At 40.8% G+C, this 130,857-nt stretch overlaps 1 protein-coding gene and 1 long non-coding RNA gene across 3 annotated transcripts; one reads left to right on the forward strand and one right to left on the reverse strand.

Moving 5' to 3' along the window:
• Window positions 1–39,548: 39,548 nt before the first annotated feature.
• Window positions 39,549–92,207, forward strand: arid1ab (AT rich interactive domain 1Ab (SWI-like)). The gene is made up of 20 exons (XM_023267789.2): window positions 39,549–40,812; window positions 60,665–60,886; window positions 64,301–64,978; window positions 65,732–65,839; window positions 79,233–79,473; window positions 80,254–80,343; window positions 81,435–81,605; window positions 82,167–82,467; window positions 83,077–83,222; window positions 83,362–83,459; window positions 83,551–83,760; window positions 83,885–84,089; window positions 85,980–86,112; window positions 86,466–86,641; window positions 86,728–86,857; window positions 86,956–87,075; window positions 87,249–87,345; window positions 87,564–88,383; window positions 88,612–88,742; window positions 88,854–92,207. Exons 1-20 carry the CDS (start codon window positions 39,913–39,915, stop codon window positions 90,771–90,773), a joined length of 6,897 nt encoding a protein of 2,298 aa, XP_023123557.2. The 5' UTR covers window positions 39,549–39,912; the 3' UTR covers window positions 90,774–92,207.
• Window positions 92,208–124,471: 32,264 nt separating this feature from the next.
• Window positions 124,472–129,946, reverse strand: LOC129350614 (uncharacterized). 2 transcript variants are annotated; one of them, XR_008604076.1, is made up of 4 exons: window positions 129,810–129,946; window positions 128,812–128,912; window positions 127,938–128,079; window positions 124,472–126,957 (listed from the first exon to the last, which is right to left on the reverse strand). It is a non-coding gene; the product is annotated as an uncharacterized LOC129350614 (long non-coding RNA). The 2 variants fall into 2 exon arrangements; XR_008604077.1 differs by lacking the exon at window positions 127,938–128,079.
• Window positions 129,947–130,857: the final 911 nt, after the last annotated feature.

The raw sequence follows: 130,857 nt of genomic DNA on the forward strand, positions 1-130,857 counted from the left end.
TTACACATCTTTATTCTGGTCACTTGTCCACTATATGTGTGCTATCTGTCCTTCCAGTTGTGGACATACACTACCATTCAGAAGTTTGGGTCACTTAGAAATGTCCTTATTGTTGAAAGAAAAGCTTTTTTTTCAATGAAGATAACATTAAATGAATCAGAAATACAATCTAGAAATTGTTAATGCAGTAAATGACTATTCTAGGTGGAAACTTTTAATGGAATATCTACATAGAGGTACAGAGGAACATTTCCAGCAACCATCACTCCTCTGTGTTCTAATGCTACATTGTGTTAGCTAATGGTGTTGAAAGGCTAATTGATAATCAGAAAACCCCAGTTATGTTAGCATGAGTTAAAGTGTGAGTTTTCATGGAAAACATGGCATTGTGCGGGTGACTTTTGAACAGTAGTGTAGAGCAAGACTTCTACATTTTGATTCACATAGTATAAAGTCAAAACTATATAGAGACACATAAACAGAGAAACATTCTCATTTATTCATGACTTTGTGCCACAGTAGAGAGAGTGAACTTTCAGACTTTCTTCCTTGCAGGTTTGTTTTTGCTCTGTTTCCTCTTTTTTTTTCAGTGCGATCGGTGTTGCCTGATGTAAATATGAGCAGCTGAGGTCAGCAGACACCAGTGTGTGAGAAAACACAGTTAAATCTCCTCTCTGCAGCCCCCAGCTGTGTGCACACGCACACACACACACACACACACACACACACACACACACACACACACACACACACACACACACACACACATATTAACAGCAGAGCCATGGAGTGAGATCACACTTCAGCCCATCTCCCTCTGACGTGAAGAGGGATCGACTTCGGCTGTGCTGGGAAGCCGTGAAAGACATTAGCAAATATTAGCAGATATTAATCATGACTTTTTTGGGGTGGATCATCTGAAGCAGGCCCCGCTGTCTGCTCGGGGTTTTATAACTGCAGTCTCCGCTGTAGGACGCTCCTCTCTGTCTCTGCTCTGACCTGCTGGGAGGGAGAGTTTTTTTAGTGAGAGGGCTGAATGGGCAGAGGGGGAGATCAAAAGGAGCGAGGCCACTTTCCACTGACAAACAGTAAGTGTTAAAGACAGAGGATTAATGATAGGTGCAAGCCAGGAACATTATTTACCCAGAGTCAGAGGACGTGTGACTTCAGAGCTCATCACCCTCTTCCTCTGCCGCCACTTCCTCTCTCTATAAATGCACAATTAAAATGAGATGTTCACACACCCCAGTGTCACCTTCTGATGCATGACCAATGAGCTATCAGCATCTCTCCCAGCAATAACATGGAGGACTAATAACAGCATCCTTTTACTGTATCTCTGGGGGCAACCTGAAAATGTCAGTGACACCAATCACAGAAATAGACTTTAGACAGCAGGAATGGTGCTCACAAAGAGGGAATAATTGAGTAAAATGCTAAAAAAGAGTAAGGTCATAAACCAAAAACACCAACAGGTGCCACACTTGGATGTTTAATGTATTCAGTGCTGTCATTGCAGCGACAACACAGAAAGTTTCTATTCAAAGTTATGATTCAACAACCATAAGATCTTTCTTTTTTCTTTCTTTTGTCCTTAGTGAATTATTGGGTGACTTTGCCACATCAGAGTCCAAAAAATGTTAAAAAGTCAAACAAGGTAAAGGAAAAAAGAAGAAAAACTTCGGTTAAAGCAGCAGCACAAATACGGCTGTTATAAATCCTCACTTAATCTCAGTTATCAAACCATCTTTTGAAAACACTAAACTTTTCTTTATATAAAAGTGTCAAAAGTTTGGGGTCACCCAGGCAATTTCATGGTTTCCATGACAACTCACTCTTTCATTCATGTGCTAACATAATTGCATGAGGGTTTTCTAATCATCAATTAGCCTTTCAACACCATTAGCTAACACAATGTAGCATTAGAACACAGGAGTGATGGTAGCTGGAAATGTTCTTCTGTACTCCTATGTAGATTTTCCATTAAAAATCAGCTGTTTCCAGCTAGAATAGTCATTTACCACAGTAACAATGTCTAGACTGTATTTCTGATTGATTTAATGTTATCGTCATTAAAAAAAAGCTGCTTTTCTTTCAACAATAAGGACATTTCTAAGTGACCCCAAACTTTTGAACGGTTGTGAATATAGCATTTTTTTTCCCAAGGGATAAAACAAAGGACATTTTAATGAACCATATTCAGTCCCAAAAATGTGTTTCAGCATTCTAACTAAAAAGAGTCTCCTTTCTGAAGAGACCCCAATCAGGACTGTACTCAAAAAGGTTTAACAATAGTAACCTTTTTATTTAAATCGCTGCTATTCGAAAAACATTCGGGATACTCTTTAGCTATTATTTTAAACCTGGTAAATTTAATTAACAGATGTGTGCATGTAGTTCATTTTAAAGGGTTAAAACTGTCACATAAAATATAATAAATTACAATTCTCTGTCTTTTTAAATTTTTCTCAAAAGAGCCTAAAAATAAACTTAAATTATCATTTGACACAATTTTTAAAATATAAATCTCACATTAATGGCATCAGTTCACCACAATGACAAAGTATTTTCTCTCTTTCTCAAAGTACCATACAGACCTGTGGCTGTTTTAGCTTTACATGCTTCATTTTTCAGGCAGTGTATCTGTTCTGAGTACAATGGAGGAGAACTGAATACTGTACTTCACTTATTAAACATCTGACATTTTTCTTAGAAACTGTTTCTTGAGTGGAATCTGATGAAAACTGTTCAGGGTTAAATCAATGGAATATCCACTATACAGTGGGTACGGAAAGTATTCAGATCCCTTTAAACTTTTCACTCTTTGTTTCATTGCAGCCATTTGCTAAAATCAAAAAAGTTCATTTTATTTCTCATTAATGTACACTCAGCACCCTATCTTGACAGAAAGAAACAGAAATGCAGAAATTTTTGCAAATTTATTAAAAAAGAAAAACTGAAATATCACACGGTCATAAGTATTCAGACCCTTTGCTGTGACACTCATATTTAACTCACCTGCGGTCCATTTCTTCTGATCCTCCTTGAGATGGTTCTACTTCTTCATTGGAGTCCAGCTGTGTTTAATTAAACTGATTGGACTTGATTAGGAAAGGCACACACCTGTCTATATAAGACCTTACAGCTCACAGTGCATGTCAGAGCAAATGAGAATCATGAGGTGGAAGGAACTGCCCAAGGAGCTCAGAGACAGAATTGTGGCAAGGCACAGATCTGGCCAAGGTTACAAAAGAATTTCTGCAGCACTCAAGGTTCCTAAGAGCACAGTGGCCTCCATAATCCTTAAATGGAAGAAGTTTGGGACGACCAGAGCTCTTCCTAGACCTGGCCGTCCAGCCAAACTGAGCAATCGTGGGAGAAGAGCCTTGGTGAGAGAGATAAAGAAGAACCCAAAGATCACCGTGGCTGAGCTCCAGAGATGCAGCAGGGAGATGGGAGAAAGTTCCACAAAGTCAACTATCACTGCAGCCCTCCACCAGTCGGGCCTTTATGGCAGAGTGGCCCGATGGAAGCCTCTCCTCAGTGCAAGACGTATGAAAGCCCACATAGAGTTTGCCAAAAAACACATGAAGGACTCCCAGACTATGAGAAATAAGATTCTCTGGTCTGATGAGACCAAGCTTGAACTTTTTGGCATTAATTCTAAGCGGTATGTGTGGAGAAAACCAGGCACTGCTCATCACCTGCCCAATACCATCCCAACAGTGAAACATGGTGGTGGCAGCATCTTGCTACGGGGGTGTTTTTCAGCTGCAGGGACAGGACGACTGGTTGCAATTGAAGGAAAGATGAATGTGGTCAAGTACAGAGATATCCTGGAAGAAAACCTCTTCCAGAGTGCTCTGGACCTCAGATTGGGCCGAAGGTTCACCTTCCAACAAGACAATGACCCTAAGCACACAGCTAAAATAACAAAGGAGTGGCTTCGGAACAACTCTGTGACCATTCTTGACTGGCCCAGCCAGAGCCCTGACCTAAACCCAATTGAGCATCTCTGGAGAGATCTGAAAATGGCTGTCCACCAAGGTTCACCATCCAACCTGACAGAACTGGAGAGGATCTGCAAGGAAGAATGGCAGAGGATCCCCAAATCCAGGTGTGAAAAACTTGTTGCATCATTCCCAAGAAGACTCATGGCTGTACTAGCTCAAAAGGGTGCTTCTACTCAATACTGAGCAAAGCGTCTGAATACTTATGACTGTGTGATATTTCAGTTTTTCTTTTTTAATAAATTTGCAAAAATTTCTACATTTCTGTTTTTTTCTGTCAAGATAGGGTGCTGAGTGTACATTAATGAGAAATAAAATGAACTTTTTTGATTTTAGCAAATGGCTGCAATGAAACAAAGAGTGAAAAATTTAAAGGGGTCTGAATACTTTCCGTACCCACTGTAAGCGGGACTTATTTTTGTCAGTGATATTTGTAGAAATGTCATTTTTCATCTCATTGAGCAGCAAATGGAAATTCATGTCACTTCTTTTGAAGACCGATAAAACCCCTGCAAGATGCTGTAGAGATAAAAAAAAAAAAATGTCTTAGATCAGGGGTGAAACGTTTGCTGCTCCTTCCTCTTTTCTGTATCTATTGCTGCTCTCCGTCACAAACACTACTGTCCTTATTGTTGAAAGAAAAGCAGTTATTTTCAATGAAGGTAACATTAAATGAATCAGAAACAGTCTAGACATTATTAATGTGATAAATGACTATTCTAGCTGGAAATGGCTGATTTTTAATGGAATATCTACATAGGGTTACAGAGGAACATTTCCAGCAACCATCACTCCTGTGTTCTAATGCTACATAGTGTTAGTTAATGGTGTTGAAAGGCTAACTGATGATTAGAAAACCCTTGTGCAATGATGTTAGCACATGAATAAAACTGTGACTTTTCATGGAAAACATGAAATTGTCTGGGTGACCCCAAACTTTTGAATGCTAGCGTAAGTCAGCCCTGTATTCTGTGAGGTAGCAGTCTGCAGGAAGGAAGTATCTCTGCCTGTGGGCCCTGAGATGCTGCCTCCTCCTCCTCTCTGGGTGTCCAGGGGCCCCGGAGATCAGCCATCGTCTGGCAGCAGAGTCTGGAGGACGGGCAGGACTGTAGGAGAAGGTGGTGGTGGGGAAGCTGGCTGCACCGTAAACTTGCAGGGAGGCGGAGGGGAGGGCAAACAAAGGGGGCCGGGCTGCTTTTACTGCCTTCCCACGCCAGGCAGCAGCAGCAGCTGACTGGAAAGTGTTACCTGGAATATGCCGGGTCGCCCCCCTCCACCGGCAGACAGCCAATCTGAAGTCAGGCTCAGTGACCCAGGTGTACAAACAGCAAACAGTGGGGCCACATCAAAGGCTCTCATTAAAAGACAATAGATGCAGCCCTCCTCCTCATCGCCCCCCCCCCCAAACCCTGCCTGAGCTTATAGCACAGAACCCAGTCCTCCCAGACCCACTGAGGCCAGCACACTGCCCCCTTCTGTCCACTAAACATCTCTGCACGACTTCATTTATGAAAGTGTGCAGTTGCTTAAAGCACAAGGCTGCTGGTATTCTTAATTCTTTGTATCCCTAGCTCCCATTAAAATGCAAATACAAGTGTGAAACCATCCCTCAAGTACTGATCAAGTCTGATTGCCTTAATCCTCTGAGCTACAGAGCTCCGCTGCCTTCTAAACACACACTAGTAAGACACACTGTTGCACTGGTTGACATCTTCCTTCATCACCATGAATCCACACTGGAGTTTATCTTGACTCTTCCTGCTGTCACTGACACTCACTAGATACATCCACAGCTTGAAGTAGTCCCCAGTAATCAATATCCTCATGTCTGAATAACACCTGATTAAAAACTAGCCTTTTTAAAAATCACTTTACAACAAACTATACGTGTGGCCTGTGTTTAAAGATTGACACTACCGTTGAAAAGTTTGGGATCACCCAGACAATTTCATGTTTTCCATGAAAACTCACACTTTTATTCATGTGCTAACATGAATAAAAGTGTGAGTTTTAGCACAAGGGCTTTCTAATCATCAATCAGCCTTTCAACACCATTAGCTAACACGATGTAGCATTAGAACACAGGAGTGATGGTTGCTGGAAATGTTCCTCTGTACCTCTATGGAGATATTCCATTAAACATCAGCTGTTTCCAACTAGAATAGTCATTTACCACATTAACAATGTCTAGACTGCATTTCTAATTAATTTAATGTTATCTTCATTGAACAAAAACTCCTTTCAACATTAAGGACATTTGTAAGTGACCCCAAACTTTTGAACAGTATTGTACATGTTCACCTTAAATGGTCTTGGAGCAACAGAACCTGTAGAAAAGTGGAGAATATTTCCAGCCTTATGCTTTAAAGTCCTATACCACTGGTCTTGTATGTGATTTTGTACTTAAAATCATAGATTCAATCAGATCATTTTGCAGCCAACATTGCAGTGTTTTAGCAATTTGAATATGTGCGTGTGTTTGTCTGTACTCCATCATCAGTGATGATAAAGTCTGTTGTTGTTAAAGTTACATTTTTGCTTGATGATGGGACGCAGAGTTTGTTTCATGAGTTTTCAATGGCCTCGAGCAGTCTTAAAATGCATTTGATCTTTCTTTTATATGAGGTAAAATATGTGCTTAATGGAAACAAACACAACCCACAGTTGTATTGGGTTTAAAACAGAACAATACAACAGTGAAGTTGGCTGGTGTTTCTCAGTTACAAGAATGTTCTTCATAAAGGCAGGTTTAAGTTCTCTTAAGAAATTCTTAAAAATTCTGTCGAAAATTCTTTCAAATTATTTTCTTAAATGAATCTCCTGCCTTCTTATCATGTAACATTTTTGTAATTTTTCAAGGAAGAATAACGCGTTGCCGTAGCAACATCCCCAAAACATCTCCAGAACACTGCAGGAAAAACGTTCTGTCCTTCCTTAATATGTCACAGAAAAGCATTCTTTCACCTGAGACCTCGATAACATCTTGAAAACATTTTTTGAATATTGGTTTCAGATCATTCTTCTGTTGTTTTTATGTAACAGAACCTGACAACCTGCTCAAGATATTCCCTGAATGTTCACTTTTAAACTTATAGGAACATTATTTAATATGAGAAATATCCCTAAAACAGTGTTTAACCTTTGCGTCGTCCTGCGGGTCAAAATTGACCCGTTTTAAAGTTTGAAAATGTGGGGAAAAAAGTAATATTTTCAAAGTGAAACTTCTGATGTCCACATTTTCAACATTTTTTGGAAATCTTTGAACATTTTTTGGTGGAAAAAAAGAAATGTTAAAAATGTTTCTTAAGAATATTCACAAAAAAAATCAACCAAAATCCAGCAAAATTTGCTGGATTTTAGTTTATTTTTATGTGAATGTTCTTAAAGAAAATATTAGAAGTTTTACTGACATATATGTAATCACTTTAGATATTTTTAGGATTTTTTTGTTAGATTTTTACTCATTTTTAAAAAATATTTACAAGAATTTTCTTGCCAAATTTGGGGGATTTTTTTTTTTTTTTTTTAAATAAAATTTTTAAGTGAAACTTTTAAGGAATTATTGGAATTTTCTTCCTTAACATTTTGCAAATTTTCAGTAATTTGGGGAATTTTTTTGCAGAATTTTTAGATTTTTTTCAGACAAGGAAACAATATTTTTTGGTGCTCACAAATGAAGACAACAGGAGGGTTAAACATTAGATCAAAATGACGTCTTTGAGTCATTATTAGAAATCAGAGGTAATGTTAGCCAGTGTTTTGGGAACATTCCCTGTGGGGACTATATCAACTTTATGTGCTATATTAACGTGAAGGTAATACCTGTAGAATAAAGTTGTTGTTATTATCACAATTCCTCTGTGAGCAGCCGGGGTCTTTATACGACAGACAGCTTCAAAGCTGGAACAAAAATTGATTCTTTCTGCCCTCTGCCTTTTCCCATCCTTTTATCAGTTTCATCTGTGAGCGGCCACTTCTCTGATGTGGACTGTGAATTTCAAATTGGGTCCCTACAGTCACAGGGGGAAACACTCGGGACGAGAATTTCTGCATCAGTCAGGAGATGTGAGACGCAGGAAGACGTCGTCCCTCGTCCCTGAACACACAGAAACATTTTAAAGCGGCAGCCTAAAGGCCTGCGCTGCACCCGTTAGATGTGAGCCGGCCTGGGAAAAGCCTATCTGGACTCCACAGACAGCAGCAGCCTCCAGCTTTGATGGGGAAGCCTCTTTGTAGTTGGCCTGGAGATGGCTTGTTAGTCAGTAAAAGTGAGGGCTAAATGGCTCCCTAACAGGAAGCAGTTTACACGGTGACGCTCAACCTGCCTGTGGCCCTCTATTGTCCTGAGCCCCATGTCCCACTTCATTACCATTTCCATAAGAAAGGAACAGTAATTGCCCCTTTTCTTCTGTTGCCCCTTCATCTTGGAGTGTCTCTTCTTTTTTCTTTTTTTTTTTTTTACCCCCCTTCCTTCTTCTCTCACTCAGTCCCTCTCTATGTATCTGTCCTTGTCTCTGAGAGGTCCACGCAAACCGGCTGCGAAATCATTCAAACACTTCACAGATCTCAGAGTTTAGACCCCAAACCCGCATTTTTTTTTCTTCACACCTTCAAAAGCTTGTTTGAATTTCCAGAAGAAAAGGCTGTAAGGAATCATTCCAAGAATGCCAGCTGCAGCCCGACAACCTTCCGAAAGTGCCAAGAAAGTCCAAATGGAGCTTCAGAGCAGTTTGTGTACTGGAGGTCCTGAGACTCTCCTGACCTCTGACCTGACCTCAGATGGAGGACATCGCTCTGGTGACCGACTGATCAGCGCAGAGGAAAACTGTTTCTATGAGTTGCTTGGAAACTCGCTACAACAAACTACATAACTGCAACTTTATGATGTTTCAAAACCACCTTCTCATAGTTTCTCAGTGCAGATATGTTCACTCTGCTCAGATTTTTACTATTGTTTGAAAGCTGTAGCATATACTTTAGTGTGTTTTCATATTCTACACATGATTATCCTACATAGCTTTTATTTTACACTGCTAGATGCGCAGTTTGCCTTACAGTTATTACATTTCTGCATTGGTTTTGCCATTAATACATGTGTGGATGGCTCCATTTACCTACCCAGTATGTTCCATAACCTCATTTGCATAATTTTTCAAAAATATCAACTTTTTATGAGCTCAGATAAACTAACCTTGTTGTCAGCTGTGTGGTAATGTCTTTTCAAAATAACATAATGGGATTTCAGTTTGTATCTTTAACATATGAAGCCATAAACACACACTTCATCCTGCAGTATCTTGCTTGATTTCTCTCTGTGGTTTTGCCTCTAAAGAAAAGCAAGAATAGGTAATTTTATTAGATTTCTTCTATGTCAATGGGTTTTGATTGTGATAATCCACACACAACAAAGTCCTGTGCATTCATTTATAATTACTTGTATCCAGTAAGACGTGAGAAAAAAAATAATGGCCCCTTTGGAGAAACTACATCATTGCAAATACACTATTAAAATTAAATCATAATAAATTTGCTCAACAGATGTTCTAAACAGTTATATAAGCTCCAGTAATGGAGGAATTACATGAGAAAAAAAACTGATAAGGCATTCTCGTGGATTTTGAAATCGGTGCACACATGTAAGGAAACATGTCAAAAGACTGTGTGGAATCAACACTTGAGAAACAAGGTGAGAGAGGATCCGCACACACTCTCACACTCTCACACCGTGACCCATCACGGGCCTCACTTTGAACTTGCGAGGTGACGACAAGTAAATGCAGCAACAACAGAGAGAATCGATGCGGAGAGAACGATCAACGGCTTCAGTAGTGTGTCAGTAATCCTATCAGGAGCAGCGTGAATACCTGCAAACATGTCGTTTCACACACTCGCTTGGTGGGATACCTGGATCACCCTAAAAGATGCCGGATTTGAAAGATGTGGGTCACTTAAAGATATGATTGTGATATACAGTACCATTCAAAAGCTTGGGGACACTTAGAAATGTCCTTATTGTTGAAAGAAAAGCAGTTTTTTTTTTCAATTTAACATTAAATGAATCAGAAAAACAGTCTAGACATTGTTAATGTGATAAACGACTATTCTAGCTGGAAATGGCTGGTTTTTAATGGAATATCTACATAGAGGTACAGAGGAACCATCACTTTCCAGCAACCATCACTCCTGTGTTCTAATGCTACATTGTGTTAGCTAATGGTGTTGAAAGGCTAATTGATGATTAGAAAACCCTTGTGCAATTATGTTAGCACATGAATAAACGTATGAAAACATGAAATTGCCTGGGTGACCCCAAACTTTTGAACGGTTCTGCATATGTATCTGTCATTTCAAAAGAAGACGCCGGTTCTCCTCCAGGCTCCTGGGTTTCCTGAGGGCCTCGGTGGGAAGGCTGCAGGTAGGAGCTGCTGTCAGGGGAAGGGGAGGGCCGTCGGACCCCCTCTGTGAGTTGAACTGTTTTAATCAGGGCCCCATGTGGACCCGGACAAAAGAGCCGGGTCGGAATCACCGTCTGCTCTTTTGTTGCAGAGGGAGCCACCGAGGCTGGGAGCGAGCTGCAGGCTGAGTCGCTGCTTCCAGCACCACAGCAGGCCTCCCCTTTATTTGCTTTGGAGATTGTTTTATCCCAGGTGACAGTAAAGGTAGCAGGTTCCCGGAGTGATTTATTGTACTGTAAGCATCTTTACCCTGTCAGCAGAGTCACTGTGGGAGACGCACACACATAAAACCTTCCTTCTATGTCATACCCATATTTCTAGAGCAGAAGAACTGAATATATACATATATAATCACACATGAAGCACAAATTCCATCCTTCCCTCAATAACTTAATAACTTGCAGTTGTGAAACAGTGTCAAATATGTTCAGATATGATATGTTAACCAAACCTATAGATAGTCTTATTACCTTTATTGCCTTCCACTATTTGAAGTGATATATTTTGAATATTTTGTAGTTTTAATTGCATTTTTTTATTTCAATGTGCTTATTCTTGTTAATATTTTAACATTATCATCTTCTCTGTCTGCTGATGAATAAACAAGAACTCAGCTGAAAACTATTTGAAAATAATGTGTAAAATAAGATTTGCTAGTATTGAAAAGATGTGTTGCCGATGAGCAAAAATGAATTAAATATTTAAACTAAGGCAAAATTACCATTTTTTTCTATTTCCAGATTCTCAATTGAATTAGGTTTATTTTATTTTAAATGTATTGTTGTTGTATTATTTTGTATGTGTGTGATGTTGTGGGAAAAATTGGAACTTCTTCCAACTATTATCTTTCCTTTCAGTGCAGCTAGTTCCTGCTTTTGTAGGATCCTAAACTATTCAGTTAATTACAGGACCACTCATTACATATTCTGTTATTATTTGGTGCTGTAATCTGTCAACTGCTGACAACACCAGGCTGCTTCTTGCCACTAACTACCGTCAGACAGTGACAGTAGAAGAATGACACGTGCAACAATGGTCCCCAGAAGACTCATACTGGGAGTTTTGCAATTACAGTGTCAACAGCTGAAACCTCTAAAGGCATCCAGGATGCAACACATAGTTAAACTTTCTAATTTCTAATGCGTTCAGACTATTAAATGCTCATGATGAGCCACTGATGAGGAATCTTTCATAAACCAGTTTGTGCGATGGGATGTTGAACAAGTATAGTTGGATAATGATGGCTGAATGCAGTCCAAACGCTGTATTGTAAAGGTGCATGATTTATAGTTTACGTGTATTATGTTCAGGTTTGAGAGTTCGTCGTATTTCACCTGCACTTCAGATAAATTCCTCTTTGGGGAAAATAAAGTTAAAGTTGAAATTAAAGGTGTCTCTGAATTTGGCCCTTAAAGGGACATTCAAGCATTTAATATACTTAGTGGACTTCAAATAGATAAATTTAAAAAAGAAAAAAAGAATGGTCAAAGTGAGCAATCCACATAAATCAAGTTTATTGGCAAACACCAATTGAAAACAAGTGTATCTTGAGATTCTGTTTAAAAATGTCAGTGGAGGAGGAACATTTGATTAAAACACGAAGGCTGTTCCAAAGGGCTAGAAGATCCTTGGTTTGTGTCCCAGCCTTCCAGGGATCTTTCTGCATGGAGTTTGCATGTTCTCCCTGTGAATGTGTGGGTTTTCACCAGGTTCTCTCTCTCCTCCCACAGTCCAAAAACATGCTGAGGTTAATTGGTAACTCTAAATTGTGTGTAGGTGTGAATGTAAGTGTATATGTAGCCCTGTGATAGACTGATGACCTGTCCAGGTGTCCCCTGTCTTCACCCTGAGTCAGCTGGGATAGACTCCAGCCCCCTGCGACCCTAATGAGGATTAAGCAGTGCATAGATAATGGATGAGCTGTTCCAAAGCTTTTGAGCTGTTCTGAGCATGTGAGAAGTATGATCATTTTCAATCCCTGACATGGGTCTACCTCAGGAAATGCTTGATCCTACATTTCCCATAATGCAACTCATAAGCACTACTCATTCATCACCCCTCGACTCCTAAATGCCCATTTCTTCAAACACACACAGTGGAGCACAAGCCTTCTCACAAAACATTTTCAACCTCGATTTACATCTGGGGGAGTCTTGTCCTGATGACATCACTATGACATCATCAGGGTTGCTTCTTCAGACTCCAGAAAGCCCCTGACTGCCCCCTCTCCTGCCCCTGGAACAACAGATGACTTTATAGTGTACAGAATGCACAAGGAGAAGGATGAGATGAAAAAAACCATCACATGTACAGTGGATGGAATGTTGTTTCAACCCTTAGATGCAGGAGTGATTGGACCCTACAGTCTTCCATAAGGGGGTCAAAAATGACCCGTACAAGAATCAATGTGGTTTTTCATACCATTCTGGCTAAGAATAATCATTTGCATTATTGTTTGTATTACACAAACGATTTCATGTTTGAAATATGTTTTTTTCACTTCATAACAGATTTTGAACATTTTGAAAAATTGAAAAGAAGAAGATTACACAGAACAGCAATAGAAGAATGTCAACCTTCATTTTGCTGACATTTTTCCACTTCCATTTCCTCCAACTGTTGCTACTCTCCATCCCTCCAAGTAAAGCAGGCTAATTTGATGATACATAATGATGACACACTCTTTCACATAAGAGTCATGAATGTGCAAATATGTTGAAAAATATCAATTCGACGACATCAGTTTTTTTCTGAGGTAAAAAAAATAGATAATGCTTACATGTATCAGGTCTTCTTGTGTAAAATAATCTTCCTGATTGATGACACTTCTGACATAGCGTGTGTGGTTCACAGTAAATATATTTCTGACAGTCACAATTGATAAGAATCACAGGTTTCCATGAGATTCTATAGGAAATGCATGCAGGTCATTTTTGACCCACTTATGGAAGCTTTGGGTAGTAATATAAATATTACAATTTCTTAAAAAATATAAAAGGTATCTTAAAATTATAAACAGAATGATATCAAAAACATGTACTGTGAGGAATACCTGGAATATGAAACAATTTTTCATTGCAAGAAAATGACCTTACTGGGTCATTTTTGACCCACTTTTGCATCTACGGGTTAAGAAATGTTGTTTCGCCATCACACACGCTCTGCATCTTTTTATTCTAACTGCTTCATGACATTTCAGTGTAACAGGTTTAAAAATACATACTGCATCACTGCATGTTTACAGATGTAAGCACAATCCACACTGTTGCATTTTACCAAACAGAATCAACCACCGCAGTCCAGTGACGACCAACATGACACAAACGATGCCATTCGGCTGATTAATATTGATCTCACTAATGTGGATGCGCTCACTCCCGACTCTCCTGTCACTCCTCCTGCTTTTAAGAGACACAGCTGCCGACACTCTTTCAAGGTTTGGTGACATTTTCATTGATCCTCACAGTGATCTGCTGCTAAATTGCCCCCTGGTGTTTATTACAGAGGAGGATGGAGAGGAAAACATCTGTACAAATGAATGGTTTGCACTGGAGAGGTCTCAGCTCAGACACAGCAGTTAAAAATGTGTCAAATTCTGAAGGGAGTTTTGAATATCATAAGGGGTCTCTGTGCTGCTTTGCTGATTGCTGGCTGTGGTATTGAGTTTTAACTTTCTTAGCCAAGCCTTAAATAATGCATGGTCACCCTCTGGTGGCCACAGCAGATATCACTATCCCCTGTGTAGCGTTAGATGTGCTTTAACACTCCAGTTTTCCATATTACTGTGCATTATGTTGGATATGATAATTTAATCTACTCTGAATGTGAAGCCCAAACAATGTACTATGTTTTTCCCCCCCAGCAGTATGCACAAGATTGATGATGAATAAACCACAAATCATATAGAGAGGCGACAAAAATGCACGTGTCTCCACAATTTCACTTTTGTGGACCTGCTTTTGTTGCCATGAATATTACACTGAGAATCAAATTACGCGCACAGGCTTTGTGAATGATTGATATAATGCAACAGCATGCGGTAAAAATGACTACGAGATGTTTTATTCATGAGGGGTTAGATAAACAATAAAATCTCAGCTGAAACATGAACACCCACAGAACAATGGATCCGTGAGAATAGCAAACACATTAGATTGTTGTATAATCGTTCTTTCTTAGCGTTATCACTTGAAAATGTATAAATTTCCCTAGTCTGAATGTCATTTGAATTCTGATGTCAGCGGCAGCGAGCGAAATAACCCTCTCTGCTTTGAAGATTTCGACTTCAGAGAGAAACATTTTTGAGCACATCTCATCAGGCTTTATGGAATTTAGATAAGTGAGTTTGCATTCACGCCGGACCTCTTTTCCTCTTCCCCTCGATCTGTGAATTGGACACTTTCATTTGCACCAGTGTCTTTCACTCCCTCCAAACCATGACAAACAGATGCATTAGCTCCCTAATTGCTGAGATTACCAATGAGATGCCTTATGAGTTACCAGGGTTGCCTCCCAGAAATGAAAGCCCCGGCCAATTTGCATGGGAGGTAATTGAATCGCCCGCAGTGAGGGGGAGAAGAGGGGACGTGCTACGCATTACAGCCCAATTGGCTTCTCTGAGAGCGTGGTATGAAAAGCCATTTTCAAGCGCTGAATGCCAAGGGTTTGCTCACTCATTCATGTAGAGGTCCACTTCTCGCAGCCTTTCCCATCCACTCCGGCTCCAGTTTCTCCGAGGCCGGTTGATGGGTTGTTGAATGGCTCGGGGAGGAGGTTGGGGGGTGAGTGGGTGGGGGGGGTTGTGATCGAGGGCCCTCGCACTTATGGGGAAATGACCAATCACTCCTTTGTCTGGAAATCCTGAGAACAGTCACTGAAGAGGGGAGGGAGGTAGGAAGGAGGGCTGGGTGGGTGGTGAGGGGACAGTGTGTGAATGTGGAATTAAGATTAGCCACAGCCGCGCAATTCTCTGTGAAAAATGCACTGGGACAGCGGCGAGATGTACATGTCATGTGTTATCTGCATGTGCAAATTGAATGTAATGATGAGGCGGATAGTCCCCGCACTGCCACACGCACCGTGCACACGCAGACACCGCAGACGTTTGCGTTCCGTGTTAATGTGACGGTAACACACCTGTATCCCTACGTGCTGCTAAGTAATGCGCTTTTTTATTGACATTTTGCTACATCAAAATCATTTTTTTCCATTTATTTCTCGCTGTGACATTTCATATTCTGCTGCTCATTTGCATGTTTAGCATTCTTTTTGACTTCATATGAGAATGCCAAAACCATTTCTCATAATAACGCCACAGTCTATGCCTTTCTCACACTTTGGAAAAGGGGGAAACGTGAAAAACATATCAATAGATGGGCAATGCATATTCTAAAATGAGAAGCCATTTACGTTACATATTAAACACAATCTAACCTTCACGCTATTAGAATCTCAAAAACATCACATTTTCCACAAACCCTAACCCTACTGTCCCCAGTGAACCAGGTACTTTTGCTCCTGTATAATATGTATTGTGAAGCTAAATTGGCCTTCAGATGTGGCTGCAATGTAGAAAATGCACTTTAAAAAACCAAAAAATATGATATGAACAGACCTGTTTTTGATTTTCAGTTAAGCTCACTATTTGCTTTGATTAACCGATTAATCCTGTTACATATAAATCATCAGTAAAAAGTAAAAAAAAATTGTCCTGTGCATTGTTTCCAAAGCCCACTATGGTATCTTCACGTGTCATGTTTGGTGCAACTAGCAGTCCAAAATTCCACTGCTGTTTATTTTACTGCCAAATATGAAAGAAAAACATCAAATCCTTACATATAAGAAGCAGAACAAGTAAATTCTTGTTGTCTATACTTTAAAAAAATTAAACAGTTAATTGATTGTTTAAATAGTTGCAGATAATTTTCTGTTGGTCAGCAATTCAAGTTAAGAGGTCAGGCTCTCTATGTTTTCTACATCTAGATGCAGAATAGCAGAGACAATGAAAACATGACTGATATGTTGCTATAGCAATGTGATGCAATGGCACATTTTTGTATGATATACAGACAAAAATATGTGGACAAGTAAGCTGTTTTTCTATGTTTGAACCCATAATTCCACTGAAGGGAAATATTTGTGTTACAGGAAAAAAAATCCATGAATATATGAGCTAATAGCGAGCCTCCAAATTTGTGGTAAGAGTCTGGTGAAGGCTCATAAAGTAATGTGTAAATAATTCAGCTGGCCTTCACAGAACCCTGTACAACTGTTTATCAAGCTAGTAAGAATCATACTAACCACTCCGTAAAAGCATTTTTCACTGACAGTAAAACATAAAGGCCAGTCACACCCAAGGATTTATATGACAAGGGGATGTACAGCTGCTAAATTGTTTAATTTGTGCCAAAAAAAGTCATTTAAACATTTAATTTAATGACTTTTTAAAAGTGAACATTCACATAAGGTTGGAATAATGTCCCATCTGAGCCCATCCAATACAAAAATGCTGCCATAAATTGTACTTCTTCTTCCCCAAGCTGATACATTTTCAAATTTGTTGTCATTCTTCATATTTTGTACATGATGTATACATATTTGGAACACCTCAATATAATGCATCTACCACCACCTACTACAGCCTCAGTAATAAACACAAACTAGAACATGAAAAGCCTTCGGACAGCGCAGTACTCCACCAAGGCTGTTCATTCCCCCATATAGCACTGTCAGAAATGCAGCATATTTTTGTAGAAATGCAGCCTTTTCATTAGGTATTGATGATCAGATATCATGACAACATAGAATGTGGCCATTTAACATAGATATACCTCCAAACAAAATGACCTTGTGCTAAGCGCAGGCGTGTGTTATACATGTGTACATTATTCACGGATACAAAATCGCGTGACTTAAACATGAAGCGGACGGCGGGAATTGACGGGACTCGGAAACGCCCCCACAGTTTAATCAGTTGCTCCTGGTGTCATTTACTTTGGATAAGTCCTGATAAATCGATTTGTAGTAGGATCACAATCATGTGATCGTCAGCAGGCAGCTGACGTAGTGTTCACTTCTTGTCATAGTTACAGTGACGCTGTGCCGCTATCTTGCAATGAGGCAGAAATTTTTAACAAATCCATGGATCCAGTCTATCAGCTGGATCACTGCCAAAACCTGATCACTTGGTCTTTATGTAATTTCTGACCTTCCCTGAAAATTTCATCCAAATCCATTAGTCTGTTTTTGAGTAATGTTGTGCACAGACAGACGTACACCAGTCATCACATAACTCTGCCATGTTTCTTGGCAGAGTAATTATCACCTTTCCGACAATTTAAATTAAATCAGATTAGACAGGCGTTCCTGTCAAAGTACTCTGTGAGCGTACATGAAAACAAAAGAAACTGAAAAATTTCACCTGGTCAGAGAAGAAGGAATTTAGAACCATTTACAAGTGAAAACACTGAAGATGCATGGAAATGTAAGCACTGCAAGTTCTGTAGAGCATGACCCATGACAAAATCAGCATATTTCAAAAGGTGTGTGCTTACCTCTGCCTTTGTACGACAGCTATGTAGAATCTACACCAAAACTAAATGATCTAACGATTTTTATTTTAACCTTTGATTTTTACTGCAACAATCATTTTCTAGTTTGAAAATTACAGACCTCAACCTAAACTCCATCCAACACCTTTAGAGTGAACTGGAACACCAACTGCCTGCAGCCAGATTACAAAGTTTTGTGAAAAGCTTTCCACGTGCTTTTGGGAATATGTTTCACTCTAGTTTCTGCACGTGTCTATGCTGGTGAACACTCAATGCCAAATGCAACAGATAAAGCATATTATCTCGATGGCTTCACAGCAATGGAAGTGATGTGACAGTAAGAACAATATTAATTTCATGCACTCTATGCATCATCCTGATTCCCGTCAGCGAGGACGGACAACAGATGAGTGTCTTCATTCCTTCCATTTGTTCTCTCAGCGTCTCTTTTGTCATTAGACCACTGCAAAGGGAAACATACACCACTCTTATTTATTTTTAGCCCTGGCCTGAAACAGGAATGAGGCCGATTACACTCCCAAGATTGACAATTTTATGCTGCCAAATTAAAAGAACCCTCTAAATTAGCGAGATAATTGCATGCAATCTCCCTTTAATGGGCCTGTCAGTGATTACTGGCTGCCTCGACCAACCCTATCAGTGGCAGGGGAGGGGAGTGTGCTGAAATGAAATGTCAATCATATTAGCATAAATGAGTAAATTAGTGCGAGTGGCTCATTGTCAGAGCGAATCAGTCCTGATGTGCCACCCTCCGACCCACAGTGGGGACTGAAGGGAGGATGGAGAAGAAAAAACAAAGATAAAGACGGGGAGGAATAACACAGACTAAGAAATTACATGTGAGCACATGGTGCTGACAGCTTATGAGATGTACAATTATTATCTTCAACCACTGAAGCACATCGCTATGGCGAAGAGCAGTTAACAATGATTTGTCTTCTATCTGCTCTTGTGTTCATTTACTTAGCGTTGTGTGCTGCCAGCTGCAGGCCAGGCTTCAGCGTTCAAGGCCTGGATTCGCAAAAGCATTACATGAGAGGAAGAAATTTAAGGAAGTTCTAAGCGGGGCTTTTAAGTGCAGTTCCCCAATATTTGCTTAAGATTAGCCTCTTCTCCCACAGGCCTTTTCTTGTTTCTTACAGAGGAATTTCTCAAACACAGTCTTACCTCACAATCACAGTGTAAACAGGAATAAAAGAGGGGCTTTCCTCTCTGACGGCAACCCATATAATGCTTATCAAGGTCTGGAACAATGCCGTATTTAGAATGTACTTTAATAAGTCATTTTGACTAAGGATTCTTTGTCTATTTTTCACAGAGCAAAAACAAAAGTAGAAAGTCTGGAGTATTTTTGTTATGCTTATGTATATTTAAAATGTCCTCTCAAGCTTACATTGATATTTATAACCTTATGCCGTGTTTACTTCATAGTGTTAAGACTGTAACTGTTGGACTCTTTCCTAGTAGTAAGCTGCTTGTGGGTTTTAATTCATGACACCCATAGTCTGTATGTAAAAAATGGACGTATCTTCCAGATCTAAAGAGCAGAAGTACCTTAAAGTTGTATTCTTTCTGTCAGCCAGAAGGAGGCGACTCCTCTGACTGCAAGACAGAGTCCAACTGTGTAAAGGTCTATGAAGAAATGATTCTACTTCACACTCCATTTGTTACCTGCGTGAACGTTTTCTGAATCAGTTTATAGACTCAATCGCTAGTTTCAAGTCTCCTTTAGCACAGAATTGTTTTTGTTTGATAAAGTATTGTGAAGGCCAAGTGCAAAACTCATGGCTTTGCAAATGGTTTAAGTCATAGTTGTTATGTCCATCTGTTATATACAATTTGTGATTACAGCTGTAGTTACCTTTAATTGTGACAGTGAGTCATAGAACCACAATGTCCATATAGGAAGGAGGTCGGGGCGGATGGATGGGTTGACAAAACACTGACAGAGCTGTCTTAAAGATCACTATTAGAGGTTTCATGGCTTTTTCATATTTTTAATTGCTTGCTTGTTATTGTAACTATAACACTGAAGGTCTATTAGTCTATGGTATTATTTTCCTAAACCTAATCAAGTTGTGTTTATGCCTAAACCAGATCAAATAAATGAAAGATTCTGTGCTTTGTTACACTTCAGATGGATTGTATTCAAAGGAAAGAGACCAACCTATACTGCTGAGGACTTAGTGACAATTAGGATTTCTCCCACTTGGTGAAAAAAAAACTCTACAGAGGAGTCTGCAGATCCCTGTTAAAGTCACTGCAAAGCTACATCAGCAGCACTTACATCTGCAATTAAATGTCTAATATAACAATATTATGACCGATTCAGCCAAAGTCATATTATATATTGTCACATTCTAATAAATCGTACGTAACCATATGTATCACAATCCAAATGACGCTTTTATCTATTCAGAGTTAATGATGTATTATGAGGCTGGATGTGGTGCAATCACTCAGTCTTGCAGCCACTCCGTCCCAGTGGCCGCTCATGGTGTTCCAATGATAAAGAAAAAAAAATCCCCTGTAGAAAAAGAGACACCTATAAAACTGTTAACAGGACAGCTAAAACTGTGAAACTAAGGGGGCAACATCAGTTAACAATAGCATTATCACTGTACGCTGCTATTTCCAAATCTTGTTAAAGTCTTGTTAAAGGTTGAATTTTCATGGTAAAACATACAGCTCATTTTCTTCTAGAAGGGAGGGTTTTCTGATGGAACAAACAGAGCCAAATGGTTTTTAATGTTTTTAATTAGAAAAAAAGTCTTAATTTACCAAGAATTCCAACAAACTAGAACATCTTCAGGTAGCTAAGAGGGTAACATTTGTGTGCAATGGGTAAATTTAGACATCTAATCTGATTATCTAAGGCAATGATGGAATCTGTCTTTATGAAAACAACACAATACATCCATGTTCTGTCTACAAGGCCAACGGTGGTGGGAACTATTTTCCAATAATGCATGAACACCTCCTAATGAGAATAGTGTCAGGTTTTCTGCTCTTTCTATTTTGCTGAAAGTGCATGAGGGCAGACTTACACTATCGTTCAAAAGTTTGACGTCACTTAGAAATGTCCTTATTTTTGAAAGAAAAGCAGTTTTTTTAATAAAGATAACATTAAATTAATCAAGAGTCCAGTCTAGACATTGTTAATGTGGTAAATGACTATTCTAGCTGGAAACAGCTGATTTTTAATGGAATATCTACATAGGGGTACAGAGGAACATTTCCAGCAACCATCACTCCTGTGTTCTAATGCTACATTGTGTTAGTTAATGGTGTTGAAAGGCTAATTGATGATCAGAAAACCCTTGTGCAATTATGTTAGCACAGGAATAAAAGCATGAGTTTTCATGGAAAACATGAAATTGTCTGGGTGACCCCAAACTTGTTAGAGCTTACATGTTTCCAAAGAGTTGCCACTTTACACATTTCTTCGTTTGTAGTCATGTTTCTGATCATCTAACAAAACGTAAGTCCAACATTGACTATCCTCTTAGTTCTGCTTCTGTCAGCAACCTATAAGACGTGGATATACTCCCTTGCAGACGTGCACACAGACAGCTGATGACACCACAGACGTGCAGTTCTTATTTTGATTGTCCAGCACGTTGGAAAATCTAAACGGACAGTTGGTGCCCTTGTGGCATAGTGGCCACATAAACAGTGGGTGCAATCACATACACTGTAATTGGAGGGAACAGACGTCCACAATGCAGCCTTGTGTATAACCCCTAATAAAACTTGCATCACTTGTACCTTAGTGTAGTGTAACATTAATTTAACTTCAGACAAAAAAATATATTTTCGAAAAATATTCTGTTTATGTCACTATAAGTTAGTAACTTAACAAATGTTCTTGGGAGCATCTGTATCAATGTGTGGACAATATTTTTACAGAATCAGAAAGTTTTTATTGCCAAGTAGGTTTTCACATGAGAGGACGCTGATTGCTGTGAGAGGATGACTCATATATATTCTTATACAGCATTTAGAACTCATCAAATGTATGTATGTGCTTTTTTTTAAAAAAAATTTGCCAAGTAGGTTTATCAGGATGTTATCCGGATTGAACAGCTCCCTGATGGAAACAGTGTTGCGCAAGCGGTGCATCAGTCGAAAAACAAAAACAGTTGGCTAAAGGGGCTAAAACGTCATATAACTCAGAGGAGCTGCTAAGCATAATAGAATTAGACAATCATCTGTGTTTGTCACTACGAGTGACATCTTTCACATTGTAAATGTTGATGGGTGCAGCTTTAATGAATCAGATCTCTGATTTCATGAAGTACATTTATTTGATTTAGTATTTAGTATTCCATAAAGTTAAATCGCTCACAGGCAGATTAAAAAAATAATGGAAGATGAAGAGGCCGAGATATTCTTCTGTTCTGGAAGAGGGTCTAAACACACCCTACTTCCAGTGACAACAATTTCAGAAGTATTTGATTATTGAGAGTGAATGCCTGCTTCAAACTCCTGATACCAGTCTGTTGCCTAAGATTTCTTTTAGTGAGTAAACTTTATTGACATCATCAGGGATTATTTTTTCCTGCAGAGCCACAGAACATTTTATGCAGTTGTTTTCTAAAGCTCAGTAGCACACATCAACTCAACTGCCATGATGTGTAAAATTGGTGCAGTTCCTCTTCAAGATTTTTGTTTTTCCAAAAAGAAATAAGACGTTCTGTGCTTTTGGTTTCCGTTAAAAAACATATAAATCCTCTAACTTCTTCCATTCTTGCTTAAAGTTTACTGCACACTCTGTGCATGCCTCGCTCTCTCTCACACACTGAGCTCCATCCCCTACGATTTCCCACAGCCAGTGAGAAGTGAGTGTAAATCAAGGCAAAATTCCTCTGGTTCAACAATTCATTTGTCCACAGGCTTGTTAGGCAGGAAGAAGGAGGAGAGGGAGCGTGTGTCAATAAATCATCTGACGCCTGGCTATATTTATGCCCACAGCAATGAGTTTAACAAGGAGAGCAGTCCTTGAAGCAATATCCTAAGTGGCACTTCATCCCTGTCTCCTTCTTCCACAGCCTCCTCCCTCTCGTCTCCCTCCTCACCCTCCTCCTCCTTTCCCTCCTCCTCCTCCTCATCCCTCAGGAGGCTTCTGATTGTGAAGTGGCAGAAGATGCTTCAGCTAGAGCATGCAGACAGAGAGAGAAAGACGGGCCGAGACACCCGCCGCCGTCTCTCGGCTAAAATTATCCCGTGAGCCAGAGATTTGGAGAACTTCATTTCCTTGTTCATAATTAAACTCCTCAACCTTAATCTGACCCAGTCATTCTCCTGCTGGAACAGAGCTGGGGCTTCCTGCAGTGCTTATTGAGCCCTACTTATTACAGGGATCAGAATCCATCCTCCACTTCAGCTGCCAAGTGTGGGTCACCCTTTTCAATTATTTTTGCCATTCATGGCATAAGAGATGATAGATCCTGGAGATCTTGGCAGCTGCCACATTCAAATACGGGTGAGGAGCGAGCGCAGGGTTCAGGAAAGGTGATTTCTGTGAGAGGTTTCATTCTTAACAGAGTCTCCACTGTGCACAATATCATTGCACAGTCCTCAATGCATACTAGAACCAAAGAACAGGCAATTAAAAAGCTCTGTCCATGTCTCATCCTGCACTGTGCTGGATTCACCACTAGGTGGCAGTCCTGAACCAGGCCTCCTCCGTCCTCCCTGCTTCTTTCCCACACTCTTCCACCCACTGCTGCTTTAATTACTGGCATAAAAGAGGGAGCTGTTTGTTCTGCTGGCTCCTCATAGACTATCATCATTCCTCCGATTGAGGCAGACGCTCTTCTTGTTTTGCTGTCAAAGCACTTTCCGAATCAAGAATAGCCTGGCTAAATAATTAAAAAAGGAAACAATCAGCGATAAAAATAACAGCTGCCCCTTTCCTCCTGACCTTCTTTGCCAATTAATCTTCTTCATCAAACCGATATTATTATGAGGAATGAAAGAAAGCAAGGAAATCAGACATCTCTCTGCTGGTTTTCCCACAGCTCTCGATTAGATTCCACACCTGAAGAAAGACCTTTGTCGCTGGTATTAATTTTGCAGGTAGACCAAAGGTGCCACAATCACCAGGCAGGGTTGGCTGCTTGCCGCCGTTACACCTTGTGACCTGCATGAGCACTAGACAACATCCGAGATGAAAGAGAGCATGTAGGTTATCAGCCACTTTCACCAGCTGTGACAGAGAGATAGCCTGGAAGTGTGTCTGACACCGTGGCAGTATTAGTAGATTTGTCAGTGTCAGCCCCGGTCCCTTAGCATCAGTTTAATATCACAGAGAGAGGAGGTGGAAGGAAAAAAAAAAAGAAGCGTGATCCGAGTTAACCCTTAAACTGTGTGGGAAGGGAAACAGCAGCAGCCAGATGATCAGCTTTGCATGCATTGTCTTCACCCCCTTTATGAAGCTGATTTAGTGTGAGCCCAGAAGTGTGTCTTGTGCTCGGCTACATGATTTGAGCCGGGGTGGAGAATGGGATACAAGCTCGGCTCCATACAAAAAAAGGGCCCCGTGCTCGGGGTCGCAGCGGTGAGCCCCTGACCTCTCCCTCTCAATGGGCATTGTGTGGGCCCATGGATTGGAGGGTAAAACAATCCATATAGGTTTAACAGGCATGAAGCAGGAAGGATAAAGCTGGGAGACACTGGAAGGAGACGTTGTCACCGAGCCAAAGGGCCTCACCCTCAGCGTGCCACGGGTCAAGGGCAGTGGGGTAATCTGGGGCGGAAAAGGTCACTGACATGCAAACAGGAGCTGGCTGAAGCCCTCTCACCTGAGTCTGGAGCTATGATCACAAGCGGCTTTTCTTATTCCTTTGACTTTGTTGTCGTTGCGGTTCATCTCAGTTTTCAAAGTCTTCGTAGCCACGTCTATATAAATAGCAAGGAATGACCAGTATTCAGTGTGTAGCAGCCCAGACAAGGGGATTAGCATGCTATGACCTGCTTTACAGTCGACACAAACAATAGCCTCTCTTTTGTTTTTCATTCATCTTTACTCCACTCGCAAAATGTCATTTCAAAGTTATTTTACATCCTGTGTTTGCTGAAGTGTGTGCTTTTTGTATTTTTTTTTCAATATTCAAATGGAGTGAGGATGTGACTAAACAAGGCTCTCAGTGTCACCGTGGTCACCGAGCTCGTAGATGTAACCTACTTTTTTGGTTACTCTCTGTCTAAACAAAAAAAAAGAAGAAAAAATCAATCTACAGCTGAATTCCAGGATTAGGCCCTGACTTAAATTAATTCAGTTTTACCGGGCTATGGAACAGATGGCTGTTTCATTCAGGACTCAGGGTAGTTTTGTTGCCTGGCAATCTCCAGCCAAACCAAATCAAAGACCATAAACTGTCACTTAGGGGCAGTGGAATCTGGTTTTGCACGCAGTCTGACTGCGAAAGCATCGGTCATAATACAACCCCATCACGGTACGCACAACCTGGTCAGAAATTAATTGATGGCTGGGACGTGAGTCCGATAAGGAGCTGCTTCTTTTGGCTCGCCCCCAAGAAAAAGAATAAACTTAGATTCAGGGTCACATAGCAGCAAAAGAAGTTGTAAAACCCCATGTTATGGGAATATCTTTGTGGTATGATCTGATATAAAAACGTAAGACAAAGGCACCACATCTGAATGGCACAGATGTACTTTAAAGTCCCTGCAGGAACATAACAGGAATATTATGGAGTGTATTTTTATTGGAGGGCCTTATTCTAGATGGGCTCGGGGTTTAGGTAACAACACTGATCAAAACATCAGAAATGGAAGGATTTCAACGCTACATAGCAACAGTTTAGGCTTTAATGACAGTTGAAGGACATGTCGACTTTGTAAAAAATAAGGGAACTGAGATGATCCTTTTTGATTTACACAATATTACATCATGTCTGATCATTATAATGCAATCAAAGCTGATATTTCCCTGCTAATAAGGCGGTTTTTGTTTATACATACTTCAATATGCAGAAGCTGCTCATTTGTCTGCTCTCTCTTGGTGTAGTGGACAATGAGAGCTGAATAATTTGGTATGCAAGCAGTTTTGTTGGGTAAATTGATATTTCTCTACTCGGATAAGTGCGAGTCATTATTTTATTATGTGATTAGTGTGTTCATTATAAGCAGCAAACTTGACGTGTGCTCTATAATGGAATATGAACTCCAGTGTGGCTGCTGCGGGCCTGCTTGTTTTATAGGGCTTTTCCACTCTCTCTCTCTCCCCCAATGTCTCTCTGCCTCTCTCGCTCATCGAGTCAAGGCGGGAGTTTACAGGAACAGCAGGCAGGCAGGGCCTTGTCACACCGCGGAGCAACACAGGAATGTATTGTATGCGTTAGAAAGACAGGACAGCTGAGGGGAAATAGTGCACCAAGTTCCCCAAACCCGTTTTGTGGGTGTTGAAACGCATTATATTTACTATCCCACGAAAAGACGATCAAAAAGAAGTATTGCAGTTTGTTGTGCGTGCCGTACCGGGGGAAAACTTTGTCGTTTTGCGCTGTAAAACAAGAGTCACATACACGCACACACAAGTGAGCCGCGGAGGAATCCTTAAGGTTGCCAGTGAGTGGTGCGGCGCTGAAAGCACACACAGTAAATTGAGGCTCCGGCTTCCCGGAAAACACGGAGCGGAGTTTGATTTTAATCTGAGGCAAAAACACATTTTAAAAGTGGAAAAATGAAGAAGTGAAACGTCACCGTGCCCCACGTTGTCTTACAAATATATTCTACCAAAATGTGACAGTGAAATGGTTCATATTTTAGCATATTTTGGCCATTTTTAGCCCGTGTGTGCTAATGAAGTGGCTGCGTGTTGGAGGGAACGGTTGCTGTACTATGACCTCTATCTAGACTTGACAATCTTTAGCTCAACGGTGAGAGCGCCAGACAGCAGCAGCAGCAGCACAGGGAGGGAAACTGGTTATACTGGTGGTAAACTGGGACATGTTTGTGTCAAGAATAGACCCGAAGGTCAGTTAGCAGGTCCACAAAATGTCCACACAGAAAAGAAAAAAGAGGTTTAGAGGCTCCACAAGCCTCTGCACCAGTAAAATAGCATGGCAGACATCTTTAAATGTTGTGGAAAAGTTAGCAAGATGCTAAAATCCTTCAATTCTGTAAACTTTAAGACTAGTGTCTTATCAAAATATGTTATAACTAAAGCTATGAAGCCAGAAACACTTAAATTAGTTGTAATAACAGATATCTGTTTGCTAGCTCTTTGAATAATAAGTTTGTACTCTAAATTCACTTAAAGCTAATAACAGCATTGTCATACCAGACTATTTTGAAAAAGACAGAATTTACTCTGAAGTAAAGAAAAATATGAGGCAAATTTAACTTCAAATATAAGATTAAGGTGCAGTATATCATTTGTTTTAATTGCTTCATATTTTAGTGTCTTTTAAACTACTTAGTCCTCATAATTTGTGTAATATTAGCTTCTGCAGCTTATTTGCATTGTATATGTTTTCCCTTATTAAGCTGCTGCAGCAATCTACTCTCATAAAAGTTTATCTTAATCAAGGATCTTTATGGACAAACAGGAGTGTTAGTCATTAATTTTGGATGGTATAAACAAGTTTATGTTCATGCCCAAGCTGCTCCATCAAGCATATAATGAGTCAGTTTGGCTGAAGAGCACGCTGAAGGCCAGGTCTGTGTGACCACAGACATGTTTAGATCCACACTATCTAGATGGCGGCCCTCATCCTGTACAATCTCTCCAGTCTGTCTGCCCTGGAATGCCGCCACTGACAGCGATTCTTCCCTGGGACAACAGGGAATTATTTGGAAAGGGTGGCAAAATCAACACACTGTCTGTCGATTATCCCCCTGCTATTCTGGGTCCTTTGGCTCTACTGTGTGTTCAGAGCATCAAAGCCCCGTCAGCCTAAAGGGAGCCGATGCACAGTTTAATCAAACATTTGGGTGCCTCTGTGTTCAGTGTCATGTGCCACCGTTTCAAAGAAATGACATATTAAGAAAAACAATGGGGAGAAATCACCCCCTTTGGAGCGAGGAGACTTCTAACCCGTGCACATGTGCTTGTTCCCAATTTTGTTTTTGGAGACACGTGAGTCTCCATTTAGGTGCATTTGGTTGAAATGCAACCAAGAACATTTTTGGGTGCACTTAAAAGACTTTTCTGCATCAGAGAAAAAAAATCCTGTCATCCATTTCTGCAACACAGAAAGCTGTAATTTGTGTTACCCATGAGACACAGTGAGATCCTGTAGCAAAGAAAATATAAAGATTGCTATGTATATTTTCTCGATTGCGTTAATATTACACCAGTGGCCCAGCACTTGTTATTAAGTGTCACACACAGACAGTATGTTACACAACATTTGACAAAGGATCTAGAGTGAATGTTAGAGCTGTGCCTGTGCTGCTGTTTTGATTTGGACTCCTCACTTGGTGCATTTGTTATTGGGTCCACATGCCCCTGCCTGGCCTGATAATACCCTTTCTCTGCCCAGGCCCTTTCTTGACTGTGACGTCTGGTTGACACAAAGTGCTGCCACACGGATGGGGGTTCACCCCTCCCTTGAAAGCCCAGCTGTCAGTGGTTACATAATAGCAGAGCCTTGTTGGGCTCGCCGGACGGCTTTGTGCGCCTGTCACTGAATGTGATTGTGGGTAAGATTAAGCGGCGGGTGAGAAGCCACAGTTAAGGGGTTCCTACCTGGTCTCCAGCAGAGATGACAGAGGAAACAGAATCAGAGGTTTTTAGGGAGCACTTAAATGTGGCTCTGCAAGAATTGCATCTCCTTTTCACACTGCTCATTGTGTTGATGAACAGTGTTTCTTGCTTACATGCTTAATGTTTTATGTATTGCCTAAGTACGGACCTCCAAGGGAGAAGCTCAGCTGCACGGGTGGCCAATGAACAGCGCATCCAGTGGTGATATATTTGAACAAATGACGTTAACCAAATGCTATTTTTACAATGATTTAAATCTGCATTACAATTCCTCTGCACAGACTCAAAAAGCAAAGGCTGTGCTGAATTTCTAGCCCACAGCCACAATCAATAAGTGCTTATGAAATATCATGTAATTAATTCACCTAAAAGGCAAAAAAAAACAACAAAAAAAAAAGGTACGTTTGAAATCACAACCCAACAGCTACACAGCCAAGACTGGGACACGCACGTGATTCCAGTAAACATGATTTAATAATAACTGTGTTATTGAGCTTGAAACCATAAAAATCATGGGCAGGGGGTGGGGGTTGCCAATTTATTGTAGAGAGACCTGATTTCCCCAGGGCTCGTGTTGTTAATTCAGTGTATTATAGCACTGTTTACCCAAAGAGGGGGCAGGAACTGCTTCAAATGGGGTCCTCTCTGAGACGTCGCTCCCAGAGAGACGGTCCACTCAGCGTGGGTCCAGGGAATCCTTACAGGACCGAATGTTTTCCAAAGCTTCTCTGAGTCCACAGGCTAACAGGTATGCCTTGGACCGCTGGATGAGCTCAGCTTCCTCCTCCTCCTCCTCTCCGTCTCCCTCTTCCTGCCACTCCAGACCAGCTTTTTCCTCTCTCCCCTGCTTATAACAGAGAGCCAAGCCTTACATTAAATCTGTGTTTCTGCATAACCGGCCTTGTATGTTTTTTTTTCTTAGTCTGCTGGGCCCTCTTCTGTCTCTCTCTTCTTTCTTTTGCAGTGGAAATAGCGCAAGCCAAGCCTCGCAGTGCCTTGCTATCAGCGCTTTCTGCACAACCTCAATTCTTCCAACACAACAGCAAATAAACAGTGATGCAAAAAAGGGGGGTACTGTGTGCAGCACGACAGTGCCATTTAAAGCTGTGGCTATGGAAACCCCTCTGTCTTCCCCCTTAATATGTGTTTACGTTGCTGGGTTGGACTGACAGATAAAGGCACACTGGGGGAACAGCCTCCCTTAAAATGCATTGTCTTCAGCACCTCCTCCCTCTTTTTTTATTTTCTCTTAAAATAGGCCTCTCTGGCAGGTTAAAATGAGGCAGAATAAATTACTTTAGCTGTGTTTTGCCCTGCTCTCCCCACTGTCTTGATTTGTACAGTTGCAGGACAGAAACTGCTCTCCTCTGTGCCTGAAATTAAACATTGCTGTTGTCCCTGACTATGTTCCTAGAGCCCTTTTTATTGTAACAGTCTCAGTGAGGATTGCGTATGTGGCGCCTGCTGCTATCAAACGAGGGATATCAAAATCTCTTGGAGAGGCATCCAGCCAAATCCTCGAGTAAGAAGGTTCAGGGTAAAGACACTGTCACACCGACTTTCTAATTGATGAGATATTGTGTATTTAATTTAATTTTCCTCAGCTGTTTTTTTTCTTTCAGTGCGATAGCGAGTATAAAGTGAGTAAACTATTAGGGCAACTTATTTCTTTATGTAGTGATGATGTGAATCCATAACGGCTTATTGATTTTTCTTATTTAAAGCCAGTCCAAACACACAGGTAAGACTAAAGAGGGGCTCCAGCCATATGTCCATGATATTTTGCACCTTTACTGTGTTTTACTGATCCTCAATCTTGTGCCTCTCATCTCACACAGAGACTGAGAGCTTTTTAATGAATCACTTTCAGTTTGTAATGCTTCTGTAACCTAATGCTAAGTTGTGTTTGGGCCAGTTGTCTGGAGGAGACAAGCCATACTACAGAGACACATGCCAAACAAAACCCTTGGTTGGCACTATGATGTGGGCATCATGCCTTTGCCAGCCTTCACTCTGTAGGGCCTGTGCCAACCTTTTATAAATGCCCTATTTGGCAAGAGCTGTGCCCAACAGTGTCTCTTAAGGTTCTGGTTCAAATACCCTCTTCAAATGTGAACCTGATCCAAATCCTAAATGATCCAAATGATGCGTTCCAAATTGTAAGCTCTCATATCACATTCAGAGGAAACCGTGGATTATGTTTTATCAACTCGACTGGCAACAGATGGAGAAAAACTGGAAAGTCATATGCACAGCCTCGTTTTACTTTATTGTCACACATTATAGTACATTTTGTTTGTTAATCTCAGCATCCTCCTCCCTCACCATGCGTGGAGAAAAAAGGTGGCAGCTGCAACACATCAGCGTTCATGGTTTGTTTTCTTGGTATTCAGCTTGGAGGTGTGTCACCCAGAATTACAGCAAAAGAGCAATTACAGCTGAATGTCCTCTTTCATCAGCTTTTCGATGCAAAGATTTGAGATCTGACCTCCAGCCAGCACCACCCCTATCTCCAACCTTCCCCTGCAGGCCAGTCATCAGACTCAAAGAATGGTTTCTGCCCTCAAAAGACTTGCAGTCCCCTGTCTTGAGGCCCCCCAACAGAGTCAAGATAAAGTTTTGTTTTCACAGTTGACTGGTGGGTGGTGCTGGATCCCCGTCACTCCCCCCACTGGGTGTCCTAGCAGGGAAGCAAAAGGTCATTCCTGAAGTGTGCCGCCACAAACGGGGGCATGTTCTGAAGAAAAAGATGGAGGTCTGTCTGTTCATACGTATATTTCATCTTGCAATCATTGTGTTTTTATGTGGCAAAGTTTATTCTCTATTTTTCCTCGACAGCCTCCATTTGTGTTTATCCTCCTTAAAACAAAACTCTCATGCTGTTTCATCATCAGCTCCGCCACCTATCTCACATCAAACGTCTATGCTAATGTATTCCCTTCTTTTTTCAGTTCCACTTCATCCTTGCCCTTTGTAAGTTAAGGCAATCATGCTTGAAACAGCACAAACATCATCCCCCATACGAGGGAAGAGTTCAGGCACAACAAAAGGCGCATCTGTAAACAATAGGCTAAAAGAGTGGGACAAGAAAATGATTCAGCTGGTAACAGCTGAAATACATCCAATTTCAATATATGAGAAGATTGGTCTCTTGAGCATCTCAGGGGCCCAGGGAGTGAATAACATCAGCCGTTTTTCAATATAATGCTTTGTATCAACATACTGATATTACACACAGAAAATGGTTTCTCCATAAAACGCTGCCTTGGTTTCTACACAGACTCTATTTTCCGAGCTGGATAAGTACAGCTGCTTGCAATTCTTTTTTTCACATCCATTCATTCGCGTCCAATTCATCTTCTCAGCCTGCCACACTTCATATTGATATATGCTCAGGGGCTGTTCTGTAACAGGTAACTTAATCACTCCGTCTTCAACATGTCAATTTCGTCCATCTCTCCGCCAGCCCACTCTGCTGTTCATCATGTCTGCATTACAGTTAGCTATTTCACCTGAAAACAAATGCAGGTCCCCCGACTGCCACCATTGATTGCAAACTTATGGCTTCTGAATCCCTAATTCAAGCATGCATATTTGGTTCAATTAAAGTTTTAAATATTCATAACCTTGTCTTTCTATCATGATTGTACTGCATGAGCAGAATCTAAATTCAAGTCTATTATCCACACATTAACAAAGGCAGCACTATAAACAACTAAATATAACATTTTCTGAAGTGAATGGTTTTCATTTTTTTAATGAGAAGTGAAACATTACCAGCAGCTTTTTAAAAGCATTTTGAAAATCTTTTTGTTTAAATTGTTTGTGTCCTGGACAGAATAAAGACTAAAAATGTGACTTTATATAGTCAGTTAATAATCTTTTTAAAAATACAGACAAGATGTGTATTTTTTTAAGTTCATGTTGGTCAAGACAAATAGACTGTAAACATTTATGTGGCTGACTGACATTTCACTCAGACCAAAGCAACAACAAATCACATACCTGACCCTGCTGTATTTAGTGTCATTTTATTGACAGAAAAAGACTTTGAGATTAAATAAATCAAATTAATTTGAAGAGAAAGATGTTGAGAAATAACATGGAAATGGGAATTTCTCTTTATTAAATAAAAATGAGGTGCAACAACCTCCTTGCACAATCAAAAAAAAAAAACTATAATGAGCTGAATTTTCAAAATGTTTTAGATAATTTCTTTGTTTAATATTTTTATGATTCATTCTGTCTGTATTAAAGCAGATTACCTTGTAGTTCATATTTTCTCATTTATTTATATAACCTTGAACTACAACAGTAGCTTTGTGTCCTTGGCTGTTTTGCAAAGCTCAGAGTGAAAGCTTGTTCACAACTATAACTGTTCTATTAAACCGCAACATTTTGCAGCAACAGCCATTAAATACTTGAAATTGCTGTTATTGCTGTTTGCTCACAACTGTGAGATAAATCCAAGAGTTACTTACTTTTCTGCCTTGTCAAAAAGCCTTCATTGAACAGAATGAAAAACAGTACTACAGAGAAAACAGAGAAACTGGAGAGCTGTTGTGACCATAGATCGTATATAAAAGATGAACACTGTGGTGCCGTCACCCATGGGTTTGTGGCTTCAGTCTTCTGAAACCGGAAGTAACAAGTGAACGCTTGCTCTGACTCAGAACGTGCCTTCTAATATGGTAGCAACCTGTCAATCACAGGTCCTAAAACATACCCTGCGTTTTTGTCTGTTTCAGTCTAAATGGGGCCATCATTTACAAAATTAACTTTATACTGTATTGAAGGAGATTTGAAACTAGCGACTGAGACCATAAAAGCATTAAGAAAATGTTTACCGTGGTCACAAATAAAGTATGAATTGGGTAATTTTCTCATAGATTACTATACAATCAGGCTTCTTCTTGCAACCAGAGGAGTCGCCCCCTGCTGGCTGATAAAGTATGCAGGTTTACAGCATTTTTCTGTTCATTTTTCAAACCTGAAGGCAATGTCCATCTTTTATATACAGTTTTTGGTTGTGACAGACCAGTGCTAGTATGCTTCTAACTGGTTAGCTTGGCAGCTCAATTTGTTTAACAACTGCCTTTCAAGTAGTCTCTATGTCACCAAGTCATAGCACCTCCTCTCTTGCAAAGAATGTCCACCTTTTGTTGGCATCACTGGCCCCTAAAGACTTCTACAGAAACTACATGGATATATTTCAATATCTAAGCACCAGAAGAGAATATTTATTTTTGAGGAGTCTTGGTTATGTTTTCTTCTGGAAGACAACTTTACAGTATTCTCTCTTCTGTACTTTGGCCGTAGCTCACAGCTCCAGCACTGAAAAGATGCTCTGTGGGATTTACAGGGATGGAACCATTTGTCAGTGGAGTAGAAGCTCACATACTGGGCTCGGTGACCCACAATGGAGCAGTTCGCAGTATGCTCAGAGTGATGAGTTTCCGTACGACAGAGATGATTCCCCACACGGTTTCTTTTCATCCCTGCTGAAAAGAGAGTGAGCACTTCTCTGTCCTTGCAGGGTGGACATCGTAATTTTGAGTGCTCTTAACCTTGCCTGGCTTTGTTGAGATTGGGGGTCTTTCCTTCACTTCTGTTGAACACACTGCCAGAAAATGGAGTGTTTAGAATTCAGCGCAGGATCCTGGGTGGATTTCATGAAATCAGAGATCTTGAAAAAAAATAAAATAAAATGCCCCCTAGTAAATTATCGCCCCACACACAAAAAAGGTGGATAAAAGTGCTCCAGTGTAACCTGAATATGTCCTATCAGCTTTGATTTGAAAGCCTGTCGTGGTGCATTGAGGTCCCCTAGTCTATTTTCACCTAAGGAACAGAGAGGATTTCACTGCCTGGAAGAGAATAATACAAGGAGAGAGGAGAAACTGATTAAATGTCTGCAAAGCAGTTCAGGGTGAACTGTGGCCAGTAGTAAAAAAGTTTGATCCTGTTTGATCAAATCAGGCAAGAACAATGGCGGAAAGATTAATTTGAAATATGACCTTATAAGGCAGTGTAATAATTCCCCAAGTGCTTTTTAATATCCTTTAATCTATTTCATCTATCAGTGCTGTATGTTTGGATTTAACATATACTGTGGCCCTCACTGTGAAGAGGAGAGTGTGTTCTTTACAAACCAATATAAAACTGATTGTTCACATTTATTAAGGAACCCCGCAGGAAACCATGCAGGGCTTCTATTGAACATTTCTTACTCCTGCACTGTTTACAAAGTGGTGGGTGTGTGTTTGTCAGGTGTGTGTTTAAACAGCAGGTTCCACACACGCACACAAAGTGTCTGGGAACGAGCCGGATGCCCATTGCACTTCGCAAAGTGGCACTTCCTTCCTCTACACACTCCAGACTATGCGTTGAACTGCTGCCTGGCAACCATCTGGACACGACCCAACTGTTTTGATTGTGTGTGTGTGTGTGTGTGTGTGTGTGTGTGTGTGTGTGTGTGTGTGTGTGTGTGTGTGTGTGTGTGTGTGTGTGTGTGTGTGTGTGTGTGTGTGTGTGTGTGTGTGTGTGGCCAGGACAGCCTCAGTGTGGGATTGACACTCATCTTTGGCGCAAGTGTGTGTTAATGACAGACTCTTGACGGCCATAAATTCACAGTGTGTACATTATTGTCAGGTACGGGTTGTGTTTGGCTATTGTACACGTGGGTGTGTACCGTGCATGTGTGTCTGAATTCAGCTCCACTCTTGTTAGGAAATTCCACGCCACATTATTGGGTTGTCTTGGTGATTGTATGGCTTCATTCCCAGACTGGATCCCAAGGGATTAAAATAAAAGGAAAAAAAAACTCCTGAATGATCAGTCACCAGTTAACTCAGCAAGAGTGACGCTTCTACAGTCCAAAGCTGAGATTAATTGAACAAAGTTACAGCATTAAAAATGCACATTTAAGAATATCAAAGGCTTACATAAATGAACAGAAATAGAATATTTTGGCTTAGTTAAGTTAGTAAAATATTTATGGCCTTAGCCTGTCCACTGAAATTTCTGCTTTGCATTTGTAACTAGATTTGATGACATGAATAATGAACTCCCACCAAATCGTTGCATCTTTAAAATGCAGCTTTTCATCAACACTTCCATTGTTACTGTCTTTCCCTTCTTCTAATCAACCCCTGATATCAATTTCAAAGTGATTACAGAGAAAAAAAAGCTGTTGGATTAAGTTCAAGCTGCTGCCTTGGTGACGGCCAGGGAAGCTGCGACACCCGGCCGAAGGTGATGCATCATGGTCATCCTCACAGAGAGGCAGTGGTGAGGCACAAGTAAACACTCTTAAATCATCATCCTGGGAAACACTACACCCCCCACCACCACTACTACTACTGCCAATCCTCCCTGCCTGTCCCTCAACACACATTATCAACGATTAGAGCAAAGAGGTAAATGTGACACAGTCCAGACCGTAGTCAGGCAACAACCTGCAAATTAATTTGGATTTTCTTGCTCTTTGTTTGAATGACTGTGAATTTGACAAAAGACAGACATGGGGCACAAAAGCATGAGATCATGTGGGAAGTGTGAATCTTTTCCTACATGAGCCAGACAGGATTATGGCAGAGAATTAGTGAGTAGCAAGTTTTCATGGTAGCACTTTTTCATCAAGTCATTCTTCATCTGTGGGTGGTAACAGTTATAGTACAGTGACTGTGTATGAACAACATTTGTGATATCAACCGTAACTACTGTAGGTGGCTGTTTTCTGATTCAGCTTCAGTATTCAGGGTAAAACACTGCACTCCAGGCCATATCAGTTTCAAAAACCACAGTGTCCCTATTAATTTGGTGTTAAGGAGGCCCTTATACCTGCTGTTAAGCTTGTCCGGACAGACAGCATGGCATTTTAAAGAGCACCATATCCTTGTAAAACAAGAATCACATAAATAAATGCATGGTGCTCTTAGCTGCACAGGAGGTCTTTAGCATCATGTTGTTGCTCTCCCACAGAGATTTAACATACCATATGATCTTAGTACTTTTAAGTCACTTTGCAGCCACACAAAGCTGCACAGACGGCTAAAAAAACAGACAAATATTTTTCAAGGTGAGAGCTGAAAATATAGCACATTTTGAAGCCTCTCCTAAAATAAGACTGAGAAAATGGAGCATAGAAAGCAGATTGTGGTGCTCTTTTTAAATATATGAAAGGGAGAAGAAGAGAGGCTGCACCTCTTGATAATAAACAGCAAGTTTATGCTAAAAAGAAAAAGAAGCTCCCTACCCCCTCCTCCCATATAGCCTTCTATCTGTGCTCTCTGCTAACACACACACACACACACACACACACACACACACACACACACACACACACACACACACACACACACACACTCCTCCCTTAGCCTATATAAGCAGACAGCAGCTGAGCTGACCCCCTCCACCCTGCATTCTCTCCTTTATTAAACATACAAAAGCTGTCTTTGCAGCTTCAAAATACATGTGGATATTTTTGTTAGTTTCTAAGTAAAACTTAAAGAAAAAGGAGATTTCTTTTCCATGGACAGAGTGAGCAATATAAGCAGAAAGCCCCACATTGAAGAGAGAAAGGGCTGAGCAGAGCAGGGCTCTGCTGCTTCCCATCCCCCACATTCACATAGCAAAGTTCTGCTGCTTTTGCAAGCGGTGATGCTGCCTTCATGAGCTCCACCCGAGGCTCGTGAATGCACAGTGTCGCAGCATTCAAGTTCTCTCTGTCTGGAAATAAGAAAGCTTAGGCTACAAAAAAAAGTGTATATTAGGATTTTTTCCTAAATTCTTGTATATCTCAGGCTGCTTCATAAAATGAAGATAGAAAAATTATCGTCAGGCATGTCTATTTTATCATTCCAGAGAGAGAAAGCACACACAGTGTTGTGCAGCTAATATTAAGATACTTTAAGTGTAAAATAGCCCACTAGCCTTTCATATGAAATAGAATAAAACACCCTAGTATATTCCTATCTCCTTGAATTTGACTTGAATTGGGTGAAAAGTTTTTTTTTTAATCTTTCGGCTCTGAACACATTTGATACTATTGTTATCAACATACTCTCCCAATTTTCTGATCTCTCCATTTGTTATTTCATTAAAGTTTTACTGAATTCAATGCAAGCCTGTGCTTTGTATTCATTAAAATGTACTTGATTTGATTCTTCTTCCCTGTGAAGTAGCTGAAGTCACCATAGACCTATAAAAAAGCCTTACATTAATTCATGCTCCTCCATCAATGTGCTTCATTTAAGTGATCTTCTTATTAAACAGCTTTCACACTCTCGTACCACACTCATAAGTCTGAGCAGCTAACTTGAACTGGGCTAAGACATTTGATACATTTCATACTTGGCATTTAGTTGCTTGTTTTTACTCCACACGAGTCGTTTCTATCTGACTGAGGGCGTGATTTAGAAAATTCCGACAACACGTGAAGGAAGCACGAGGGCTGCTGCTGCTGCTGCTGCTGCTGCTAGGAGAGCGCGAGGCAGGCAGGCAGAGAACACGAAGAAAGGGGGTGGGGAGAGAGAGAGTGGTGAAGAGACATAGGGTGTCTGTTCCCATTAATTCTATAGGGCGACTTTCTGCTTTCTCCAAATCTCTTCTCGTTCTCGTGCGTGTGTGCTGTCGTGAGATTTGACTCTTAACTGATAACATGTGATGCGTTGCATTTCAGTGGCCTATACACTGTCACTTTTCCACCAGCACTGTTTCTCTTTTTCTATCTTCACTTCCTGCTCTGTGACTGGCTCAGTCCATCCCCCATCCTTCTTCCCTTTCTATCCTCTCTCTCTCTCACACACACACACACACACTGCACAGACATGCACAGGTTGTAATTTCATGCTTTCCTCCACTTTCCTCCGCTGTGCTCACTCCTCTCATTTGCAGTTGCAGACACATGGAAGCAGTCACTTCCACCCATTAGCCCACTCTTACAGAAGATGACATTGTAGCCTGTTTTGTTCCGCTCTTTTCACCAGCTAATAAGATAAGATAGAAAGAATAACATGAGTGCACAAAGAGGCACACACTGATTATGCACAAAGCTTTTTTTTTTTTTTTATTACAATCAGAATTATGGCTGATGTAGAGGCAGAGTGCTATGGTGAAGGACAGGACGTTTTGATAGTTTAATATTGCTGTAGAAACAAACTCCTTTGTATTTAGCTGTGTATGGCAGAAACCTTGTATATGAAGGCCTGTGGCTTTATAAAACATATTTGAACTGAATATTGAGGCTTGTTGAGGCCAAGGATGTAAAAAAATAAAAGTGTTTACTTCTAAAGCTGTAAATACACATTCTTAGTTTGTATCCTCGCAAATGGAAAGATGAAGTAGCACTCCAACACTTACAGACACTGGTTTGAATTGTTTGGGTCTTTCTATATGAAACACAGTGACTTACATTCTGCACATTTGTGTTCCACAAATGACACACATATAGCTTTGAGTCTAAAAATATAAGCTCACTTACTTCAGCAGTCAGCCCACTGATGTGAATCATCATTTGCATTAGCTTTTCATTTGTACAGCACTTAATTAGCCTCAGAGTGACCACTACTTTATGCTAACAAACGGGGCTTTTCGAATACGTCGACGTTTTTATGTCGGAGCTCGGTTTAAAGCGCATTAGACCTTCAATAATGGCTCTTGTTGGTTATAAACAATGTTGTTATAATGGAGGCAGCGCAGTCCGGATCCAGTTCTCGCGCTGAATCCGCTCCGGGTTTTCATTTTCTCGCGACAGGTCGGTAAGATGGCTGTGTCTCGCGGAGCCTCGTGCTGGTTTGGTTGATTTCTAGCTCGCGCTCTCGTTCTGTAACAGAAGCCCCCCCTCCCAACACACACACACTCACTGGTGTCGGTGAAATTCATTTCCCAGCCTCTGTATTTATATAGTTTTTCTTTCACAAACTTTCCCCTCTCTGTTTTAACTTTAAACGGAGTCGCGGTGGATTACCGGATACCGGTCCGGGCGGAGGGAAAAGGGGGGAATGAACCGGGACAACGGGTACGTTGTTATAAATATAATTGTATTTATATTCAATGGTTATTCGGAGTTTGATTGTGAGTGAGTCGCCGTGCTGAGAGAGAGAGGCAGAGAAAGAGTGGGGGAGAGAGAGAGGGATATCATGGCCGCTCAGGTCGCCAGCGTCGCCACTCTCAACACTAGCCCGCCATCCGAACTCAAAAAGCCGGATCGGGACACACAGGAGGAGTCGGTACCGGGAGAGAAACAGCATGAAAATAAGGAACCGGGACCTGACGGCGGATCTCCTGGCCAGAAGGAGCTGCAGGACGGGACCGATGCTGGAAATGCTGGGGGAGGAGGGGATCCTGACATGAAGAACGGCAACGGGAATTTACCCAGGGTAAATAATAATAGCAGTAATCAGAATGATACAGGCGGGCCCGAAGGGAATAACCATCCCGGGATGGGACACCACCACCCGGGCCCCTTTCCTCCACCTCCTTACGGTTACAACCAGCACTACAGCCGGCCCCCTTTTCATCAACATGGCGGACAACAAAGCCCTGGCATGGCAGCTGCATCGGGGCCGGGCATGATGGACCCTTATCCCCCCAATTCACACGAACACGGCTACCCCAACCATTACAACAACTACAGCCCGTTCCAGAGCAGGACTTCTTATCAGGGCCAAGGATACGGGGCCATGAATTCCCCGCGTAACAACCAGCCTCCGGCGGCTGGGGGGCAGCCAGGCAAGCAACAGCCAGCAGGAGGAACCACAGCTATGGCTGCCTCTTATAATAATCAGAGGTATAACATGGGAAACCAACAACCTACGTCTACGCCAACTTTAAATCAGCTTTTGACATCCCCCAGCTCTGCCAGGAGCTACCCGAATTACCCCCAAGGAGACTATAACAATCAGGAAGGGGCCAACAAGGGACCAGGAGATATGGGCAGCACTCAGTATGGTGGGGTCCATCCGGGTTGGCAACAAAGGACCCACCATCCGCCTCCCATGAGCCCGGGAAACACTGGACAGCCTCCAAACAGAAATCAGGTAAACTTCACTTACTGCACTGGCACACTTTGACTGAGTTTAAGTCACTCCGTAGCAGAGAAAAAGCACTGTAGAGTTGCATATTGCATTGGACCAGCCATTGTCTATGTAGCAAGAGCTCTAAAATGGCTGCCTCTCTCTTTCTCCCAATACCACCCCTGCAATAGTGTTTAGACAGAGAAAGAAGCCGCATATTGTGTCAGAAACAACTTTATGAGTTGTGGGTATTAGTGTGTGCCCCTGCTTGGTACAGGGCAAGAGTTTGACTAAGTAGAGCAAGAGTTAGTGAGCAGAAAGAGTGTGTGTGCAGAGGCAGATACGGTGATATTTCTTCGCAGTGCTCCTCCAGCCCTCATTGTAGATTTCAGTGCTGTAACCTCTCTTATTTCTGCGAGAATCCGCCGCCAAATAGCTTCTTTTCGGTACCGAGCTCCCTCCGGTGCTATCAAAGTTGTGTCAATGGCTGTCAGGGCAATAAACAAGATGCAAATGACAGCGATAGCCGTTAAATAACATTTGCATAATCATTAAGAAAAGACCTCTGTGTCGGTTAAAAAGCCGCTGCACACTGGAGTGGAGATGTGTCTCACAGTCCGGTGAATGGCAACAATTACATCCGCCAAGTGTTTACTCGGATCAAAGTGTGATTGTGACCGCGATTGATTCGTCTTGATGGAGGGTTTCATTCATTGTGGCTCGGTTCGACTCGGTTCGCTTTTTTCCGCGGCTCTCCTCCATGTGCCGCCTTGTAAACACGGTCCCGCTGGTTGGAGTTGGCAAAGTGCAGATTGCCTTTGCTTTGGGATTTGAATTATGGAGGTAAAATCCTGCTGTCAGAGCCAGGAGACAGTTGGTCTTAGGTTGACATGCGAGCCGAGATCTGATTGGCTCCCCATCCCTCTGCTCTCGGCCATTTATAATTGCATCTAATGGAAGGCTGCAGAAAAACAGCCCCCTCTGCCCACTTAAGTGTTCCTCTGCCGTGTCAAGAAACCATAGTCCGTGCATCTTTTTTGCATTTTTGTTCATTTTTAGCACTATTGTTTGCAATTGTGTCGTTTTATTATCTTTGATTTTTTTTATAATGTGAAATTATATCTAGATATTGCCTCACATCAACTGAAACACACCAGAAGCGTGACTGTTTCTAAATACAAACTTATCCTTTTGGTTGAATTTATTTAAAAATTTTTAAAAAACAGAATTTGCTCAGTTCCTCCCACTGCAGTAAATTGCATGACGGCTCCGCTGATGTCAATCCACCATTGTTTTTATGCGTTTGATGAAATCTTCAGCTCACATGTGCTTAGTCACATCTCTGCCGTCATTTTTAGCTGCTGACCTCAGGCATGCACCTGAAGTTTTTTTCCGCTGTTGGGTACACTGTGTGCACTGCTCCTTCAATTCGACTGACTCTGGTACAGCAGATAGAGTAGGTGTGGTCATGTAGCCCCGTTGTACAACTGTGTTTTCCACTGTTTCCAGATCAGGAGCTGAAGAGACTTGTGTGCCTGAACGTCTCGTGGCCACGTGAGAGAGTCGACTGGCTGCATTTGTGTTTACAAGCAACCAAGGTGTCAGCCAAGTGTCAGAGCTTTTTTTTTCTGCAGGTTTACAATAGCCTAATTTGCTTCCACAGGCAGAGTGTAACCATGTCAACAGTGCTTACCTACATCTTGCTCTTCAGAGATAACAGCCACACGTGTAGTGTTTTTACTCTACAGTTATGTGTCATAGGCAAGGTAGGTGGAGTGTGTTTACACAGAAGGATAGATTACAGAATTAGCTTTAATAATTTAAATATATATGGGTCAGAGAAGGATGTGTCAGCTGTATGCATACAGCATTGTCACAGAGAAGGCATACAATTCCTTTGACACCACTTTCACTAATCACCTTAGATTTACTTCACGTTTGCTAATAAAAGTGTTTTGTATGCATTATGTACAGATGGTTAGATCGGGAAAAAAATGATGTGGCATCTGCTAATCAGAGAGGATTCGATTGTTCTGCATGAGTTGCACAAGTAGCTAGATGTACTATGTTTTTATCAATTTGTTTCCAGCTGAAACGGTGTTATCGAGGTCAGACCTCATCTGTAGAAGTGCTCACACCACTTGTTGCTTTAAACTTTAAGGTGACAGTTTTTCACACATTTTGATAGCCACTTTGCTGCATCACAACAAGGTAAATCACAGGCACTAATAGCTGCATAGTCCCCATTTGTACTTCTGTCTGAATGGCAGCAAAAGTGTTTGGTTCAATATGTTGTAGACCAAATGCACAGATATTCAGCGACCTGACATCGAGCAGCTGTAGACAGTGTGGCTGTTTTTCTCAAATGCTCATCGCTATTGCTTTATACAAAAATATACCAGAAGGGATGAGAGGTGTCACGTTGAGTGTGACCATCTTTCTCTGGAGTGCTGCTCACTGCTGTTTAGAGGAAAGTTTGAATTTCCCCTTTTACTTTCAATTTGTCAGTTCCAGCATGTAGAGAAGTGTCTGTACCTGAGGACAGTTTTAAATTTGTGCAAAGAGAAAAATCTCAGCTGGTGAGGATGGGTCAGACTTTTTCAGTACAAACAAACAAACAAATAAAAAAAAAAAAATAGAGTCAAGGTTTTACTGCTGGAGCATTGCCCTAAATACATCACTTAAGTAAAAATTAGAAGCCATGCTCATCTCTGCGCTCACCTTGTTGCTCAAACTACTGCAATGCGTGTGTATTACTTTCTCATGTTTGACATTGCACAAATTTTAAGGATATTTATAAAATCCCATTTCCTATTATTTTTTTATTGTATGTAGAATCATTTTCTCTTTCGCCTAAGAGTCGGTGCATCTAGATTGCAGTTATAATGTGAAATTACAAAATTTCGTAACTGTCACTTCTTGATGTAGACTCATCTTACAAACACTGAATAAGTGTATCAACTCTGTGTCGTATTCCAGGTATCAAACGGAGAGCTATGAACTTGTAATAATCTAGTTTAATGAAGCCGACAGTATTCCAAAGAACATGCGGAATTTTTGCAAAAAGGTTTTACTTGAGATAGTATTAGACTTTTAGATAATGTGCATAGTTGGAGATGGAAACATCTTATTTGAATTAGTTCACATGCATTGAACATATAACTCACATGACTGATCAGATGTTGCCGTTTCTTTGGTTGTGTTCGGCGTTGGACAGTATGAAACATGACTGATACCAGCTGCCATGAAAGAATCATTACAACCTATGCCATTTAAAAAAAATCCTGAAGACTTCTTTTTGCTTCTGTCAGAGGGCCAAAGTTTTGTTTGTTTCTTCTGCTTTCTCAAGGGATTTTTGGCGCATATCTTTTTACATTTTTTTTTGCAACATTTTTAAAAGTTTGCTCTAGTTTTGCTTGACACTTCTATGAAAACCAACGAGTAGTGTGTGAAGACTGATTTGGCACTTTGCTTCAATTTCTGGGTATATTGTTGTTTGTAGGTGTGATTAGAATAGTTTGTAGTAAACTATTTGTGTTCTTACCCTTGCAGGCATATCCTCTCAATTTCTTGTGCTTGAAGAGTGATGTCTAGCCCAACACCTTTTCATTACTAGATTACCATCTACAGGTTTTTCATGTGGGCTGGTGTGCTTTCAGAGCAGTTTTTTTCTACAGAATACAAGGCACTTTCTTATTGTATGAGTGTCAGAAGCATGGGAAGGTAATTTGGCACTTTTCAGTTGTTTTGCATACTTGAAGGTAGCAGAAACTGAATTTTAGCAGAAGGCAAAAGGGGTTTGTCAAGCTCTGATTAGTATCACCGAACTGGGAAGAATCTGAAGGACTTCAGCTTTACAGGAGGTTGCTCTGATGTCAGCGGTCCAGATGCAGAAAACACGTTACTTTGTTGATAGCGTCTGGAAAACAGGATCTTTCACAAAGGACAAATAAATATGTTTGGAGACATAAACTGTTGTCAAGTCTTAGCATGGAGATGTCACACGAGGCCACAGCTACATCTGCGTGATGTTTAGTCAGGGAACTTGTGTGTTTGATGTTTGACTGCAGAGTTTGATGTGGCGACCAGTAGACCAAAGTTCAGATGATGAGTTTTTCACAGGCTGTCCTCTGCAGAGGAACTGTCCATGATAAGTGCTGCTGGCTGCTTTTTACCAGAGTTTATTAAATGCTTGAACTTTTCAGTCATTATCAGTGGCGTGATTGGCCTTTTAATTGCCGTATATATCTCCAGTAATATTTCGACCGATGATTTTTATGGAGCCATTCACCTGCCTGGGGCCACCTGCTCAAGATGAATTAATGTGCTAATTAAGTGGTGGATGAGGGCTAATATTGTGGGTTTTCATCACGCCTTGCACACAAACAAATACTGTGAAGCGGATTGTGGTGTGGGGTTGTTTTGGATGGTGTAACACCAGGTGTTTCCCCCCCGCCTAACACATGGGAGTGCACCACGAGGGATGCTCCCTCAGCTCTGCAAGGCTGAATTTCCCAATTGAGCTTGAATTGAATCATAATCAAAGACACTTTGCAAATATGTCTTTGAGAAAGTCCCACAGTTGAGAGCATAATGAAAAACAGCAAACCAAGGGTGTTAAATTGACTGCTGCTATTAGATGCATGTACAGCTCTGAGGCTGATGTATCAGCAAAGCCCACTGCAACGGGGAAAGTAGCTTACACACATTACAGTTTTAGGACAGCGTTACGGTGTAAAAACTCACAATAGGTGATGATGGAAAAAATTTACCATTTAACTGAACAATTGTCTTGCCTTGCTTTTACTCTGTCATTCAAAAGTTAAAGTAAGGAAGGTATCAAACAGCCTAGTGTGCTCTTATTTAGCATATAAGTGCGGTACTAAGGGTGTTATCTGTTTAAAGATCTACTGTAGATGTGACTTCTAAGATGGTGAATTGGGTTTTGTTGAATAAATACAGACCAATCGCTGAATCACAAAAGTAATTCCAGGTTTTTCAGTGATGAAATTAAGCCTTTTGCTTCTTAAATATGCAAGTTTGATGCGTGTCTTTGTCATAGAATAGTGAGCTGAATCTGTTTAAACTTGATCAGACAAAACAAGACATTTTAGGACACCAGCTTGGCGTTTGGAAACTTTTAACTGACATATTTTGTGTATTTGATGACACTTTATGGTCCAACAATTGAGAAATAAAATCAATAGATTAGCGATAATAAAAAGTAATTACAATTTAAGTCAACTTTAGAGAAGATCATTGATTATCCAGCAATTATTTTGATATTTTAAGTAGAATTTCAGTCATTTTCTTGTTTCAGCCTTTTAAACGTGGGGAACTGGTGCCTGTTTTTTTTTTTTTTTTTTTTTACATCCACATAAGTTTAAGAATCCATTATCAGTTGATCAGTGGCTTATTACTTTGATTGGCTGATCATTTTATCGGAAAAAAATGGCCATCACACCTTCAAATTGTGTTTTTTGGCTGACAATCAGGATGTAACTCCTGTTCAGTGTCAAATTTAAACAAAGAAAAGCAGTCAGTTCTCACACATTTTTGCTGAGACAAATTAGTGTTTTGCATTTTTGCCAGGAAACAAATAGTTAAAATGACACTGACAAACAAAATAATTTGCAACTAATTTTCTTTCAGTTTAGCTGTCATTTTCAGCATGGTGCCAAAAAGCAAAACAAGACCCTTACCTTGGGCTATAGATACTTTTTTCTAATATAATGTTCATGTCCTTTATACACAAAACTGTTAATTGAGCAAATAATTGACAGATTAAGCAATCAAGAAATTAAATCTCAAAATCAATCTCAAACTTTTCTCAGTCTGTTGTAATTGTAAAACTTATACCACTGAGATGTGGGCATTTTATCAGATGTCACTGTACAAAGCATTAATTGTGAACCTGTATTCAGTCACTAGAGAGCCCTATGCTTTTCTTTGACAGCTGGGCCGGCATTGTCGATATTGTTCCTGTTCAGTAAAACACAACACACAGTTCCAAGAGTACATAAAGAACAACTTCCAGCTCCCGTTTAAGGGTGGGTGCTGTGGAGGAAGAGGAAGACGGAGCATTCAAAAAGGAAGTTCACTCTCGGCTCTTTAGTCTACACTGCTGAGTAATGATTCTCCACAGGCCACATGGACAGCATGCTGCCTCCTGGCAACTGTGTGTGTGTCTGTGTGTGTGTGTGTATGTGTGTGTGTGTGTGTGTGTGTGTGTGTGTGTGTGTGTGTGTGACTGAGTAGTGTGTGGGTACGAGGGAGAAACGGTGTCAGTGATACTCATGGGAGGGGGGTGGGGGGTGTTTTGTGAATGATCTTCGTCTGCCCCTGACAGCTGTGTGTATTTGTGTATAAAGTGCGACAGTTACTTGGTGATGGTTTGTGTGTGTGTGTGTGCGCGTGTGTGTGTGTGTGTGTGTGTGTGTCTGTCTGCCGCTGCCTCAGGAGCCTCTCTGACCTGCTCTTACTCCACGTGTCACCAGCCATCCGTCTTTCTTTACTAACATCGGCTGTTTTTATGCCGCTGACAACCACAAGACAGAGTTGCGTTGTCCAGCTCAGTCTTTTTCAGAGTTCATTGTTGTTTTTTAAATAGTATCATCAATTAGACTCCTACGTTTTCCCAAGAACTTCGCAGCACTGAGCGTGTTGTTAGAGAAATTGATGAACGCTTTTGGAAGCTGACTACTATGCTTGTGCTTATGGATTTGACTGAATGCTTCCAGGTTTATTGACTTCTGCAAACTATCCATCCATTAGTTAGTGATACTGTTGGAATCTTTGGTTTAATGGCTCAAAAGGTTAATATGCACACTTAGATTGTTACATTACTTGATCTGAATAATTGCATGCTCTATGTTGCAATTGAAAATACTCTTGGAAAAAAAAAACAAGCTCCTCATGGACAAATGTCAGGCTTGGGCTATTGCATCAGGGCACGCTGGAATGTAAAGGTAATTCATTTCTTTTGACATTTACCTTCTAAAATGCTCCAGATTAGCATAGTAATATCCTTCTGTGAGCCTGTGTGGGACTACAGACTTCATTTAAATGACGTATGGTGTGTGTTTTTGTGGAATAAAGTGGTTAACCTTTAAATGGGTGCAGTTGTTGATACTCAGAGGTAGAGAATGATGCTTCCTCCCAGCTCTCATACGGCACTCACCTTTGATCTCCGCAAAGGAATAAAGCCAATGGCTCATATATAAGGCAAAAGATAGGGAACATAAGCAGACGAGGAGCAGTTGATTTTCTGCCTTTATGCCTTTGTGGAACTCAGTCGTGGTGTGTGTTGTTCTGGATTGTGCCCTCTAGTCATTGCCTTCCTTTCTGTTTTGCCTAATGTGATATTCCCTATTTCGTTTTTTTTCAAGGCTAATAAAACCAAAGCGGAGTGTACTCGGCAGCAAGTTAAAAAAGCCTCGGCAGACTGCAGTAACCTTAGCGAACAGCGATGAATCAATACCCAAATCATGAGGCTAGTGAGAGCCCCATGTTCTCAATATTTAGATCACAAGAGCAGGACAACAATTGCTAGTGACCGATAGACAACAGAAATGTCCTAAATAATCATTTGCATAAGTCTTTTTTGTTTTTTGTTTACAAACATACAATATCATCTATTTTTTTTAGGAATTTTAGATAAAGTAAGAAATTTGAATCTTAATTTAAATCTGTTAATGGATTGATCTATTAATTGAAAAGATAATCAAAAGATTTCTGGATAATCAAAATCATTTTTCCCGCCACAGATGTGTTAAATCAGTAGAAGCTTTTTATTAGTAAATGTCTTGACTCTTTTTTTTTAAATAAATTGACTAGTTTCACATTCATATCCGTTGATTTTCTTTATATCCTATATCAGTGAATAGAATGTCCTTGGGCTTTGGACTGTAACTTTGGCAAAACAGGAACATTCGGTCCTGTCAACTGGGGCTCCAGGAGATTGCAGACACTGTTCTAATAGTTTGTAGACCAAGTGATGAATTGACCAGTCAAGAAAATAACAGCTGATGAATGAAATCATTAGTTGTAGCCCTACATTTGATTGCTTTAGGGCTGTGGTCAGATAAAATTTGAACGTCGCCATACCCTGTAATCATTTGTTACAATCTTAAATAACAATAGCTTCACATCATAGCAACAGAGTAGTGACAACTGGAGTACAATTTGGACTTGAACATTTACAGTTCAAAATGAAGTTGAGCTTGCACTTGTTTCTGTACAGAAGTGTAGCTGGTGTCTAGTAAACAGTGTGTATGATATGGAGTCACTGTTTGGTAGTGGTTTGATTTGCTCATGGTTTTAAAAAAAAAAAAAAGGGCAGTCGATGGTCAGCAGGGGGAAGTTACATAGACAAGTGAAACAGCAGAAAAACTATAGCCCTGTTGTTTCTGCTTTGTATGGCAAGTCACAATGATTTATGCACTAAATATACATTTGAACAGTACTGGATGCTTGCTGATGCTAAAATTGAGCTCTTGTTGTGATACTTGAATGTGTGATCATGTGACTGTTAAAAAAAAGTGTTGGCATATTTTCTCCATGAACCTGAAAATTTGCATGACTACATCTGTGACTGTTTTGTTTTTGGAAGAGAGCAAATTAACAACCCTAGCAGTGTTAGTCACCCTCTTCAGTCAGCCCCTCACTTGTTTTGCAAACATATTGGAACTGTCCTTCACTGTTGCCTAAAAGCTTAATGTGTCCATACTGTAGTTGATATTAAAACTGGACAGCTCAGCTACAATGCACAAACCCTGTATTCCAGTGAAATTACTAGTCTGTGATTCAGATTATGACCAGGCATGTTTTCCTCAGGTTCTCTCTCTCTGTGTGTGTGTGTGTGTGTGTGTGTGTGTGTGTGTGTTTTTGTGTGTGCAGAACAGTGTCTGACGTCAGCGTCACAGTTGTGACTGTAACCATGAGGCAGCCGGTGACCCAGCCAGGTCCTTAAGTGGCTTCGCCTCATTCAGTAGCCAGGGTATTTTTGGCATAGTAGTGAGTGACACACTTATCGTAATGGGTCGTCCAGGGTGCCAATGGTCAGCCTGAATAAGCATCCTTCTCGGCAGCGCCTGCTGAGCCTCGGCAACGTGATGTAACCGATCACTGTCTTGCTTCCAATGCTGACGGAGGAGTCACTGCCCACTAACGGGCATCAAGTGGCTTATCTCTGAGCTGAAGAGGAGAGCAGAGACCACTTTTTCTTCCATGAGCTTTCCTGGTGAAGTGCTCATGTGACCTGAGTGGCACTGCCACTCTTAAACTGTACTCTATAAACCACACTGGTGTGCTTTACAGGGTGAGTGTCCACTGTAACTCGAACTGTATTTTAATAGTGTTGAGGATCACTGTATAACTGATAAATGTGTCATTTCATTTTAAAACACTGACTAGGTTATAAATTAAGAAATTATTTGAATATAACTCATGCAGAAGAGGGGCTTCTTATTGTTTGAAATTTTTTCAGTGTGACACTTTTTTTATTTGAGTACTGATACCTGATTTGAAAATAAGTTTTTCCAATTTATTTTTTATTTGTCATTAAGCAGAGTCACAAGATAAATCACACAATAAAATAGTCTAAAGATGGCAAAATTTGATTAAAATTTGATTTAACTCTGAAACTGTCTAAGCAAAGAAGTAGTAATAAAGAATGTGACTCGCCAGTCAATGGTCAGCTTTAGGTTGTTGACATATTTATTTTCAACACTAATAGCTGTTCAGTCATGACTAAACTAAAATTTGGAGGTGTATCCTTTTCTACAAAGGATCGTCATTTTTTTCCCCTGGGTTCTGATCTTTCATCACTTTCTTCATGAGCAGTGGAGAAGGCAAACCCATCCGATGTGTGTCTTCCGGTGCAGTATACATCACTCGGACTCTACTATTATGCCACGGGTAAATGATGAACACCTGGTTTGCTGTCTGCTGTTTCTCACCACAAAGTGCATTCTACCCACTGGCCCTGCTCTTAGACCCTCTGAGCTCCCATCCAAACACCCATCGTCTCGTCTCACTCCCGGGAATCAGCCACTGTCACCTGGAAATATAAGTTTGGCCTGACAGGTTGACAGCCGGCAGTCAGGGCGAATGTTCACTCTCTTGTACCTCCAACCTTAACATCGCGCTGACAGGTCAGGCAGCAGGCAGCCCACTTTTATTTTCACTGGATGGTCTCAGCAAGCTGTTCTGATTTATCCAACAGGAGATTTTTTTCCACACTGGCCCTATCAGGACAGTGTGGGAACCAGTTAGTGTCTAGCAGCTATGCTGTTATTCGTGAGTAAACAATCACTTGCATGTGCCAGTCACCACTGTGACACTGGTACTAATCTGTTGAGTTTCTTCTCAGTGTAGGAGCATTTCTATAAGGATTTTTTGAGTTGTAATAGGTTTTATATCCAGTTAAAGAACAGTAACAAAATAGAATCAAATTTTTTGCAATATCAGTGTACACTACCAGTCAAAATTTTGACTTGTAAGGTATAATGTGCAAATCTGTTTTTCCTAAATATGATTGTACTCTTAGATTCTTATAATTATTTTTCTGTTATGATAAATGTATCCAAAGAGTTAAATTTGTATTATGGGGTAATATAGGAACCTAACGTACACTCATCATAATGCAACAAGTGATGTGTTTTTGTCCTGACAGTCTTCCATTGTTTCTCAAAGACCATACCTTGAGATTGTAACACAGTGTTTATGAAGTAGAAGTTTCTAACGCTATTCCAGACAATGCTGATGGCACTAAAGAGAGCTGATTCTGGTGCTGCAAAAAATCGAAGACTTGATAAGTGAACTGACATTAACATGTGAAACCAGTAGAGTGCTTCTTGTCTGCTCATATTCTCATATATGTGGATCGTCAGAAAGCTTCAGAAACCTCCTTCCCCTACGGCTTTTCAGACTGGGGTGTAGATTACATTCAGACACTTCCTTAACTTTCTGAAACCAGCATTCTGATTTTTATGTTATAGACAGCGCTGTTACACAGCTAGTTGTGGCACTTTTCATGTGTACAATTCAGTGCAATGTTCTGAATGTCTTGCTGAAGAGACTTTTGGAAAATTTGTGACATTCTAACTACATCGCTCCAGCTTTCCAGTCCTCTAAAATATGGTTATTCAGATTAGGTATGAGCTCTTTTTGTACTGCACATCGTATGAACCACCTCTTTTCTAGCATAACCCAGCCCTTACTCAGAAAAAAAAGATATCAGGAAAAGTAGTCTGCCAAAAAATCTAAATTGAAGGTCAAACTGGAACTGTTAGTCCTCCTTAGAAGATGACGTTGCCTCAGTATCTCAGGATGGTAGGTCAGTTGTCGTTATGTGAGCTACGTATTTGGGCACATTACGACAAACTGTGATGTGAGATACAGTAGATAACTCAAAAGCTTGCAAGTGGACCTAGCTAGATTTTTTATCTAAACGACATTGCCATTAACTGAGTCAGCGGTCTGTGTAGACACTGGTGTCTGTGCTGCCTCCATGGTTTATTTCTCCCTGTGTGATTGTTAAATGTCAAAGTAAAGTGGAAGCTATAAGAAGAGTCCACTGGTCTGTAAGTTTTTAGATGTTCTCTTATCAAATCTCTTTTTCACAAACCCAGGAATATCTGTAATATATGTGACATCTACCTTTTGGCTGTGTGTCAGTGGGAGTTAAAGGTGCCCAGATATGCAAGGAACCTTTTTCAGCAGCCATAGTTTCTTTTACTTCTTTCAAACCGATCCTAATTCATGCAAGAGCGGTGCTGTTTTTTAACTCCTGTCTTTTTGTTGTCATCTGTGTTGTTCTTATTAACCTTAAATAGCCCTGGAATGGCTTTGCTTCTTCCCTCATCTCCCTGAGATGTGAAAGCAGGATTTGTCATCTGAGTGTGCATGTTCCCTTCTTCCTCTCTTCCCTGAACATCTTTTGAGTTCTTTGGAACAGCTGGGTGAACATCTGGGTGAGTAGGGTGCTGTTGCCTTTGCTCAGTGTGGATGATAGCACCAGCAGGCGTGGGCTGCCACCCCCCTCTACTCAGCCCACTCCTTGCTTTTATTCAGAGTCATGCAGCGGTCAGATGGAAGTTGGAACTTCCCAGGTTGATGCAGTGGGAAGTCTAATTGTTTAATTGAGAACATGGTCTGTTTGTTTTTGTCCTAACTCCAGCTCTCAGGTGTCTATTTTTCCCAGTTATATGATCACGCCTGTAGCTTGATTTTAAAGATCATTTGAACAAGCAGTCCACATTGTTTACCACACTACTGCTGGGACTCTGCTGTGTTTTAGTAGTTATAATACTTGTGCAGTTTGTGATTTAAAAGTTCCAATTAAGTTAACATTATATAATAATTGGAATTATTAAACTGATGGGAATTTTAAGAAATGTTTTCCAGCATCAAAATGTAAATGATCCATTGATTGATGATCCATTAGACCAAAAAACACATTGGCAGCAAAGTATAGGCTCACAGACTAGAAGTTTATATTTTTGTTAGAAAATGTTGCATAAAAATATGTGGCATCCTAAATGAAGTAGTTTTCTTATTTTGTTCAGTGAATGTGGGCATTTCAAAAAACGTATTTTATGTCTACATCAGCCAGAGGCTAATACAGTAACAGTAGGCTTAATATGTCAGTTCCACTACAGGTGAGATCTCATGTTCTCTGTAATCGGACAAAATTAGTTGGAAATATTGGCATATCAGACATCTGCGAAAATTCTAATATCGTGCATCCCTTGTTTTTCTCATCAGCTTCAGTGCTTGTGCTAATGTGACACCTAAGTTCTATCATTAAAACTGTACTTTTGATACCTCAGTTGGAGGAATATAAGTGTTTTTCTACAGAACTCTTTTTTTTTATGTTTCAAAAATGTTGAATGTTGTCCAAACAGTGAAGTAACGATCAATTCAATTAACATTCTGTTCAACCCAAACAGCTGTGCAGAAACCTTTCCTAAATAAAATTTGAAAAGATTGATGATTGTAGTTTCTTAAATTATCTTTTTTTTTTGGCAATATTGTAAATGGTTGTATTTTTATTTAAATGTTAAACTCCCTCTTTTTTGTTTTGTAGACCCCCTTATAGGTATTGTCATAATATTTAGATAATAAAACTAGATGGAACTCAAAAGAGTACAAATGTCATTAGATATTCAGTACAATATGGTCCTGGACTTTTTAAAAAACTCTATCAAGGACAAGTTTTGCTTTGTACCAAAAAAGGCAAGAGGTTTAACACATCAGCCTGAGTTCTTTACACTCTTATCTGAAGAGTTTGTATCTCCACATGCAGCTTAAAGGCAGTCTGCTTTTAAGTGTAGGGTAGTGTTACCAGCGTGACTTCTCATACAGCTGCAGAAATGCCAGTAGAGAAAGTGGATGATGAGTACTGTCCGTCGTTCTGGAGGAAAGTGCTTAACCCTTCACTTCAGCAGTTCAGAGCTTAAACAGTGAAAGACTGGAGCTACTGGGTAGCTCCCACTGTGAATGTGAATAACCACATTAATGTGAAGTAAGTTGTTGCTGCAGCAAAGTGAACAGATTCACTTAACTTGCTCCCTCAAATAATTCTCAGTGCCAAACTTAATGATGGTGAAAAAGAGTGGGATATCCTGTCCCTCTTTGACGTGATGTGTGTGACTCCACGACCATATGAGGGCGGTCTTAGCCGGCGTGTGTTGGCGCTGGTGTGTCGTTGCGTGTCGAAGGGCTTTAAGGCAGAACAATGGTGTGTGTGCCGAGTCGAGGCCATGTGGCCGTGTGGCGGATTAAATTAGCAGCAGTTGTTTATCGTCTGTCCCCCCCGGTCCATCTGCTCTGCTCGGCCCATGGACTCTAGCTCTGCTCTCAGGCACTGCCCCCCCCCCTCCGAACACACTCCACCCTCCCCAGCCCCTTACAAATCCCTATCCCCATCCCTGTTACACACACACACACACACACACACACACACACACACACACACACACACACACACACACACACGGTTTTGAATAGTTGCAATATCCACCAGCAGCCCAGTCATGACACAATATACTCCGTGCAACCTCTTCTGCCAAGAGTGCTCTGGCTTTCCTCTATGCAGATTAGCCATGTGCTAATTGTGGTTATTTATTTATTTTTTTATGGAAGAGAGAAAAAAGGGAGGAGTGGAGTTTCCTCCAGAATTGATTAGATGACTGAGCAAAAAAAAAAAAGACAGTGTTGAGATGCCATTCAGCCTGCATGTTTGAGATTTTGTTTTTGTGAGTTTGGAATAATCCTTTAAGTTGAAGTTGAGTTGAGAATATTTTGACCTTTTAATAATATTGCTGAATTTGCGCAAAGACCACTTAGACTTTATCTGATTCTGATAAGACAGATGAGTACGTTTATACTACTACGCTATGTCTGAGTGAAAACATAAGTGGTTTGCATCTGTTGTTATGGTATTCTTGATGAAACACTACAGTACTGGCTACTTGTTATCAGCATATTACAGCAGGAATGATCAATCTATCTGCAGTATGTTTTATCTGACAAAACATGCAGTTCACCTTTTGGAACAAAAATCAGAGTGAAACAGAGTGGGTTTTTGCAGCATGTTATCACCTACTTTTGATCTGTGTCTGTCAGGGAATTTCCCCCACACATCATAACTACAGTTTGTTGTCATGTGAATTTTGTAATGATATTACACACTGACTAATGTGTCTTTACAGAGCCAGTACCAGTATCAAGGATACTCTAGCTGTTATTTAGAACTGACATACATTTGCAGTAAAAATGTAAATCTTGTCAAAACGCAGAATAACACAAACTTCAACACAGTAGTTTGTTGAAATCCATTTTGTTAGGTTGCACATAGTTTTAATGAAGAAAACTTTTTAACGTTTATTATTGAGTGTTGATGAGTTATTTTCTAGCCAAGGGAGAGCAATTTTAAATTAATTCATTTTATTGGGAATGATCTGAATAATCAATACAGATAATTGGAGTCAGAAACCCTTTGTGCCCATAGCTGGCAATTGCAGGATCATAGTAAAAACATTACTAGCTGCAATAGAGAGGAATCATAATGTCAGTGAACTAATTCATTGATGGTCGTACTGCCTCAGTATATATCCAGAGTGCTAACATTAGGCTGCATTATCCTCTCAGAGTACTGGATTAAGCTTGAGTGCATTTTATTGCCTATGAATTCACACTTTTGTAAGTAAATAAATAAATGTGCCAGTTCCTTTTTTGAGAAAATATTATATGTCCTTTTAGAGGATGTTGTTGCTTTAACGTTGAATATACTTGTTAGCTTGTTATGTTGTTGAATGCTGAAGTGTCTTGCGGAATGATTGTGGTTGTGATCAGTTGAGGGTGAACATTTTTGACTCTTGGGTGCTCAAACTGTAACATTTGAATTACTTATTGGACATTTTCTGGGCAAAACGATCAACAGATTAGTCAAGAATCAGGGAAAGATTCATTTATATTGAAAGTAGCTGTTAGATGCAGCAGTAAACAGAATAAGTTGCTTATTTATGAGAGTAGAATTTCTTCAAAATTAGTCATTGAAAATCTGACTTAGATTATATAGCATGTTGTTAGAAAATAGTTTGATTACAAAAAAATGTGTCACACTTTTACTGGAGAGTGGCAGATGGCAGATTTTTGTGTGAGACCTTCGTTGTAGTCATTTGTCTTTCAAAGCTCAAGGACTCAGACTTTCACTCAACTCAGCAGTGTTGCATGCCTTACCGTCTTTCCACTGCGTCCATCTTGCCCTCACCACTTCCAACCACTGACATTTTCCTGTGATACATCAAAAATAAATCCCTTTCTGTCCTTTACCTTGAACAATGACCAACCATGCTGACTTCCAAAGAAATAGTGAACATATTCCAGTACATCCCAAAAATTTAATTATACACCTATAAATGTGCTTGATATGGCCTCTTTAACACTCGCGTGGTTTTTCACTTTAAACTGCTTTAATACTTTAATTATTTTAAACTGATCTGAAACTAACAAGCGCAATGCTCATCATTCTTTCTACTGTTTATTTTTTAAATCAACCTTGTACCTTTAATATTTAACATTTTACTAATCTTAATCATTATTTTGTTTGGTTATGATTAAATACTCAACTTTGATGCTAAAACCTGGGAAAGCAGATTCAGCTTCTCAAGGTCCGTATTCAACAGCATCAGTGCTCCAGTCTTGGTATCGCCTTTCTAAAGAGCTAATTCTATGGCTAAGAGGAACAGGAACAGAGCCTTCTATAGCAGTTCCTGACCTCTATATGCAAGATGCAGTAGCCGCTGTTTAGTGTGGTGGAAGCACACATACACACACTCACAAAGGCCTCAGCCAAAGCTCTCTGGGATCTTGGAGGATGTGTAATGGTGTGTCAGATGTGAACAACTTAAGCAATGCAAGGAAAATACTGGTAAACAGATCAATGAAGGCCCAAGCAGTAGACCGGCCACAGCTATCTCCCAGCCTACAGCGTACAGATGTGTTAACATGATCGAATGAGTTGAGGAGTAAAAAACAAGGTGTCTTGAGGAGATTTGACATCCTCAGATTTATGCCAGGCAGCAGACTATATACATTTAAAGCCGTCATGACTTTTTATGCATGTTATTAGATTATATTGAGCATTCGGGCAAGAGTTACACCAATATCCCCCGTTCATGTTAGTATTTTATTGAATGCTGACTGGATTATGCTGTGGGGATTTTAGTAGATTCACTGATGGAGTAGGTGTGACGATGCCTTAAAGGGTAATTCAAGTTTATTGTCCCTACTTATCAACGACTTTCTTAATTACAGTTTGTAGTCCTGGAACTAATGATTAGGTAATTTCATTAGTCATTATTCTGCATATAAGACAGGGGAAAGCATGAAATATTAAAGCTCTTGTATTACTTTATGCATCTAGGATCAACAATTGGATTTTATTAATTAGCGAAACAGTTGTCTATTAGCTAATTAATTAAATTACCAATCATTGCATCTTGCTCCATTTTTACATAAGATTTTTTGGTCCCGTTTTTCTATAGGAAGAATTGAACTACAGTTTTTTTGTTTTGGCAACACAGTTGGCAAAACCAGTGAATAGTTGTAAAATATCGAAATATCATGAAACATTTAGTAAATATTCACATAAAAAAGTGACTGCTGTAAGGTACAAACTGGCCTTTTGCTTGTGTGCTCGGTGTGCTGCATGCTTACCGTTGCTATCTGATCACCTGCTCAAATGACCACTATCTTCATCTTTGGAGTGGTTGTTAAATGAGACACGAGAGCGAGACGAGTGGTTGTTTTGAGAACGTCAGCGGTGATTCTCCACGTGGCCTTGGGAGCTGGAAACCCTCATTGTAGTCGAGCTGTACTTGCCAGCTCTCTCCCTGCTGAGCTGAGTGCCGAGCTGTCAGGCTTCTTAATGGAAAAGCGGGTACACAAGCTGGTGTAGAAATATTCTCACTGCCGGCAAAATATCGACCGAAATTGGTGAGGGGAAAAAAGCTTGATTGTTTTATGGGCCGGTCATCGCTAGGAGATTTTGTCTAAATGAGAAATAGATTTTACCTTTAGTGTGGCTGCTTTGTAGTTTGTTAGCATACTAGTCATTTTTCATGTGGATTGGAGGACGTTAGCAAGTGATTCAGGCCTCTTCGGTGCACTTTATGGATGACACAGGAGGCTCTGTCTAACTGCTTAAGCAGCTCATTAGGAAAGAGCTATAGCATATTTCTATCCAGTGAAATATCCAGTTTTGTTTGTGGGAATGTGGAGATGTTCTCTTCTTGTTGCTGTAATTGGACAAATACCCCTGTCTGAAATAGATTGAAAACCAGCACCAAGGTGGTGTCTGCTGCAGTACTTTCCATCAGTCATCTTTAAGCTGACCAGGAGGCCGTTTGGACTCCCATCATAACATGATGTCAGGTGGAAGGGGAGGGAGTTCTGGTGTCCTTCCTTGCAGACTGGGGTTAAAAGTGCATTAGAGGTCACAGGAGAGTGGCTACTGGGGCCTGTTACCTTTTCCCCCACGGTGAGGTTGGTAATGACCCAAGCCAGCGTAGTAACACCCCCCTCACACACATACACGTATGCACACACACATACACTCCTCTCCTGTACACACATACAACATAACACATGCACACTCTCCTGAACCTGGAGGAGCTCAGGAGAGCGTGGCCTGGGGGAGGCTGGAGGGAAAATCTGGAGTGGAATATGTTATCTTGGATAATGTTGGTTGACCGCACTGACAGCTTGTTGATCCACTCCCCCCCACCTCCACCTCCCAACACCTACAGTCTTCCCCAACACACACATATTTTCACACACACCAGCCTCCTGCTGAGCCACTCCCCCCCTCCTCCTGACCTCCTCTCTCTCTCATTGCAGCACTGTCATTCATAGAGTGCCAAAGCCTGCTGCTTTATTAAAGCCCAGGAAGAGCAAGGCCTGGCCCAGGTTCAAACAGCAGTGCAGCTGGGACCTGTTACATTTTCGGCAGACTGCCCTCTCCGTCTCGCTGGCTATAAATAGCCTCAGTGGTTGTCTCCTTTAACCAAGGAAAGAGGTTTTGGGGGGAGGAAAAAAACACACACACAGATTAATAACCGTGGGAAGCAATGAAAGCTTTGTGTCTGCTGCCCGAGGTCAGCAGGCCAGGAGGTGTTGCTACTTCAAAGCCCCCATTGTGGCTCGTACTTTCAGACGCTGCTGCGGTGGGTTTGATGGGAACACACAGCCAGCGGTGTGATGAGAGATGGCATCAGACCACAACAACAAGCCAAGATACTCACACAGCCCTGGTGTGTGTTTTTTATTTTTTAGGTTTTCAAGTGGTGACCAGTTCATAATAATGCGGTTGAATTCTGTGTTTTTAATTGTATTTATTTTTTATTGCACTGCACGAGGGTTGTGTTTAGGGGGATTCCACCAAGCTCATCTTTTATGTACACACACAGCATCACACTTTATGTCCTTGGCTCCAGCTGTTGACAGTCGAGGCTACCTCATTATGACCTCCCCCCCTTCCCACTTTCCATTTCCCTCACTGACTCTGGAGCCAGAGACGGCCGTCTGGCTCACTAACATTGCCTGCCTGGGCCATGTGGATCTCCAAGCTGGCCAAGGTCAGCCCCCACCACTACCTCCACCACCCCAGCTTCCACACTGACGTGGCTCCAGCTGAGGGGTGGGCCCAGCTCCAGCCACCGCAGACACTTCCACTTCTTTAAGCTTATTTTCATAGAAACTCTCCCCGACGTCTCCGCCGTAACAGTATCCACCCACTGGCACAATGATCTCCTGGGCAGGGAAACGCTCCTGGCGGATGTAGTGGGCTCATTCATTCATTCATGGCCAATTTTTTCCCTTTCTAGTTGGAAAGTAAATCCACTACTGTTTTTTTCCCTCCCCCTTCTGCTTTTTGTTCTATATTTGCTTGATTATAGTGTGACTGGTTTATGAGATGATGCTTGCATGACACATTGCAATGGCGGAGTCATCATTTGTGTTCATGACTGAGTAATGCCTTTTCAAGAAAGCCCACTAAAGCAGGTTCTGAAATAACTCTGGCTAAATTTGACCTGGACTGCATTGTCTCATCCTTTCCTGTCACATCAGTGGATTCTGAACAATATCCTATCAGTTGCATCATTATAGAGCTTGTTAGGGTGTATGACTGCACAGTCTAATAAGGCAGGAGACACCATAACCATCAACCCCAAATCCTAGACTGCATGACATAATTATCTCTAAAGTCAAACCTTTTCCATGCAGTTTCGATGACAGAATTGTCAGTCCAGCCATCCACTGTTTTAGCTCAAACATACATTACAATTTCTCTTTCTTTGTCCTCTAGCCTCCAAGCCCGATGGACCAGGTAGGGAAGATGCGTGGCCAGCCATATGGAGGGCCCAACCCTTACTCGCAGCAGCAGCAAGGGCCTCCCACAGGGCCTGGACCACAGCAGGGAGGCTCTTATCCAGGGCAGGGCTATGGACCTCCAGGCCCTCAGAGGTACCCAATGGGGATGCAGAGCCGAACACCTGGCACTATGGGCGGCATACAGTATGGACAGCAGGTCAGTAATTATTGGCTTAGATTACTATCCTCACAGTTGTTATTGCAATCTTACCCAACAGCTGCAGTCACAGTTAGGCTTCAAAAGGTCAAAAATATCACGTAAGATGTTTTTGTACACAAATTCTCAGATCTCCAGTGATTTTAGTCTCAATTTTATCCAATTCTTTTACCGCCTGGATTTTTTAGATTAACCATAGCAGGTTATTTACCACAAACTGGGATGATCAGCCCTTCTCGCACATTTGTTTGCACAATCACCATAAAATTAATAAGAAAATTGACTGCTACATTTAGTAGAAAGTATAAGATGAAAATCATTTATGAGGAAAGCGTTTCAAGTCCAATATGTGACTACGTATTTGCCTGGAACCGGAGATGTGTCAGACAATCTCAAAAATACGAATTCAGACTTCTGGGGTTCCCTAGTTCCTAAGGAACTAAGCTATATACTTTTTAGAATTGGTAGAGTAGTTTTACAGTGTTTCGATGGAGTCGTAGGTTGGCTAGAGAGCTATACCTGCTATTGGAGGGAAGGAGTGGGTGAAGAGAGAAGCAGCGACTACGCAGATTCACACATTCTAGAGGAAGCAACTGTGTAATATTATAACTGAGGGATTTTCCGGCAAGGAAGTATTGTTTTCATAGAATAAACTCTAAATATGCAACTTTGATTCATAAAGAAAAGCTATTAGGGGTTAAATCAATGACCGGAGAGGGACTTCAAGCACTGTATAATGTAAAGAGGAGGTGAACTCAGATTAGACATCACTGTTGGATTGGATGGGCTGCTTATTAAAATCAGTGAGGGATGGTTGTCCTGCTCACTTTTGACTTTTGAACTCGAATAAGGGAGATAATCCAATGTTGATGAAGTGACGCTCAGCCTGTTTACTAAGAAAAACCAAACCACCACTGCTGCCTGTGATTTTGCTGGATGAAGTGAAAAAATGCAGACTTGCATTACCAGACCCAAGCCGAGTCAGTGCTATTACTAGAAAGTGTAGACCAGGTGAACCCAAGAAGTTATTAAAAATGAAAGACCTCCTGCCTTAGGAGAGGTCTTTTAATGGAACCATTTTGAATCTCAGTGGTACTTAGTCATGGTCTGAGGCATGGTTTGAAGTCTGGACCACAAGTTAATAAGTTTTTTTATATTCCTGTTAGTTTAAGCAGCAGAGCATTTATGTAATGTATGACCTAGTATTTCAGGAATGGAGGACATAGTAGCAAATAAAGAGATACAGCAACTTTTTTGAGCAGATTCTCCACGCGTCAGGTGTGGGGACATTTTCAGGAGTTCAAATCCAGTTGCTTTTTCACAGTGAGTAGTCTAGATGCAGACCTGTTGAATTGTAACCAGTCCAGTCTAAAAAGGAATGTTGGATTTCAGGAAAAGGTGAAAATATTTACAAGAGGAATCCTGCCCTAGACAAATTGCCCGTTTAACTAGAGGCGGAGGAGGGGACTTCGGTTGCATGTCATGCTCCTCTCTCTCGTTGTGTAATGTCTGCTTCTCTACAATCATCTATCCAATAACAGCAAAATGGCAAGAAAATAACTTTGAAAAAAATGCGGATATAATGGATGTAGCTGTACTTAAGGCAATAGTTTGTCATTTCCCAACAGTTAGATGCGGCAATCAATACCACTCCCATGTCTTTTCATTTAACATAAAGCTGGATCAAAGAGACTGTTAACTTAGCGTCATCACTTGAAATAGGGAGGAAACGGCTAAACTGGCTACATCCTAAAGTATTGCTGAGAAAGGATCAGACCCTCAGTACAACCTCAGATTGTTATTTTTACACCTAATTTTTTGTAAACCAACTATAATGTTAGGCTGTATTTACACCTGGTTTAAACGTGATCAAACACAGAGTACATGTTAATTCCAGGTATAAATGGAATATTACATATGCTGGTAGAAGGATTTTGTTACCTTCAAACCGACCTAAGCTAATTATTTCCCCATGTTTATGCTAAGCTTAGCTCTTTCAAGCTTCATATTTAGGCAAATAAATGTATCTCAAAATGTTAAGCTATTCATTTAATGTCCCTATAGCACTAAGACCGCACAGAACCAGGAATCCCTCACTGTTCATTGAGGTCTAGTAGGAAAAGGTGTGTGTTTTAGATTATGCACTGGATCACAGAGGACCAACAAAGTTCATGGAAAGCTCAACCAACCTGTAACTTCAGCATCTTATCCACCTGAAACCTCAAAGGTACTGACGAAGAAAAGCTCTTACAGGCACAGACCCAAAGAGAGCAGTCCATCAATTTTTCACTGTCTGGTTTATTTTCATGCTTGAAAGCAAAAGATGGGGAAAATTCAAGCTGTGTCGACGGGCACAGTGGGCAGCACCTTCTGGCTGCGTTGTCCAATTGAAAACAGCAAACATCCAGTTTGCCGTAGCTACTTACTCATAGCTAGGAATAAGCCCCTTCTTGAACTCTCTCAGCCACGCAGTGCATCTTAACAGAGAAATGCATGCAGGGAATCCCGTAGAGTGAAGGCTTTTCTTCCACGTCCGCTGCCTGTGGTCTTGTGCCCATTGTGTGGTGTGATTATCTCATACTGGCCTGCCTGGTGTCTGACCATGGACTCGATAATTGCCCTGCAGAGAAGAAAACGGCTTCCCTGCCTTTGTCAGACAGATACAATGCAGCCACTTCATGTTGTTTTACACGTGTGGCAATTCTTTATTATCTTGTATGCTCTTTGAGTTCTTGAGTAGATGAGGAACTCCCCCCTCGCCCCCTCCTAAAAAGGAGAAAAAAAACACATGGCATTTTTCTCTTCTTTTATTACGATATATCTTCACAAGGTCAGTGCTTTCTCCTTCCGTGCTCCTTGAGGGTAATGAAACGAAAACACTGTATTGAAAGGCGTTCCGCGCGCAGGATCGGGCAGAATATGAAAAAGCTTATATTGAAGTTCAAGGAGATGAAGTCAAAACTCAATTTTTATTTTCATGGCACTAATTTAAAGCGATACACGGCTGAATGCCAACACTTCAGTTTGTAGTAAGGAACACACCCATCAGACAGAGAGCAGTTGTCTTTCCCTTTTAGTCTGTAAGAAAGATGAAGAGGTGCTCTGATTACTCTGCCGAGAGTGAATGATAAAAAAAAAAAATCAAAGGGGTGACTTAAAAGATTGGTTTATTTTTATATATTTTGCAGCTTTAGAAAAGATTCTGTCAGTACACATGCTGTATTCAGGTGGTGACTGATACCACAGAGGCTCAGTATAATAAACCCATGGTAAAAAAAAAACTGTTTAGGTTCACAGACCTATCAACTGTGTTATGTTCTATCTACTCATGTTTTGTGGTTCAACACTTACTGGTCTTCCCCTTTGATGTAAACTACCATTGATTCTAACTGATCGTCATGTTTCTATGTCTAGATGTCAGCCTATGGACAGCAGGGCCCAGGAGGCTATAGCCAGCAAAGCCAGGGCTACTATGGTCAGCACGGTCCACCTCCTCACGCCGGCCAGCAGCAACCTCCTTACCCTGGCCAGCCCCAGGGCAGCTCTGGACCTCCCTACCCCCAACAGGGCCACCCTTCACAGCCTCCTGGCCAGCACGGACAACCCCCTTACCAACAATCCCAAGGTTCCCATGGCGCTCCTCCAGGTCAGCCTCCCTATAACCAGCCCCCACAGTCTCAGCCAGGACAGCCACCCTATGTCCCTCCTCAGCAGCAGCAGCCTCAACAGCAGCAGCAGCAGCAGGGTCCTGGTCCTCAAAGTCAGCAGGGCCCTCAAGGCCAGCCAGGGTACCCACAACCCTCTGGACCAGGGCAGCCACCACAGCAGCAAACCCCACAGCAGCAACAGCAGCAGCAGCAGCAGCAACAAGGCCCCCCACAACAGCAACCGCAACAACCAGGAGGTCCACCTCCTCAAGCCCAGCAACCTCCAGGTCATGGCCAGCAGAGTCAACCATCACCCTACTCACAGACACCACCCCTGCAGCAGCAGCAGCAACAACAACAACAACCACAACAACAACAACAGCAGCAGCAACAACAACAACAACAGCAACAGTCTCCATATCAGAGGTTTCCACCTCCTCCACAGGTAATACCTGCACAGAACTCTATTGGCGTAGTTTAGCTGTAATGCGATGTAGGTTGTCTGTGCTTCCATCACATTGTACTTTTCTGCACTCTGTCAGTGCTATAATGAGGTCTGTGGCTCTCTTACGATGTTAATGTAAATGCTATCTGTAGTTGTTTCAGAGGGAAGGTGGTTCGTTCTTGTTGAAAATGAATCTCATGCATTTAGTTTTCTATAACATGACACATCAAAAAATTTGTTAAATCTTTGTACCCGTGAAACAGTTACAGGAGATTTTGAATAAATTTTTAACGCAAGTCATGCATGGCTGCCTTGTTGCTTAATTAAAGTTTGATTACTCAGTTAATTAAAGAGGCTCCTGTCTGTTAAATGGCAATTAAGTACAACAGGATTTAGACTACACAGCACAACAACTCCTACATTACATGGCAGCAAAGCTTTGCTGTTTTTGGTGGTTAGTTAAAATAAAAGGCACAAACGCAGAGCTGTGAAGTAAATTAATGAGTTTTCCAGCCTCATGTCTCTGCTATGGTGACACAGACATGACATACAGTAAATATTCAAATCACATTTTTTCATGGCACACCACATTAATTCAGCCCAGTTGAGATCTGGTATTTGTATCAGTGCGAAAGTGGTTGCATTGCTGTACACTGCAAAGAGCAAACAAACTGTAGTAAGATTCTTGACTTGAAGATTTTTTTTTTGCATGCCCTGAATCCATTGTGTTATCTTTCTCATTTTTTCAATCAGGAACTCTCCCAGGATTCCTTTAGCTCTCAGTCCAGTGCTCCTACTTCTAACCAGCCCAACAAGAGCAGTCAAGAAGACAGCATGCAGGTGCGGCCGTCCAGTCTGCCGGTGAGCCTTCTGTCTTTTTATTTATCATCTGACTTATGGTTGTTGTAGCAGTGTTTCATCCACTGACCTCCACAAAACACCTCTGTAGTTTGATCTATAAATAATATTTTTTATTACCCTCCAACACTGCCAAAAAATTCAACTAAAGCAACATATGCAATAAAATTTCAGGTGCAATTGTGAGGCCAGAGTCCGTTTGGACTCTGAATTTCTGAAACTGTAGATACATATATACTTGTCACATTTTAACCTTCAGTATTTAATAGAAAAGCCCTAGAAAATTAATCTTCAAATGTTATTACAGCTCCCTTGTCTGTCATGGAAGATACTGCTGACTAACTAGAGTAGATGCTTTGGAGATTTTGCCTTTGTTATGTAATATGGCTGAGACCCTCTTCAACATAAAGCAGTATATAAATAGTCGATTGATAGATAGACATTACAGTGGAGACCGACAGGAAACAAAGGGAAACAGAGCAGGGGAATCACATGCAACAAGGGTCCCGGTGGCCAAGAGTTGACCTGGGAACTCTGTTGCTTTAGCCCATGATGTAAGCGCCCTAACTCCTCAGTCAGTGGTTCACCCCTTAGAAGATTTTTAGACCAAATCTCATCCACGTACTTTCTTGATCTGCCCAAGCTTCAATTAAACTGTTCGTTTTGCTTTATAGTTTGGCAAACCAGTCGTTTATTCAGACTCCTAAATACACAATTAACACCAACCATTTTTTCGTATCGTCCTTAAAGCTCATATAGAAGTCCAGTTAATTACTCAAAAGAACTGAAGCTGCCTGGGTTTGTTATAATGCAGCAAGACACATAGTTTTAAACAGCATCTTAAACCAAAATTTCTTGTATGACCTGTGCACTCGGACTGAGGAAATTATATAGAAATGTGGAGTAAATATTGACTTTTGAAGCCTGCTGTGCAATCGATTTGAGCACCAAACACTTGGATTCAGCTACACAATCTATCCAGAGCAACATATGTGGGTATTACATGCTTTACTAGTGGGCCAGAAATCAGTACTTAGGACACAGGTGGGTCTCCCTCTTTGGATTCCTGCTAAATTACTGACATGAGTTGAGATACTAAAGTCTGGAAAGAATTTTGACATGTTTTGACCATTTTTCCCCCAGTTGCTATATATCAAAGTTTTGGACCCAGAATCTGAATATTAACAAGCCCCACTCTGTCCCCTCTCTGCCATTTCTGACTTCGACATACACAGACTACACAACAACTAGCTGATGCCACGAGTGAGTGAAGCATGTTCAAGCAGTGCAGGATTATACTCGTTAAAAAGAAAAAATTCTGAGAGTGGGGAAAATAGATATTTCTGCCAGGAAAAGGATTGTTGAAAGTGAAGTAAATCTGGCATCTGATAGCCCTCTGGCTAAGATAAAGGTGAGAGAACCCCCCACCCCATCTTCCCTGTTAAAGAGGTGCCTCGCTGTAACACGTTGCAGTTTCCATGGCAGTGTTTATAGGTCAGACTGCGGAGCTAACCTCATTCTAGGCCTCAGGGAAGGAGAGTGAGAAATGAGATCATTAATGAGAGAGAATGAAAGTGAGAGAGCAGAGTTGGCGGTGAGGAGGGGGGCGGGAGGGATTGAGGGAGTGCAAGCAAATAACTTCAAATAGTGTGAGTGATTGGTTGGAGTGGGAGATACTGAGAGGGAGAGAGGGATGAGAGACAGCGCTGTCTACGCCAGTAGGGGATGCCCTCAGGATGTGTTTCCCTCCTCTTTTATTCATTTCTCTTATTTATTTATACATCTCTCTGTGGACTCAGTCATTGGCCGAGCTGGCCAGGCCAGGGCTATTTTTATTTATTTTTTGACCCTTCTAACTTCTCAGGGATTCCCTATCTCTGCTGTGCAATTGGCGGAGAGAGCCATTAATCTGGCTAAGGTAGACATGAACCGATTCGTCCCCCCCTCTTCTGCTCTGCGTCCCTGCGGAGCATGCATGACACTGTGTGCAGATTAGGTCATGCTAACTGAGAGTGTAACCCTGAGAGTCAAAACAGCTGACTTGACTCCTGCAGGTGTTGTGAGTAGATGTGCACCAGTGACATCTGTTGTACCTGGGATTGAGGCTGTTTTGTCAACTGTGCCCTAGCATACAAAAAGCGGAAAATATGTAAGTGAAAATGCTGTCCTTTTTTAGGAATAGAAGTATATGCTAAATGTAAAACTTCATTAAACCTAACCCTGTTAATCCATAGCTGTTGAAGTATTTTGAATTAGCAGTAGGGATAAGTGTTAAACCTCCAAAATCATGTGGTACTCACTGAAATATAGCCATAGCGCTGGGTAAAATGACTGTCATGGGTTCAAAATTAGCGTTAAATACTAGGTTGTGTTCTTATTCCAAATTCAAAAAAGGAGCTGGACATTAGTTGCAAAAAGCACTTCTTTCCTAGCATACCTTGGCCTTTATATACCCATGCCAAAAAGCTCACAGTACAATCAGACATCTGGATTAAGCTTTACAAAAAGCTTCACAACACAAAGATGCTCCAAGAACTAGTTTAAAAACCAAAGGAGTGTTAAACCTTAATTTGCGTGTCACATGCTTGTCTTCTGCAGTCGCTGTGGATTGTTGTTTGTGCTGCAGTGTCATGATTGAAATTCTCAGTGTTTAATTTGGCAAAGTTTTGTTAAATTGATATTAATGTTATTGCCTCAGTATAAAAAGTAAGTGCCCTAACACGGCAATAATTAGCAGTTTTTGTGTAATCAGCAAGGAAGTGCACAACCCAGCCTTACATCCCAATCTGTTACAATTGTACTTTTTATTTTGTTGTATTATTGACATTTCATTCTCCATTCACTAAATAGATTAACAGATTAGATACAGTTATTCTAGCACTTGATTCGGAATGGCTCATTTGTACTCATTTGTATTTGTGTATCATAAAGGAAATGTTGTTAGCCCAGTCTTAAATTACTTACTAGTTTTCCAAATAAAATTCACCTGACAGAATGTTGGATATAGATTTAATTTAAAGGAAAAACATGTGTTTATCTTTTAAGAAACTGCAATGATTCATTTGTAAAGAGGCATTCCTTTTAAGCTTCCTCAGATCCTGTTTGAATCCCAATCCAACAGTGACTGAGGGGTAAACGCCATTTAGCTACTTTAGTAGCATTTGCGCAGAGCCAGCCAGACATCACCTCATCCAGAGCACAGATGGGTCTGTTTGAGCCAGGTGCTTAAAAACCCAGCGTCTGTTAGGCCGCTGCTGAGGTGGGAATAAAGGTGTGCAGGAGGCTCAGCGCCTGCTGGTAGGTGCAGGTAGGAAAGCAACAGTCAGCTTGAGAGAAAGGCTGTGGATAAGAAGTGGAGGAGGGAGCAAAAAAGCAGAGGCAGTGATAGCGGAACTAGCTGAGCAGGTTGAACTGGTTCCTGGTTTGTTTTCACCCTGGCTCCAGGACACATGCACAGTTTAACTGTTGAGTATTTATCATGCTGTTGATCGAAGCTGCTAAATCACAACATGAGAGAGAGAGCAGGGGAGAGAAACAGCCCACCACACCACTGCAAAGTTGTCGTCTTTGTGGTCTAAGAATATTCCTGTGACCTAATAACATTGATGTCATTTCTAGCAAAGGAATTGAATTAGGTGCTGAGAGGAAGGAGAGAAAGAAAGGACGTTTTTGTACTTTTCTTGATCTAATGCGTCACATTATTGACTTAGTCTGTAATGAATAACCATAGTTGCTGATTAAAGGGGCGCTCCACCAATTTTCCACAGGAAAATTTTTGCTCTTGTTGATGAGTACTGGACACCCCATGAAAACAATTGACTAATCTCTGTTGCGGCTCTGGAAGAAGCTTTCCAAAGTTTGAAAAAAATAATCATGATGTTGTCATAGTGATGTCGACAGGATTATCTACAGCTTAGGTTACATAGCTGAAATGCGCCTTTAATGACCCAATTATCTGTTGACATTCAGTGCTAATTGCATTTTTAGAGCTACAATCTCAGTCATATTTAAAAAGAATATTTTTTCAAGGGCGCTTTGTCAGCAACAACAATGTGATTAAGCTTAATTTACAATTTAACATAGCATGTCCAGTGTCTTTACTGCACATGGTAGCCTTGCAGGAGCTAATACAAAAGCCCACCTCCTCCATTGCGGCCCCAGCTTGAAGTAAAACAGCTGAGCGTCGGTGCTGTCACCATCAGACTTTCATACTCTCTGGATGTGACACTTCCTCTCCTCACGGAAAGGGCAGTAACTACCAGACCACCATCAACCTCTGTCGCTCCCTCCCACCTTACTTCTTCCCTGTTGTTTTTTTTTTTTTTTTTTTAAATCTCCTTCTTGTCCTCTCCCAGGTCTTTTGTACACCCTTTCTCCACTCTGGGGCTAATCCCACTCAGGCCCGCCCACCGCTTGTGGTGCTCCTCTTTTCTGATGTGTCTGAATGTGCTCCAGACTTGAGAGGAAGGTCACATGTTGGTCACACACTCGCACTCGAGTTTGTTTTTCTGTCCTCCATCATCCTGTTCCTTTGGTTCCTCTTGCCTTCCCAAATAAGAGGCTTCATCTAGAGTGCTTTCATCTTGAAAGAAGGGCTCAGGCTTCACGTTGTCGACTTTATTTGTGTTGCTGCATATTTGTCTCCTAACAGTGGTATATTTAAGTAGACTTTATACATTTATGTAGCCCTACTTGGCGATCGCAGCTATAATACGTGATGGACGGATGCCTTCAAGTATTTTGAATGACGAAGGTACAATTTTTGTTTTTCTGTCAGTTGACGTTTGTTTTCCTAATTTGCCAATTTGCTCTTTTACTTTGGAAATGCTCCACTCAGGGTCCCAGTTTTCCCACCTTTAAATGCATCACCACATGTGTGCCTGTCAGGACCCCACCTTCACATGAATCCAACCTTATCCAGTGCATTTGCAAAGCTCACGGACCACCCACATCACAACAACAGACCCCCCCCTCACCGCTCCTGTAATGACCTTTAATGTTATGTGCCAAGCCTCCTGATCTGGAACCGAGGGATCTTCCAGTCTTGCTGATCAACTCTGAGTCCCCCCCCACCCCCCTACCCCTTGCAATCCCCGTTCCCTGCTCAGCCCAGCCCAGCTCTGCTCTCCTGCGGCAGCTAAGCTTGTTTTTGCGACATAGCTCTGGAGCAATCAGCCTGACAAGGCCGGCCCACTTTTTTTCCCTCTCCTACCCAGCCCAACCCCCTCTGTGCCTTTTTCAATATTGCACTCTGTTTTTCTGCTGCATTTCCCTCTTTCTTTCTGTTTTTAATACATATATATATTTATTTCTCTTCTCCCCCCTGCCGTTCGCTCTCTCGTTCCTCTTTCTGTCTAAATTCTCGTTTTCTCTTTCCCTCGCCTGCGCCCTCCTCCCCTCCTCCCCCCCCTCTTCCCTTCCTCGTTCGCTCTCTTCTCTCAGTAAATCAGCTTTCATAACGCTGTGCAGCGCAGCCTTGTTTTGCGAGGCTCTGACGCTGACAGTATTCAGAGTCCGGGGCCAGTTTCCTGTTGCTATTCTGGGGCCCTTGCTTCCTGTGTGGACATGTCTTATTCAGATTCCAGGGCGCCTCTCGCTCACTCTCACCCCCTCCCTCCTCGCATCTCGTCTGTTTCTCTCCCCTGCTCTCTCTCTGTCTCACCCCTTTCTTTCCTCTATATGATTTTTAATTAATGTACTTGAGAAAATTCAATCTGCTGACAAAGTGTGTTGTTTTGCATTTGCTTCAGTGAACTGTTTCTCAGCCTGCAAAAACCCCAAAACCCTGTTTTGCTCTTGTGAGCTCGTTCACACACAGACACACTCTCACACACACACACACTCACAGAACACTCTCCCTTTTGCTCTCTCCGCTCACTCACACACTCTCACACTCGCACACACACTCTCCCATGCCCCTCCCCTCTGCCTCCATTTCTGCTGGGCTGAGCTAGTTTTGCAGCACAAAGACTGTGGCTGACTGCAGCACTGTCTGTCCTCTGCTTTCTCCTGCTCTCCCTGGAACAAGCTGCTGAGCCTGGATGGATGAAACCAGCCTCACAATGAAATTAACTCGCACTCTGTGAAATAACCCCTATATTCTATATTTTTTTCCCTTCTCCCCAGTTAATTCACTGATGGTGTCAGTTGCTTTGGTAGCGCCCTCTAGACACACTATGTGTGTGTGACAGTAGGAGGGGAGGGGCGTTGCTGGTCTAGAAAGCAGGCAGACTGGCTGTAGGGGTCTGGAGCCTCCCCACCCATCCAGCCCCCACCTCACCCACCTCACCCCGAGGCCCCCCAGCCCCCTTGGCCCTCCGTATCCCAGCACCCCTCACCTCGGGCTGGGCAGCTGCCTGCCTCACTTGGGCATCTGTGCGCTGCCCTGGGACTCCCTGCTACTATTGTGATCTCTACAAAAGGCCCCCCACGCACACACCACCTCCCCATTATTCACAGCAATCAGACCCCCCCACCACCACCACCACCCACCCTCCTCCTCTTCACCACCTCCCTCCATCTACTCTGTGGTAGCTACACACAGACTGCTGCAGTGTTTTTGTGTGTTGCTCACCTCCTTTTTTTTGTTCCCCCACAGAGAACCTCAATTAGGCAAATGTGGAGCGTTTAAAAAAGACCTCCCTACTTATTGATTAAGATTCATAGTTGGCCTTGATTTTCTTTTTGACTGCAAGCCTGTATCACACAGGAATGCAAAAGCAGAACTGTATTATTGAGTGTCAAATGAATTGCATGTTTTATGCCTAAGCAGACTGTTTTTCTGAATTTTGCTGGTTCACCGTTTCATCTTCTACTTTCTGGTCGATGTTATTATCCCTCCCACGTGGCTGCTGGTGATAAAGTAGCAGTGTAATGGTGATCTCTTGGGAGCTGGAGCTAGCTCATCTGTGGAGGTAGAAGACATTGTGTCTGTGGTACTGATACTCCAGGCAAGATTATCTGTCCCCAGCAGGGTGTTCCCAGCCTCTGAGCATTGTGTCACCCTGCTGTTGTTGTCAGTATTCAGGTTTGTTATTTGCCTACATCTTGGAGAAATGAAATTACAGAAATGTGATGTGGTGATTTCGAACACAAACTAGTTTTTGAGTCATTCATCCAATAGCTCATATATATCACGATGCAAATGGAGTAAGGTTTGCGCTGCACACCTATTGGGTGCTCTAACTGTGTCTAGAGAGTTTGACTTCAGCCTGTGCTGTGTATGAAACCCTGTAATGGCTGCTGCTGCTGCTGCTGCTGCTGTTTGAGGCAGGGGCCTGCCTTGCTTCTCCTCCTTTCTCCAGTTCTTCCCTCATAGTGGGATGGGAGTGCCCCCTTATGGTTGAGCTCAGCCCTGCAAACCTCGAGCCAGGGCTGGAGCAGCCTCTTTCCAAGCCTTCAGAGGTCTTTCTAGAGGCCCTTCATACCTTGGCATGGCCCACTGATGCAGGTGGGAGCTCTGGGCAGGTGACTGAAGTGTCAGCGACACCCACTTGTTCATCTTCCCTACAACACCTGGATGTTTCCTGCTAGTATTTCTTGGTAATGTAACATGAAGCCAATCCAGGTGCTTTAATAGACCAGACAACCGAAATTTTATTTTGATTGAATGCCTGCAGTCTATCTGTGATCTGTGCATGACAGATAGAGGTGCTGTGATTATGGGCTGGAGATAATGTACTTCTAAGGCTCAGTTAAGTCAAGTCAGCACAATCAGAGGCTGAGCTGGGAGAAAGAGAAGAGAAACCTCCTTAGAAACTGCGCGTAGAATATTTCACTTGATCTTGCGCTTTAAAGGGAAGAGCTGACTTTTCCCATGACCCTTTTTGGATATCAAAAGCCCGCCTGGTCCTGAATAAGTGGTAAATGCGCAACGCTGGAGTGTTCTCACTGACGAGGTCGTCAGCATATAAACATAAACACCGGGGACTCACGAGAGACAGCAATAAAAAAGTTCAAGGTTTTGCTGTCTTGTGTTTGTCCACTCTCTGCATGTGCGTGTGTCTCCCAGGCCTCCTCAGTGCAAAAGGCCCAGAGGCTGAGTGTGTAATTAAAGCGGTAGCGGCGGTGGAGCAGGGAGGGATGGGGGAGGAGGAGGAACGCGGCATTGGTGCGTCTGCGTTTCCTGTAACAATGACGGGCTTCTTCTTTTGTAGTAGCTGACTGCACCGTGACCCTGCCAGGCACGCAGGGAGGCTGCCGAGAGACAGAGAGACAGACAGAGGAATGGCAGCAACAGGGGGGAGGGACTGTGTCGGCTCTAATGTGTCAACCACGTGGATCACAGTAACCATGGCAGCCCTTGAGATGCAGCCAGTTTTTTCCTCCTCCCACCCCCGACTCTCTCTCTCTCTCTCTCTCTCTTTACTTTGCTACAGAGGATGTGCGAGCATGTGTCTACTCGGGAGTGAGTGAGCTTTTTTTTGTTTTGTTTTGTTTTTTTCACGGTATATTGTGTTCAGCATCTGGAGGCCTGAGAACAAGGAAGCCTGCCAGCCCAGGCGGTGGGTGAAACCCTGAGGTTTGAGAGTGACAGCAGAGAGGGTCAGGGAAAGTGTGTGACTGAGGGATGAACTCTGCCCCCCTCTGCCCTCCTCCTCACCACCACCAACACCACCAGATCTAGTTACACTACTGGCCAGAGTCACACATTCCAGATACGTTTCATTATCTAAGGCCCACTACGCAACCTCTCTTCTCCCACTTTCTGTTTCTCATAACCTACAAAAAAAAAGGGGCTGGCTTGGCAGACTAATGGCTCTGGTCGGGCTTGATTGATTCAGTGAAGTAATCTGCAAATGGAATACATTAGGATGGCGGAGAGCAGAGCAGATGACTCAGAGACAGCACAGGCACACTCAGAAGAGCAGTGGAGAATATGGGAATTGGGGGAACAGTAAAAACCGTCTGCCATTTTCAACATTCATGAACAATTACTGCATCAGAAGAAATGATATAGGCAGCTTTTGGTGTTTTAAATCGTTCCTTAGCATGCAAATATTCCCTTTTGCCTCTCCTCGGCCCTCAGATATTATGAATACTGTTCTGCAGTTCTCAGCTCTGAAGTTCCATGTTAGGCAGTGCTGGGAAAAACACAAAATGGCTGCCATAGAGAGAGGCTTCTGCAGAAAGAACTGCAGCTCTCTCCTTCTCTCTACCACACAGCTCACAAATCCTCCTCTTTTTTCCTGTGTGTAGAAAAGTCCTGCGTTTGTGTATATTCTCGTGTCATCAGCTGTTGTATTTACCATAGATGATACCGCTGTGACCTTCCTCCAAGCTCACAACCCCCCACACTGCTCCAACTTAGCCACACTGCTGCCTCCCAACTCCTCCTTGTGCCTGATCCACGTCCTCCTCATCATTTGCCTTCTAATAATGAGCGTGTTGAATAGCAGAGTCTCAGCAGCATCAGTATCACCATCCACCACCCTCCCACCAACCCCCCGCCACCACCCCTCCTCTTCTCCTCTCCTCTCGCTGTCCGGCTTGTGCAGTCAGCAGAACAGGCTGGTGCTGTGCAGTATTGAGCTGGGAAAAATCAATGACTGCAGAGTGGGAGTAGGTAGGAGCTAGTGTGTGTGTGTGTGTGTGTGCGTGTGTGTGTGTGTGTGTGTGTGTGTGTGTGTGTGTGTGTGTGTGTGTGTGTGTGTGTGTGTTTGTGTGTGTGTACAATGCTTCTGCCTGTCCAGGCTGAGGAATCAGAGCTGTCAGTAGTCAGATATTTACAGAATGTTAAAGAGCTCACCCTGTATGCTGCATACGTGCCACTATAGTAGTAGAAGTATTTTTGTAGCTTTTGGTTTTTGTATGTTTGGTATTGTAGTTGTTATTGTGCATTTGGGGCAATAAACCTTTTGATAAAATGATGAGAGTGTTGAATTGTGAAATATTTGTTTGCACTACCTCACCATTTGCTTTTAAAAAGAAAACTTCTCAGATGTTAAAATCACTTTATTATTCTGATAATTCATTCTGTTCCCAGTCTGAAGTGTTCCCACCAGCAGCTTTTCTTTGTCTTTTCACCGGGAAATTCTATCCTCTCGATAAAAGAAAATTGTCACCTGTGCTCTAATCCAGGCCAACCCTCCCTGTTACACATATAACAGCGAACTAAATCACTATTTTTGCTGCATACACATTAAATTAAGGTGAAATTAGTGCTTTGACTGAGCAAGTTCTCACTTTGACTTGCCATGAGCACCGTCCCACAATTTTTAGTTTCTTAGTTGTTTTGTTGACTTTGTGGATGCTTATCTACTATCGGGAACATATAAGTCAAAACTTATAGATCTTATATCGAAGGCAATCTTAATTTGACAAATGACCTGCTCGTCAGAGGAATCATACAGATTGCAGCATTAAATAACAGCACTGTCCAGACTTTCCTGCTTCACCTGAGCTATGCGAAAATATCAGCGGTTGGGACACATTTAGGACGGCACTCCTTGGACACACTACAGATCTTGTTAACAGTAGATAGATGGAGGACGAAGACCGATGCTGAGTAGAACAGTATCCTGAAAGAAACGTCAAACCAGCCAAGATTTGAATCACCATTTTCAGTCAGAACTTTCAGATAAAATCAAAGTGAAAACTGGATGAAGAGGTTTGTGTGTTGGGCCTTTAGCCTTGAGTTGAAGTGCCAGGCTTTGTATCCAGGCAACCATATGCACAACTGAACATGTGATCACAAGTTCAAATAAATCTGTGTGGAGAATTGGGATTCAGATCGTGGATTATGATTCGTCATATGATCTTTTGGCCAGATCAAGAGTCAAGTTGATTTATTATGCCACTCAGTTTGGGAGTTAGAAACTGATTTTTAGTACCAGAATTTACAAAAGAAATTATCTGAGAGGTTGTAAAAGAATGATTTTCTGAGTGATTCCGTGGTTGTGGAGTTTAATGAATCTGCATATTTTCCCACTTTGGAATCAGCTATTGGAACTCAACCGTAATTTTAAAAAGTGTCCTCAAAAGCAGCTATAGAGACCTTTTTTATAGAATGATAATTCAAGTCAAACAATTGAAATCAATTCCAAAAACATTGATGATTCAAACCTTGTCTACACTCTGATACACCGGTGGGACGACTGAATACAGTTACATCTGTAAGTGTCCTGATTTCCTCTAGATTTATATCGTCAATTGATCTCCTCCTTAAAAACCCCCAAGGGCCCTCGAAGTAGCACATATCTCATCCTACAGTAACCTTTTGCTGAGGTGTCACTCCCAGATGCAACTCCAGTAAGCAACCCCTGGCCTTTTTTACACTGTGGTCTGAGTCAGGGTGGGGGTGGTGTTGGATTGTTGTGTTGCTTGGACGCAACTCTCTACAAGAATCCTGGAGCGTAGCAACTGCAGAGGTGGTCATCACGGCGGCCGGCCAGCCCAAGGCCTTTACACCGAACCCTCTGTCAGATGACCGGTCTTGTGATGTCTGTGTGGAGGTTGGGTGGTGCAAGTTTGGAACAGGAAAAGGGGAGGGGTGAGCATAAGTCAGCTGACGGTGCTGGCTGCTGGAAAAAGGATCCCGCCACGGTTGTTTAAGCAAGGAATGTCATGCTGTTTGATCTCCGCTCTCTATTCCAGAGCATTAAGATCTGACTGCTCTGTGTCGTCCGCACAGCGTGGCTCTGCCTTGTTCTGACCTGTTTTTACATTTGTGAACATTAATTGGGTATCAGCCAGCGAAACACGTTGGAGTGTGATACTCACACATGAAGCCCTCCTGCTGTGTTTTGCATGGTTTTCTAGCTGCCACATTCCCTGCGCGGGTCAGAAAGGCCCGGGTTTGTGCAGTCACTGAAGTGAGAGAGGAAGAGATGGAGGGAGGGCAGAGGGAACAGGGTGCGGGTGGATTGGAGGGGGGAGGAGGGTGGATTCTGAATCAGCGTTCTCCTCCTGTCACTCCCTCTGGGGTTCCTCCATCAGGTCACATCCCAAAAATAGCAACGGGCGCTGTTTCAAGTGCAAAACCGCCGGCTTCGGGGCTGCAGCCAGCCTGCGAGTGTGAGATTTCTATGGGAATAGTTGGCCACCTTCCAATGAGTGCTTTTTTCCCCCCTCCTCCTCCTCCTCCTCCTCCTCTCCTCTCCCATTTTTTTCCCTCCTCCGATGTGACTGGCAGATGAGCTTGCATTTCTGAGCAAGCACATGGGCTCCACGTGAGTGGCCAGTGTGTAAACATTCACCTTCCCACAAACATAATCATCACCGGCTGCCTTCCTACCTTCCTGCCTGCCTGCGTGTCTTTGTGTCACAGCCAGCAAGGCTCAATAACAACACCACATGGCAACAGAGCCCGTGCCCAGCACCAATTATTTCAGCTGCCTCCTGAGATGACTTGCTTCAAATGTTTTTCCCCCTGCTTCCTCTTTGCAAGTCACACAAACAGAGTTCTCCTTGCCAAGATGGATCATTATCAGCATCATGGGAGTGATGTCGAGTATTTTTAAAAAAGGTGCAAAAAGAAGTCATTGTACCCGAATGTATGTTTGCACTATAACAGGGCTGGCAGCCTTGTATGAGAGAATAACAGACACACCCCGGTGAAGGCAAAGATTGCTGTAACGCATCAGTGACCATTTGGATTTCCACTCACTTGATTTGACTTCACTTGACTTTGACACAACTCTGAAATAGAAAGCTCTTACCTTCCTCCTGCAAGTATGTGCAAGAAAAAACCTGAATACATTTATTTCTTATTCTTATTTCTGGTGAATATGATTCACAGAGTGAGTCTGAGCCAACCTGGGCTTTATTTACATCCCTGCATACACACACTGATACATGCACAGACTGATTTGCCTTTGATATCATGCATCAATTTTTACACCTAACATCATAAGTCAAGCTTCTGCAAAGGGTTGGAGGGAATTTATCTTGCTGATGGTTTTTGTCTTCTAAATGTTCTCACGAAGTTATCCCTTCATATAGTTAAAATCAAAAGTGTCAAAATGGGACATAAAATATTATCTGAATTAGTTTTGTCACTTTGTTGACTTCTAGTGAATAAATAAACCACAAGCCATAAAAATATAAGGTCTTTAGCCCATGGTTTTCACTGTTGGAGAAAAAGAAAATACATTTTCAAGGATACTAGGTCAGCCAATATAGTTCACAGTGTTACAATATATGTTGTTATATTAACTTTAAAAAAATCCCCTATCTGTTGTTTTTTTCACAAATGAAGCTATCAATCAAAATTTACTGAGTTTAGTTCCAGCTAATTTTTCAATATACATATCTATTCTCTAATGCCACTTCTGTATTTCTCTTTAAAGCTGATATATCATTATTTAGACGCAAAGTCCTATGATAGAAACCACAAATACGGCTTCATTATTTTATTACCATCATTAATTTATGTTTGCCCCTCTTGTTGTTCCAGGATCTATCTGGCTCCATCGACGACCTGCCCACCGGTACAGAGGGGGCCTTGAGCCCAGGCGTCAGCACCTCAGGGGTGTCCAGCAGTCAGGGCGAACAAAGCAACCCAGCCCAGTCGCCTTTCTCCCCGCACACATCACCCCACCTGCCAGGCATACGAGGGCCCTCACCATCACCTGTCGGCTCTCCTGCTAGTGTCACCCCTTCTCGCACCGGCCCTCTATCCCCTGCTGCTGTACCAGGTAAAGACGGGATACTATTATTAGGAGGTCTTTGAAATGGGCAATTCAACTTAGCCTCACCGCAATTGAAAGTGGCATTGAGGAGGTCTTTGAATTTCTAAATTCAGTTTTCCGAAATGCAACATAGCCTACAGTAAGTGGAGGAATTTTCTCACAAAGAAAATTTTTACATTAAGAAGCTATAGCATTTTTTGGGTAAGCAAAAAATGATTGGACAAAGAATAAATACAGACTTTAGAATGTAGGAAAATAAACAAAAGCATGTGGTATCAAAAAATAACTGAAGGTTCACTTAACTTTAAAAAATATAGCTGGCAAAAGTGCCTAGTTTACAAAAAGAAATTCCATCCTAGGTGTCACTTGTGTAGTATATCGAGCTGGAATCCCATCTGAAACACTGAGTAGACAACCAGGAGACATATTTAGAGTTTTAAATCAAAACTCAACACAGCAAATCACATTTGTAATTCATGAAGCGGCTTGCCAGACGGGAACATTAAGTTTTTCATAAGACGATGCTAGTAAACTATCCGGTGGCAGAAAAACAGAAGTTACGATGCCACCAAGAACTCATTGTGGAGAGCAGCGTATTGGAGAGCCAGCGGAACACTGTCACAGTCTTATTTTTATTTTATTAGCATGTATGGGATTGGCTTCGTTCATTTTATGGTCAGCATGTGAACGTTTATGAACAAGAAAAGGTTGTCAATAATGCAGACAATCAGATCTCCAAGGTAATTTCACAGCCTCCTGAGCCCACTTGTCTTTGCCATTCTGCAGGGAATCAGATGCCTCCCCGGCCGCCCAGCGTCCAGTCGGACAGCATCATGCACTCTTCCATGAACCAGTCAGCTATGGGCCAGGACAGGGGTGAGTGCAGAAACATGCTTGGAAGAAGTCAGAATGCTCTAGTTCAGTGGTTCCCAACCTGTTGGGCTTGGAGCCCCCCCTTATAAGCTGCACCCCAGCCCCAGTCACCATAATTTGCTGGCTTCGTGCTGTCATTTGTGAGCATTTCACTACAAATATCACAATTCTGTCTTGTCCTTCAATAAAACCAAATTTAACGTAACTCTCGAGATATAGCCAGAGTTTTTTTCAGGTACTGATGAATCTTCACCCGTTTTGCGTTTTTCAGACTAATGACTAATGACTAACTAATAAATCGAGATGAACTAGCGAGCCAACCTGAAGAAAGCGTGGAGAGAAGTTGAAAGGCCAGGAGGTGTGGCCATCGAAGCAGCAAAGGATTTTTGAGGACAGACCAAATAAATGTGTTTTAAAAATGTTTTATAGGTAGACTTGAGATGACACAGTAAGTCTGTTCCTCTGATTTTATCCAGAGTGTAAAAATCTATTTTTTATAGCCTCACAGCCTCAGAGCAGACAAAGCTTCGCACATCCCCTCTGATCTCTGGCACCCCCCCTAGGGGGGCGCGGACCCCAGGTTGGGAACCACTGCTCTAGTTGCTCATAAACAAAATCCTTTCAGAGAAGCTCCTCAATTGCTCAGTGGCCGGCAGTGCAAGAATATGTAGCACTTCCTCAGCAGCTTTTAGGTATGATTGTTTGCATTTGTATGCATTCCTCCCTCCTGTAAACACTCCCCCAGGCTGTACCTTTAAATAAGAGTGTGTTTGTAATCTACTAGCCAGTCAGATGAGGGTAAGAGCAGACACACTGTACTGTTGTGTGAGGAATTAAAGAGCTAGGTTCTTAACACAGGGCCACAATGTGTTATGTTTTAGCAGATGCAGAGTTGTTGTTTTTTTTACATTAGGTGTTTTACAAGTGATGAAATGTACATCTGATGATTACTACTATCACTGCTACTTTTTAGAAAGTGGTTCCAAATCTGTTAAATTCACAGAAAAATTTAAGCGTCCATGTGTGGTATACACCCCCAAATAGCCAAAAGTTTCTTCAATCATGAATGACATTGTCTCCCAAATCTTCTCCAGTGTACATGCGTAACCCTCAGATGCCTCCTTATGGGTCCCCTGGACAACCTGGCTCTGCCTTATCTCCACGCCAGTCTTCAGGAGGCCAGATACATGGTGGGATGGGACCTTATCCCCAGAACAATGCCATGGGAAACTACGGCCCTCAGGGGGGCCAGTATGGCCCACAAGGTGAGTCATCACAATGGAAGTGTAGGCTGGTGTAGCTTTAAGAACCCTCTACAATAGTTAACAAGTTAGAAGAGGACAAATGAAAGCGCACTGTTGGGTGGTGCACTCTGCTGTCATATCATGTGGTGATTTTGTTCAAATACTAAAAATATTATGAATGAGTTTACAGTTGCCGTCTTGTGACCATCACAGTTTCGTAGACAGCCCAGATTTTAAAATAAGGCTTTGAAGTTTTTCTCTCACTTCATATATTTATGAAATTATATCACTTCACTTTGAAGTCTCAGATGGTTTCTGTGGGCTTTGAAGAAGTTCTGCTATGAGTCATAGCAGTGAACAGCAGGGGCCAGATAAAGCCCTCTTCATCAGACTGCTTGTCAGAACAGGCAGCAAAGAGGTAAATTTAGAGCTGGACTGGAGAAACTCTTTATCTCGTTAGGGAGAAATGAGTAGAAGATTTCTCTCTTTTAGGTTGGAACACAGTAGGATGAACCCTATCAGTGTAGCACTTTAATATAACCATGATATATGAGTCTAAGTGTTGATCTATAACACCTACAGGTTATCCAAGACAGCCTGGCTACACAGGGATGCCCAACGCCAACTACCCCAGTGGCCCTGGCATGGGTGGCTCCATGAACCCCATGCCAGGTCAGGGCAGTGGAGGTCCCTATGGAAACATTCCACCTGGCAGAATAGGTCCTGGGCAGATGGGTGCTCGGCCCTACGGTCCCGGCATGGCCTCTAACATGGGTGGCATGCCTCCTCAGGTGGGGTCTGGCATGTGTCCCCCTCCAGGCATGAACAGGAAGGACGGTGGCCCGTCCATGCACCACGGACCCACAAACTCCATACACAACAGGTGGGTGCTTACAGCTGCTGGCTGCATCAGTGTCTCAATGAGACATGAGGGAGCAGTTGACAGTTGAGGGTCAGTACAACTCATTGCATCAAGAGTCTCGAGCTTGGAGAGTTGTTCTCATCTTTTAGCTGAGTGTGTGTGTGTCCTTGCTTGTATGTGCTGGTTCTGTGACTGTGAAAAATTATTGGTTCTTTCCACGTGCAATCCGGTGTGTTGTGTGTTTCGGTGCCCGAGTGTGCTCCAGAGTTGATGGCAGTAGACCGACCACTTATCTATGGGAGAAAAGGGAAAAAATGGAGAGAAATAGAGAAGAGGAGATGGTCTCTGCGATCAGTGAATCACATCTCTCCCAAGCAAGTGTGCCAGCTCAGCCTACAGAGCAACACTCGTGGGCTTGGCAATTGCTATAATCATATGACGTAAATGGATATTTCCCACAAAATAAGCTAGAATGTGAACACAACACAGAACAGGCATAGATTTGTGACAGCATTAATCAGAAACAAAATGACGGAATCAAAAGTCTTTATTTCTGTTTTATTGTAACACACTTTCATTAGCTAGTTGTGTCTTAGATTTCTCCATCTAAAGAGACACTCTATTCTCCAGGCCACCTGGCTACCCTAACATGTCCCAGGGCATGATGGGAGCAGGCTCTCCATATGGTCCAGGCATGAACAGCATGCACGGTATGATGAACCAGGGAGGGCCAGGGCCTTATCCGATGGGAGCTAACATGGCCAACAACACCCCCGGTGAGTACAAGTTCTACTGCAAGCCTGATCAGGTGGTTGAAGCACTAGTGTGGGCCTATTAGCTTTGTCCATAAAATGGTTTTATAGACTTGTAATCTTTTATTTTTATACCCTCCTCTTATTACTACTAAACACCCAGGAATGGCTCCCAGTTCCGAGTTTGGCATGGACAAAATTAACCCTGCACAGAAGATGAACAACAAAGTGGATGGGACTCCCAAGCCTGAATCCAAAAAGGTAAAAGTGCAAGGTCCGGAGGATACGATGCTTGTTTTGTCTTACATCCGTTTTTCCATCTAACAGTTTTCCTCCATCTCTCGTCCTACAGAAGTCAAGCTCTTCCACCATCACCAATGAGAAGATCACCCGTCTGTATGAGCTTGGGCCAGAGCCAGAGAGGAAGATGTGGGTGGACCGATACCTGGCCTTCGCTGAGGAGAAAGCCATGGGCATGAACAATCTGCCCGCTGTGGGTCGCAAACCTCTCGATCTCTTCAGACTCTACGTATCAGTCAAAGAGATCGGTGGCCTCACCCAGGTATGTCTGGAGTTATACCTGTATTTGGTGTGAATGTCTGAGATCAGAAGAGTCAGCTTTGTAATTCTTCTGAGGCTCTTGTGTGCAGCTTTCTGAGGCTCCTCCTTCCTCTTTCGCCCACCAGGTCAACAAGAACAAGAAATGGAGGGAACTGGCCACCAACCTGAATGTGGGCACGTCGAGCAGTGCGGCCAGCTCGCTCAAGAAACAGTACATCCAATGTTTGTACGCCTTCGAGTGCAAGATCGAGCGTGGCGAGGACCCGCCCCCGGACTTCTTCAACACGGACACCAAAAAGAACCAGCCCAAGATCCAGCCTCCTAGCCCAGGTGAGTGCTGCCGTCCTACACTTACTCGCCATTTATTTCCTCCTTTGATTTAAACTACACTTGAATGGATGTAAGCTTATTTTAGTTTTAGCTTTGTTCCTTAGGTACAGTGTGAACTCTATGCAATTCATCACAGCCTCGCTGCCCTATTTGCCTCACATCATCTGCCTATAAACTCGTGTATTTTATTGTATCCCATTAATTGCAATGTTAAAAGCGGATCATAGACCATCATTTGTCATCTTCTATTGGAGCTGCCGTCCTCCATAAATCACTGCTGTTTAGCGTATATTGGAGAAGTAAACGACAGCGGTGTAGCTGTGAGCCACAGAAGCGCACTGTATCCTCTGGACTGTTCCACGAACACATGCCTTTGGGGAATCCTCTGGCATTTGCACAGGACATGACGACAGACTTGTCCTTTCAGAGTTCCCCCTTCGGTTTCTGTGCTAACAGCAATGCTACCTGCATGCTAAATCTTTCAATGAACTCTGCATGTTGGGTAAAAGTCAGCGTATGAACTGGAAGTCAGTCTTACCAGTAGTTAAGTGGTGGTGTAGCGGGGAAGGGGAGGGGTCATCTCGGGACCACGTTGTCGCTTGGAAGCTGTTTGTTTTGGAGGGACTCCTGTTAAAGCTGCCAGGAGCAACCGCACCAGGAAGCAACCACGTGCTGCTTCAGCCTGGCCGAGACCCAGGCTGTCAGACACGGGGCACTGAGTCAGCGCCAGGGTGTTGTTACAGGAGACATCAGGGTGCTTGTCAGCTGGCATCAGCCCTCTAGTTAGTACGAAGGAAGAGCTGGGGAGGGTTGGGGGAGGGCAAGCGGTGGCGTGAGGCAGGAGGTGATTTGGCGATAGTGATGCTCCGTCAGTGGCGTGTCCTCGCTGCCTGATGCCTGGCCCAGGGCTACAGCGGCAAGGCAACACTCCCTGGAGATTAGTACTGAGCCAGAAATGATGAATGGGGGGAAGAGGCTTGTGTGTGTATGTGTGTGTAAAAGTCACACGATTCTCTCTCTCTCTCTCTCTGACTGTGTTTCTACCATGCTATTTTTTTTTTTACATCCTTACGAGATCCTCCCCCTCCCTTTTCCTCCCTTCATCTTTAGCAGAGGGAAATCCCTGCCCAGAGGAGGAGGGGGGAGGGGAGGGCAGGGGAGGGGAGGGTGAGCCAGTTAATGTGTGTGTATGTGTGAGAGCTGGAGAGGCAAGAGGGGTGATGTGAGAAAATGTGAATAAATGTGACCTGCCAATGACCCCAGTGTTATGTGTGTGCCAGTTTAATGAATGGGAACCTGTGACTCATCAGACTGGCGTGCTAATAGTGAGAAGTCCTGAGCTGAAGTTAAGGATGAGCGCTACTATGTCACATGCACACAACACAAACAAACTATCACTCACTCTTGTGCACACGTACACAGCTCGCTGTCTCCTGTCTCTGCAGGCCAGGCAGTAATCTGTCAGAGTCAGGTTTAGATCATTGTTTCCTGGTGACTTCTGGGGCCCAGCAGTGGTTGAGAAGGGTGATGGGAAGTGGGGGTGGAGGGGCTGGCATGCTGTGATGAGCAAGAGGATTCAACATTTTCGCTGGCTGTGAACTCAAAAGCCAGTCAGCTTGACACAAGCTGTGTTCCTCAGCGCTCAGGAATTTCTTAATGGGATTTAGGATTGCCAAAAACAGCATGTGTTCCTGAAAGCCCCCAGCAGTGTACAGCCTATCAACAAGACTATCCCACCTCACTATCAACTCTCGCCTTTATTCCTGGACAGAAGGCAGGGAGGAGAGGGATGTTATTTGAATTCTCTGGAATCTTGTTGTGTCACAAACCGCAAGACTTGGTTGTTGGTTCGTGAGCCCTGGTACTGACTGTGTATTTCCTTCTTTACAGCTGGCTCTGGATCCCTGCAAGGACCCCAAACTCCTCAGTCCACTAGTAGTTCAATGGCAGAGGGGGGAGACCTGAAGCCTCCCACCCCAGCCTCCACTCCGCACACACAAATGCCTCCAATGCCTGGCGTCAGGTACAATTTTGAAGCCACTATATCATGTTTCTTTTATGTAAATGGTATCAAGAGTCATCACAATAAAATGAAACATATCCCTGTGGTGAAACTGGATCATTGCAGTGAGAAATTGAATACAACAGGAAAATATGCTATTAAGCTATGTAATGATAGGTCAAGTTAAGATGTACACACAAAACCCCCTGACTTATCAAGAAATGTATAAATTAATTTAAATAATAAAAAAAAGTATAAAAAACTATTGTTAAAATAATGTAATATGTGAATAAAGGCAAGTTCTGAATATGCTTGAAATTATAAATAGTGTATAAATTCCATATTTCACTAACAAGCCTCTTGTTCTCCTATAGGAGTAGTGTTAATCTGCAGGACCCCTTTGCTGATGGCGGAGATCCCGCATTTTCCAGAAGGAATGCTATGACTCCCAACTCTCAGGGCTACCAGCCTGGCATGGGTGGCCCAGAGATGATGGGTCGGATGGGTCCCTACGAATCCAACAAAGACCCCTTCGGAGGCATGAGGAAAGGTGAGCAGTGACCATGCTGCTAAATTAATCCTCTTGGGAGTTCTTTGGAAATTAACAGTATTTTCTTTTTTTGTTTGCTTCTCAAGCTGGAGAACAGTTCATGCCACCAGGCCCCAACAGTGGAATGGGGGAACAATATAACCGAGGCCCACCAGGCCCAATGGGCAACATGCAGATGGGCCAGAGGCAACAGTACCCATATGGATACGACCGAAGGTAAACATACTATGTTCGTCTCCAAGGGGTTTATGTAATTTTAAAATTATTTTGGTATTGTCAGCTCAACTGATGAGCACTGTTTGTTGCTCTTACAGACAGGAGCCTGGCATGGGCCCTGACAGCAACATGGGACCAGGCGCTCCTCAGCCCAACATGATGCCTTCTGGGGCTGACACAGGGATGTACTCGCCTAGCCGTCCTCCAGCACAGCAACGGTCAGTATTATTCAGTGCAGAGATTGGCCTGTATTTTGACTAAAACAAAATGATTGTCATTTGAATGACATTTTGCCAGTGCGCTGCAGAAGTATAACTGTCTGAGGTTTATAATAAAATTGTCAGTGTAGTTACTGAAAAGATAAAATGTGAACTTCTGTTTTTGTTTTCAGACATGAGTCCTATACAAATCAGTACCCTGGCCAAGGAGCGCCCCCTAGTGGCCCATACACAAATCAACAGCCAGGAATGTATCCACAGCAGCAGCCGGTGAGAACATTATGTTCAGCATTGCAGTCATTGTATAGCGATGTGATTCCTCTTTTTTAAATATTAACTAACTAAAAATATATTTTATTTTAATTGTGAGAAGTAAATGTTCTTATTTACGCAGCCTTTTAGCTTACCAGAAGCGTTAACTGTTCCTAATATTATTTCATCAGGATTCTCAGTTGCTAAGTTTAATGCTGAATGTTGTCTGCTTACAGAACTACAAGCGTCCTGTGGATGGAGGGTATGGCCCTCCAGCCAAGCGCCATGAGGGAGAAATGTATAACGTTCCTTATAGTGGTCAGCAGCAGCCTGGACCCCAGTCTTCGGGGCCCCAAGGCCAACAGGACATGTATAATCAGTACAATGCATACCCTGGAGGGGACCGCAGACCACCAGGCCCACAGAACCAGTTCCCTTTTCCTTTTGGACGGGACAGAGGGCCGTCATCTGCAGGTCCCAACTCCCAGTCTCCAATGCCTCCCCAGATGATGGCAAGCCCCATGCCTTCAGGTCCTGATGGCCCCCAGGGCCCAATGTGGCAGGGCCGCAATGAGATGGGCTACCCCAACTATCCCAACCGACAGGGACCTCCTGTACCAGGCCAGGGCCCTGGCTACCACGGCATGAATCGCTCAGAGGAGATGATGCCATCAGATCAACGCATGAACCATGAGGGACAATGGCCTGGCCATGTCAATCAGCGGCAGCCACCATTTGGCCCTGCTGGCTCTGGACCTCCCATGACCAGACCCTTACCCTCCACTTACCAGACTTCACAGAACCACATTCCTCAGGTGTCAAGCCCAGCACCCATGCCCCGGCCCATGGAGAGCAGGACGTCGCCCAGCAAGTATCCCCAAATGCATCCTGGCAGTAAGGTGCAGAAAGCTGGACCTCCAGTGCCCGCCTCCCACATTGGTCAAGTCCCTGTGCAGCAACCCATGATCCGGCGAGATGTGGCCTTCCCTCCTGGCTCTGTTGAGGCTTCCCAACCCCACCTTAAACCACGCAGGCGACTCACAATGAAAGACATTGGTATGAAATTTCTATTTCATTCTTGGCTCTATATATTGTTGACTGACAATGAACAAAGCACAGGCAAATGCCTTAGAATCCTTTATCAGATACAAGCTGCTTATTTGGAGTAGGTAACATAACTCCAAGCCAATGATACAGATCAGTGAACCTTTGCTGGTTATTTATAGCTGTAATAACTGATCATGCTCACTTTGGCTCATATTTATTCTGTTGTTCTCTTCACAGGCACTCCTGAGGCTTGGAGAGTAATGATGTCACTGAAGTCAGGCTTATTAGCTGAAAGCACCTGGGCCTTGGACACCATTAACATTTTACTGTATGACGACAATAGCATTACCACTTTTAACCTATGTCAGGTAAGTTCTACACTCGACATATGTCAACATTTGTTTGCAACAACATGCCAAAATAGTGTTGCTGAGTTTAGGGTAAAACTGATTTGGTGAATTTCTTCTTTGATTTCGCAGCTACCTGGATTCCTGGAGCTGGTAGTGGAGTACTTCAGACGCTGCCTCATTGAGATCTTTGGCATCTTAAAGGAGTACGAAGTAGGAGACCCAGGCCAGCGCACCCTAATAGACCCCAATGCAGCTGAAGATTCTGATGATGAAATTCCCATGCCTGAGGGCGAGGACATGGACACAGATGAGGAGGAGGAGGAGGATGAGGAGGTAGAGGAAACGAAGACCAATCCTGACACTTCCTCACTGGTCCGTGTAAAAGAGGAGGAGGAGAGCTCTCAGAGAGATAAGTCATCAGAGGATGAGGAAGAGGAGAAGGAAAGGGTGTCTTCTGTCAAGGAAGCTAATACCTCTACCTCAGGGTCCTCCCAGGACCCCAACCTCCACTCGGAAAAGCCCAGACAGGCTAGCAAGTTTGATAAACTTCCCATCAAGGTGGTGCGGAAGAAGAACCCCTTCCTTGTAAACCACTTGTCTAAACTTGGGCAGCGGCAGAGCTTTGACAGTGGCCTGATACACTGGAGCATTGGTGGAGGTGACACTACCGAGCACATCCAGACACACTTTGAGAGCCGAATGGAACTTCTCAAGCAGAGGAAACGGCCTGCAGCCACTGAGAGCCGCAAGAAGGTCCAAGTGCCTGGAATGGCAACAGAAAATCATGAGAAATCAAAGTCCAGTGGCGAGGATAAAGCTCGAGTGCAGCAGCTGCAGTCTTCTGAACCTCACAAGTCTCCAGCGGAGAAGACCCCTCCTCCTCTTCCCATTGGTGCACCAGTCACTGCCACCATTGATGATGTACTATCTGCTCGCCCAGGGTCAGTCACAGAGGAAGTGGTTCGTGGTGGTGCCGAGGAGCAGAAGGAGAACGGCAAGTACCTGTTCAGTATCAACCCTGACCTCCAGAGCCGCCGGAACATCAAGATCCTGGAAGACGAGCCCCACAGCAAGGATGAAACGCCACTCAGCACTCTGTCAGACTGGCAGGACTCATTGGCTCGGCGCTGCATCTGTGTTTCCAACATAGTGCGGAGCCTCTCCTTCATCCCTGGGAATGACCTGGAGATGTCGAAACACCCAGGCCTGCTGCTGCTGTTGGGCCGCCTGGTGCTGCTCCACCACAGGCATCCCGAACGCAAACAGGCACCAGTTACCTATGAGAAGGAGGAGGAGGAGGATGAAGGCGTGAGCTGTGAGAGAGACGAGTGGTGGTGGGACTGCCTCGAGGTGTTAAGGGAGAACTGCTTGGTCACCCTGGCAAACATCTCAGGCCAGCTGGACCTTTCTATCTATCCAGAGAGTATATGCCTGCCGCTGCTGGATGGCCTGCTCCACTGGGCTGTCTGCCCTTCGGCGGAGGCCTTGGACCCCTTCCCCACACTGGGGCCCCACGGCTCCCTTTCACCCCAGAGACTGGTCCTCGAGACCCTCAGCAAGCTCAGCATCCAGGACAACAATGTCGACCTCATTCTGGCAACGCCACCGTTCAGCCGCTTGGAGAAGCTCTACGGCTCGCTTGTGCGCCTGGTGGGTGAGCGCAAGGTAGCTGTTTGCCGGGAAATGGCGGTCGTCCTGCTAGCTAACTTGGCCCAGGGCGACAGTCTGGCTGCGCGGGCTATTGCTGTGCAGAAAGGCAGCGTGGGTAACCTACTGGGCTTTCTGGAGGACAGTCTAGCAGCCACACAGTACCAGCAAAGCCAGAGCTCCCTGCTACAAATGCAGAGTGGGCCACATTTTGAGCCTACTAGTGTGGACATGATGCGGCGGGCAGCCCGGGCCCTGCACGCTTTGGCTAAGGTAGAAGAAAACCACTCGGAGTTCACTTTGTATGAGTCGCGGCTACTGGACATATCAGTGTCCCCACTTATGAACTCCCTGGTGTCCCAAGTAATCTGTGACGTACTGTTTCTGATTGGCCAGTCATGACAGCCGTGGGGAGGTTTCAGCTCTGCCTCTTTCCGTTCCCCCTCAACCCCCTTTTTTTGTGTGAGTGCGTGTGTGTCTGTTGCGCGTGAGTGAAAAGAGCAAAACTGACTGTCCTTTTTTTTTTTTTTTTTTTTAATTTATGCAAAATCACCTCGGATTCCACTGTCTTTCTACCCCTGCTTCTCACTAAAGGAAGGAATATCATGAAGTAGCTGTGGATTTTAAATGTCTGAAATGGAAAGATACAGGCAAGGAAGAGCAGATTGGGACCCAGGCATAGGACAGAGTGCGCTGCCCTGCGGAAAGGACTTGTTTTTTAATGAAAAGAAAAATCTCCAGAAAAAAAAAAAGAAAAAAACTGTAACCAAAGTTGCTGTCTCGTTTACAGTGAGTTTGGGGGATACATGTGCTCACTTTCTCCCTCGGGGGGTCGGCAGGGGGAGGAGGGCACAGACTAAACAATATTATGGTTCATGTTTGGAGGCTACATAGACTCACGGACTGTGGTGTGGTATAATTGCTGTAACTTTGAATGCTATATACTCAGCCCCACAGGAACCACATTATTGGCTGTGAACAGACATCTGTCATGGGAGGCCTGTGCAGTAGATTGTAGGACTTTTTTCTGTACTGTACACCTTAAAAACTGTAAACATACTGTAATAATACTGTTTCACACTGAGATACGCTGGCTTGGCAGCAAACTGTAGTTTTTAAAAACAGTTTTAGTTAATGTCGAGAGAGAAAACGGCTTTCCCCCCAAAGTATGGTGAACCTACAACACCCCGACCTCTTCTCTTTGTCCCTTGATTGTATGACTTGACCCTTATATAAAAAAGTCACCTCTTTAGGACTGGTCCTCAACTCTAGATGCAGTCCAAGCTGCAGTGTATATATGATGTTGTACATTACACTTCTCCTCTCTCTCTCTTTCTCAACTTCTGTTGCTCTTCACCATTTTTAATCTTTGACAATTACAAGTTTCCCTGCATCAAGTACGCCATGTGATTACTTGACGCCCACCCTCTCCGTTACTTCGGCGCCTCACCCTGCTCGTATCGCGCTCTGGGGGGTGTTTAGCTGCTGTCCAACGCCACCCCCCACCCCCCTTCCAACAAACACAACTTCAAGTTTCAGTTTGTCTCCGGTCTGGGTGTAGAGAATATTAACAAGAATCATGTCTGCGGTTCCATTTGAGCTCCTTCATAAATGACAAACTAGACCTTGATGAAGAAACCGTTTTAATTTTGTTTTGTTTGTTTTTTTTTTTCCAGTGATGCGGATTCTGCATATTTGTATTTCAGATGATGTAGCTAAAAACTTGATGTAAATTCCTCTTTTTTCCTTTTTTTGGCTTAATGAATATCATTTATTCAGTATGAAATCTTTATACTATATGTTCCACGTGTTAAGAATAAATGTACATTAAATCTTCGTAAGACGTTTGCTGTGGATTTATTTATTATTCCCCTCGCACACAGTTGAGGCAGCAGTAAATAAAGTCCTGAATTTTTCATTTGCCTCGCACTACACTTGCACTGAGACTATGTGATGCGTCTAAAGCAGCATACAGCGTGTTTTGCTGACTGTTTGGATATTTACACATGGATGCAGAGACGCAGCTCACCTCGGCTCTGTGGAGTGTGCCGCTGATCAAATGCGCCGCCGTGTTTTCCATCCCTGCATTGATTGACATCTCACCCCGATGTTGCAGGGCTGTCCTTGTCCCCGAATCGCACATGCTGATATTTACATATATATCTGCATTAGCTGGAAATGTGCAGGCAGAACAACTTCATGCATACAGATAAGATTGTAAGTCTTATTTACAGAGAGTGGAAAAACTGTTATTCCCTCCAGAGTATCTCCTCTTAATTTCATTTGATGTTTTGACATTCACTTTTGTGTCACAAGACCAGAATCGAGTTGACTGTCAAAAATACAGAACACCAAACTGGAAGGCAGAGAATCACAAGAAAAAAGCTTATTAGTTTAGCCCCAGTAGACGGCATAATGAAGTTTTGAAATATTTATTTCCGTTGTAGTCCTCAATGGAGAGACAAAATAGCATCCATAAAAACAAAACACGGTCGGCATGAGCTAAATGTGGCACCAGCTGAATTTTCAAAGACTGCTGCCGCTTCTTGATGTGGTTTTACTAAGTAAAGTTTTATTTATTCAGGAAGGCTCACTGAGATAAAGATCTCTTTTGCAAGAGAGACATGAAAACAAAGTAAAGTCATTGCTTCTTTTTCAGCGAGAGGATTTTGACTTGGTGAAATGTATCAAGGCAGCAGGTCTCCTGAAATAAACATCACTCTAGTATGGAGAGCTCCATGAGTCTATCCATGAAGATAAACATTTATACAGCACCTTTCATACACTACTGTTCAAAAGTTTGGGCTCACTTGGAAATGTCCTCATTTTTGAAAGAAAAGCATTTTTTTTCACTGAAGATAACATTAAATGAATCAGAAATCCAGTCTAGACATTGTTAATGTGGTAAATGACTATTCTAGCTGGAAACGGCTGATTTTTAATGGAATATCTACATAGAGGTACAGAGGAACATTTCCAGCAACCATCACTACTGTGTTCTAATGCTACATTGTGGTAGCTAATGGTGTTGAAAGGCTAATTGATGATTAGAAAACCTTTGTGCAATTATGTTAGCACATGAGTAAAAGTGTGAGTTTCCATGGAAAACATGAAATTGTCTGGGTGACCCCAAACTTTTGAACGGTAGTGTACATGCCACTCAAAGTTTTCTCAGGAAGGTTCCTAGCTGAAAGAAATGACCTGAAAGTATTTAAGTGGCCCTGACAAGAGCTGGTTACATTCTGTAAATGCAAAGAAAAGGTGCTTCCTTTATTACACACTGGACCATCCTTTATGAAAGTGACATTAACAGCAGACCCACGTCACCAACATCCATCCTCACATGATTGCGGAGCCTAGTCTGATTGTTGCTGTTGGGTAGTTGTGCTTTCCTGTCATTGTGGATGCTCCTTCACACCTGTACTTGCCATCATGACATTTTCCATGCAGGTCAAGGAAAAGACACAAGATTTGACTGCACCTTTAGTCTATTTCCTATACTTTTTCCATCAGTCAGCTCCTCAGCATCCTTGTTAGACCCTTCCAGTCTTCTGCTCATGTTTTGAAGCCTCACACTTCCACTTTGTAACACTTTTGTTGTTGTTGTTTGTTAGATCTTTAGCAAAGTCCCAACTAAGTTAACCCGGATGAACATTAAACAGCTGTTTTCAAAAACTGAAATTGCCTGAATGCTCCTTTAATCAACGGAGAACTAAAAGTTCAACACAGAGTCTTTTTTCCTACATTTTGAGTAGAGCAGTGATGACAGTTTGTGCTTAAAAGGTTGACTTTTAGAGGATTTCAGCAGGAGCTTAGAAGGCTCCATCTTTGCTGCTTTGCTGAGATCCAGAGGAAGAACGGTGCAGTTTGTATCCAGAACAGAATGCAGCTTCACTGTACATCCTACAGATCCCTAAGAGAACTGCACCATGTAAGACAGGAGACTCTGTGGCATTATTGTGCACTAAACACGGGCTTTAACTCCTCTTAGTTTGCATCTGTCAGTCCTGCATCTGACAATAGTCCATAGGGGTGTTTTATTGTTTGTCCCATTGCGCTCTCTTCAGGTCATGTAATGGTAATGGCACAGTAGAATAGGCCGTTATGGAGGGAGTAGACAGTACTAGCATAATGTAGCAAGTCAAAAATTAATATGTTGAATGTGCTTCTATTGCAAATAACTCAGCAGTGAGTTATTTACAGTTTTTCTCAATTGATAAGACACTAAATTCCATTCACTGCACACAGCCACCAACTGACTGCACATATTTCTCAAAAATACGACTCTGGTGTCCAAATTTTGAACACTATTCATGGTTTGCACACAGTTTCCAAAACTCTTGCACTCTTTTTGCAAAAGACTGAACACGTTTTTTGCTCATTTGAACACACTTTTTCACTCATAGCACACATTTTTCAAAAAGTGAACACTAGGATGCAGAAGTGGGACACTGATCCAACACTGCTGTCACAATTAAGACACAACAGGTCAAAACTGAAAACACTTTTGCCAATGAACTGCACACTATAAAACCTGCTGGGAAGCAGAATTAGCTGTTCAGAATGGATGTCAGAGGAGCAAGAGGTCATGTTGGAAGAAGAGAACGTGGACGACCCAGACCATGGCCAGAACCTGAACCAGAACCAGAACCTGGACCTGCCCATGCACCTGATCCTGGACCACTTTACATGGTATGTAAATGTTGTTTGTCACCTCAGTGACATGTCTATACTGGAACAATACAAGCAGTCAGAAATGTTCTGGGAATACTGTAAAAAATCTAATGCATAATTCTGGTTCACAAGTGCTGGTAAAATTACAGAAAGTGTACATGACTGACTTTTTCTCTGTTTGGTGTGTGTTTGTTCCAGAGAGTTTTTCCGTTAGATTCTGATGATATACATGAATACACCTATGTGGATGAGGCTGGTATCAACCTGGCCAAGAGGAGGAGAAGAGGGAGAAACATCACTGGACAACGGGCTATAATCAACGTCCAGGTCAGTGTGGGGGCAACGTAACCCTCTGTGCTGCAATAAACAATCTTGGAGTAATTCACCGTCATGCAGTTCTGGGCCCATAGAACACCCAGCATTTGTTGACTTTCCTAGATGGACTTAGAGGATCTACTGACACGGTGCAGCAGGGCGTTTGGCAAGAAGACAGTTTTTGTTGTTGTCTGGGACAATGTTAGTTTTCAGAGAGGACTACTGATTCGGGAATAGTTCAATATGAACCCTCAAGTTATTGTGATTTTTCTACCACCATATTCTCCCTTTCTGAATCCTATAGAAGAATTCTTCTCTACATGGAGGTGGAAGGTATATGAGCGGCAGCCACACTTTGGGAAAATCTCTATCAATCAGTGGTCTTGGCATGTGGTGATGTTTCTGCTGATGCATGTCAGGGCTGGATCAGACACACTAGGTCTTTCTTTCCAGAGAAAACACAGCTTGTGATGTTGATGAGGTCCTGTGGTCTGACCAGGCTGAAAGAATTGATGCAGACGTGGTGTAAATATCTGCATACTATACTGTGTACAATACAGTGCTGTATTTTTTGTCTAACTTTATTTTTGTTTTGAAATGTACAGTCAAGCACTGCAATGGCCCCTCTGATTCATTTATAGGATGCATTTGTGTTTGTTGTCATTTTTGAGGACTGTATCATTTTTTTATACTTCTTGTGAAAACACAGTGAGAGAGGAGTTTTGTATTTAGCAGTGCAGTGTCCTAGTTTTGCTTCGTGCATCTTAGTTTTGAAAAAAAGTTCAAAATTTGACAGTAAAGTGCACTTTTGACACAAGTGTGCAGTGCTTTGCAAATTGTGTCCTAATAAAGAAAATGATGTGCAGTGTGTTGGGAAATGTGTGCTATTTTTCAGGAACAGTGTCTTATCAGTAGAGAAAAACTGTAATGGCTTTAAGTAGAATGCAGTTATAGTTGAGGTGGATGTTTGTTCCATTCATTTGGTTCACTGTTATGAACTAAAGCCTGGTTTTGAGAGCAGATTTGGTCCAAAATGTTTATACAACTGGAGTCTTAGTAAGTGTACACTTGACATTTTAAGTTGCGTAACGACCCCATGTGACGGAAATGTTTCTGCCTTGTCAACTTGACTTAACTAAAAATGCAGTCTCAATAACACAGATTCAGACTTACAGACTTTCATATGTCATCAATCTTAGAAACCGTTCCTGTCAGCTTGCAGGGTGGAGCTTCCTGTTTCAGCATTATTCATCAGAATTGGTTTGTTGCTTGCATGGCTGAATTACTCCAATATTACAACTTGCCATTGCTAAGTGTAGAGAAGTTTTACAGTGTTTGAGGAGGGTTGTAGGTGAGCTGGTGTGCTCCAGCTGCGGCAAGTGGGGAGTGGTGGGTGGAAAAAGTAGCAAGGGTCTTTATAGATCTGCACATTCTAGAGCTGACCTCAGTATAGCGTTACATATCAGCAATTTTAAGTCATGAAAGGATTATTGTAATGGAAAAAAGTTGAAGATGCAACTTTCATGCACAGGCGTGTTTTTACAGGATTAATCGAGACCAAAGAGGTACTTTTATTTCCTAAGTTTAGCTTTGATTAAATAAGATGATTCAAAGAGAATCTATAGCCTCCTTACAACTCACAGTCTACAGTGAGGGCTACACAGCCATCAAAATCACACTGTGGTCTGCAAAGGAAATCCTCACTCTGGCAAAAAAAAAAAAAACTAGCAGAATGACACTTTAAACACAGAGCTGCTGTGGTGGTGAACCACTGAAAATGAAACATGTTAGGCAGTCTGTTTATGTCTTAGGTGTCATTTTAGGTTGTAGATTTTCACCCGAAGGGCTGCACAGTGGCTCGGAGGTTAGCACTGTCGCCTTGCAGCTAGAAGATTCCCAGTTTGCGTCCTGGCCTTCCCGGGATCTTTCTGCATGGAGTTTGCATGCTCTCTCTGTGCATACGTGGGTTTTCTCCTGGTTCTCCGGCTTCCTCCTACAGTCAGTCCAAAAACCTGCCTTCACCTTAACCCTGCTGTTGTCCTCATTTATGGGCACCAAAATATATTGTTTCCTTGTCTGAAAAAAATCCAAAAATTTAGCAAAAAAATTCCCCAAATTTCTGAAAATTTGCAAAGCCTTCAGGAAGAAAATTCCAATAATTCCTTAAAAGTTTCCCTTCAAACTTTTATTTTAAGAAAATCCCGCCAAATTTGGCAAGAAAACTCTCGTAAATATTTTCAAAAAATTAGTAAAAATCTAACAACAAAAAAAAATCCTAAAAATATCTAAAGTGATTACATATATATCAGTAAAACTTCTAATATTTTCTTTAAGAACATTCACATAAAAATCAACCAAAATCCAGCGAATTTTGCTGGATTTTGGTTGATTTTTTTGTGAATATTCTTAAGGAAACTTTTTTAACATTTCTTTTTTTTCCACCAAAAAATGTTCAAAGATTTCCCAAAAATGTTGAAAATGTGGACATCAGAAGTCTCACTGTGGAAATATATTTTTTTCCCACATTTTCAAACTTTAAAACGGGTCAATTTTGACTCGCAGGACAACACAAGGGTTAAGTCAGCTGATACAGACTCCAGCTCCCACGCGACCCTAATGAGGATTAAACGGTGTATAGATGATGGATGGATTGATGGATGGATGTTCACCCCATCACAAGTCTCCTAAACTCACATCATGTTTTGTGTGTAAAGAGAGACAGAAATCATGAAAGGTTACTTAAATGCAGTTCCTACACCCAGAAGTGCATAAAACCTGTAGACTGAACCTGTCAGACGTGGTTGGCCGAGGAATCCTTTCCACTGTGCTCACTAAAAAAAAATCACCCTCTCTGTAATTTATAATTGGCATCTGGTAGACATGCAGAGCTGTATGTTCTCAGGGAAGCTGCTGAGTGTTTAGAGGTGGGAAACAAATCTATAGAGCCAGTTATGAATTATGTCTGAGGACACGCTGTGAAAGACCATCCGGCCCATCTGCACCTGCATCTAAATATGATTAACAGACCCTCCACGGTGCTGTCCAGAGCTCCACGGCTACACAAAGCGGAGATCTTAAACTTCGGGTGGCTCTGAAACCTCCACAGAACTGCTTCCTTTTGCCAACCCATGACTCGGTGCCTTAAATTTCGTTCACGCCGCCACCTGAAGCCAACAGGGGCCTCAAGACATCTGTCATGGATTTTTGAAAGCGCCATGACAGACAATCGTGACAGCCAGTAGTAAACACTCTGCCAAAGATTTTCCAGGTCCCTGAACAGATTCTCAAGCCGTTATAATCACATCAACAAAGCACCTGACAAATCTCCCAAAGTCCCATCCCACTCATCTAGAAATACTTCCAGCATACTCTAGTCCTGGCAGCATTGATTACAGAGGATGTTGTGTCAGGGGTTCACTGGAACATCACCAATACTCATATGCTCACAAATTGATATCAGCATGAGTCAGGTGTTGGTGATGGCCAAGATTTGCACTTCGTTGGTTGTAAATGAATCTCGCATCCACTGGATCTAATACTAGAAGCAATAAATGTCCACGTGCAGCGTATTAAATATGCTGCTAGAACAAGGTTAGGAGGTTTTTAGAGGTTATGTGTTCATCAGCTGAGCATATGAGCCGTGTTTTGCACGTCGGATTAATTTAATTCCGTATTTACGCACATTTGGGGCTGCACAGTGGCGTAGTGGTTAGCACTTTCGCCTTGCAGCAAGAAGGTCCCTGGTTCGCGTCCCGGCTTTCTCGGGATCTTTCTGCATGGAGTTTGCATGTTCTCCCTGTGCATGCGTGGGTTTTCTCCGGGTACTCCGGCTTCCTCCCACAGTCCAAAAATATGCTGAGGTTAATTGATTACTCTAAATTGCCCGTAGGTGTGAATGTGAGAGTGCTTGTTTGTCTATATGTGTAGCCCTGCGACAGACTGGTGACCTGTCTAGGGTGTCCCCTGCCTTCACCTGAGTCAGCTGGGATAGACTCCAGCCCCCCCCGCGACCCTAGTGAGGATTAAGCGGTGTATAGATAATGGATGGATGGATGGATTTACGCACATTTGTATACAGTCTGCATTTATTGTTTATCTTCAGCTGGCTCTTCTTCAGTCTGGATGCATGGCGCCCTCATCTGTTCAGAGCAGCACAGTACAGTTTTAAAGATACCTGCGTCTTAACAGATAAATAATTTGGCAATAAGAACTTCTCAAATGCGAGTCATGCTTGATGTGATTAAGTATGAGGTTCCAAAAAACACCAAAGGCGCGTCCTCATGTTTTAAAGTAAGTTGAACCAAACTGTAGCCAGATTATATGGACTCAGTTTTAACAGCTGGAGTGAAATGATACATAGTTTTGTTTTGTTTTTTTCAAATCACTGATGCTAAGTTAGTCAGATTTTTGTCTCTATCATGTGTCAAAGTTAAAAGAAAAACAACTAAACAACACCGGATCTGACATTTCCTATAGGTCCGTGTACGGATCTGGTAATTGGATTTTGCGTTCTGAAACGAGTATTGAAAAACAAAAAACGAGTGGTTATTTGATTTTCGTTTCAAAATACAAAAATTAAAATTGAAATACAAGGCGTTATTCCGTTTCATGATCAAAAAGGGATATACGATTTATTTTTTTTTTTAGAAATGCTTTGATTTTCGTTTTATATTTAGAATAACAAGAAAGTCTAATCAGTAAGAGAGAAACGAAAAAAGGTCCGTTTTTTCATTTTCTGAGACCGGAAGTGGTCATCAGCAAGTGTGGAGCCAGAGTACGGTGCATAGACTGTACATAAATTTTTTTCGTGAGTTTTCATGGTCAGAATGAGAGATCAGGTGGCCGATCTTAAAATAAATCAATATTGATTTTTTTATAGAGCGTTAAAGTTTTGCGAAGCCAGGGGGCGGGACTACTTGATTGACAGTCCGGTCCGGTCTGGAATGATTGACAGGTCCTATGGAGGAGGCAACCGAGAGTCTGCACTCCTCATTTGGATTAATTCTGGTATAATAACTGTTGGTTTATTTATCGGTGCAGCAGCAGAACATTTTCCACAGACAGTTTTCCTGCCCGTTGGCTTGTTTTAACCAGTTTTCTACCTTCGACTGATTCTACCAGCAGACACTGAAAGGACTCTAATAGTTCGGTAAGTAAATGTTTATTTTCGTATCGGTGCCGCTTTTAATGCACTTTATATGCAGCTTTAGTGTCAGATGTAATGTGTGCCATGCACTCCAGATGTTGGTGGAGTTTGTTTCAGTGTGTGTTGACCAGAGAAGAAAGTTAACATAGTAAATATTAGCTTTAATGTTAGCGATGCTAACCGAGCTAGCTGCTCAGTGGTAGCCTGATTAAAGCTAACGTAGCATCAAGTTAATGTGTTGAGTTTCATGTAAACAGCTGAAGTGTGTTGTGTTCCTGTAATGTGGTTCATTAAGTTCATAAAACTGTGGCTGGTTGACATTAATGTAACGTTTAATTTGTTTAAAATTGTCTCATTTGTTGTTATGATGTTGCTGCTGATTCATTAAAAGCAGATGATCCGTGTTGAAGATACGTTTAGTTCTAGTATCAAAAGTACAAGAAGGAAAATGGAAGTTTAGTTCTGCTACGTCAAAGATTTCAAGAATAAAATAACTAAATGAGTCTTTATGCCTCAAACTTTATTTTACAATAAAGAAATAATGAAATAATCACAGATAATAAAAATATAAATAGCAGAGAAAACCTGAGAGAATAATTTCCTGAAAAGTCTGTGAAGGAAAAGCAGCTTTTTATCCTGAAAGATCAGAATCAGCTCCAACATCTGCATCTGACAGCATCAAGTCAACCAGAAAGAAAAGAAAAAAGAAAATGACTTCTTTCTGATCACATGTGTTCTGCTGCTCACAGGCTGCTGCTGCTCACATTCTTCACATTTATAGTCCACTTTTAAAAGTTTAGCAGACAGGTGCTTTCCTTTGGAGTGTGACGATGTCGTCGGTGATGTGGAGAGTGAAGTTTCTGTTTCACCCACAGCGTGCTTTAGGGCAGCCGGGTCAGACTTGATGTTTGAAATACTGCCCGACAGCTCAGATTTAACTGTCTGTAGTTCTGTTTTGATGGGTGTTAAACTTTCACTCAAAGCCGCCAGGAGCTGGGTCTTTAAAATAACCGCCGTCTCGTTACAGAGTGAAAGTAGCAATTCCTCCTTAAGGTCAGAGATTGCAGCATCTGAGGGCCTCTTCAAAAGAAGACGTAGTTGATGAAGGCGTTCTGGAGCAGGACCAGAAAGACCACGACCAAGCAGCCTTGAGATCTTAGGCAGCATCTCCCTCAGGTGGGTGTCAACGGTGTTCACGGTCAGGTCTGTGGTAATCCCGTCAAAAAACAAAACAGAAACAGTATATTGTCAAAATAGTATGTTTTTCAGGAAAACATCAGTGTATACAGTGGGTACGGAAAGTATTCAGACCCCTTTAAATTTTTCACTCTTTGTTTCATTGCAGCGAATTGCTAAAATCAAAAAAGTTCATTTTATTTCTCATTAATGTACACTCAGCACTCTATCTTGACAGAAAGAAACAGAAATACAGAAATTTTTGCAAATTTATTAAAAAAGAAAAACTGAAATATCACATGGTCATAAGTATTCAGACCCTTTGCTGTGACACTCATATTTAACTCACCTGTGGTCCATTTCTTCTGATCCTCCTTGAGATGGTTCTACTTCTTCATTGGAGTCCAGCTGTGTTTAATTAAACTGATTGGACTTGATTAGGAAAGGCACACACCTGTCTATATAAGACCTTACAGCTCACAGTGCATGTCAGAGCAAATGAGAATCATGAGGTTGAAGGAACTGCCCAAGGAGCTCAGAGACAGAATTGTGGCATGGCACAGATCTGGCCAAGGTTACAAAAGAATTTCTGCAGCACTCAGGGTTCCTAAGAGCACAGTGGCCTCCATAATCCTTAAATGGAAGAAGTTTGGGACGATCAGAACTCTTCCTAGACCTGGCCGTCCAGCCAAACTGAGCAATCGTGGGAGAAGAGCCTTGGTGAGAGAGGTAAAGAAGAACCCAAAGATCACCGTGGCTGAGCTCCAGAGATGCAGCAGGGAGATGGGAGAAAGTTCCACAAAGTCAACTATCACTGCAGCCCTCCACCAGTCGGGCCTTTATGGCAGAGTGGCCCGACGGAAGCCTCTCCTCAGTGCAAGACATATGAAAGCCCACATAGAGTTTGCCAAAAAACACATGAAGGACTCCCAGACTATGAGAAATAAGATTCTCTGGTCTGATGAGACCAAGATTGAACTTTTTGGTGTTAATTCTAAGCGGTATGTGTGGAGAAAACCAGGCACTGCTCATCACCTGCCCAATACCATCCCAACAGTGAAACATGGTGGTGGCAGCATCATGCTATGGGGGTGTTTTTCAGCTGCAGGGACAGGACGACTGGTTGCAATTGAAGGAAAGATGAATGCGGTCAAGTACAGAGATATCCTGGAAGAAAACCTCTTCCAGAGTGCTCTGGACCTCAGACTGGGCCGAAGGTTCACCTTCCAACAAGACAATGACCCTTAGCACACAGCTAAAATAACAAAGGAGTGGCTTCGGAACAACTCTGTGACCATTCTTGACTGGCCCAGCCAGAGCCCTGACCTAAACCCAATTGAGCATCTCTGGAGAGATCTGAAAATGGCTGTCCACCAACGTTCACCATCCAACCTGACAGAACTGGAGAGGATCTGCAAGGAAGAATGGCAGAGGATCCCCAAATCCAGGTGTGAAAAACTTGTTGCATCATTCCCAAGAAGACTCATGGCTGTACTAGCTCAAAAGGGTGCTTCTACTCAATACTGAGCAAAGCGTCTGAATACTTATGACCGTGTGATATTTCAGTTTTTCTTTTTTAATAAATTTGCAAAAATTTCTACATTTCTGTTTTTTTCTGTCAAGATAGGGTGCTGAGTGTACATTAATGAGAAATAAAAGGAACTTTTTTGATTTTAGCAAATGGCTGCAATGAAACAAAGAGTGAAAAATTTAAAGGGGTCTGAATACTTTCCGTACCCACTGTATGTTGTCTAAAAAATGCCATAGAATAATATTTCATTGCACAAGTAAAAGTATAGTAATTTTTAAAACTCTTCTAATTCTTATATGTTGGTAAAAAACAAAAAAAACTAAAACAAAAAAAAGTAATATTAATATGTAAATTTAAAAAGCATATAGTATAGCCTGTCGCCCAACAAACGTCATGGTATACCATGTCGCTCTAAAAATGTCATAGTATAGCATGTCACTCTAAAAACGTGATAGCACAGCATGTCGCTCTAAAAACATAGTATATCCTTTGGTCCAAAAAACGTCATAGCACAGTATGTCGTCCAAAAAACATCATAGTATAGCATGTCGCTCTAAAAACATTATAGTATAGCATGTGTGGAATCCTAGGGCCAGTAACCTCCTAAATCAATCAAATTAATTAATTAACTATCAGAGAATTACTGGACCAGCTCTCCATCTAACGGGTCCGGTTCCCGTAGCCCATATGATACAACCCAGATGGGATCTGAGGAACGTTTTTAAGCTGGTAAGCGAGAAAATTCGCCTAGCTTCTAACTGCCTCCATCCACCGACCTCATGGCCTCTGCGTGCTCTGGAGGAACCAAAACCTTGGACTGTTTGGACCTTTCACCCAGTCTCAATTTTCTATTACTGTATTTGTTCCATCCACAGCTAAGAGCAGACCTCCGGTCAGGGAACAGGAGTAGCTGATGTCAGCGCCTAATAATCACTGACACCACACTGCACAGTGCGCACAGACTTACGCTAAAACCCCCAAAATATATAAAATATATACAGTTCATTAACTTGTGCGGTGACCCAAGTTTGTCTCGTCTTCTCGCTTCACCTCCAAGTCAACAACCTCCCAATTTCACAGGGTGATCAAACTCTTCTGTAAACATCTCTATTTCGTAGTAATCAAAACCTTAAAAGCATTTCCATTTTCACAGTAATAAAAACCCTTAACCCATCATTTCTCTTGGCAACCCTAGGCCTCACTTCCTACAGTGAGTTGCTGCCCCCATGTGGTTACTCCCTATACCAACATTATAAAAGACAAGTATTAAAATAATCAACTCCCCACTCCTCTGATTTTTACACTATTCAAAACAAAGATTGCATAAAAAAGACATTCAAAAATAATCAACTCACCACCGTTCCCGGTGAGGTACGCTTCTGATTTCTACACTGTTTCAAATAAAGATTGTATAAAAAAGACATTCAAAAAATAATCAACTCATCACATTTCACAGTGAGATACTCTTCTGATTTCTACGCTGTTTCAAATAAAGATTGTATAAAAAAGACATTCAAAAAATAATCAACTCATCACCTTTCACAGTGAGATACTCTTCTGATTTCTACGCTGTTTCAAATAAAGATTGTATATATTTAACAAATATAGGCATTTGGTTAGTTGACACACATTTATTACGTTAGAGCATGAATTAATGGTAAATCACAGGTTATAATATCATACTGTGCCCCCTCATTTGTCTGTTATTCTGCCAGAAGCCCTCACCTATGGCTGACTCGGGGATCTCATACCTCTATGATCTTTGACACGTCGCCCAAAAAAACGTCATAGTATAGCATGTCACTCTAAAAACGTCATAGTATAGCCTTTGGTCCAACAAACGTCATAGTATAGCATGTCGTTCAACAAAATATCATAGTATAGCATGTCTCTCTAAAAACGTCATAGTATAGCCTTTGGTCTAAAAATGTCATTGTATAGCCCTATGAGGTGGCAGGGTGAATCCTTAAAATACTTGGGTATTAGTATACCAAAAAAATCTAACAAAAATTTTTGAATTCAATTATACTCCACTGAAGGAAAAGATAGATGAAGATTTGAAAGGGTGGAATTTAATTCCTTACTTGAGGTTATATTCTCGGATCGAATCTATCAAAATGAATGTCTTACCAAGACTATTGTACTTGTTTCAGACTCTACCAATACAAATTGATCAAATTCAATTTAATGAATGGGACAAGATGATATCGAGATATATAAGGGAGGGGAAAAGGCCAAGAGTCTGTTTTAAGACGTTGCAATTGTCTAAAGAGAAGGGAGGATGGGGCTTGCCATCTCTAAGGGATTATTTTAGGGCGGCACAGATGAAGGCATCGATAAATTGGTGTGATATATCATATAATGCCCAATGGAAAAGTATAGAGGAGCAAATATTTCCTTTCCCAATACAAGCTACTCTGGCTGATGCGAATATTCAAAAATATGTTGACACTACTGATAACCCTTGGGTTCAATGCACTCTCTCTGTATGGAAAAATGAATATAACCTGAAAAAAGATATTGTAATGTTAAAATGGTATGCTTATGATTCTGACTTTCTACCAAACAAATTAGACTCACGATTCAAATTATGGACCTCTAAAGGGATAACAATTTTAAGCAAGTTGATTAAGGACCGTAAAGTTATCAGCTTTGACACACTTAAAAATAAATATGCACTGGAAAAACAAGATTTTTACCGATATTTACAAATACGTCATTATATAGAAGCAAAAGTAGATACAGTGTCAGAGAGTAACATGGACTTACTGAAATTGTTTAGAAATTCATATGAAGGGAAAACGAATAAGAAGCCAATTTCAATTTTGTATAAATGTCTGAGGAATTGTAAGTGTCATTCCACCGAACATGCAAAGACAATGTGGGAGAAAGAAGGAGGGATGACTATATCAGGAGGAATGGACTGCAATATGGAAACTCCAGTGGAAATGCACAAAATCACAGAGATGGAAGGAATATGGATGGAAAACTTTGATAAGATACTTCATCACTCCATGTCAAAAAACACATTATGATGGAACTCCTCCTATCTGTTGGACAAAGTGTGGAGACCAACATGCAAACCATTTTCACATCCTATGGGACTGCCCATTTATTAGACAGTATTGGAAAGATGTTCATGGAGCACTACAAGACATTTTTAAATGTGTAATTCCATTTGGAATAAAAACTGTTTATTTTGGATGTTTACCAGAGGACTGGAGAAAAAAGGATAAATATCTAATGAGTGTTTTGTTGGTTGCAAGTAAGAAATCGATAACTAAAAAATGGCTATCGCAGGATATTCCCACCATGTCAGCATGGTGGGATATAACAATGGATATTTATAAAATGGAAGAGATGACAGCATTTGTAAACCAAAAACAAGATTGGTTTGTAGCATGTTGGGAAAAATGGGTTGCGTACATAAAAATTAAAAAGCCCAATTTAATTTTGAGTCTAAAAATTTAAAAACAATGTAATGGTCACTCCGTAATGTTCAAAAATATGTTCATGTTTCTGTTTATTTTATTGCATTGTATTTTGTTTTACTTTCTGGATGGGAAATTGTCTTCAGAAAAACAAACGATGATAATATTGTGCACATGCTGGCACATGTGAATTGTACCCATCATTAAAAATTTGATAAAACTGAAAAATAAAGAATTTAAATTTAAAAAAAAAAAAAAAAAAAAAAAGTCATTGTATAGCATTTGGTCCAAAAAACGTCATAATATAGCATGTCGTCCAAAAAATCATAGTATAGCATGTCGCTCAGAAAACGTCGTAGTATAGCCTTTGGTCCAAAAAAAGTCATAGTATAGCATGTCGTCCAAAAAATCATAGTATAGCATGTCGCTCAGAAAACGTCGTAGTATAGCCTTTGGTCCAACAAACATCATAGTTTAGCGTGTCGTTCTAAAAACGTCATAGTATAGCATGTCGCCCAAAAAAACGTCATAGTATAGCCTTTGGTCCAAAAAAAGTCATAGTATAGCATGTCGTCCAAAAATACGTCATAGTATAGCATGTGGCTCTAAAAACATCAGAGTATAGCATGTCGCTCTTAAAACATCATAGTATAGCATGTCGCCCAAAAAATGTCATCGTATAGCATGTCGTCCAAAAAACATCATCCTATAGCATGTCCCTCTTTAAACGTCACAGTATAGCATGTCGCTCTTAAAACGTCATAGCATAGCAAGTCGCTCTAAAAACGTCATACTATAGAATGTCGATCTGAAAACGTCATATTATAGCATGTCACCCAAAAAACGTCATAATATAGCATGTCGCCAGAAAAACGTCATAGCATAGCATGTGGCTCTAAAAACGTCAGAGTATAGCATGTGGCTGAAAAAACGTCATAGTTTAGCATGTCGTCCGAAAACATCATAGTATAGCATTTCGCCCAAAAAACGTCATAGTATAGCATGTCGCTCTTGAAGTGTCATAGTATAGCATGTTGCTCTAAAAACGTCATGGTATTGCATGTCGACCTAAAAATGTCATAGTATAGCATGTCACTCTAAAAACATCATAGTTTAGCATGTCGCTCTAAAAACGTTGAGTATAGCATGTCGCTCTGAAAACGTCATCGTATAGCATGTCGCTCTTGAAACGTCACAGTATAGCATGTCGCTCTAAAAACGTCATAGCATAGCATGTCGCTCTAAAAACGTCGTACTATAGCATGTCGATCTAAAAACGTCATAGTATAGCATGTCACTCTTAAAACGTCATAGTATAGCATGTTGCTCTAAAAATGTCATAGTATAGCATGTCGCTCTAAAAACGTCATAGTATAGCATGTCGCTCTAAAAACGTCCTAGCATAGCATGTTGCTCTAAAAACATCATACTATAGCATGTTGCTCTAAAAATGTCATAGTATAGCCTTTGGTCCAAAAAACGTCATAGTATAGCATGTCATCCAAAGAACATCATAGTATAGCATGTCGCTCTTAAAACGTCATAATATAGCATGTCTTTCTAAAAATGTCATAGTACAGCATGTCGTCTAAAAAGCGTCATAGTATAGCATGTCGTCCAAAAAAAAATCATAGTATAGCATGCCGCTCAGAAAACGTCGTAGTATAGCCTTTGGTCCAACAAACATCATAGTTTAGCATGTCGCTCTAAAAACGTCGAGTATAGCATGTCGCTCTGAAAACGTCATCGTATAGCATGTCGCTCTTGAAACGTCACAGTATAGCATGTCGCTCTAAAAACGTCATAGCATAGCATGTCGCTCTTAAAACGTCATAGTATAGCATGTCGCTCTAAAAACGTCATAGCATAGCATGTCGCTCTAAAAACGTCGTACTATAGCATGTCGATCTAAAAACGTCATAGTATAGCATGTCACTCTAAAAACATCATAGTATAACCTTTGGTCCAAAAAACATCATAGTATAGCATGTCGCTCTTAAAACGTCATAGTATAGCATGTTGCTCTAAAAATGTCATAGTATAGCATGTCGCTCTAAAAACGTCATAGTATAGCATGTCGCTCTAAAAACGTCCTAGCATAGCATGTTGCTCTAAAAACATCATACTATAGCATGTTGCTCTAAAAATGTCATAGTATAGCCTTTGGTCCAAAAAACGTCATAGTATAGCATGTCATCCAAAGAACATCATAGTATAGCATGTCGCTCTTAAAACGTCATAATATAGCATGTCTTTCTAAAAATGTCATAGTACAGCATGTCGTCTAAAAAGCGTCATAGTATAGCATGTCGTCCAAAAAAAAATCATAGTATAGCATGCCGCTCAGAAAACGTCGTAGTATAGCCTTTGGTCCAACAAACATCATAGTTTAGCGTGTCGTTCTAAAAACGTCATAGTATAGCATGTCGCCCAAAAAACGTCATAGTATAGCCTTTGGTCCAAAAAAAGGTCATAGTATAGCATGTCGCCCAAAAAACGTGATAGTGTAGCATGTCGCGCTAAAAATGTCATAGTATAACCTTTGGTCCATAAAACGTCATAGTATAGCATGTCACTCTAAAAACATCATAGTATAGCCTTTGGTCCAAAAAACGTCATAGTTTAGCATGTCACCCAAAAAACGTCATAGTATAGCATGTCACTCTAAAAACATCATAGTATAGCCTTTGGTCCACAAAACATGTTCAAACGTGCCATATGAAGAAATAATGTACAGGAGGCCGTGAAAAACACTCAAGGAAGGTTTTCTTTGAAAAAAAAATGAATTTTGGCGCAAAAGAACGCCTTACTATACTATGTCGAAAAAAAATGATTTTTCAACATGTTGTAGAAATGTGCCATATGAAGAAATAATGTACAGGAAGCCATGAAAAACACTCAAGAAAGATTTTTTGGGGAAAAAAAATCATCATGAATTTTGTCGCAAAAAAAAAAAACGCCTAACTATACTATGTCGGCAAAAAAATGCGATTTTACAACATGTTGTAGAAATGTGCCATATGAAGAAATAATGTAAAGGAGGCCATGAAAAACACTCCAGAAAGATTTTCTTTGAAAAAAAAATCATCATGAATTTTGGCGCAAAAAAAACGCCTTACTATACTATGTCGAAAAAAAAATGCGATTTTTCAACATGTTGTAAAAACGTGCCATATGAAGAAATAATGTAAAGGAGGCTGTGAAAAACACTCCAGAAAGGTTTTTTTTTTTTTTTTTTTAAATCATCATGAATTTTGGTGCAAAAAAAAACGCCTTACTATACTATGTCCAAAAAAAATGCGATTTTTCAACATGTAGAAATGTGCCATAGGATGAAATAATGTAAAGGAGGCCGTGAAAAACACTCTAGAAAGGGTTTTTTTAAAAAAAAATCATCATGAATTTTGCCGCAAAAAAACGCCTTACTATACTATGTCGAAAAAAGAAATAATGTACAGGAGGCCGTGAAAAACACTCAAGGAAGGTTTTCTTTGAAAAAAAAAAAGAATTTTGGCGCAAAAAAATGCCTTACTATACTATGTCGAAAAAAAAATGATTTTACAACATGTTGTAGAAATGTGCCATATCATGAAATAATGTAAAGGAGGCCATGAAAAACACTCCAGAAAGATTTTCTTTGGAAAAAAAATCATCATGAATTTTGGCGCTAAAAAAACGCCTTACTATATTATGTCGAAAAAAAAATGCGATTTTTCAACATGTTGTAAAAACATGCCATATGATGAACTAATGTAAAGGAGGCCGTGAAAAACACTCTAGAAAGGGTTTTTTTGAAAAAAAAATCATCATGAATTTTGCCGCAAAAAAAACGCCTTACTATACTATGTCGGAAAAAAAATGCGATTTTTCAACATGTTGTAAAAACATGCCATATGATGAAATAATGTAAAGGAGGCCGTGAAAAACACTCTAGAAAGGGTTTTTTTGAAAAAAAAAATCATCATGAATTTTGCCGCAAAAAAACGCCTTACTATACTATGTCGAAAAAAAAATGTGATTTTTCAACATGTAGAAATGTGCCATATGATGAAATAATGTAAAGGAGGCCGTGAAAAACACTCTAGAAAGGGTTTTTTTGAAAAAAAAATCATCATGAATTTTGCCGCAAAAAAAAACGCCTTACTATACTATGTCGAAAAAAAAATGCGATTTTTCAACATGTTGTAAAAACATGCCATATGATGAAATAATGTAAAGGAGGCCGTGAAAAACACTCTAGAAAGGGTTTTTTTGAAAAAAAAATCATCATAAATTTTGCCGCAAAAAAAACGCCTTATTATACTATGTCGAAAAAAAAAAGCGATTTTTCAACATTTTGTAAAAACGTGCCATATGAAGAAATAATGTAAAGGAGGCTGTGAAAAACACTCCAGAAAGGTTTTCTTTGAAAAAAAAATCGTCATGAATTTTGGCGCAAAAAAACGCCTTACTATACTATGTCGGAAAAAAAAATGTGATTTTTCAACATGTAAAAACGTGCCATATGAAGAAATAATGTAAAGGAGGCTGTGAAAAACACTCCAGAAAGGTTTTCTTTGAAAAAAAAAATCATCATGAATTTTGGCGCAAAAAAACGCCTTACTATGTCGAAAAAAAAATGTGATTTTTCAACATGTTGTAAAAACATGCCATATGATGAAATAATGTAAAGGAGGCCGTGAAAAACACTCTAGAAAGGTTTTTTTTTTTTTTTTTAAATAAATCATCATGAATTTTGGTGCAAAAAAAACGCCTTACTATACTATGTCGAAAAAAAAATGCGATTTTTCAACATGTTGTAGAAATGTGCCATATGATGAAATAATGTAAAGGAGGCCGTGAAAAACACTCTAGAAAGGGTTTTTTTGAAAAACAAATCATCATGAATTTTGCCGCAAAAAAAACGCCTTACTATACTATGTCGACAAAAAAATGCGATTTTTCAACATTTTGTAAAAACGTGCCATATGAAGAAATAATGTAAAGGAGGCTGTGAAAAACACTCCAGAAAGGTTTTCTTTGAAAAAAAAATCATCATGAATTTTGGCGCAAAAAAACGCCTTACTATACTATGTCGAAAAAAAAATGTGATTTTTCAACATGTTGTAAAAACGTGCCATATGAAGAAATAATATAAAGGAGGCTGTGAAAAACACTCCAGAAAGGTTTTCTTTGAAAAAAAAATCATCATGAATTTTGGCGCAAAAAAACGCCTTACTATACTATGTCGAAAAAAAAATGTGATTTTTCAACATGTTGTAAAAACGTGCCATATGAAGAAATAATGTAAAGGAGGCTGTGAAAAACACTCCAGAAAGGTTTTCTTTGAAAAAAAAAATCATCATGAATTTTGGCGCAAAAAAACGCCTTACTATACTATGTCGAAAAAAATGTGATTTTTCAACATGTTGTAGAAATGTGCCATATGAAGAAATAATGTACAGGAGGCCGTGAAAAACACTCAAGAAAGGTTTTTTTTGGGAAAAAAAATCATCATGAATTTTGTCGCAAAAAAAACGCCTAACTATACTGTCGAAAAAAAATGCGATTTTACAACATGTAAAAACGTGCCATATGAAGAAATAATGTACAGGAGGCCGTGAAAAACACTCAAGGAAGGTTTTCTTTGAAAAAAAAAAGAATTTTGGCGCAAAAAATGCCTTACTATACTATGTCGAAAAAAAAATGATTTTACAACATGTTGTAGAAATGTGCCATATCATGAAATAATGTAAAGGAGGCCATGAAAAACACTCCAGAAAGATTTTCTTTGGAAAAAAAATCATCATGAATTTTGGCGCTAAAAAGACGCCTTACTATACTATGTCGAAAAAAAAATGCGATTTTTCAACATGTTGTAAAAACATGCCATATGATGAAATAATGTAAAGGAGGCCGTGAAAAACACTCTAGAAAGGGTTTTTTTTGAAAAAAAAATCATCATGAATTTTGCCGCAAAAAAAACGCCTTACTAAACTATGTCGAAAAAAAAATGCGATTTTTCAACATGTTGTAAAAACATGCCATATGATGAAATAATGTAAAGGAGGCCGTGAAAAACACTCTAGAAAGGTTTTTTTTGAAAAAAAAAATCATGAATTTTGCCGCAAAAAAAACGCCTTACTATACTATGTCGAAAAAAAATGTGATTTTTCAACATGTAGAAATGTGCCATATGATGAAATAATGTAAAGGAGGCCGTGAAAAACACTCTAGAAAGGGTTTTTTTGAAAAAAAAATCATCATGAATTTTGGCGCAAAAAAAACGCCTTACTATACTATGTCGAAAAAAAATGTGATTTTTCAACATTTTGTAAAAACGTGCCATATGAAGAAATAATATAAAGGAGGCTGTGAAAAACACTCCAGAAAGGTTTTCTTTGAAAAAAAAATCATCATGAATTTTGGCGCAAAAAAACGCCTTACTATACTATGTCGAAAAAAATGTGATTTTTCAACATGTTGTAGAAATGTGCCATATGAAGAAATAATGTACAGGAGGCCGTGAAAAACACTCAAGAAAGGTTTTTTTTGGGAAAAAAAATCATCATGAATTTTGTCGCAAAAAAAACGCCTAACTATACTGTCGAAAAAAAATGCGATTTTACAACATGTTGTAAAAACGTGCCATATGAAGAAATAATGTACAGGAGGCCGTGAAAAACACTCAAGGAAGGTTTTCTTTGAAAAAAAAAAGAATTTTGGCGCAAAAAATGCCTTACTATACTATGTCGAAAAAAAAATGATTTTACAACATGTTGTAGAAATGTGCCATATCATGAAATAATGTAAAGGAGGCCATGAAAAACACTCCAGAAAGATTTTCTTTGGAAAAAAAATCATCATGAATTTTGGCGCTAAAAAGACGCCTTACTATACTATGTCGAAAAAAAAAATGCGATTTTTCAACATGTTGTAAAAACATGCCATATGATGAAATAATGTAAAGGAGGCCGTGAAAAACACTCTAGAAAGGGTTTTTTTGAAAAAAAAATCATCATGAATTTTGCCGCAAAAAAAACGCCTTACTAAACTATGTCGAAAAAAAAATGCGATTTTTCAACATGTTGTAAAAACATGCCATATGATGAAATAATGTAAAGGAGGCCGTGAAAAACACTCTAGAAAGGTTTTTTTTGAAAAAAAAAATCATGAATTTTGCCGCAAAAAAAACGCCTTACTATACTATGTCGAAAAAAAATGTGATTTTTCAACATGTAGAAATGTGCCATATGATGAAATAATGTAAAGGAGGCCGTGAAAAACACTCTAGAAAGGGTTTTTTTGAAAAAAAAATCATCATGAATTTTGGCGCAAAAAAAACGCCTTACTATACTATGTCGAAAAAAAATGTGATTTTTCAACATTTTGTAAAAACGTGCCATATGAAGAAATAATATAAAGGAGGCTGTGAAAAACACTCCAGAAAGGTTTTCTTTGAAAAAAAAATCATCATGAATTTTGGCGCAAAAAAACGCCTTACTATACTATGTCGAAAAAAAAATGTGATTTTTCAACATGTTGTAGAAATGTGCCATATGAAGAAATAATGTACAGGAGGCCGTGAAAAACACTCAAGAAAGGTTTTTTTTGGGAAAAAAAATCATCATGAATTTTGTCGCAAAAAAAACGCCTAACTATACTGTCGAAAAAAAATGCGATTTTACAACATGTAAAAACGTGCCATATGAAGAAATAATGTACAGGAGGCCATGAAAAACACTCCAGAAAGGTTTTCTTTGAAAAAAAAAATCATCATGAATTTTGGCGCAAAAAAACGCCTTATTATACTATGTCGAAAAAAAATGCGATTTTTCAACATGTTGTAAAAAAAATGCCAAATGAAGAAATAATGTACAGGAGGCCATGAAAAACACTCCAGAAAGGTTTTCTTTGAAAAAAAAAAATCATCATGAATTTTGGCGCAAAAAAACGCCTTATTATACTATGTCGAAAAAAAATGTGATTTTTCAACATGTTGTAAAAAAAATGCCAAATGATGAAATAATGTAAAGGAGGCCGTGAAAAACACTCTAGAAAGGTTTTTTTTTTTTTTTTGTTTTTTATAAATCATCATGAATTTTGGTGCAAAAAAAACGCCTTACTATACTATGTCCAAAAAAAAATGCGATTTTTCAACATGTAGAAATGTGCCATATGATGAAATAATGTAAAGGAGGCCGTGAAAAACACTCTAGAAAGGGTTTTTTTGAAAAAAAAATCATCATGAATTTTGCCGCAAAAAAAACGCCTTACTATACTATGTCGAAAAAAAAATGCGATTTTTCAACATGTTGTAGAAATGTGCCATATGAAGAAATAATGTACAGGAGGCCGTGAAAAACACTCTAGAAGGTTTTTTTTGAAAAAAAAATCATCATGAATTTTGGCGCAAAAAAAAACGCCTTACTATACTGTCGAAAAAAATGCAATTTTTCAACATGTTGTAGAAATGTGCCATATGAAGAAATAATGTACAGGAGGCCGTGAAAAACAGTCCAGAAAGGCTTTCTTTGAAAAAAAAAATCATCATGAATTTTGTCGCAAAAAAACACCTTAATATACTATGTCGAAAAAAAATGTGATTTTTCAACATGTTGTAAAAACGTGCCATATGAAGAAATAATGTACAGGAGGCCGTGAAAAACAGTCCAGAAAGGTTTTCTTTGAAAAAAAAATCAGCATGAATTTTGGCGCAAAAAAAAAACGCCTTACTATACTATGTCGAAAAAAAAAGGTGATTTTTCAACATGTTGTAAAAACATGCCATATGATGAAATAATGTAAAGGAGGCCGTGGAAAAACACTCCAGAAAGATTTTCTTTGAAAAAAAAAATCTTCATGAATTTTGTGGCAAAAAAAACGCCTTACTATACTATGTCGAAAAAAAATGCGATTTTTCAACATGTTGTAAAAACATGCCATATGATGAAATAATGTAAAGGAGGCCGTGGAAAAACAGTCCAGAAAGGTTTTCTTTGAAAAAAAAATCATCATGAATTTTGGCGCAAAAAACGCCTTACTATACTATGTCAAAAAAAAAATGTGATTTTTCAACATGTTGTAGAAATGTGCCATATGAAGAAATAATGTACAGGAGGCCGTGAAAAACACTCAAGAAAGGGTTTTTTTGAAAAAAAAAATCATCATGAATTTTGCCGCAAAAAAAAACGCCTTACTATACTATGTCGAAAAAAAAATGCGATTTTTCAACATGTTGTAGAAATGTGCCATATGAAGAAATAATGTACAGGAGGCCATGAAAAACACTCTAGAAGGTTTTTTTTGAAAAAAAAATCATCATGAATTTTGGCGCAGAAAAAAAACGCCTTACTATACTGTCGAAAAAAATGCAATTTTTCAAATATGTTGTAGAAATGTGCCATATGAAGAAATAATGTACAGGAGGCCGTGAAAAACAGTCCAGAAAGGCTTTCTTTGAAAAAAAAAATCATCATGAATTTTGTCGCAAAAAAACACCTTAATATACTATGTCGGGGAAAAAAAATGCGATTTTTCAACATGTTGTAAAAACGTGCCATATGAAGAATAATGTACAGGAGGCCATGAAAAACTCTCCAGAAAGGTTTTCTTGGAAAAATAAATCATCATGAATTTTGGCGCAAAAAAAAAGCCTTACTATACTATGTCGAAAAAAAATGTGATTTTTCAACATGTTGTAAAAACGTGCCATATGAAGAAATAATGTACAGGAGGCCGTGAAAAACAGTCCAGAAAGGTTTTCTTTGAAAAAAAAATCATCATGAATTTTGGCGCAAAAAAAAAAACGCCTTACTATACTATGTCGAAAAAAAATGCGATTTTTCAACATGTTGTAAAAACATGCCATATGATGAAATAATGTAAAGGAGGCCGTGGAAAAACAGTCCAGAAAGGTTTTCTTTGAAAAAAAAAATCATCATGAATTTTGTCGCAAAAAACGCCGTAGTATACTATATACTATGTCGAAAAAAATTGCGATTTTTCAACATGTTGTAAAAATGTGCCATATGATGAAATAATGTAAAGGAGGCCGTGAAAAACTCTCCAGAAATGTTTTCTTTGAAAAAAAAATCGTCGCTCTAAAAATGTCATAGTATAGCCTTTGGTCCAAAGAACGTCATAGTTTAGCATGTCACCCAAAAAACGTCAGAGTTTAGCATGTCGCTCTGAAAACATCATAGTTTAGCATGTCGCTCTAAAAACATCATAGTATAGCATGTCGCTCTAAAAACATCATAGTATAGCCTTTGGTCTTTTGTCCTGGCTGTCTGAAGTAGGTGAGGAGCAACACAAAAACAGAACAAACGCTGGTTTCCAGAGGGTTAGACGAGTATTTATTTGAAAGAGGAAGTTTACAACAACACAACATGTGAGGGGGTTAAAAGCAAATGGGTGTTAGTAAAATAATAATAAATAAACAGAACTAAAAGTGAACTTCATGTTGACATTGATGGACAGTCCAGCCAGGAACAAAGTAAAAGATAATCAATACGAAAAAAAAACTCTTCCTGTTCACCTCTTCAAGCCCAAAAACACACCGCAGTAGCACCCTAAACTAAAACTACCAATGGGTTTCCTGTTTTCCTTTCTGAACAAGTCAAAGGTCCCTCTCTATCTCCCCACACATCCACCAACCACTGGAACACATCTCCAAAGTTCTGCCGGGCCAGCTCAGCTTCCCCTCAGAAGAAGTTCCACCAGATGAAGGAGCCTTTTGAGAGACAGCTGGCATCGGGATTGGACTGTACTTTGGTCTGTTCCAATCCAGCTTCAGCTCCAGAGACGGCAGGCGGGACGAGTCAATGGAGGCCGGGTGGACGAAGGCATGAACCTGAGTACAATCCAGAAAACAACAGAGGAGGAGTGCAGTGGCCCAGAGCCAGAACAAACAGAGTAGCATCGTATGTCTCTTAGAAAACATTATAGTATAGCCTTTCATATGAAAAAACGCCATCATATACATTGTATATTGTACAAATAACAAGTCAAAGGAAAGAGACATACATTGTAGAATTGTAGTAATTGTGGGCTGACTGATTTACTGATTATCAATATTTTATTTTTTACTGATTTACGGTAATAAATACATTTAAAAATGGCACTACTTTGGCTCTGAACCTTTATCTACCTGTGGTCGCTCTGTCTTCTGGAGTGATTTGATTGGTTATACGTCACGAATAAAACTCCTTTAACTTAACATCTGTACATAAAACAAAAATGTATCAACAAAATTTCCTGTTAGAGTTTGTGTTCTTGTAAGTTTAACTCCAAGATTTTAAATACTTTCATTTACTGCAAATGAATATCTACTCCAAATGTCTCACTTGTAATCATTATCAGCCTTAAAAACCCACAAAACACCCCTCTATACTCGACCACACTTAGTACAGTCCGGTTCCCCCTTCTATAAATCTGCTTAGAATTGTCCACTTCCTGTTTGTCAAAGTGGCCTTCTACCTGGACAGGTTTTGTTGGAGCTCATGCAGCAAACATTTTGGGTAACTGCACTTTAATATGGATGGATGACACTGAATTAGAGTCTGTTTTCATGAGACTGAGTTAAGATGTGTAGCTCTGTCATTAAATAGGAAATTATTTCTCAGAATTCACAGAGAAAAGTCTGAAATGTTTGCTAGGTTAGCGTCCCACATGTTCTTTGGCTCAGCTAAAGCTAACTCTCTCCAACTTCTGGATGTCTTGAGTTGCTTGCAGTACATCCAGACTCATTTATGTAGCGATTAAACTTCAGTGTCATTCATTGATGTTAAAGTGCAGTTTTTCAAATGTTTGTTGCACATGCTCCCGACCAAACCAGTCCAGGTGGAAGACGATGTGAAGAGAAAGCTCCAGAGGATGAATATCGCACATATACGTTGGAAATAAATGTCCTTTAATTTGACATTGTCATGCAAATGATGTTCACATCTTTGAGTGTTTTGTTGATGTTTGTTTCTAAATGTTTTTTGACACTCGGCCTCAAAGATTAAAACCTTCTGCGGCTCACAAGCTGCAACAATTCACACATTGTCAACTATCTTTCTGACTAAACTAAGATAAAAAGTGAAAAACTGCCTGATTCCTGCATCATGAATGTAAATCTTTTTGGTTTTTATGACAGTAAACTGAATATATTTGGGTTTGACATTTTATAAACCAAAACAAGAAATGAATTACTGGAGAAAACAATCAACAGAATAATGGACAAAGAAAATGTGTTTTCCAACATATATGGCTGAATTACTGCAACATTACAAGATAAATACAATTTGAATTGAATTTTATTTATATAACGCCAAATACAGGTCAAATTGTCTCAAGACACTTTATATTTTTTGTGACAAAGTAGAAATTTAAACCTCTTGACTAATCCAATTTATTACTTGTTTTTTAAGAGAGTAATCAACAACTAAAATAACTTTCTCCACTAAAACTAATAAACATGAGGTCAAATAGAAGGAACAGTTTTAAATACTGCAGTCCCACAATGACAAGAATAAAGTTTGTCAACAAAAACTAAATCTGCTGGTGGATTCCATTGAAGTCCTAATAAAGGATAATAAAGTGTGATACTAAAGGTTTGTGGTGCTAAAAATGTCAAAGTAAAGATATCAAGTTGAACATCTGGATGGAGGTTGATAAAAGTTGACCTTCTTTCATTTCTCTGGAGCCGACTCCATGGATTTTATGGATGGTGGTTGAAGACCTGCTCTTCTAGTCGTCTTCCTTCTAGTCACTGTAAAAAGTCAGTCCATCCTGACTGACTTCAACACCTCTTCATGACAGCTTGTTCTGCCTCCGACCTCGTGGAAACTCCAGAAACTTGGGAAAACCCATGGAGACTCGAAGAACTCGTGGAGACTCGAAGAACTCGTCGGGCGGGGGAAGGTGTGGTGGGTGGTGGGGGAGTAGAGGGGGGAGGCCGCCACCCACCTCCCCGCCTACTCTCCGCCCTGACTCCACCCAGACTCCGCCTTGGCTCTGCCCATGTGGTCACTTCAAGAACTACGATGCCAAAGGGACGACGAATTTATTTCTTTGTATCTGATCTGTAGCTCAGTGAGTTAAGGATTTGCCTATGGAGCTGCAGGTCGCTGGTTCAAGACCAGACACTTCTTAAATTTTTATCAAATCCTGACAAAGACAAAGAAAGAAAATTGCCGGTGGTGGGTCTCGAACCTGCGACCTTCCAGTTGGTAGTCTGTCTCTTTATCCCCTGAGCTATTCGCTCAGATACTAATTCTTCCTTTTTTTGCGCATTTATCATCTATTTTTTGACATTTTCGAGTTTTTTTTAACTCGATTCTCAACTCTGCCGTTTTTCTCAGGAGGTTGGACTTCAGCCTTTGTGCTGAAGGGTTGAACCCTCAGTTCAAAGACTTTCCAAAGCCTCCAGACCTCCCGAGTCCTCAGGACCTGAGCTTTCACACAGTCTGAGGGCTGAAATTTTCTAAGTCCCACAGTAGTTCTCTGTTACATCTAACTTTGAGACAGTCCAAGGACTGATATCTTCTAAGTTCCTGAGTAGTTCTCTGTTAGTTTGAACCTTTCCACAGTCTGAGGACTGAAATCTTAAAAGTTCTTGAGTAGTTCTCTGTTAGTTTGAACCTTCAGACAGTCTGAGGACTGAAATTTTAAAAGTTTCTCAGTACTTCTCTGTTAGTTTGAACTTTCTGGTTAACAGAAGCCTTAAAACTTGTGACCATGAGTCTTGATTTTACATTTAGACCATCCATCTGAGTTCTTCTCAGACCTTCACCTGTAGGTTTTTTAGAAATCCTCAACAAACTTTGATTCTCTTCACTGAACAGTAAAGTTTGTGGTGATCAGAAGGTGACATTAGTTTGATAAATCCCTTCAACTACTAGTAGACTTTATCTGGAAAGCAGTTTTCTGAAATTAGTTCTTAGTAAATCTATCCACAATCAAACCAAGAACATAGAAAGAGGAAATGTTTGAAGGAACAACTTGATGTTTTCGTTTCAGACTAGAAAATGCTTTAATACCTTTATCTGTTTTTCCTCTTTTTGATCGTTTTGTCTCTTCTGTTTAATTTGATCTTCTAAAGTCTAACTGGTGTCTTTTCAAATGTTTTGTCTTTAGTTTGATTCTTCTTAAATGTTTAGTTTTGCACTTTTCTCACCTTTTATTCTTTTCTAATGTCTGATTTGATTTCCAAATGTTTTGTCTTTTTAAGGTTTAATTGTTGTTTTTTCAAATGTTTTATCGGCTTGTTTGAAAAATTTCCTTTTCTTTCCCAATGTTTAATTTTTCGATTAAATCTTTGGTTTTTCTTTTTAAATGTTTTACCACCTTTTAATGTTTAATTTTCTTTTTAAATGCTTCATTGTATTTTCTGTTTAATTCCTATTTAAAGTTTTATTGTCTTTAAGATTTAATTTTCTAATTAAACATTTAATTTTTAATTCAATGTTTTGTCATTTTAAAGGTTTAATAATCTAATTTAATGTTTTGTATTTTTTAAAAATGTTTAATATTCTTGTTTTATTTTCTAGATGTTTAATTATCTAAAATATTTCATCTTTAATGTTTCATATTTTGTTTAGAAAATTTTGTTTAATTTCATAATTACATGTTTTGTATCTTCTGTTTAATTATTTAATTAAAGATTTTGTCTGTTTAATATAATTTAATTGTATTTAATGTTTAATTTTCTTTTTAAAAGTTTTGTTGTATTAAACGTTTTTTACCTTTGATTTAATTGCTTTTTAAAAATGTAGTTTATTTCTTTAATCTTTTCTTTCTGTCAAGATTTTAACCTCAACCTTAGAAATGAAACAAACCCTTAAATCACAATGAAAATGCTTCTGTTGTCACAGTCATGAGTCAATTATTCAGTTTATCAATTCAACTTTATTTGTTTAGCACCTTTCACACAGATGACAAAACTAAACAAGCAAAGAGAAAAAACTATGCCAAAACTATGATTAAAACTCAAAAACATAAAAAAAAAAAGATTTAACATGGTAATAAAACGTGTCCAGGGGATGGAGGGAGTTTATTGAAGTCTTCTTGGGCTCACATGGCAAATCATTTAAAATATAAACTTGATATTCAGTCTAAGGAAACTGGAAACTGCAGACTGACAGAAGAACCAACAATATCTCCTGTTTTCTCTTTTAATGAGTCGACTCTTCTTGTGCTTTCAGACCAAAGAACTACAGACTCTTCACAACCTGCTCAAACTCCTGGTACAGGACCTCACCACACGGGTCAAGAAGGTTTCTGTCTCATTTCTACTCTGAAGCTCACCTTCTCCTGCTCAAACTGCTGACAAATGTTTCTGCTGCTCTAAAGTCTGGTCTCCAGAACTTCCTAAAAACTCTCAAAGTCTCTTCTGCTGCAGGTTGCTTTGTAGAACTGTTCCAGAAAACCTCACTAAACCACATGGAGGGGCCTCAAGATAGTCGTCCAAATGAAACCATACAAAAACCAAACTAACACAACCCAAACGCTAAAGTCTCCTGCAGCCTACCAGAGAACCTCTGAGAACAGAGAATCAGGACAGGAACTCTTACCTTCTGGACAACCAACGTTGGTTCACAAACAAGAATACAGAATGCGTCTGACCAAAAACCTCTAAAGACTCACTACAGCCAAGATAAAGACACAACTCAGCTGTACCAAATCCACTAATCACTGCACACATTAGCACCATGTACTAACTGTGGCTAAAGAACCTCATTTACCAAGACAGCTATCCAGTACAAAGCCCTAAAACACACCAAGAAACACATTAAAGCCGATTTTACTGCTGGAAGCTGCAAGCTAACGCCTAAAGAACTAAAGCAACGGAGCCAAACCAGGTTCAGTGGTGAATAGAAGCAGAGGAAATGTTTGCAGCCAAATAAAGCAGGAAGACACTGAGCTGCTCAGGTGTTCCTGATAACACCAAGCAGCCACCTGGACAGCCAATAGGAACACAGCTTCCTGGAAGTCCAGAGGGCTGGGTTAGTGAAGTAAATTTAGTTTAAAGTTGAAGCAGAAAGTTAACAAAGAAAGTTGAAAACCACCTTCTGATACCTGAAATCTGAGTTTTCACACAAAGAACGCCTGAACACGTCAAACTGATTTCATAGTAGAACCATCATTGTAAAAATGTCATAGTATGGTGTGTTACTCAAAAAACATTAGGACCCGGCTGTCTAGGGTCGCCGAGGAGCAACACAAAAACAAGACGAACGCTGGTTTCCAGGGGGTTAGGCGGCTATTTATTTGAAAGAGTAAGTTTACAACAACACAACATGTGAGCAGAACAATCACAAAGTCTGTCTTTAGTTCAGCTGAAAATATTAGCTTTTGTCTTTTTTATTGACCAAACTTTTCAGTTGTGGATTTCTGTCATTTAGTCTGGACTAAACAAATAACAGCAGCATAAATCTCAAACGTCATTATGAGGAGTCTGGATTGAGGTTTCTCACTTGATAATGATCAAAACATGAAATTTAGGTTGATTTAAAGGAATATTCCACCTTAAATCTTTGAATGTTGACCTAAAAGGTTGGTTTCAGGAAGTATTCCACCTACAAGGTCCTCAAACATCCACCTTAAAGGAACATTCCACCTAAAATCCTTGGACATGCACCTAAAATGTTGGTTTAACCGAGTATTCCATCCAAAATTCTCAGAGAGCTGAGGGGCTGGTTAAAAGGAATATTCCACCTAAAACCCCAAATATAGACCCGAAAGGGTGGTTTAGAAAAAATCCTTCAATGTAGACCAAAAAAGTTAGTATGGAGGAATATTCCACCTGAAACGTAGACCTGAGAAGTTGGTTCGGAAGAATATACCATCCTAAACATCCTTAAATGTAGACTAAAAGACGGTTTGGAAGAAAATTCCACCTAAAATCCTCCAATGTAGACCTAAAAGGTGAGTTTAATGGTATATTCCACCTAAAATTCACTACTGTAGACCTTGGAGGTTGGTCTGATGGTATATTCCACCCAAAATCCTTCAATGTAGACCAAAAAATCTTGGTGTAAAGGAGTATTCCACCTTAAATGTAGACCTAAAGGATGGTTTGGAATAATATTCTACTCTAAAATCTTCCAATGTAGACCTAAAAGGTTGATCTAATGGTATATTCTACCCAACATCCTGGAACATTTACCTAAAAGGTTGGTTTAATGGTATATTCCCAGAAGAACCCTTGAACATCAGGCTTAATGGTATATTCCACCCAAAATACTTGTACATATACCAAGAAGTCAGTGTAAAGGAAATGTAGACCTAAAAGGATTGTTTAAAGGAATATTTAAACTGTTATTTTCATTATTTAATAATCTGTTATCAGTCAGAACCCTGGCAAACTTATTTTCATCAGTTTTTTAGTGGAAGTCACAAATAAAGGAGCTCTTGGTTTTTCCCAGCGTTACTGAGTCCAAAGCTGCTGTTTCAACACAGACACGTTCACATGCATCCACAAACCTCTCAGCACTCAAACACCCACAGACAGGAGGCCGGCTGGACCGAGGCTCAGCGGCGTCCTCAGACCCACGAGTCGGGGAGTCGGTGAACTTGTTGGTCCGGTTTGAAGGCCTCCGTGTGGTCCAGTAGAAGTCCACGTAGTCGGTGTTGGCTTTGAACCACAGCGACTGGCCTCCATCAGGTGGACCGGCTCGTCCTCGTAGGGCTCCTCCTGTAGCCTTGAGGGGACCACAGGAACATTCAGTAGCTGTTGGAGTTCTTCCTGTCAGGCTCGTGGTAGAACGGCTCTGAAGTATCTTGTACTTGTCTTATCTGGAACAATCTAACAGCCTAAACTGTTAACAACGGTGTAAAGAAGCAAACACACAGGCATTGATTAGGACACAAACTAGATTTATTTTAGAAAACAAATCAGCTTAGAGGCATTTGTTCACACGTGGCTGAATAGGAGGCCGTCCAATCAGATTTGAGGTCTTCACTCTGTAGGTTGGTTGTTTGGTGAGACTCTTGGACCTCCATCAGCTGACGTGGATGTTTGATGGTCTTCTTCTCTAGTGCCAGATGATTCATCCATGAATTCAGCAGCTACAGACTGAAATGAAGCTCATGCTGCTGTTATTGAATTCCTGTTCCAGATCAAATGTTCAGAGCTCACCTTGAATGCAGCCGTCTGCTGTCTGATAGTTTTTCTCATTGTAGTCTTCAATAAAGTCTTTTTCCTCATGTCAGGATGTGGTGAGACTCTTTCTCAGTCTCTGCAGACGTCCCTCATTGTGCATCTCCAGAGAAGAAACAGAAAAACTGGTCACTGCTTCAGCATCAAACGCTCTCCAGCATTGAGAGTGTTTTAGGAATTCATTCATTGTGTTGTGAACTTTGAAGGAGCAGAAACTTTACAGCTGCCAAAGATATGAGCTCCAATTCTGGATGTTTTAGGAAATCAAGTTCATCAAATGAACACTTGATTTTTGCTGATAACTCATTAAATTACTGAAGAAATCCAACATAAAAACCTGTAAACTGTCAGGCAGCTTTTGTTAAAGTTTGTCTATAATTCTATCATCATGTTTTGGAACCAGGACTCTGCAGATGTTCCTTCAATCAGATACTTGTGTGTTTCTATTTAAGGCCTCAGGTTTGAACGTACAGCAGAGGATTAGAAAGGAGTGATTTTAATATTTAAATCAGTCCAGTAAATGTTTGGAGTAAAAATGATTAAAATTTAGATTTAGATAGATTTGTGTCAAATAATATTGTAGAGTCTCACTTAAATATATCCATATGAGTTCAGTTTATTTACATTTTATAGAATATTTGATTTCTTAATCTCAATACTGTAGGGTCTGACCCTAAATATTATAATAATGATGTCAATTTAAACAATATTTTAGTTCAGAGTCATAAACTTTAATCAGCTAAACTTACATAATAAATATCACTGTACAATCTTAACCTGAACATTCATATTATTGAGGTAAATTTACATAAATCATGATATTCTAGAGTCTTAACTGGAATATTTCTAACATTAATCTTTTTGTATTGTGCTGATAAACAACAATAACCCGACTTTCAGATAATATTTGTTGTCTGTGATTGTGAGACTAAGGGTGCTTTCACACCTGTTCGTCCGCTAAAGTGGTTCGTTTGGACCCAAAAGTTGTTACAATGTTGCTATTTTCAACTGGTTCGGTTCGCATTCACACCAGTGTTTTCGCAGGTGAACCTACTCCAATTAATGTTATATCTCCCCCCAGTCGTTTGGCGGCACTGTTTACAAAACAAGGCGTTTACGATGACGTAGGTGTACGCTGATTGGCGTAAAATTCCCCGTGCAGGTTGCTACGGAAGCTCCCGTAGACCAAAAAGTCTGCTGCGCCATCAAGTGGTCCGAATGGAGACAGGTTTGTGTTCTCACCAGGAGCGAACCGAACTGGAGTTCACATAGAAGCGGACCGAGACCACCTCCCGAAGGTGGTCTCGGTGCGGTTCGTTAGTCCGAAACAAAAAAAATCTGGTATGCTTTCACATCAGCCCAAACGAACCGTACTTGCAGGTGTTGCGGACTCCAGTCCGCTTTAAGCGGACTAAAAGACGTAGGTGTGAAAGCACCCTAAATTCCTCCACATTCTGGAACTGGACTGCATTTCCCAAAATGGAAACATGGACAGAATTTAACACTCATGTATCCATGGCAACGCTAATGTTTCTGCTTCTTACCAAAGTTCACAACACAAGTAAAGATTTTAATGTAAAACTTCAGGGATGACTGCTAACCATAAGTATTCTGATCAATACTTCATGATCAATATCAGGACAGATGTTACAACTCCAGCTGTTGCATTAGACTGCAGTTATTCACAGAGAAATTAAAACATCACATTCCTCATAAAAACTAGATGGGACTTTTATTAAATAAAGTGTTGGTGAATAAACAGTGTAAAAAGTGCAAAGCAGCTCCATTAAATCAGGAGATGTGAGACTTCCACAGCATGGATCACCATCTGCTGTGTTGATTCATAGCTGAATGTCAGAATGAACTGAGATAGAAAAGCTGCTTTGAGCTGCAACATTACGGTCTGACAATCCAACACCATCACAGTTTTCATCTGGAAGGATTTACTTCTAATTTCTAATTCAAGTTTCAGTTGGAGCACATTGCATTCACAAAGAAAAACAGTGAAACCTTCATAGCAACATTTAATAAACCTAAAGCTTCCCTGTTGGCACATTGGTGGAGTTTGTTACTGAGCATCTGAACCTTAAATCCAGTGAGACGACCATCTTCAGTCGAGGCCAGTCAGAGAACTTCAAGACCTTCCATCAGCTGGACCAGATGTGGCATCATCTCCCTCTGAACATCTGGATGACAGGAGAAAAGACAGAAATCAAACACAGATCACAGAAATACAATTTATTCACTTTCATCATTTTATAAAAGTAGCATGAACTTTATTAAAACTTGACAACATCAGTAATGAAAGTAAATGTTTTTATCTTGTGTTGAAGCTAAATTTAAAGTCAATTTTAATGACAGTTTATCCTGAGAGGAGTGAGAATGGAGCTTTTCTTTCCTTTTTAGAATATTCCCTCAAAATATTCTGTTTATTATTGGCTTTAGAAGCATTTTTCTTTACTTATTTATTTTTAGATACCTCAGACTGATACACTTTGCTGGTTTCCAGATAATTTAATGTACAGTCAAAATAAAGATCTTCTATTATAACATATTTTGCTAAAACAAGAACTGCAAACCTTCTCAACCATCTCTCAGGCTGCAAAATTCCAACTGCGACCAAGAATTATCTGATGTAGTTATTATTATAATCTTTACTGAACCAGCACTGGAATTAATAAAAATCTGTATATGGATATGATTTTCTCTGATGGGACCACTATGGAATCTGTAGTAATTATTAACTATCCTTTGAAGGGAAACATTAGGTCTTCTTCAGGTGGATAAAAAAAATGCTCTCCCTTAAAAAAAAAAAAAAATGCATCCAATAAAGTAAATCTCTTCTGCGCTGCACACATACTACACTTTTGTATAACTCTGGATGTCAGAGTAAAGGCAGACAGATCCACCGATCAGCCACAACATTCTGACCACTGACAGCTGAAGAGAACAACATCCATCATCTTGTTCTAATGTAACATTTTGCTGGGAAACCTTGACGTTCATGTGGATGTTTGACATGTACCACCACCTAAACACTGCAGGACAAACAACCCCCTAGTCTCCATGGCAACAGCAGTCCTTGATGCCAGCTGCCTCCCTCTGCAGGACAAATTAAAACTGCTCAGGAGTGGTCCGAGGAACACGACAGAGCTAAGCTGTTCACCTGGGTTCCACACTCCCCACATCCAGATCTGATGGAGCATCTGTGGGATGGTCCAGGATCAGCCTGGTCTAGGTAGGACCCACCCTGCAACCCACAGGATCCACAGAATCCACAGGACATCCCCAGAGGTTCTGATGAACCACTGGGTCAGAGGAGTTTTAGCAGCATAAAAGGACCAACACAGTATTAGTCAGGTGGTCAGAATGTTATACTGTTATATTGTCATGCTGATTATATGATCAGTAAATGCTACCATCAATTATAACGTCCACATTGATCAGGAAAAAAAAACAACCATCAGTTCCCTCAGAAACTGTGGGGTTAAACTTAAAAACACAGACCTCAACAGCACTTTGTTTCAAAGCAGAACACAAAACAGTTTTCACTAAAGAAGCTTTCAAAGCAACAATTAAATGACAGTTTTGTTCTCATTAAGTTCAGAGTCAGTCAGCCAAAATAATGTACACACATCAGGAAAAGAAAAACTTTTATAAATATTTCATTTGTATAAGTACTTGTATACACATATAGATTCCTCTTTCTAAGTTTTATCAAATCACCATAACTCTGTCCTGTTGTACGATGTTTTCCCAACAGATGGCTTTACCCTCATGAATGGAGCATCAACAAGTGACGTCTACAACACAACAGAAATGTCTGGAAGCCAGTGGCCACCACTTTGAGCACCTCTTGTAATTGTAGAGGCCAAAGATAACTTTTATTAATCTCGTGATATCTGAATAAATTTGGTATTGAAATATTTATGCAAGTTTTTCTTTTCCTGATGTGTGTAAACATTATTTTGGCTGACTCTGTATAATGGGTTTCTGACAGGTCACCAGTCAACATCTTTTTATAATAATGACAAACATACCTGCATTCTACAGGAGTGATTTTCCTCATGTGCAGGTAAAGATGTGTGAGGAGCTTAGAGATGACAGGAGCAGGAGTCATCCTCACTAATTCAGCTTCCACCTAGAAACAGAAAGACCACAAACAAATACACTGATATACTCTCAAACGTTCAACCTCACAGCCTCAAAATATCTGTTTAGGAAGTGTTGTGTTTCTAAATTCTGCTGAAAGCATTGACAGACATTCTCTTACAGGGTTGTGAAAAAAGCAGTCTGTCCTCTGAGCTACTGAGAAATCTTCCTGAACAAAGTTTCTATGTGTAAATCAGCTCAACAGAAACTAAAGCCTCAGTCAGAGATAACAGGTATCGCAAATTCTAAAGAACTTTCTTTGTCAACTCAGACTTTCTGCTTCAACCTCACATAAAAAGGGGAGTTTAACTCGTCAGGTGACTGAAAATGAACGGCTTGTGCAGTTCTAGATCCAAAAGTAGGATGTTTCAACTCATGTTTTACTACAAATACATGCAGTAATAAATAAATACAATGGCTGGTTGTTAGTTTATTCACTATTAATGTAATTTTATACACTGGATTGAACTTGAGCAGTGGAAGAGAGAAGGAATTTAATGAAATTATGGAGATTCAGTGAGGTAATGTTGCACAATGTTAAGCGTGGTTTAATTCAAACCAGCTGAATGTTAAACTTCAGTGCAGCTCAACGGGTTTCAGTTAAACTTAAAGTAAAATAACTTTTTTAAAAGCTAAAATACACAGCAGAGAAATACAGGTTGAGAAGGTCATTCTAATAATGAGGACAGCTGCAGCAGCAACTAACACAGGTGTTCAGCGGTAAGTTAGCCACCTGTGCTAATTAGCCCGCTAGCTAACTTAGCCGCTTAGCTAGCTAACGCGTCCGGACCAACTGCTCAAACACGACAAAACACAACTCTTCACAAGTAGCTGACTTAACGTACAACAAAATAACGCTACAGGTTAGAAGTATTTATCTTCTTACCGTGTTTTACTCCAAAAAACAAGGTCAACAGCAGCCAGAGATGCTACCAGACGTGCCGACCATAGATATACATAGACTAGATACGCTAGCGCGCTGTCTTCTATATTATCTGTGGTCTGACCAATCACTGCTCTCTGGTTCCGCCCTCTGAGAATCTTTTTTGTCGTTTGGCTCCACACTTGCTGATGACCACTTCCGGTCTCAGAAAATAAAAAAACTGACCTTTTTTCGTTTCTGTCTCTTACTGATTTTACTTTCTTATTATTCTAAATATAAAACGAAAATCAAAGCATTTAAAAAAAATGTATATCCCTTTTTGATCATGAAAAGGACAAACGCCTTGTATTTCAATTTTAATTTTTGTATTTTCAAACAAAAATCAAATAACCACTCGTTTTTTGTTTTTCAATACCCGTTTCAGAACGGAAAACCCAATTACCAGATCCGTACACGGACCCCTATAATACACCTTCATATCATCTTGTATTGGGATCATCCTGGCTGGTAAATGTCCACATCTTGGGAAACCCTCAATTTGAAAATACAAGCTTTTTGTTTAAAAAAAAAAAAAAAAAAAAAAAAAAAAGTAATTAAAAAAATCTCCTCCCAAAAAAGTTGTTTGAGTTTCATTTTTCATACATTAAAATTAAATTGAATATTTCACTTAAAAACAACATATACTTTTCCTTTAACCTGTAATAAATTTGTTTAAAAACACTATTTATTTACTTATTTATTAATTCATTTATTTGTTCATTTTTGTGTGTATGTTCTTTTTTTTTTGCTTTTGTTTTTGTTGGGTTTTTTTCCTTGAATTTACTAAAGGGTGATAGAGTTGATTGACATTCAAACCCTGGATGGAAAAAAAAAATATTCCTCATGTCAGAATGCCTTCACCAGTTACTGACTGCAGACATCCATACGTATTATTTAGTATTTACTAAATAGCTAAATATTGCACCTATGGACAAAAAGCCGTGCCATCAACATAACATGGCTCCATTTCAATCGGCCTCTGAACTCCAGAACTGAATTCATAGTTTTCCTA

The sequence above is a fragment of the Amphiprion ocellaris genome, chromosome 15 (assembly GCF_022539595.1).
Source record: "Amphiprion ocellaris isolate individual 3 ecotype Okinawa chromosome 15, ASM2253959v1, whole genome shotgun sequence".
NCBI lineage: Eukaryota > Metazoa > Chordata > Actinopteri > Pomacentridae > Amphiprion > Amphiprion ocellaris.

Coding starts and splice junctions, on each gene's coding strand:
- arid1ab (XM_023267789.2), top strand. CDS start 39,913: ATGGCCGCTCAGGTCGCCAGCGTCGCCACTCTCAACACTAGCCCGCCA. Junction 60,887..64,300: donor GCATACAGTATGGACAGCAG/GTCAGTAATTAT, acceptor TTCTATGTCTAG/ATGTCAGCCTATGGACAGCA. Junction 87,076..87,248: donor CGTCCTCCAGCACAGCAACG/GTCAGTATTATT, acceptor TTTTGTTTTCAG/ACATGAGTCCTATACAAATC.